The sequence below is a fragment of the Dermochelys coriacea genome, chromosome 1 (genome assembly GCF_009764565.3).
Source record: "Dermochelys coriacea isolate rDerCor1 chromosome 1, rDerCor1.pri.v4, whole genome shotgun sequence".
In the NCBI taxonomy this organism is placed as follows: Eukaryota; Metazoa; Chordata; order Testudines; family Dermochelyidae; genus Dermochelys; species Dermochelys coriacea.
Genome location: NC_050068.2, coordinates 225557511 through 225691861, shown reverse-complemented (window position 1 = coordinate 225691861; position 134351 = coordinate 225557511). Strand labels below are relative to the sequence as shown.

General features: G+C 43.8%; 3 protein-coding genes across 9 annotated transcripts; 2 read left to right on the top strand and 1 right to left on the bottom strand.

The window, feature by feature from the left end:
• Positions 1–239: 239 nt before the first annotated feature.
• TTC38 (tetratricopeptide repeat domain 38) lies at positions 240–50861 on the top strand. Its single transcript, XM_038399325.2, has 14 exons — positions 240–419; positions 3612–3689; positions 7206–7287; positions 9483–9654; positions 10801–10974; positions 12138–12213; positions 13485–13604; positions 23041–23100; positions 23863–23901; positions 24892–24973; positions 25942–26107; positions 46856–47015; positions 47297–47370; positions 49560–50861. The coding sequence occupies exons 1-14, from the start codon at positions 255–257 to the stop codon at positions 49651–49653; spliced, it is 1542 nt and encodes a 513-aa protein (XP_038255253.1). The 5' UTR covers positions 240–254; the 3' UTR covers positions 49654–50861.
• Positions 50862–61555: 10694 nt separating this feature from the next.
• On the bottom strand, positions 61556–133694 carry LOC119854596 (protein mono-ADP-ribosyltransferase PARP12-like). 7 transcript variants are annotated; one of them, XM_043515141.1, is made up of 13 exons: positions 133307–133694; positions 92463–92595; positions 86460–86721; positions 86202–86333; positions 84031–84132; positions 81927–82050; positions 79993–80161; positions 75177–75297; positions 72761–72857; positions 72034–72112; positions 66632–66762; positions 65222–65373; positions 61556–64467 (listed from the first exon to the last, which is right to left on the bottom strand). In XM_043515141.1, exons 1-13 carry the CDS (start codon positions 133315–133317, stop codon positions 64184–64186), a joined length of 1797 nt encoding a protein of 598 aa, XP_043371076.1. In that variant the 5' UTR covers positions 133318–133694; the 3' UTR covers positions 61556–64183. The 7 variants fall into 7 exon arrangements, 6 of the variants coding, with proteins under 6 accessions (XP_043371076.1, XP_043371069.1, XP_038255223.1 ...); XM_043515134.1 differs by lacking the exon at positions 133307–133694 and adding an exon at positions 106854–107251; XM_038399295.2 differs by lacking the exon at positions 133307–133694 and adding an exon at positions 106854–107251 and having other exon boundaries at positions 86220–86333.
• Positions 110152–111295, top strand: LOC119848743 (60S ribosomal protein L38-like). The gene is made up of 2 exons (XM_038384931.2): positions 110152–110295; positions 111136–111295. Exons 1-2 carry the CDS (start codon positions 110168–110170, stop codon positions 111239–111241), a joined length of 234 nt encoding a protein of 77 aa, XP_038240859.2. The 5' UTR covers positions 110152–110167; the 3' UTR covers positions 111242–111295.
• Positions 133695–134351: the final 657 nt, after the last annotated feature.

Sequence of the window (134351 nt, the reverse complement as noted above, 5' to 3'; positions counted from 1 at the left end):
CCCCTCTCCCCCGGCACAGCCGACACCCCATTGCACCCCCCCAGGGCAGCCCAGTCCCCTCCCCCGCCGCGCGTTTTATGTGGCGCCCAAATTCCTCCCTTTCCTGATCTGGGGCTAAGGGCCGGGCCGCCGGGGTCTCTGCCTTGGCCCGGCTGGTGGGGCCCATCGCATCGCCCCCCCCCGCAGGCGCTGTCCGGGCCGCAGGGGCAGGCGCAGGGCTCGTTGCTCGGCCAGCCCCTGCCTCCCCGAGGGGGATGCGGCGGGGCTCCCCGCCCGGGCTCTGCTGCAGCCGGCTGGGGGGCGGCGCCCTTAGGAGCCGCCCGTGCCCGGCCCCACCTGCTGGGGGCGGGCCCAACCCCGCGGCCCGAGGGGCAGAGAAGGAGCCGCTGTGGAACATGGTGCCGCTGAGAGACTGCAAGGTGAGCGGCCCGCGCGGTGCGATGGGCTGGGGGGGGGGGGAGGCGGACACTGGGGTCTCTTTCTTCCGGCTGCAAGCGGCGGGGCATCGCGCAACCCGGGCCCCGGCGCCCTGCGGAGCTTCGCCTTGCCCCGCCCCAGTTAGAAGCCCGCCCGGGCTGGCGTGACGGCCCCCCGCCCGCTACGCGCCGCCCGTCACCGCAGCCCCCCGTCTGCCTCCGCGCCCGGGTTAGCCCTTGTGCAAACAGTGGCGGGGGGCTTGCGGTGGGGACTCGAGGCTAAGGGTCGGGACTCCTGGGTCCCTTCCCCAGCGCTGTGTCATGCAGGGCACCTCAGTGTGCTGAACGTGGCCGGGGATCTGTGTCGCAGGGAGGCGGCAATTCTGAGTCGCGCGTGTGAAATGCTTTGAGAGCCTGGGTGGGAAATGTGTGGGGGTGAACTTTTGGCGGGGAAACGTTGGTCACCGGGCCCAACCCCGGGGGTTGGAGAGGAGCGTTCAACATGCAGCGTACAGGGCAAAGCTATTCGGTGACCTCAGAAAACATTGGCTGAAACTGCACTGCTCAGGGTTAACAAAGGAGCCCCTTGGGGCTGTTAGGTAAAATGAGCAGGTCATGGCACTCTTCTACATAAAAAGAAAAGGAGGACTTGTGGCACCTTAGAGACTAACAAATTTATTAGAGCATAAGCTTTCGTGAGCCACAGCTCACTTCATCCGATGCAACAGGGCTGCTACTCTGAAACCTCGCCTTACAGTGTGTAGGATAAAACCCATTGTTTCATGTTCTCTGTGTGTGTATATCAGTCTCCCCTCTGTTTTTTCCACCAAATGCATCCGATGAAATGAGCTGTGGCTCACGAAAGCTTATGCTCAAATAAATTTGTTAGCCTCTAAGGTGCCACAAGTACTCTTTTTCTTTTTGCGAATACAGACTAACACGGCTGCTACTCTGAAACCTGTCACTTCTACATAAAGGAACAGAAACTCCCCTTATTTCTCTCCTGCGTTTCCATAAACACGGAACTGCCCCTCACATTCCTTCAGTGCTAATCCATCTCTGTTTCTTAAAAGCCAGTGGACATTTACTTCATTTGTAACCACCTCCGATTCTGAAGGTTTAAAGGGCGAGATGCAAGGGCTAATTACCAATATTGGTCACACTTTTGTTTATTTTGCTCTTCTTTCTTTGCATGTCTCAGATTTCACATTATTCTTCTAAATGCAAGTTTCGCAGAGTTGTCCTTTGTTCAAGCTAGTACTTAACATTTATGAAAAGTAGCCAGTTGTTCATTAGAATCTGAGCATCTGGTCTCTAGATAAAGCTGTCGCTTGTGTAATTCAAAGTAAGCAGTAATCCTATAATCAGTTAAAATAGGGCAAATTGAACCTTTTTTGAAATTTGGAAAAAATGCTGTTAGGGAGGTCCTTTTCAGGAAATACTAAGGGGATCAGAAGCCTCCAGCATGATTCCCACTGTCTCCGCTACAGGCACAGCCTCATCAAGTTTTTTCTCTATTATATCTGCTACCCGTCAATTGGGGCCTTGCTGAGTTTCTTTCGTATGTCTTGTCTCTCCAAATTCGCTACTTTCTGAGATGCTTGATTGTGGATTAGGTCCCAGTGTCTTCGTGCTACTTTTAGGGCCCTGCAACCTTTATGCTGACTCTGGCTTGAAGTATTGCTATATCCTCAATCACTGCTTTGTTTAAAAAAAGTGAGCTTCAGAGTCAGTTATAGCTCCAAGTGGGGAAGGGAATATAAAGGGAAAGGGAAGACAAAGACTGCCATGCTGCTGCAGTCATGTATTAATGAACCGTGGAGACAGCTTCTCAAACAGTAGAAGGTATGGCTCCCATGCTGTAAACAGCTGAGCTGCTGAAAATCTGTTGCAGAGACATCAGCAAAGGTCCCTAGAGAGTCAGTTAGGAGTATGGGGGGAGAAGGAAAGGATCAAATACTTCACTCCCCTGCCCACACTAAAATCTCAGCTTAATAAGGAAAGGGGCAAGACCAGAACTGCAGCGCCTTGTCTCCCCCAAGAGCAGCACAGAGAATAGTCAGGCCCTCCTCCGCAAGTATAAATGGCCAGAAGGTTTGAGATGGGGGCTCTTTCATCCCTCGAGAGGTACATCAGTAGTTGTGGAAGAGGCACTTCCGATTTCACTGCAAGTGAAAGTTATGCATCCAGGCTCTAATAATCTTGACTTTCCCTGCTGCCTGTAGGGCCTCTCTGTCATTTTGGAGGCCTTTTGAAGCACCACAGGAAAGAGAGAGGAAGCAGAGGATTCATCTTCCCAAATCTTGCCCCCACGCCCCTTCCCCTCCTTTTCACTCCAGCTCCCAACAAAGTTTGTGGCTAGCAACACTTGGTACCTGCTTCTCCCCATAGGTACTATCTAACCAGTGGTTTTCAAACTGCGGGTCATGACCCAGTACTGGGTCGTGGCGGCTCTGGTCAACACACTGACTGGACCATTAAAAGTCCCGTCGGCAGTGCTGCCTGGTTAAGGCAGGCTAGTCCCTACCTGTTCTGACACTGCTCTGTGCCCCGGAAGCAGCCAGCAGCAGGTCCAGCTCCTAGGCAGAGGGGCCACAGGGCTCCGCACTCTGCACTCAGTACTTGCGGGCAAGAGGTTGCTTGCGCACCTTCACCCAGGAACCAGACCTGCTGCTGGCCACTTCCAGGGCGCAGCATGGTCTGCAATGCCAGAACAGTCAGGAAGCCTGCCTTAGCACCTCTGCTGTGCCACTGACCGGGAGCTGCGTCCCAATTCCCTGCCCCAGCACTGAGCCCCCTCCTGCACCCCAAACCCCTCATCCCTGGCCCCACCCCAGAGCCTGCACCCCCAGCCCAAAATTTTATTTTGCCACACATCCCTTTTTAAAGGGGTATATCTGAAGTGATGGGACTAGTATACTACTGAGGTTTAAAGAGAGAATGGTATTATGCAATTTCCCTTGTCTTTTTTTCTACCACTACTATTCCATTCTCTCTATCCCCATTAAGAGGATTCCTCAAACATAATTTTAATAGAGTAAAAGACTTACATGCTTCTCAAAATTTCCTGTAATTTTATAGGTAGATGAAATACTTGCCAGAAATCTACTCTTCTGGTTCTTAGAGCTCAGCTAACATGACATCTGGAAAATCAGTGTGTTCAATAAACAGTCTCGCTTTTTGTTTTTTATATAGGCTTGGCAGGATGCTGGACTTGTCCTATCCACCACTAGTAATGAGGCCTGCAAAATGTTTGATGCCTCGCTGACTCAGGTATGGGCTGATTTTTTTTCTGGGGGCCCCCAGTTGGCCGGGGCCCTTGGGCATGGGCCCCGTTGGCCCAGTGGCTAATCCACCACTGGATATGGCTGGGTTTTGAAAAAATGTGATTTGAAGGGACTTGCAAGTATAAAAATAGTGTTTGTTGCAGCTAATTTTAAATTGCTTATCCTCTTTATGGATCAAAAGGAGAGTCTGGTTAAAAAAAAATCCTATTTTAAAGAAACAGATTCCCTTATGTATTACTGATGTCATCTTAGGCCCTGTCTACCCTACAAACTTTGGTTGATGCAAGTTACGTTGCCAGAAAGCCACCACAGTTAGCATATCGTTCATGTGCATGCATATTTGGCTACTTGCGTTGGTACTGCGAATACTCACCTTGTATTGTTGCACAGTGTGGTAATGTAACCCAATGTGCAACCAGCTACTGTCCAGCACACAGTCTTTTGGGAAATTTTCGCAATGCATTGTGGGGTAGAAACAAGTCATGCCTGGGGTGACGGGGAACAAGGGGTCAAGTTCCCATCATGCACATTTCTCCATCACATAATGCCATCCATATCCCATCATTTTCACGCCTTTTTTAAAATCTCAGAAACCCACGTGGCACTTTTCGGTATCTGCTGTCTCCGACAGAAGCATGGAGACCCCAGAGTTCTGCACTATTGTTATGAACATTGCAACCACAGGACAAACAGTCCTCCAGTATTTGCGGAGCTGTGGGAAGAACTGTAACAGGAAGGGATATGACAGTTTCTTTGAGGACAGATTGCTGAGATATATAGTGAAAAACAATTCAAGGTTGTTGGTGGCATTCATGGAGCATCTGCCGATGATATAGTGCCACTTCTGGACCTAAGAAATGAGCACTGATTGGTGGGATCACATCATAATGCAGGTTTGGGATGACAAATGCAGGTTTGGCTGCAGAACTTTTGGATTTAAAAGGCCTCATCCCTACATTTGTGTGCTGAGCTTGCCCCATCCCTCCAGTGCAGGGTCACCAGAGTGAGAACTGTGCTGACAGTGGATCAGGAAGTGCACTGTGGAAGCTTGCAGTGCTGGATTGCTACCAGTCTGTGGGCAAAATCCACAGTGGGTGCTGTTGTCATACAAGTGTGCAGGGCCATTAATCATCTCCTGTTACTCAGGATTGTGACTCTTGGCAATGTGCAGGAGATAGTTGATGGATTTTCAGTAGTGGGGTTCCTGAACTGTGCTGGGGTGATAGCATGCACATCCCTATTTTGGCACCAACCCACCTTGCCACAGACTACATCAATAGAAGGGACTACTTTTCTGTGGTTGTACAATCGGTGGATCACTGGGAATGCTTTGCTGAGATCAATGTGGGCTGGTCCAGGAAGGTATGTGATGCTGACATCTTTAAGAACATAGGACTGTTTAGAAAGGTGGAAGCAGGACTTTCTTTCCTGACTGGCAGATTACTGTTGGCGATGTTGAAATGCCAGTAGTGATATTGAGGGACCCAGCCCTACTCTTTGCTTCCCTGGCTCATGAAGCCACTCTCTCAACACCTTGACAGCACCAAGGAAAGATTCAATTACCAGTTCAGCAGGTGCAGAATGACAGTTCAAGATGCTTTTGGTAGATATAAGGGACAATGGTGGGGTTATTCAGAAGATTAGATTTCAGTGAGAAAAATATCCCAAAGATTATAGCTGCCTATTGTGGTTGAATAATATGTGCGAGGCAAAGGGGGAAATGTTGTAGCCAGGGCGGAGGTGTAGTGGCTGTCTGCTGGTTTGAACAACCAGAAACAAGGAACAGCTCAGTGCAGAGCTATGCAGCTGAGGAAGGCCTTGAAAAAGCTCTTTAATAGTCAACCACAGTAATGTGGTATGGTGGACTATGCTTTACCTGACCCCAAAGTTTTGGGGGGCTGTTAAGAATTGTGTAGTGCTTGGTGTACATTTCTGCATATCACACTGTCTTTTAATGCACCTGTGAATTATGCAGTGCTTGCTGTACATTTATAATTATTTACATTGTGTTTTTACTGATCCTGTGAGTTCAGTGGTTCTATACAATTACAAGCAATGAGTGCTCTGAGTAGTGCTAGGCATTCTGCAGTATATGTTCTGAAATAATAAAGATGAATTTATTCCAAAAAATAGAAATTTATTGCATACCAAAAACAGTGAAAAATAATGTGCAATTAAAAAACAAGTATAATACAAACTTCTAAAATAAATTAATGGAACTTTAAAACTAGAAAGGTAGAAAACATTTCTGTCCATTTCAATCCTTTTTGGCTACATCCCCCCCCCCCCCCATTGCTAACCCTACATAAGAATGAAAAGCAAAAGCAATACAAACAGAAGTAGAGCTGATACCTCTTCTCATACAAGTAAAACATCTGAAAAGTTGACATCTGTGTCCTGCTAACTGGGGTTGGGCCAGGTGCTATCTTCACATTTTAACATGTAAGGAAAAATGATGCACATACTTGAGTTCTTACCCATACTCAGCTGGTAGGACTGGCTTGACTATGGTGGAGTCTCAAAAAGATCCTAGCTCATGGCATAATTGGATCCCCTCCTCCTCCTCCTTGCTGTTCGTGGCAGGGGCCTGTGTCTCAGACGCCTCAAAAGTATCCACAGTGGTCTACTGGGTGCTGGTGGCCACCAAGTATGGCATGCAGCTCATTTAAAAAGTGCCAGGTCTGCGGCTCGACACCAGATAGATTGTTGGTTTCCTTGGTCTTGTCATACACTTGCCACAGTTCCTTCACTTTCACATGGCAGTGCTGCTGATCCTTGTCAGACCTCTTCACTTTCCTGTGCAATCTCTTCATAAATGTCGATGTTTCTACGACAGATCCATAGTTGTGCCTGCACAGCCTCCCCTTCCCTCAGGCTCGAGATCCAACACATCCTCCCTACTCTAGGCAGTAGCACATCTAGCGTGTGGCACCAGCATGGTCATTTGGGCAGTTGCATGCAACAAGGGAGAGATGCTAGATGTACTCACCGGCTGGTCAATCAGGAAAAGGCATTTCAAAAATACATGGAGGTTTTAAAGGGTGGCTTCCAGTCTCCATGATTCCTGAGCAATGGTGTTCACAATTGTGACCAGAGCTGTCATTGTTGGACATTATGAGATAGCTGCTGAGGACTGTTAAGGTTGATGTAAGTCACACACTGTCCACATTTGCACTGCATAAGCCTCAGTAGGTTGATCATGGCACAATACCTTTCAGGAGGTGGTGTTACTATTTTGCTGTAACAGGGATAGGCACCCCTGCTTATGTTGGCCGGAGACAAATTTGAGTATAGACACATGCACGAATAGGTCGACACAAGGTAGCTTACAACCTAACTTTGTAGTGTAGACCAGGCCAGAGATGATTACTTCTGAAAAAATTTAAAGTCTCACTGTTTACCATTGATCTTGTTTACTTTTGAATTTCACTCAGCTGGGATCATGGGGGAAAAAACCTTAGTTTCATTTGGTTTCTAGTCAGTTTCACACTCTATTTTACAGTATGCTACATGGACCAATGATAAGAGTCTAGGGGGCATTGAAGGATCTCTCTCCAAGTTACATGCAGCAGATCCAACTTTTAGTAAGTATAACTTTTTAATTGCTGGATATACAGTACAGTAGTTGTATATGGTTAATTTATTTCATACACACAAGCTGAAGGGCTGGGTTAGTATAAGATTGATAGTTTTCATTTATAACTCTTTTAGACAGCCTTTTTTCTTCCCTTGAGTATGATCATTTTTAAAAAGCAAATATGAGAAATAGTAAATAGCTAGAAAAATTGATATCCTATGAACTAAGAAATGTCACAACTAAAAAGAAAAATTCTTAGCTGTCCCAGGAACTTGGTGGTATATGTTGAAATGAAGGAGAATTTGGTATTAGAGCTCAGCCTTATTGTGGAAGGAATATGGTTAGGCCTTTAAAGGGACTGGAAGAGACAAACCTTGCTATGCACGCTTCTCCTTTTGGCATATGAGCATGATATGATTAATGAAAGGAAGTTTCCACTTGCCAGGGAAAAAGCATATGGAGGGGAAAGTGATGAATCTCAAATCGAAGGCATTGATGTAAGGATATCTTCTGATGCTAGACTAGAACATGAGGGCTGAGACTTGCTGGCATTTATTTTATTTTAGCTAATTAAACAGAATAAATTCAACTTTTAAAGTACACTTCATTTAAAGCTATCATCATTTGTTTTACACCTTCCTGCACTGTATCAAGATGTTTTTGGCATCTTTGTACATATATAAAACAAATATGGCTTTACTCTGTTGGGCAGTGTGTGTGAACATTATATCTGTGTAGAAATAACGAGACAGGGAATGTACCAGGAGTTAATAAACCACTGGGGGAGAGGTAGATAGATGCACCAAGTACCTGCCAGTTGCAAAATAGCAACTTTAATTCTGCAGGTGTTTGGCTTTGCCAAATTTTAAAGACTTGTCTCCGGAAAGGAATGCTAGGGACAAAATTCCTGTATCGAGACAGCCTTACCCTGGGGAGAGGTAGTTGGACCTATGCAGCCCCAAAGGAATGTGCTTCTCTGTGAGTATGTCTACGCTGCAGTGGGGAGCATGCTTCCCAGTTTGAGTGAACAGGCATGTAGTAGCTCTGCTCGACTTACCATGCTAAAAATAGCAGTGTAGCTGGGTGTAGCACGAGTGGCGGCTCAGGCTAGCTGCCCAGGTATGTACCCACAGTGTCCAGATGGGTTTGTATTCAGATAGCTAGTCTGAGCTGCCGCCTGTGCTACCCCCAGCTTTACTGCTATTTTTAGGGCACTAGCTCAAGCAGAGCTAGTGTGTATCTGTCTACCTGAGCTGGGAAGCACTCTTCCAACTGCAACGTAAATGCTCCATGTGTGTTAGATATCACAGCCAATGAAAGTAGCTTTATGGCCCTGAGCCACCTTATGCCCCATCTTCTTGCTCCACCTCTCTTAATCCTTTTGCACATCTGCTTTTCCTCTTTTCATTGTCCATGATATTACATTCCTATTGTTGCTCTTTTTAGAAATAAAGTCACTCTTAGACGAGCCTTGCACATAGATAGTGTGTTCTCCACCCCTGCTATTCCCAGGTTGGGCACACTGTTAATTCTTTTCTGTTGCTGCCTTTGGCCTGTCCGAAAATAGTTTCTGTGATCTTTATTCCATCCTGTTGTACATGGTTCATTATAGAGTACAGCGAGAAATTAGGATCACAGGCTCTGCTAAAGAGAGGACAGAGGCAGCATTGGTTAACTGCTCCTAATAACAAAGTGGTTGTTTGGGAGGGATGAGGGATGTTAAAGAAGAATTTGAAAATAAAAGATTTGCTTAAAAGGAAAATTTTAGTTTTCTGCTCGTAACTTCGGCCTGGTCTATGCTAGGAAATTAGATCGGTATAACTACATCACTCAGGGCTGTGAAAAATCCACACAGCAAGCAACTCAGTTAAACCTGCCTAACCCCCGGTATAGGTGGCTCTAGATCGACTGGAGAATTCTTCACCAACCTAGCTACCACCTCTTGCAGAGGTGGATTACCTATGCTGATGGGAAAACCCCTCCCATCGGTGTAGGTAGTGTCTTCACTGAAGTGCTACATGTCCTTAATATATGGTTGATCCTTAGCTGCCTGGGCTTTCTGTGGGATCCTAATCAGTCTCTAGCATTACTACCATCTACTACCTCTGGCTCTAATTTAAACTTCTCAATAGTTCAGCCTAGAGCTTCTCCACCTGCTAAATTACCTGTAGGGTCTAAATTTTTCCATGCTGCTTTCTTCAGCGATGGGACACGTGATTGCTAATGGCTTGGTTCTGATTGGCACTGGGAGTTCAGTGCGGTTAAACAAAGAGCTGGACAGTGCGATGAAAAAGATGATGGAACTCTCAGAATCGCAACCACTGACTGAGAGGGAGAAGCTACATGTATCTGCACTAGACATGTTTGCCATTGGGTAAGCGGTTGTTTTTTAGGGGAGGGGTAGAGAGGGTTTGGTTTTATCATTCAGACTATATACAGCGTGGATGCATGTTGCCCTTTCTGTTCACATTTTTACTGTTATGTTAGCATCTTTCTTTCCACTTAAATGATTGCTTAAATGCTTAATCTAGAATGGAAAGCAGTGCCACTCAGTAGTACAGCTGGCAAGAGATATTGTCTGCTTTTATCTTGGAGATTCACCATAGGTTACTGTCACAGTGGCACATAGAAACTGGATCTTAAGTTTAGTTTTCCCAAACTATATGCATCTAATTAGCTAACAATCCTATAATGAAAAATATTTCTATCATGCCAGTATGTTATATGTAATTAGTTTAAAGTCTTCTGTATTTTAAAACCTACCAATAATTCCATTATTGGAATAACGATTTAAAACTAAAACCACTCAAGAGGCTAAATCTTTGGCCATTCTAAACATTGAGCCTAACTTCCCACAGACTTGGACTGTAGAAGCAAAAATACAAGCAGCCTTGTCTTATTGTTCCACTTATAGACTCTGCTACCTCTAAAAAGGTGAGACGATATACAAGGTGTTGTAAGCCCTCCAAGAAAATGCGGACTTTGGGGAATTGAATGTTTACAGGAATATATTGAGCTTGTGTATTCTCTAGACAATATCAAACACTATTAATTTTTGTTATTTTTATCCACATCGGAGATATTAGCAGTAAAAGTATTTGATAACAAAGGTAAGAAATGAGATAATTAAAGCTCTGACCCATGGTGTTTGATTTGCATGGTGCCCCAATACTTGTGTGGAGCCACATTGATTTTAGTGAGGCTCTCTGCAGAGGTAATGGTCTTCCCACATAGATCAAAATGTTGAATCAGAGCCTAAAAGGCACTCCCGCCCCTCCCCCCATTGCAGTGTGTTACTAATAACAAACAAAGAATACCATACACATGTTGTCTAGAAAGTGTTCAGCTGTCTTCATGGTGCAATCATGTATACTAAGAATTAAGAAGTATTCTTGCAAGCTAGGGAATTGTCAGTAGATTTCCCACTTGCCACAGTAGTATAAATTTAGAAATAATATTAGATTCAGGCAGTTTGGTCATGCTGGCCCTGTCAATGATTAATATGTGCTTTTCTCTCTAGGCGTCTTCCTAAAGCTTGTGACATATGGGATAAGATTCTGCAGGACCATCCAACTGACATGCTAGCTCTAAAATTTGCTCATGACACTTATTTTTATTTGGGATATCGAACACAGATGCGAGACTCTGTTGCCCGCGTATATCCTTACTGGACACCTGATATTCCACTGAGTAGGTATGCAAGATTTGATCTTCAGATGATGTCTATGGATCTCTACTTCTGGTGTGCATGTGCTTTGTATGCATAAATTCAGATGTCTCTGGTCAGCAATGTCTGTAGGGGCAGCACACAAACCCTGATTCTCCCTGTAATCTCTGTCTCAGGACAGATAAGAGAGTTCTAAATAACCACCCTGGCTTTAAAAATATGTACGTTAAGAATTAACATCTCTTCTTGCTTTCTTACTGACCCACTGTTCAGTTGTTTTTAACTGAGCTGTTCCTTTGAATGTCCTCCATGTTTTCCCACTCATGGGATGTGCCAGCTGGTACAGTCTAGATGGTGAAACCTTCTCATAGCATTTCCAGATAGAACCACTCGTGTGCCCTTCCTCTCCCTCCCCTCAGCGTTCCCAAACGTTCTGAGGGTGAGGCTATAAAAGGATGCATGGTGTGTCGTGCTGTCTCAGTTCCTTCCAACTGTAGCAACAGAAGGACATGAACCTCTTCAGATTCTTTGTATCCACAGCTCGCTAACTAGTTTCCTAGCTTCGTTTAGTTACTGTTTTTTCCAATGAAGTGGGCTGTAGCTCACGAAAGTTTATGCTCTAATAAATTTTTTAGTCTCTACGGTGCCACAAGTACTCCTTTTCTTTTTTAGGGAGTTAGTCTTAGATTAGGTTAGGGTAAATTTATAAATTTTCTGTAAATTGTTGGTATAATCCTAGATATGTCTTTGGTGCCATCTACTAGTTCTATAGCAGGTCAGAAGCTAAAGAGGCTTCCATTGACTTCATTGGGGTCAGGTAAATTGCAGGACTTCAGAAGAGGGAAGCAGAGCTGAGGGGGAAATGTAGCTCTGTGATACAATTGTAATTTTTATCCAATAGAAAAGCAATAGTACTCTATATCTTACAAAGGTCTGTGTGATTTCATAGTTGGCACAACACATGAATATATGTCTTCTCAGTGTTTGCTGGGAAAGAGAAAGTTGGTCATTTCCTGCATGTGCTAATTTTTGTAGGGGAAAACGATTAGATTCTGCAATCTTTTTCCTTCTTCCACTATTTGGTATTACTACTAACAGTGTAAGAGTTATTTTGTATTAAATTATTTTAATGTGTTTTGCAATATTAGCTTTATCTGCCTAGTGCTAAATGGGTTTTTCTTGTTGTTTAGCTATGTGAAAGGCATTTTTTCTTTTGGACTGATGGAAACTAACTTGTTTGATCATGCTGAAAAGCTCGCCAGTGAGGTAAGCTGGACATCATTGGTACTAAAAGGTTTTAAATTCTTAATCTTATTTAGTATGCAAATGTTTTTTTGAGAGAGATGGCTTATGACCATTTAAAATTAATTAAAGAAAAGTAAGCAACTGTACTGAAATTCATAACTATTCATGTGCTACATCCTCATAATAATAACTTTGCCATTATAGGTGTTACCTTTTAAGAACTCAGAAAAGGGGATTTCCCCTTTTTTCTTCAGTTTTTGCTGGGTTTTTTTAATTCAAGATTGGTGGGGGAGGGGAAGAATGAGAGGAGATCAGAAAGAATCTTGCTACGCAAGCTGGAGAGAATAAAATTGAAACTTGTCATTGAGAAATGCAGCATATATGAGACCTGTGTCCACCTGCCATCAAATCTTGGTGAAGGTCACAGAATATCAGCAGTGCAGTAGGTTAACCTGATGACCAACTTGTATAATGCCCTTGTAAATTGACTACACCTCATTCATGCTTTATAAAGATGATCTTATTACCGTATTTGCAGTGGGAATGAAAAGCTGGCAACATATCCATATGACAAAGGTCCCCTGTAATTTGGGAAAGCTATGTAAAGTATAGCACAAATAGAGTCAGTTGACACCTTGTTGTATTTTCAAAGGTTCATTTTTTTCCCAAACTGCTTTTACACATCAGATTGCTGAAAGTAATAACAAAAATTTTATTTTTCATTAAATTGTCATCAATTGAAAGTGGGAAAAAATTCTATAGATGAGTGGGAATTGTTGGAATGGTAAAGATACATCTATCTGATATTCAGAACCTTAGCGGAGCCTTTGTTCTTGGAATAGGAAAAGTGGTTAACTGCAAGGAATTGGATTATTATTTTATTTTAAAGCAAGTAATCAGCTTATATGCTCCCCATATGGATGGTGTGGGGATAAATCATGGCTTTGTGCTGGCCATGTAACTTTTCTGAGGCAGAAGTGTAAGGAGAGTTTGTAGAATGAAGTATAAAGTGGTGGTCTTGATTAAGGCCTTCATTCTCTAAAACTACTTTGTAACTTTTAGTCATTGTTAAGCAGATGCCAACAAGTGAACTCCAGTAAACATTTTTCGCCTTTCTGCTGAAACAGTCTCACAGGATATGATTGAAGTTATTAGCAAAGATATACTTAATATCTACTGTACCTTAATATCTACTGAAGAAAATAGTCTTCAATTTCTGTACTAATGACAGTATGTACAGCTATTTGTAATCTACCCAGTACACATCATGGTTTTTTCTCTTTTCCCATCAGGCTTTAGCTATAAACCAATCAGATGCATGGTCTGTCCATACCATAGCACACATAAATGAAATGAAAGCAGACCTGAAGAATGGGTTGACATTTTTGAAGCAAACTGAAAACAACTGGAAGGTAAATTTCCCTAACAGTTCCTCTGAAATAGCTGGCTGTGGGGTTTTTCCCCTCCCACTAAATACTAGGGATTCCTTTTTACGTGCTTTTCATCAGATCTAGTACAAAATGCAAAGGAATACTTTCACAAAGAAGAGGATGCTGCTGCTCCAGTGTGGAACCTTTGTTCATGGCACTTGGGAAACAAGCAGAAAATGCAATCACGGTTCCATGTTTCAGAAATTCACTCTGGGTATTAGTCATGAAAAAATTAGCTTCAGCGCTTGTGGCTGGGATTGGTAATGCATAATTTTAAAAAAAATTAGCTACCCCTCCTCCCTCGATATTTCTATGTTCATGACCCGGATAAAGACACTTAAAGGAAATAGATGAAATCCTGGCCTGTTTGAAGTCAATACAAGTTTTGCCATTGACCTCTGTGGAAGTCAAGATTTCCGATATGCCTAAGAGAATGGACAATTATTTATCTGTAATTCTACTTCCCTGAAGGCACCATTCACAGAGGATTCTCACTCCTGATTTAGCCCTAACAGAAAACCAACTTAGTGCTAGGGAGCACTAATTCAGGAGTAAGAATCCTGTGTCAGATGTTGCCAGAAAACAAAAACTGAGAACCACTTTTTCATTATAAAGATTTCTAACTCAGCCATTCACAATTTGTCCTGAGATGAAACATTGCAGACAAGGGGCCAAATTCTCCTCTTTCACACCAGTGTAAATCTGAGAGTTTGTCTGCATGGGGAGCTCAGAAAAATTAATCTGCATTAACTAAAGGTGTGAATTTAAAATAGATTAGCTAAACTGCATTAATTCAGTGTATGGACACTCTCAAAGTGGTCTTAATTTTGTTTAGTTGAATTCACTTTTGAATTCTTTTGCCATTGTCTTCAGTGGGGTCAGCATTTCTATTCTCTCCTCAATTAATCTTATTTTACCTAGAAATATTGTGGTAAATCCTGGTTTTCAACCAGTGTCTGATTTTACATATAAAATGTTTTACAATTCATAAGCACAAGATTAGTTAGACATTTTAAGTCTTAAAGAGACATGGCCAATGTTGGTAAGTCAAACATTTTACATCCCACTTGTGATTTGGACCTTGAGTATTGACCGCCCTGCATCTTTAAGCAGAGGGATGTTTGGCTGGCAGGCTGAGTGAAGGGAATAGTACTTTATGTCTGAGGGTATGTCTACACTAGGAAATTAGGTCAAATTTATAGAAGTCGGTTTTGTAGAAAGCGTTTTTATACAGTCGAGTGTGTGTGTCCCCACACAAATGCTCTAAGTGCATGTAGTCGGCGGAGTGTGTCCACAATAACGAGGCAACCGTTGACTTCCGGAGCTTTGCACTGTGGGTAGCTTTCTTGCAGTCTCCACCGCCCATTAGAATTCTGGGTAGAAATCCCAGTGCCTGATGGGGCTAAAACATTGTCGCGGGTGGTTCTGGGTACATATCGTCAGGCCCCCGTTCCCTACCTCCCTCCGTAAAAGCAAGGGCAGACAATCGTTTTGCGCCTTTTTTCTTGAGTTACCTGTGCTAACCGTCACCGTATGTCTCCTGGGTGCTGGCGGACGTGGTACTGCATTGCTACACAGCAGCAGTTTATTGCCTTTTGGCAGCAGACAGTGCAGTATGACTGGTAGCCGTCGTCGACGTAGTCCTGGGTGTTCTTTTAACCAGGCACCTGGGCAAACATGGGAGTGACTCAGCCATGTCATTTGCCTTGTTTCGTCTCATGGCGATTGAGTCCTACCATCAGCGCACTGTCTTTTAATCTGCAGCTAGCAGAAGATGATGGCCAGCAGTCATACTGCACCGTCTACTGCCGAGCACCCAGGAGGTGACGATGGCTAGCGGTCGTACTGCACAGTCTGCTGCCAGCATGATGTATAAAGATAGATGAAGTGGCTCAAAACAAGAAAAAGACCAGATTTGTTTTGTATTCATTTTCTCCTCCCTCCGTGAAATCAATGGCCTGCTAAACCCACTTTTGAGTTCTATGCTTGAGGGAGCCATTCAGTTTCTCGCAAAGCCACCCCCTTTGTTGATTTTAATTTCCTGTAAGCCAACCCTGTAAGCCATGTCGTCAGTCGCCCCTCCCTCCGTCAGAGCAACAGCAAACTATTGTTCCACGGCTTTTTTCTGTGCAGACGCCATACCGCAAGCATGGAGCCCGCTCAGATCACTTTTGCAATTAGGAGCACATTAAACACCACACGCATTATCCAGCAGTATATGCAGCACCAGAACCTGGCAAAGCGAAACCGGGCGAGTAGGCAACGTCAGCGCGGTTACAAGAGTGATGAGGACATGGACACAGACTTCTCTCAAAGCACGTGCCCTGGCAATGTGGGCATCATGGTGCTAATGGGGCAGGCTCATGCGGTGGAATGCTGATTCTGGACCTGGGAAACAAGCACAGACTGGTGGGACCGCATAGTGCTGCAGGTCTGGGCCTATTCCCAGTGGCTGCAAAACTTTTGCATGCGTAAGGGCACTTCCATGGAACTTTGTGACTTGCTTTCCCCTGCCCTGAGGCACAAGAATACCAAGATGATAGCAGCCTTCACAGTTGAGAAGTGAGTGGCAATAGTCCTGTGGAAGCTTGCAACGCCAGACAGCTACCGGTCAGTCGAGAATCAATTTGGAATGGGCAAATCTACTATGGGGGCTGCTGTGATGGAAGTAGCCAACGCAATCAAAGATCTGCTGATATCGAGGGTAGTGACCCTGGGAAATGTGCAGGTCATAGTGGATGGCTTTGCTGCAATAGGATTCCCTAACTGTGGTGGGGTGATAGACGAAACCCATATCCCTATCTTGGCACCGGAGCACCAAGCCGACGAGTACATAAACCTCAAGGGGTACTTTTCAATAGTGCAGCAAGCACTGGTGGATCACAAGGGACGTTTCACCAACATCAACGTGGGATGGCTGGGAAAGGTACATGACGCTCGCATCTTCAGGAACTCTGGTCTGTTTCAAAAGCTGCAGGAAGGGACTTTCTTCCCAGACCAGAAAATAACCGTTGGGGATGTTGAAATGCCTATAGTTATCCTTGGGGACCCAGCCTACCCCTTAATTCCATGGCTCATGAAGCCATACATAGGCAGCCTGGAGAGTAATCAGGGGCTGTTCAACTACAGGCTGAGCAAGTGCAGAATGGTGGTAGAATGTGCATTTGGACATTTAAAAGCACGCTGGCGCAGTTTACTGCCTCGCTTAGACCTCAGCAAAATCAATATTCCCACTGTTATTACTGCTTGCTGTGCGCTCCACAATATCTGTGAGAGTAAGGGGGAGACGTTTATGATGGGATGGGAGGTTGAGGGAAATCGCCTGGCTGCAAGTTACGCACAGCCAGACACCAGGGCGGTTAGAAGAGCACAGGAGGGTGCGGTGCGCATCAGAGAAGCTTTGAAAACCAGTTTCATGACTGGCCAGGCTATGGAGAGAAAGTTCTGTTTGTTTCTCCTTGATGAAACCCCCCACCCCTTGGTTCACTCTACTTCCCTGTAAGCTAACCACCCTCCCCACCTCCCTTTGATCACCGCTTGCAGAGGCAATAAAGTCATTGTTGCTTCGCATTCATGCATTCTTTATTAATTCATCAGACAAATAGGGGGATAATTACCAAGATAGCCCAGGAGAGGTGGTGGAGGAGGGAAGGACAAGGCCACACAGCACTTCAATAAGTTTTAAACTTTTAAACTTATTGAACGCCAGCCTTCTGTTACTTGAGCAATCCTCTGGGGTGGAGTGGCTGGGTGGCCAGAGGGCCCCCCAATGCGTTCTTGGGCATCTGGGTGAGGAGGCTATGGAACTTGGGGAGGAGGGCGGTTGGTTACACAGGGGCTGTAGCGGTGGTCTGTGCTCCTGCTGCCTTTCCTGCAGCTCAACCATACGCTGGATCATATTAGTTTGATGCTCCAGCAGCCTCAGCATTGAATCCTGCCTCCTCTCATCACGCTGCCGCCACCTTTCAGCTTCAGCCCTCTCTTCAGCCCGCCACTTACTCTCCTCAGCCCACCACATCTCCTCTTGGTCATTTTGTGCTTTCCTGCACTCTGACATTGTCTGCCTCTACGCATTCGTCTGTGCTCTGTCAGTGTGGGAGGACAGCATGAGCTCAGAGAACATTTCATCGCGAGTGCGTTTTTTTCGCCTTCTAATCTTCGCTAGCCTCTGGGAAGGAGAAGATCCTGTGATCCTTGAAACACTTGCTGCTGGTGGAGAAAGAAAAAGGGACAGTGGTATTTAAAAAGACACATTTTATAGAACAATGGGTACACACTTTCACGGTAAACCTTGCTGTTAACATTACATTCATAGCACATGTGCTTTCATCACAAGGTCACATTTTGCCTCCCCCTACCGCGTGGCTAACAGCAGGGAACATTTCTGTTCAGCCATAGGCAAACAGCCCAGCAGGAATGGGCACCTCTGAATGTCCCCTTAAGAAAAGCACCCTATTTCAACCAGGTGACCAAGAATATCACTCTCCTGAGGATAACAGAGAGAGATAAAGAACGGATGTTGTTTGAACGCCAGCAAACATACACTGCAATGCTTTGTTCTACAATGATTCCTGAGTACGTGCTCCTGGCCTGGAGTGGTAAAGTGTCCTATCATGTGGATGGAATAAGGCTGCCCTCCCCAGAAACCTTTTGCAAAGGCTTTGGGAATATATCCAGGAGAGCCACGAATGCCAGGGCAAATTAATCATGAAACATGCTGGCTTTTAAACCTTGTATAGTATTTTAAAAGGTACACTCACCAGAGATCCCTTCTCTGCCTGGCGGGTCCGGGAGGCAGCCTTGGGTGGTTTCGGGGGGTACTGGCTCCAGGTCCGGGGTGAGAAACAGTTCCTGGCTGTCGGGAAAACTGGTTTCTCCGCTTGTTTGCTGTGAGCTATCTACAACTACAACCTCATCATCATCGTCTTCCTCATCCCCAAAACCTGCTTCCGTGTTGCCTCCATCTCCATTGAAGGAGTCAAACAACATGGCTGGGGTAGTGGTGGCTGAACCCCCTAAAATGGCATGCAGCTCATCATAGGAGTGGCATGTTTGGGGCTGTGACCCGGAGCGGCCGTTCACCTCTCTGGTTTTCTGGTAGGCTTGCCTCAGCTCCTTAAGTTTCACGCGGCACTGCTTCGGGTCCCTGTTATGGCCTCTGTCCTTCATGCCCTGGGAGATTTTCTCAAATGTTTTGGCATTTTGAAAACTGGAATGGAGTTCTGATAGCACAGATTCCTCTCCCCATACAGCGATCAGATCCCATACCTTCCGTTCGGTCCATGTTGGAGCTCTTTTGCGATTCTGGGACTCCATCATTGTCACCTCTGCTGATGAGCTCCACATGGTCACCTACAGCTTGCCACACTGGCCAAACAGGAAATTGAAATTCAAAAGTTTGCGGGCCTTTTCCTGTCTACCTGGTCAGTGCATCTGAGTTGAGAGTGCTGTCCAAAGCGGTCACAATGGAGCACTCTGGGAGAGCTCCCAGAGGCCTATACCGTCTAATTGCGTCCACAGTACCCCAAATTTGACCCAGCAAAACCGATATCAGTGCTAATCCCCTTGTCGGGGGTAGAGTAAGGAAATCGATTTTAAGAGCCCTTTAAGTCAAAAAAAAAAAAAAAAAAAAAAAAAAGGGGCTTCGTCCTGTGGACGGGTGCAGGGTTAAATCGATTTAACGCTGCTAAATTCGTCCTCAATGCCTAGTGTAGACCAGGGCTGAGGGGGACGGGGAGAGATGAAAACTGCTGCAAAAGGGGCAGAGTGGTCCCTGAACGATCCTCTGGGAATGCAGGGTTGGAAAAGGGGCAGAGTGGTGCCTTGAGCTTTCCTTTTTACACAGACCAAGGCTGAAGTAGGGCCCACCCTCCCTCCCTTTTTGGTGAAAAATACCAGGTTTGGTCAGTCCCTGCTGTGGGCATTACGCTAGCTGCCCCATATTTAGAGGGGCTGGGAAGGAATTTTTCCTTTACCACCATATTGGCTTGGGTGCAGTTGGGGATTTTTTCGCCTTCCCCACACCAGGTTTCAGGAAGAGCTCTGTTTATGCATGACATGACAGGCAGTAGGCCATATGTCACAACTCATTATTGAAGTGTAGGGCAGATATCCAGTGCAGGTACTCCATAGGAGTATATACTGACAGGATAAATGGCTTAGAAAAGAACTTAAAAAGAGGTGTTTGTTAAAGGAACGAATGGGGGCAGTTGAGGACTCCTATGATTGGTACCACAGGGAGCCAACCCCCCTTCTTATAGCCCACCTTAACCCTCCTACAAAGGGGGGGAGCGTGGATGGTAAGGTCCCGACAATGGATTTATTGGAGGAACCAGGATGGGAAAAAGAGGGGGAGCTGGTGGAAGCCCCTCTACCCCATCCCAGGTATGGTAAGGTCCCAGCAATGTATTTGCTGGAGGGGCCTGGATGGAAAAAGAGGGGGAGCTAGTCAAAGCCCCCCAGTAATTATACGATAAACATGGGGTTACCTGTACTGTACTGTTATCTGCTGGGTAGTCTCAGACATCTAATAATAAAGTTGTGTTCTGATTAAACCCATGTCAAATGTCTCCTGTCCTTCTTTCAGCATAGCCAGACAATATACATGTGCATATGATGCTTTTATCTGCTGTAGCTATAGGCCCTATGTTCTGATATGTAGGCAGTAAGGTGAAATTTACAGGCTTTCTACTCAACCTAAGATCAGCACTTTAAGAGTAAATTGGGGGACTTGGCAAAACTATTTCATGAAAAAGGATAATGAATGTAGAATGAATTGCAGGGGAAGACAATCATAGCAAGATTGTAAAATACCTCCAGAAATGCTTGTGTTTGCTTCTGAAGAGGGGAGGATGTTAAAAGATTGACTGCAAAAGGAAGAAAAATGGTGCCTTGTACCTTTTCCTGTTATTTATGGTCTTATACAGTATCCATCTGGCACAGGTCTAGTCCAGTGCCCCTTTTGGCCACTCAACAGATTGCTGTGGGAGAGGTTCAGACAGTGAATTCCCCCTCTTTGTTCAACTTCCCTTGGCTGCAGCAGTGTATCCCCTCTTTGGACACATTTCCTGGGCACCAACTCTCAGTCTGTTACCTCTTCGAGGAAACGAAGCCCCAGAGGCCACTTGATTTATGCCCCCAAGACCACCACTGACCTCCAGAGTACCTACTTAGCTTAAGCAAACCCTTTCCCAGAACTCCTTCCGAAAGTGTGAACCTTTAGGTTTACCTTTTGAAGGGGCTATGTGGGGTAGGTGTAATCGCTTAACACACAAGCAGGCAGACACTTTGCACACTGTCCCTCCAAGCAGTAGGCAGTTCCACTATGCACAAGGAGCAGAACGGTCTAAAATGTTTTTGGGTTGTTTTTTGACCTTAGAAGTATTAGGAATATCATGATTGGAACCATAAACAGAAATCTTTCTGAGTGCTCATTCAAAGTTCAGGGATGTCATTTTAGAAAAAGCTTTTTTAATTCCCCCTTGCAGAACAACTTTAACAAACAAACAAACAAAAACAAAAAAAAACCCCAAACCAATAAGAATACCCTAAAAATGTAATTAACAGTAGACAATTTGGGGAACATTTTCATAAGCATGTAAGTGATCTAGGGGCCTAAGTGCTAGTTCACTTTTGGAAATAGAATTTAGGTGCCTACATCACTTAAGTGCTTTTGAAAATTTATCTTCTCTCTTCCCCAGCAAGAGAGGTGTGGATCTTGCATGGACTTTCTTGCTGGTTAGTTTTATTTTGACAAATACAGAGCAAAGCAGCTCCTGAATGTATTTTATTGTTTTATTCTCTTCACCCAAACTGATCCAGTAATGAAATAAAGCAGTTTGCTCTTTTTGTCCTTCCTCTGAATTAGAGCAGCCCATAGGACTATACTGCCTTGTGCAATTACAATTTAGTTTTGAATGACACTCATAAATGGCAGCACTAAGCAGCTATGATTTTATTCATGGAGGGGGACCCAATAATCTTACCTGCATGACATTTGAGACTGATTATTGTATAGGCCGAATTTGGTATCATAGAATCATAGAAGATTGGGGTTGGAAGAGACCTCAGGAGGTCATCTAGTCCAACCCCCTGCTCAAAGCAGGACTAACACCAACTAAACCATCCCAGCCAGGGCTTTGTCAAGCCAGGCCTTAAAAACCTCTAAGGATGGAGATTCCACCATCTCGCTAGGTAACCCATTCCAGTGCTTCACCACCCTCCTAGTGAAATAGTTTTTCCTAATATCCAACCTAGACCTCCCCCTCTGCAACTTGAGACCATTACTCCTTGTTCTGTCATCTGCCACCACTGAGAACAGCCTAGCTCCATCCTCTTTGGAACCCCCATTCAGGCAATTGAAGGCTGTTATTAAATCCCCCTTCACTCTTCTCTTCTGCAGACTAAATAACACCAGGTCCCTCAGCCTCTCTTCATAAGTCATGTGCCCCAGCCCCCTATTTATTTTTGTTGCCCTCTGCTGGACTCTCTCCAATTTGTCCAGGTCCCTTCTGTAGTGAGGGACCAAAACTGGATGCAGTACTCCAGGTGTGGCCTCAGCAGTGCCGAAATAATAATCTATAATAATAAGGGGAATAATCACTTTCCTCAATCTGCTGGCAATGCTTCTACTAATACAGCCCAATATGCTCTTGGCCTTGTTGGCAACAAGGACACACTTTTATGTCTTTTATGTCAGGTGCTTAACCACCTGACTCAGTAGTCCTTTTTGCAGTTTAATATTAAACAAGTGATGATAAACTACTGGCTTATGTAAATATCATAAAATGCTGATATACTGCTTCTCAGAGGTTCATATCGCAGTGGTCACTACTTAAATGAGAACTTTGTCCTCCTTATGATAAGATGAATTTTAACCACCACACTGTGCAAGAATAGGGGGTTTTAGAGTCTTTGTGATTTTTGTGCTTATTTGAGTAGTCACAAATGTATTGTTGACTCGGATTCTTGTTTGTTACACTAGTGAAAGCCTGGTGTTTCCAATGGGCTTGTGCCAGTGTGACGGAAAGGACTATTTGACCTTATGCTGTCAGCTTGTGGCTGGACAGAAAGGTGTGAAGTTAGTACTGTCAGTTTGGAGGTTTTCCAATAAAGGTGTTGCAGAATGAGGTAGAGTCTGAGTCAAAATGCAGTTCTGCTCTGAAAAGTGGCTATGTAGAACTTGAATTGTGAGGTTCCATATTTTTGTGTCTCTATCCACAAGGACAAGTGTATTGAATAAGAGGGTTACATAGTTAGTTTTCAGAGTGGAACAACAGTGTATGCTCCTTGGTTCCAATAGCCACTATCTATTATGCCCTCAGATTTATTGCAGGAGAAGAGTGCCATATAAAATCAGCTGGATGAGTTTAAATATGAGTTTATATTGGAAGTAAAATATTTTTCTCTCTTTTCTCAGGATTGTGACATGCTTGCTTGCCATAATTACTGGCACTGGGCTTTGTATTTCATAGAAAAGGTATGAGTACACTTCTACATCTACAGTATATACTATACGCTCCAGGTGGATGAATATTCTCATATTATCAGGCAGTGCTGACAAAAAGGGTATGGTCTGCTTTCCTCCCTTCTTAATATTTGGGTGTTTTTATGAATATACTGCAGTATAATTTGTGGTGTTTGGTACTTTACTAAAGTCTTTTCGAAAGTGATGTTTTAGAAGAAAAAAATCTAAAATCATGTGTATGGGAATGTAGAGAAATTACTGAAATGAGACAATTAAATATTACATTCAAAGCAAATTCACTAATTTTGTGATAGAAAGATGAACCCAATTCTGTAGTCTTTTCATATGCAGAATTCCCATTGAATTCAATACAAATTTTGCTGGCACAAAGAACATAAGGGGCTAGAGTTTGCAAAAATTACCTGAGACTGACCAATGGGACCATTACGTTAAAGAATCAGAGATTTTATGTTGTTAAATTCTCCCTGTTAAAAGTATTTCAGATGTATTGAAACCCTTTACAAACATATTTCTATCGAGCGTATTGGATTGCAATACATACTATGTTTTTATGCAGGATCTTTTTTTCAGATACCTAGATTAGATATAGGGAAGAAGAAGAAGAAGAAATAGGCTATGTGGCACATGCTCCTATTGACATTTATTGATAGGATCACTGATATCCTTATAAAAATCTGTTGTATTGAACTCTACCAGTCACTTATGAACACTGTATCCTAAAGGTTATCACCCAATTCTCTTTTGCTTTTACAGGGTGATTATGAAGCAGCTTTGACAATTTATGACAATAACGTGAGTTTAAATCAATTTTGTTTTAATGAAAAGGCATTGTTCCAATCAGAGGGGGTGCACATGCCTCATTCTTCATATGACACAAAATATAAAAAAGTGTGATTCCATTTTCTGGTTTTATTTTTAAATGTTTAATTGGCATTTTAGAGTGATTATTCAACTCAACTGGGAAAACTATATGTGAGTTACACAGGTCATCCTAAACCAGTGCCAAAAAAAAACCTTTATATCACACCATCATACTTATATTTTGTTCAGACTACATATTAGAAACTACTAATTTTTTTAGTGTTTTCCAGTTATTTTTATTGGTACCACTTTCATATCCTGTTATCTTTAGTCAGGTTGTCTTAATTGCTATGAAGAGGCCTTGAGGGCACTAGAAAAAAATATAGATACTTTTTAAAAGTTTAACATTTTGTAAAATAGTTTTTCTATAGGTCTAAAGTATCATGACTAAGGCTGGATCTCACAGTTTAACTACCAAGCCAGTTACTAGTTTGGCTCCAACTTCCTTTGTCATGTCTTTTCCTTTCTAGGTGACTTGTTAAAGTTCTCTCCTGCTTGAACTTTAGAGGAATTTTTCTAAAATAATCCACAGTAAATTAACTAGGAGTCAGCATAACAAGTCTTGCCTTGCCTGTTTTGAAGTTAAACTTTATGAAAATATTTTGTCCTACCTAATAACTATTGGAAAGTCTAGTAGAGCTTCTGGCTCCATTTTGGGAGAGCAGAGCTCATAGGGAAAAGTGGTTTTCACACTCACTGTATTTGATTTTATAAATGGAAAAACAACAGAGAGAAAATAATATGAATATTATTTGTGGATTGTTATATTTCTGAAAGATGTGGTTGGTTTGTTACAAAATAGCTATATCTGGAAGAGTAAAGAGACAGAATTAATTTGAACGGTCATAGTAAGTTTGACTTTCAAATTAACTTCCCACCTAAATAAATGTAATGAAGTTTAAGAATGCTTTCTGATTGCAGATTGCTCCCAGATGCATGTCAAGTGGAAGTATGCTAGATGTAGTAGATAACTGCTCCATGCTGTACCGGCTTCAGTTGGAAGGTAAAGAACTGTTAGTTTTTGCTTCAGTTCTACTTATTCTTCTTAAAATAGTAAGATAAAACTCCTCCTCATGCTCCAACATGCGGAAGATTTACAAAAATATATAGAGCAACTCTGAGTAGTGGGTTATTTTAGAGAATAAATACTTTAAAGAGCTGCTGTTCTTGGGAGGTGAGTTTAAAGTTTCTATAACATGCATTACCATTATTTCTCCCTAGAGTTTATTACTTTTCTGTGAGTACAGTATTCCATTCAACTAAGTTAACATAGATCATGTTTTTCTTTTTTGGCAAATTTCACTTTCTCTGTCCCCAGAGAACGGTTTTTCAGCCTCAGATTAAAAGGTCAACATATAAACTGTTAAACAGCTATTGACTGCTCTCATAGTCAATATCAAGCCAATACTAATATTTAGTTCTAAATTTTGATATTTGAAAAAAGTAGTCCACTATAGGTATTGTACCAATCATTCTAATAGTTCCATGAGACTAAATATACAGCTACAGACTTTAACTTTCTAAAGTGAAGATGAAGTTAGAGTTTCAGAAAAAAATACTAGTTCCTAAATTGTAAATAATAATTTTCACAGAACTCTGCTACAGCCAGTCATGCTGCACATATTTATATATGCGGTCCAGTATTAGTAATCAAATGCCACAGACAGATCCAGAGTGACGATTGTGGGCATTATCCTCCTTCATCTGTGTTCGGGGGATGTCATCTATCCCATGATTAGGCCTGAACCTTATCTAAAGGGGACCAGGACGTCGGTAATGGAAGGTGTTTTTGGAGATAAGCAATAAAGTATTTTCTCAGAAGTGGGAGATACGACACTGAGTGGTAGTTTAAAGTCTGCTGTGTTGAGAGGTGGTTTTTAAAGCTTACAAGGTTGAATGAAACTGGAAATATATGCTAAAAAAATTGCTTTGCAATGAAGTCTTATTTTAAATCATGTATTTTACTCCTAGGTGTAAAGGTAGGAGACAGGTGGAATGAAGTTATCCAACTCACAAAGAAACACTCCAAAGATCATGTTCTGTGTTTCAATGATGTCCACATTCTCATGTCTTCGCTAGGGGCCAAAGACCACAAAACCACCAATGAGCTGTTAACGACTCTTCAGGAACTTGCAAAGTAAGCAAGTGAATTAAAATGTTGTTCTGAATAAATATTTTCCCATTACAAGGTTTATTAGTATTATAATTAATTGCTTCCAGTTTGCTAGGTACCATAATATTTTTTTCTGGTTTAGGCTGCTATAACTTGAACTCTAGTTTCAGCAGGGTGTTGTCTCTGAAGTTATACAATAAGGATTTCTAATAGTTGCTTGTGAAAAAAGAAAAGGAGTACTTGTGGCACCTTAGAGACTAACAAATTTATTTGAGCATAAGCTTTTGTGAGCTACAGCTCACTTCATAAGATGCATTCCATTTTTTCCACTGAATGCATCCGATGAAGTGAGCTGTAGCTCACGAAAGCTTATGCTCAAATAAATTTGTTAGCCTCTAAGGTGACACAAGCACTCCTTTCTTTTTACGAATACAGACTAACACGGCTGCTACTCTGAAATCTTTTTATTGTGAGTGTGTGTAATTGTCTAGAGTGTGTATTTAATCTTATCAGACAACAGCATCCTCGTCCCAGCAGTGTAGGTTTTTTGCTTTGAGTGGTTGTAACATCTTAACCTGTAAACGGGGTTTTTTCCTTACAATGGGTACATACTAGGAATGTAAGTGTTCATTGCTGAACAGAGGCATTTCTCTTGTAAAACAAGTGTGCAAACTTTACAAAATAAGCCAAGTACCTATAAGGGCCCTTTTTGCTCTGCTGCATCAAGTTAAAACATTGTTCTGTATTCATTACCAGATCTCTCTAAAGTGTCCATATTGATAATCCTATATTTGCTATACATATACAACAAATTATCATTTTGACATGAAATGGAGTTCAAAGCGCTGCCAAAATAGTTTTGCTAAGATTTGGCAGTTTGGTTGTTCAGTATTCATTTTAATATTTTTGTATTTCTTTAAAATAGAAAAATATTTATCCCATACTTGTTTATGTATGAAAAAAAATATTTCTTGCTCTTATTTTGCTATTGATCACCATCATAGGCAAGATGAGAATGACAAACCACTCTTACATTTTTCCTGATTTTTGTTTTATGCACACAACTTTTCTGTGTGTGAAACTGATTTCCCTTCTTTCTTCAATGTACAATCTGAGCCAATTGGTACTTTTTACTTCTTACATCTTGGGGTTAGATGCAAGATATTTGTGGCATAAAGGTACCACAGAATACTTTGAAATGGACAGGGCTAGCAAATAGGTAGCCACCTACAATGGCAGCTGTTTTCACTTACAAAAGAAATGGAGAGCATGTGATTTGTCTTTCAGTTTCCAGAAGAGTAATGAGTATCCTGGAGGGAGAAAAACAACAACCCTCCCCCACCCTAAACACAACTTACTAAAAATAGAGATGGTTTATACGTAGCATTAGAAAAATGATAGCAGGGCCTTTATAAACCTAACAAAATAGGGGAGCAGGGTTACTGTATTCTTACTTTATATTATGGTTCCATTTATAAATGGGTGTATAAAAGATTACTATGTGATTAAATGATGTTAAAAGCATGTTAGAGTTATGTGTTAAAGATGATTATAAGCACAACAATAGAAAGTGTTTTAGATGAGTCATGGTTATAAGCAACGTATTGAACTGTTGGATTCACTAACAATCTTCCAAAAAAGAGTAACGTCTGTTACCCTTTTTAGAAATGGAACCTTAATATGAAGTGTGACAGATTTTGTTTTGGACATAAAGTTGCAGAACAACTCTGATTCACATTCCGTGAATATGATCCACTGAGGCTTTAAGAGGTCAAGAAGAAAATGTGAGAAATGTAGAGTTGAAAAACCACATAATCTGGTTTGCTTACTACTAGCAGATCATGATGGACTTTTTTTCTTTTCTATAACTACTATATGAGCTGTAGAACTTAAACTTTAGTGGATGGATATTTTGTAGAACATTTAATGAGTTTACACTTAGTATTGCTAACCCTTCACCCAGTGCTACAGGACTTTCCTCTGCTTGTCTGCCTATCTTTATATCTTTTATTGTAACATTGTCGTTGTAATTGCTGTGGATTGCACTAGTTTGAACCATTATAAAACTTATTTTTACTTTATTTATATTATAAAGCATATCTTGATATGAATAGGCTGACAGGGCAAGGCCAGATGGCTATAGTAAAGTAGTGAGGAACAGGTATGTTAGCTCCAGGCTTAACAAATCTCTGGTACCATGTAACCAATATCTGGTCCGGGACCTTTTGGAATTCGGGTGTAGAGATGGTCTGTCGTTTGCCCTCCTGTCCTTAGATCAGGAGAAGGCGTTCGACAGGGTGGATCACAGGTATTTCCTGAGCACTCTGCAAGCATTTGGCTTCGGACCCCAGTTTGTGGGTTTTCTCCGGGCGTTGCATGCCTCCGCAGAGTGTCTGGTCAGGCTCAACTGGACCCTGACCGAACCGGTCAGCTTCGGGCGAGGAGTATGGCAGGGGTGCCCCCTCTCAAGCCAGCTGTACATTCTGGAGATCGAGCCCTTCCTCTGTCTCCTCTGAAGGAGACTGCTGCTCTATCTCGGGGTTTACCTTTCTGCCATGCATCCCTTTCCGCTGGAGAACTGGCAGAATTTAGAGGGCGGGGTGACAGCGGCTCCGAAAATGGACAGGACTACTCTGGTGCCTCTCCCTTCGAGGGAAAGCGCTGGTGCTTAATCAACTAGTCCTGTCCACACTCTGGTACCGGCTCAACACCCTGGTCCCGGCCCCAGATTTCCTGGCCAACCTCCGGACATTGATTCTGGAGTTCTTTTGGTCAGGACTGCACTGGGTCCCTGTAGGGATTCTCCATCTACCCCTGGAGGAGGGAGGGCAGGGCCTGAAATGTCCGCTTACTCAGGTCCATGTCTTCTGCTTCCAGGCCCTGCAGAGGCTCCTTTATGGTGCAGGTAGTCCAGCGTGGAGCATACTGGCGCACGCCTTCCTGCGCCGCTTTCGAGGGCTCCGATACGACCGGCAGCTCCTTTATCTCCATCCGAGAGGTCTTCCACAAGACCTCTCCGGGCTGCCGGTCTTCTATCAGGACCTCCTCCGGACCTGGAAACTCTTTTCAACGACCAGGTCCGTGGTGGCCACCGAGGGGGCAGATCTTCTCGCGGAGCCCCTGCTACACAACCCCCAGCTCCGTGTGCAGGTGGCGGAGTCCCGCTCGGTATGCCAGAGGTTGGTCCTGGCAGAAGTCACAAGAGTTGGAGACCTCCTGGACTATGACCGGGGAGACTGGCTGGATCCCCTGATGCTCGCTCAGCGCATGGGGCTCTCCAGACCTTGTACTCCCCGGCGCATACTTCAGGAGGTGAAGGCCACTTTGCCGCCCGCTGCTCGGGTTTATCTCGACCGGGTCCTGCACGAGGGCATGCCCCGCCCACCCTCTACCCCAGGCCCGCCGGACCTTTTAATTGGACCCCTGCCCCGTGGACCCAACCGATCCCCTCACCCCTTCACTGTAAGCCGACTGCACGAGATGCAGCCGGTCTGCTTTCAAACCGTGCCAAGAAAACATCTATACACACTCGTGCTCCACACCCTTCACATCCTCACCCTTGTGTCCCGCCCCGATACAAATGGCGGGACCTCCTGCCACCTTTGGAGGGTGAGGAGCCCCGGTGGGCCAGCCTATATTCCACCTTAGTCCCGAGTCCCGCCGGGGATGTCAGTTGGCAGCTCTTTCACGGAGCCATGAGCACGGGCGTGTTCTTGGCGCGGTTCATCTCAATCCCAGACACCTGCCCCTTTTGCGGCGTGAAGGAAACCCTGGCACACATATACCTGGAGTGTGCCAGGCTGCAACCCTATTCCGGCTCCTCACCAATATTTAATTACGCTTTTGGTTGCACTTTTCCCCTCACCTTCTTATTTATGCACTCCCTATCCGTGGCCCCACAAAGTCACGGGATCTCGTGATCAACCTCCTCCTGGCCCTAGCCAAAATGGCCATCTATAAAACCAGAGTGAGGAGGTTGGCCGATGGAGTCTCCTGTGACTGTGGAGCCTATTTCCGATCCTCGGTCCGTTCACGTATCCGGGCAGAGTTCCTCTGGGCGGCATCCTCTGATGCCTTTGAGGAGCAGTGGGCACTGTCCGGGGTTCTCTGCTCGGTGTCCCCATCCAGTTCCCTTCTTTTGATCCTTTGACCACACTCCTGTCCCTGTTATTTCATTAATTGTCCCCTGGAATTTTTTGGTATCTAGGCCCTGTGGATCCCCCTTTAGGCTGGGGGGAACTCTTTAGCAGTGGATGGGCTTCACCCGCCCGCTTCCCGGAAACCAATAAGATTACCATGTAACCAAATGGCAGTTGCTCCAGGTTAATCAAGACACCTGGGGCCAATTAAGATCCTTCTAGAAAGCAGTGGAGATAGATAGGTTGATTGGGACACCTGAAGCCAATCAAGAGCTGGCTGGAACTAGTTAAAAACCTCCCAGTTAGTCAGTGAAGTGTGTGTCAGGAGCTGTAGGAGGAAGCCACACTGTTGGAGGAACTAAGCAGTACAAATCCATATCAGGCGCAAGGAAGGAGGTCCTGAGGTAATGGTGAAGGAGATATTGAGTGGGGGCTGCTATGGGGAAATGGCCCAGGGAATTGTACATGTCCTATTTCCAAAAAGTCAGCTACCATAGCTGCTACTATTAGGGTCCCTGGGCTGGAGCCTGGAGTAGAGGGCTGGCCTGGGCTCCCCCTCCCTTCCCCAATTAATCACTAGACTGGGAGACAACAGAGACTGTGCGAGGGAGGGTTGCTTCTCCCCTCCCTTGCTGGCTTATGATCAAAATGGCCCAGTAAGCTGTGACCCTTGCCTCTAGAAAGAGAAGGGCTATGTGGAGGGTCACAGTGAGCCTCTGAGGCTAGTTTTAGAGTAGCAGCCGTGTTAGTCTGTATTCGCAAAAAGAAAAGAAGTACTTGTGACATCTTAGAGACTAACAAATTTATTTGAGCATAAGCTTTCATGAGCTACAGCTCACTTCATCAGATGCAGTGGAAAAAACTGAATGCATCCGATGAAGTGAGCTGTAGCTCACGAAAGCTTATGCTCAAATAAATTTGTTAGTCTCTAAGGTGCCACAAGTACTCCTTTTCTTTCTGAGGCTAGTGAAATCCACCAGGAAACATGGGACCCACGGAAAAACTAAATATCCAGTTAAACTTGTTTACTAAGCCAAGATATAATAAATAGGACTATTACTCATGTCAAGAATAAGTTTCTAAGGTAGGTAATGCAACTATTTGTATTTGTTTAGAGTAACCATAAAATTCTAAGAACCAACAGCCTGCTCTATATTTTCAAGATTTTCTATTATAGATGTGGGATGAGTTTGAAGATTTAAAAGGTGTATTTGCATATTCTCTTATGCTTACAGCTGTACATTGCATATACATTTTTACTTTGTGAGTTTTCATAAACTTAGTGTGCCTCTTTATCATTATTAATTTGTATTATAGTGCCTAGAAGCCCTAGTCATGCAACAGGACCCTGGGCCAACTAGCTGACATTCCAAAACAAAAAGACAGTCCTGGGCCAACTAGCTGACATTCCAAATAGTTTAAGAGTACTGTCTCTCTATTTGTTGTTAGCTCCTTCATCAAATTCAGTAGCAAAAATTTAGCATTCCATTTCTATAGGTTTAAGCTGTTTCATGTAATTATAAAGATTTCTAATTGTCAGATACGAACACATTTAGAGCTAAGAAAATGCTTCAGCTGACAACAGAGAACTATAAAGATTAAATTTTAAACAGAAACCTATAGTCCATAAAACAGACAGACACACAGCTTTGTTTCGTTTCCCTTTGGAATTAATAATGAACTGGATTAATGAATAATCTGTTCTACTGGGTCATTAACCTGTTGACTCTTTCCCCTCTCTTGGGTGGATCAGTGTGCAAACAAAATTCTCTATTGTGTTGTGCTGGGGTGGGGTGAAATCTGTTGAAGTTGCTGGGTGTAAACCCTGCCTTTTATTCAGGATAATGTAAGAATCAGTTAGCCTTCTTTTGGAATAAGACAACAGAAACAACAGGAGCCATTGCCCAAAACACAGGCCATAAGCAAAGCTGGTCAGAAACTGAGCTATGTGGATGCAAAGGTTTGCTGGATATTGGTTGGTTGGTAAGTGTGTGAGAGTGGCACTCTGACAGAGAAGGCAATCAAAAGCCAAGGACAGCCAGAAAAGCTCTTGTAGCATGACCCTGAGAAAAAAAAATCTGAGCGCGCTTTCTGGGTAGAGTGTTGGCTGGAAAAAGAGGTTGGGAATATAGAGTAAAAAAACCTGGCTTCTGTTGTATGTTTATTTCCTACTGTGTTGAGGGAAACAGGACTCTATGTACATTCTTGTTAATAAACAGGTTTGCGTCAAGAAATATCTGACTTTATTATTAAGGCTGCAAGTCTGTCATGGAAGTCACGGATTCCGAGACTTTCGAGGACCTCCGTGACTTCGGCAGCTGCAGTGGCCAGCGCGGTTGACCCCTGCTGGGGTGGCCCCGGGGCCAGCTGCTGTGTCAGCCCTGGAGCCAGTTGCACGGGCTGCTGCTTGGGTGGTCCTGGGCAGCTAGCCCCAGGGTTGCCCAAACAGTGTCCAATGCGGCTGGTACAGGAGGCCACTGGAGCAGCAGTGGTCCCTGGGGGCAGTCAGCCACCAGAGCAGGGGCCAGCCATCACTCCCCCTTGACCCACAGAGCAGCGGATGCCCGGGGGCGCCCCAGAGCAGCTAAGATTCAGTCAGGGTTATTTATAGTAAAAGTCAGGGACCAGTCACAGGCCATGAACTTTTGTTTATTGCCTGTGCCCTGTCCATGACTTTTATTAAAAATACCCCTGACTAAAACTTAGCCTTATGTGTCATCAGTATCTCCTCTGAATGGAAACAACCTGCAAGGCCCCGATGATTGGCTAACTACTCAGGTCAAGAGGGATTATGGAAAGGACGTTTTCACTTATCCAAGTAAAATACTTAAGATTTCAGAATTTTTAAAGTTACAGCAAATAAGGTTCTTCTTTGAGTACATGTCCCCATGGATTTTCAGTAAAGGATATGTGTGCTACCCAGCACTCTTGATCAGAGACTGCAAATTAGTGTCTATGGGCCAGTGCCTGCACAGTGCAGCGTCTTGTGCTTTGAATGAGGGCATATAAGGAGATGTGAGGACACTGCCACTTAGTTCCTTCTCAACCTCCTGCAGCTCGAGATGGAGCGTTCTGCTGTCCGCAGTATTCAGCTTCCTGCCTTTCACCTTGGGAATCCTTAATTTCTTATTTACTTCATTATTTTATAGTTTATCTATTTTCATTTGGTAACTCTTTATTTTATATAGCACTGTTTTGCTTGTAGGGGCAAGGAGGGCTTCGTGACTTCTTCCCTTTATGGACCTTTCTTTTGTGCCAGAGCACAACTTGTTATGGCCAAAACACCAGGTTTTAAGCCCTGTCAGACCCGCCACCAGTCCTTTCCCTATAGTGAAGGACACTCAAGTTGCCTGTGGTGTTTGGGGAACTCCCAGGATCCTTCTAAATGTAAGGTTTGTCTGGGTTTAAAAGGTAGAGTCAAAAAAGACAGAGAGACTAGACGTAAGTTCCTGTTAATGGAACATGATCTAACTCTGGAGAGGTCTGCTCCCCCCCCACTCGTGCATTGGCCGCTATGTCACAGGTCACCTTCGTCTCCATTGTAGTCTTATTTATGGCCCCAGAGAATAAAACTCTAAAGAAGAAACATACTCCTTTTCCCTGCCTGGAGAGGTATAAACCATAAAACCTGCTCTTGGGAGACCTCTTGTCACTTTAAGGGTACAGTAGAGGCACTGACTGAGTCCAGAACGGAGGGATTGGTAGTGTGGAAGAAGCCCCACTTGGACAACATACCTACCACCAGAGTAACAACCATGGTGGCACCACCTGACAGCCCTGTGTGTTTAACAGCACTGCAAGGTATCATCCATGCCCCAGCACCAACAGCTCAGTGAACATCTGAGGTGGGAGATGACTCTACAACCACCTCCGTCCTGCAACAGCCTCTGTCTCACCAGTCGGCATTTCCACCTCTGGTGCTGACACACACTTTGTCTGAAGGCTATCAAACCTCCTTCCAGGTTCCTTTCTTCAGAGGATTGCATAATTTCTGAAGGGCCTGCATCTCCAATACTGAGCTGATTTATTAGAGACACCTCTCCAGTACCACCCTGACAGCTGCAAGTTGAAAGTTGTTTAAGTCTCCAGCCTGGTTAGGACAATAAAGAGCCACCCTCCTTTTAATTCAGGGAAGGATTGGTTGGACTCAGATCTCGGTACAGGATGTTATCTTGGTACCGTACTATCCTGCTCCCATGAGTCCCTTTCATTAAGAAGATCCAAGGGTACTACCAAATACCATAGGCTCAGTGACTATGGTTTTCATTGGGGGTCTTTTCCCTTATCTCCCTCCCCACTGGGGTTACTGTGACTCAGAGGATCCCTATAGTGACCAGTGCTATTGAATACCTGAGGAAAAAGTCATTGGTATTGTACCTGCAGCCTGTCCTCTGGTACTGCACATCACAATACTGCGCACTTATCGGGGGGAAGGGATAGCTCAGTGGTTTGAGCATTGGCCTGCTAAACCCGGGGTTGTGAGTTCAATCCTTGAGGGGGCCATTTAGGGATCTGAGGCAAAAATTGGGGATTGGTCCTACTTTGAGCAGGGGGTTGGACTAGATGACCTCCTCAGGTCCCTTCCAACCCTGATATTCTATGATATACAGGAAGAGAAGAGTTTCAGGTCAAGGACATCTCACTTCCCTCTGTAAGGTCATCTCTGGATGAGGCAGTAATGCCACCACAGCAGTCCTACACTGGTGATTTCAAAACCTTTCAGGACTCCATGAACAGGCTAGTGGATTCTCTTCAAATCCCACTTGAGGAAGTGCATCAGTTGAAACATTCCTTGGTGGACATCCTGAATAATAACTTACCCATCAATGAGGCATTGTTATCACCCCGCATACACCCTATGGCAAACACCTGCCATATTCCTATTAACATGTAAATGGGCAGATAAGAAATTTTATTAAAGCTAATGCTAAAATTATATAATACATAAGAAAAGAGTGTCTGTACATCTGGATATAGTGCTTAAATTATCCAAAAGTACAAAGGTTAGTTTAAAAGTAGTACAATACATATAGTACATAATCAGCAATAACACAAATAAGATTAATAAATTTAACAATACAAATAGCATCCAAATACTAGATATTACCATCCAAATGTTTGGGTACATAATTCATGAAAAGTTATACAGAGAGTTGGTTGTGGAAAGCAAATACTATATCAATAAGTGAAGATTGTCCCTCAGTAATTGAGAATTTAGGATAGGTTGTCTGTTAGAAAATATAATCCATCAGGGAAGTATTTCAGTTACTTTCTGAACTGCGCTTCTCATCAGCACTCCAGCTCATCTCTCCCAGTATTGCTGATGTCCGGTGATGTGTTCTAGATAGATGTCCCTTGACTACCTGATGGCATTTGATACCATGAATTGCCACATCAGCTGAGCGTAGTGTTGATCAATTCTGTATTCTCTCAACACTCACTTGTTGCTGTGGTCCCATGCACTCAGGGCTCTGATGATCAGTGCGTGAGTTTGAACGTAGCCCCTAGCTCTCAAGGTGTTGGCCAGAAGGACATATTTCTTCACCTTTCAAGCTCAGGGTCCTGTTCTCAAAGGGAACCGCACTGTCCACCATGATCTTTTTTTGGTCCTTGCTGGCGATGATGATGTCCAGTCACAGTTGGCTGTCCGTTCTGGGGATAGCAGAGTTCACGGCCACCTTCCTCATGGGTGGCAGGATGGCTCTGACTAGGCGATCTTGGATGGCGTTGTGGTGCAGGTGCCAGGCTCTGGAATGGGGCTTGCAGCCACAAAAGATGTGGGTTAGCGTCTGATTGGCATAGCTGTTTGTCCCGATTCCTGAGGTGGATGGCTCCGTTCAGTGGGACGCAGTTGAGCCGGGCTTTGTGGATCAACTTCCAGTGAAGCTGCCCGCAGGGAGGAAGTGTTTGCTGGCATCCCACTTGCACATCACCTCAAACTACATCCCACCGGAAGGAATGGGGTACTACTCCCACCCCAGCCCCAATTCCCTTGTAGTCAACGCAGCCAACGAGAAAAGCAACGAATCTTTCTCTAGGCCTTTTCCATATGACAAGAAATCCAAGCGGCTGGATTTGCAGGGAGGGAAGAGCTACCCAGCAGCTGCTCTCCAATTTTGTATTGCCACCTACCAAGCTTGAATGGCAAAACACAACTTTAACACATACTCCAAGTTTATACACTTCACTGAGCACTTGTGACAAGACTAGAAATATTCAGTTTATCTCTCATCACTGCAGCACATTGGTTGCAAAAGCCTTCTTGCCAACTGCTCTACTGCTGCTGAGACAGCCTCCAGGGCCATTGTGGTGATCATGAGAAGAGCATCCTGTCTCCAGTCCTCGGGTCCTCTGAGAGAAGTACAGAATAACATGGAAGACCTGCCGTTTAAAGGGCCTAAGTGTTTCAGTGAACACTCAGACTTTTCCCTCCATATACACACAGATTCAAGAGCAACGTTGCGGTCACTAGGGATTTATGTGCCTGTGACTAAAAGGTACTTTAGTAGATCCCAAACTGCTCAAAGATCGAGATCATTCCAGTACCATCAGCACACTTTCCCTCAGCCTCAGGAGCACTTCTGCAGACAGCTGAAACCACAAAAACAGGGTCTGAACCTGTACTTCTACTCAACCCATAAAAGGCACTTTTGATACCTCAGTTGAAGGCATCAAGCAGCCCACTCCATCGGATCAGTTGTTGTGTGACTACACTGCCTTTTGGAGACCGACACTGTCCCTCTACTTACCAGCCTGGGAATTGCTCACCTCAGACAAGTGGATATTGGAGGTTGTCAAAGTAGGTTATTCTATCCACTTCCATTCCACTCCTCCCTCCCCATCCCCTTCAGGGATGCTTCTCATGAGGAAGTCCTGAAATAAGAGGTTCATTCTCTTTTCCTCTTGGGAGCAATAGACCCAGTTCCACTAGAGTTCATTGGAGGAAGGTTCTATTCCTGTTACTTCCTTGTTCCCAAGAAAGATGTAGTATGGAGACCAATTCTTGACCTTAGAAACTTGAACAACTGTGTCCTAGCACAACACTTCAGAATGCTGATACTAGTTACAATAATCTAGGAGTGGGCAAACTTTTTGGCCTGAGGGTTTCCAAAATTTTATTGAGGGCCAGTTAGGGGAGGCTGTGTCTCCACAAACAGCCAGGTGTGGCCCAGCCTCCACCTCCCTCGGCCCCTCCCTCGGCCCTTCTCTCCCCCTGACAGCTCCCCTAGGACTCCTGCCCCATCCAACCCCCACTGTCCCCTGATGACCCCCCAGGACTCCTGCCCTATTCACCACCCCCTGCTCCCTTGACCACCCTGACCCCCCCACCCCTGACTGCCCCTGCTGCCCCATCCATCCCCCCTCCCCATTCCTGACTGGCACCCTTGGGACCCCTGCCCCATCCAACCCCCCTGTTCCCTGCCCTCTGACCTCCCTGACCCCTATCCACACCCCTGACCACAGCCCCTAAACTCCCCTGCCCTTTATCCAACCTCCCCCTGCCCCCTTACCACACTGCCTGGAGCATTGGTGACTGGTGGCACTACAGCCGTGCCTCCCAGAGCACCGGGTCAGGCTGTGGCTCTGCAACTGCCCTGCCTGGCCGCCTAGAGCGTTGCACCGGTGGCACGGCACGCTGAGGCTGCAGGGGAGGGGGAACAGCAGGGAAGGGGCCTGAGATAGGAGCTCAGGGGCCGGGCAGGAGAGTCCTGAGGGCTGTAGTTTGCCCACCTCTGCCATAATCCCATCATTAGATCCAGGAGACTGACTCATTGCCCTCAACCTACAGGACACCTACTTTCATGTAGCCATCCACCCCTCACACAAGCACTTTCTGTGTTTTGTAATGGGGCAGATCACTGTCAATATTGAGTTCTCTCTTTTGGACTGTCCACAGCCCCGAGGGTGTTCACAAAGATTCTTTCAGGGGCAGCCACTTGTCTCTGCCACTGGGGTATATGGGTATTTCCATACTTGGACAACTGGTTTCGCAGAGGCCGGTTGCCCAAGAGGCTCCCGCAGCAATGGCCAGGGCATTAACACTTCCAATCTCTGTGTCTTGTATAACTCTGTCCTTATAAAAGGTGATGTATGGTAGGTCAGCCATCAGCACTCCCAGCTCCCCCATTCATCTTGCAGTGGTGCTGGCAATTAGGAATGAAGTTTTGAGGCAGAGGTGGATAAGGGAGCAGACAGCCATTGGTTCAAAGAGGGCTCTCCTTAGGGCATTTAGAACCAGGCTGAGGTTCCACTGTGGGACTGGGTGTCAAATGAGAGCAAACATGTTGTGTAGACCCTTCAGGAATCTGGCTGCGATAGGGTGGGCAAAGACTGAGAAGCCCTGGATGGATGTGGGCCAGATGTACCCTGACAGAGGCTCATACGATGCCCCCCTCACTTTCTCCCAAGGGTGTCCTTTGAATGGAATGTTCCAGATTAGCGATGGCACCTTAGGGTATGTCTACACTACGAAATTAGGTCGAATTTATAGAAGTCGGTTTTGTAGAAAGCGTTTTTATACAGTCGAGTGTGTGTGTCCCCACACAAATGCTCTAAGTGCATGTAGTCAGCGGAGTGTGTCCACAGTACCAAGGCAACCGTTGACTTCCGGAGCTTTGCACTGTGGGTAGCTATCCCATAGTTCCTGCAGTCTCCACCGCCCATTAGAATTCTGGGTAGAAATCCAGTGCCTGATAGGGCTAAAACATTGTCGCGGATGGTTCTGGGTACATATCGTCAGGCCCCCGTTCTCTACCTCTCTCCGTAAAAGCAAGGGCAGACAATTGTTTTGCGCCTTTTTTCTTGAGTTACCTGTGCAGATGCCATACCATGACAAGCATGGAGCCCGCTCAGCTAACAGTCACCGTATGTCTCCTAGGTGCTGGCAGACGTGGTACTACATTGCTACACAGCAGCAGTTTATTGCCTTTTGGCAGCAGACAGTGCAGTATGACTGGTAGCCGTCGTCGACGTAGTCCTGGGTGCTCTTTTAACCGGGCACCTGGGCAAACATGGGAGTGACTCAGCCATGTCATTAGCCTTGTTTCGTCTCATGGTGATTGAGTCCTACCGGCAGTGCACTGTCTTTTAATCTGCAGCTAGCAGAAGACGATGGCCAGTAGTGATACTATACCGTCTTCTGCCGAGCACCCAGGAGGTGACGATGGCTAGCGGTCGTACTGCACAGTCTGCTGCCAGCATGATGTATAAAGATAGATGAAGTGGCTCAAAACAAGAAATAGACCAGATTTGTTTTCTATTCATTTTCTTCTCCCTCCCTCTGTGAAATTAACAGCCTGCTAAACCCAGTTTTGAGTTCTATCTTTGAGGTTTTTGAGTTCTATCCTTGAGGCGGCCATTCAGTTTCTCGCAAAGCCACCCCCTTTGTTGATTTTAATTCCCTGTAAGCCAACCCTGTAAGCCATGTTGTCAGTCGCCCCTCCCTCCGTCAGGGCAACAACAGACAATCGTTCCGCACCTTTTTTCTATGCAGACGCCATACCACGGCAAGCATAGAGCCCGCTCAGATCACTTTTGCAATTAGGAGCACATTAAACACCACACGCATTATCCAGCAGTATATGCAGCACCAGAACCTGGCAAAGCGAAACCGGGCGAGTAGGCAACGTCAGCGCGGTTACAAGAGTGATGAGGACATGGACACAGACTTCTCTCAAAGCACGTGCCCTGGCAATGTGGGCAACATGGTGCTAATGGGGCAGGCTCATGCGGTGGAATGCTGATTCTGGACCTGGGAAACAAGCACAGACTGGTGGGACCGCATAGTGCTGCAGGTCTGGGCTTATTCCCAGTGGCTGCAAAACTTTTGCATGCGTAAGGGCACTTCCATGGAACTTTGTGACTTGCTTTCCCCTGCCCTGAGGCACAAGAATACCAAGAATGATAGCAGCCTTCACAGTTGAGAAGTGAGTGGCAATAGTCCTGTGGAAGCTTGCAACGCCAGACAGCTACCAGTCAGTCGGGAATCAATTTGGAATGGGCAAATCTACTATGGGGGCTGCTGTGATGGAAGTAGCCAACGCAATCAAAGATCTGCTGATATCGAGGGTAGTGACCCTGGGAAATGTGCAGGTCATAGTGGATGGCTTTGCTGCAATGGGATTCCCTAACTGTGGTGGGGTGATAGACGGAACCCATATCCCTATCTTGGCACTGGAGCACCAAGCCGACGAGTACATAAACCGCAAGGGGTACTTTTCAGTAGTGCTGCAAGCACTGGTGGATCACAAGGGACGTTTCACCAACATCAACGTGGGATGGCCGGGAAAGGTACATGACGCTCGCATCTTCAGGAACTTTGGTCTGTTTCAAAAGCTGCAGGAAGGGACTTTCTTCCTAGACCAGAAAATAACCGTTGGGGATGTTGAAATGCCTATAGTTATCCTTGGGGACCCAGCCTACCTCTTAATGCCATGGCTCATGAAGCCATACATAGGCAGCCTGGAGAGTAGTCAGGAGCTGTTCAACTACAGGCTGAGCAAGTGCAGAATGGTGATAGAATGTGCATTTGGACATTTAAAAGCATGCTGGCGCAGTTTACTGACTCGCTTAGACCTCAGCAAAATCAATATTCCCACTCGTATTACTGCTTGCTGTGCACTCCACAATATCTGTGAGAGTAAGGGGGAGACGTTTATGATGGGATGGAAGGTTGAGGCAAATCGCCTGGCTGCAGGTTACGCACAGCCAGACACCAGGGCGGTTAGAAGAGCACAGGAGGGTGCGGTGCGCATCAGAGAAGCTTTGAAAACCAGTTTCATGACTGGCCAGGCTATGGAGTGAAAGTTCTGTTTGTTTCTCCTTGATGAAACCCCCCACCCCTTGGTTCACTCTACTTCCCTGTAAGCTAACCACCCTCCCCACCTCCCTTTGATCACCGCTTGCAGAGGCAATAAAGTCATTGTTGCTTCACATTCATGCATTCTTTATTAATTCATCAGACAAATAGGGGGATAATTACCAAGGTAGCCCAGGAGGGGTGGTGGAGGAGGGAAGGACAAGGCCACACAGCACTTCAATAAGTTTTAAACTTTTAAACTTATTGAATGCCAGCCTTCTGTTACTTGAGCAATCCTCTGGGGTGGAGTGGCTGGGTGGCCAGAGGGCCCCCCAATGCGTTCTTGGGCATCTGGGTGAGGAGGCTATGGAACTTGGGGAGGAGGGCGGTTGGTTACACAGGGGCTGTAGCGGTGGTCTGTGCTCCTGCTGCCTTTCCTGCAGCTCAACCATACGCTGGATCATATTAGTTTGATCCTCCAGCAGCCTCAGCATTGAATCCTGCCTCCTCTCATCACGCTGCCGCCACCTTTCAGCTTCAGCCCTCTCTTCAGCCCGCCACTTACTCTCCTCAGCCCACCACATCTCCTCTTGGTCATTTTGTGCTTTCCTGCACTCTGACATTGTCTGCCTCTACGCATTCGTCTGTGCTCTGTCAGTGTGGGAGGACAGCATGAGCTCAGAGAACATTTCATCGCGAGTGCGTTTTTTTCGCCTTCTAATCTTCGCTAGCCTCGGGGAAGGAGAAGATCCTGTGATCCTTGGAACACTTGCTGCTGGTGGAGAAAGAAAAAGGGACAGTGGTATTTAAAGAGACACATTTTATAGAACAATGGGTACACACTTTCACGGTAAACCTTGCTGTTAACATTACATACATAGCACATGTGCTTTCGTTACAAGGTCGCATTTTGCCTCCCCCCACCGCGTGGCTAATAGTGGGGAACATTTCTGTTCAGCCATAGGCAATCAGCCGAGCAGGAATGGGCACCTCTGAATGTCCCCTTAAGAAAAGCACCCTATTTCAACCAGGTGACCATGAATGATATCACTCTCCTGAGGATAATACAGAGAGATAAAGAACGGATGTTGTTTGAATGTCAGCAAACATACACTGCAATGCTTTGTTCTACAATGATTCCTGAGTACGTGCTCCTGGCCTGGAGTAGTAAAGTGTCCTACCATGGTGGATGGAATAAGGCTGTCCTCCCCAGAAACTTTTTGCAAAGGCTTTGGGAGTATATCCAGGAGCCACGAATGCCAAGGCAAATTAATCATGAAACATGCTGGCTTTTAAACCTTGTATAGTATTTTAAAAGGTACACTCCCCAGAGGTCCCTTCTCTGCCTGGCGGGTCCGGGAGGCAGATTTGGATGGGTTCGGGCGTACTGGCTCCAGGTCCAGGGTGAGAAATAGTTCCTGGCTGTCGGGAAAACTGGTTTCTCCACTTGTTAGCTGTGAGCTATCTACAACCTCATCATCATCGTCTTCCTCATCCCCAAAACCTGCTTCCGTGTTGCCTCCATCTCCATTGAAGGAGTCAAACAACACGGCGGGGTAGTGGTGGCTGAACTCCCTAAAATAGCATGCAGCTCATCATAGAAGTGGCATGTTTGGGGCTGTGACCCTGAGCAGCCGTTCGCCTCTCTGGTTTTCTGGTAGGCTTGCCTCAGTTCAGTTTCACGCGGCACTGCTTCGGGTCCCTGTTATGGCCTCTGTCCTTCATGCCCTGGGAGATTTTCACAAATGTTTTGGCATTTTGAAAACTGGAATGGAGTTCTGATAGCACGGATTCCTCTCCCCATACAGCGATCAGATCCCGTACCTTCCGTTCGGTCCATGTTGGAGCTCTTTTGCGATTCTGGGACTCCATCATGGTCACCTCTGCTGATGAGCTCTGCAGCTTGCCACACTGGCCAAAGAGGAAATTGAAATTCAAAAGTTCGCGGGCCTTTTCCTGTCTACCTGGTCAGTGCATCTGAGTTGAGAGTGCTGTCCAGAGCAGTCACAATGGAGCACTCTGGGATAGCTCCCGGAGGCCAATACCATCTAATTGTGTCCACAGTACCCCAAATTCGACCCAGCAAAACCGATTTCAGCGCTAATCCCCTTGTGGGGATGGAGTAAGGAAATCGATTTTAAGAGCCCTTTAAGTAAAAAAAAAAAAAAAGGGGCTTTGTCATGTGGACAGGTGCAGGGTTAAATCGATTTAACGCTGCTAAATTCGACCTCAACGCCTAATGTAGACCAGGGCTTAGATACTAACAAATTTATTTGAGCATAAGCTTTCATGAGCTACAACTCATTTCATCGGATGCATTCAGTGGAAAATACAGTGGGGAGATGATTTATATACACAGAGAACATGAAACTATGGATGTTATCATACACACTGTAAGGAGAGTGATCACTTAAGATGAGCTATTACCAGTGGGGGGAGGAAGAAAACCTTTTGTAGTGATAATCAAGGTGGGCCATTTCCAGCAGTTGACAAGAACGTCTGAGGAACAGTTGGGGGGGGGGGGGGGAATAACATGAGGAAATAGTTTACTTTGTGTAATGACCCATCCACTCCCAGTCTCTATTCAAACCTAATTGATGATTGAGATTGATGGTGTTTTCAGGAATATCATATTCTAATTTCCTCAGGAAGTCAGTGGTGTCTTGAAGATAGCTGGGAGTGCTGGTAGCATAGGGCCTGAGGAGGGAGTCTACGTAGCCAGACAATCCTGCTGTGAGGGTGCCAATGCCTGAGATGATGGGGCGTCCAGGATTTTCAGGTTTATGGATCTTGGGTAGCAAATAGAATACCTCAGGTCGGGGTTCCAGGGGTGTGTCTGTGTGGATTTGTTCTTGTGCTTTTTCAGGGAGTTTTTTGAGCAAATGCTGTAGTTTCTTTTGGTAACCCTCAGAGGGATCAGAGGGCAATAATTTGTAGAAAGTGGTGTTGGAGAGCTGCCTACTAGCCTCTTATTCATATTCCGACCTATTTATGATGACGACAGCACCTCCTTTGTCAGCCTTTTTGATTATGATGTCAGAGTTGTTTCTGAGGCTGTGGATGGCATTGTGTTCTGCACGGCTAAGGTTATGGGGCAAGTGATGCTGCTTTTCCACCATTTCAGCCCGTATACATCGGCGGAAGTGCTCTATGTAGAAGTCCAGTCTGTTGTTTCGATCTTCAGGAGGAGTCCACCCAGAATCCTTCTTTTTGTAGTGTTAGTAGGAAGGTCTCTGTGGGTTAATATGTTGGTCAGAGGTGTGTTGGAAATATTCCTTGAGTCGGAGATGTCGAAAATAGGATTCTAGGTCACCACAGAACTGTATCATGTTCGTGGGGCTGGAGGGGCAGAAGGAAAGCCCCGAGATAGGACAAATTCTTCTGCTGGGCTAAGAGTATAGCTGGATAGATTAACAATATTGCTGGGTGGGTTAAGGGAACCACTGTTGTGACTCCTTGTGGCATGTAGTAGTTTAGATAGTTTAGTGTCCTTTTTCTTTTGTAGAGAAGCAAAGTGTATGTTGTAAATGGCTTGTCTAGTTTTTGTAAAGTCCATCCACGAGGAAGTTTGTGTGGAAGGTTGGTTTTTTATGAGAGTATCCAGTTTTGAGAGCTCATTCTTAATCTTTCCATTTGCTGTAGAGGATGTTGATCAGGTGGTTCCACAGTTTCTTTGAGAGTGTGTGGCACAAGCTTTCAGCATAGTCTGTGTGGTATGTAGATTGTAATGGATTTTTTACCTTCAGTCCTTTTGGTATGCTGTCCATCTGTTTGCATTTGGAAAGGAAGATGATGTCTGTCTGTATCTGTACAAGTTTTTTCATGAAGTTGGATAGATTGACAGAGCCAGAAGAGTACCCAGAAGTCACCTACTACAGGACGGGCCCAACAAAGAAAATAACAGAGCGCCACTAGCCATCACCTTCAGCCTCCAACTAAAACCTCTCCAACGCATCATCAAGGATCTACAACCTATCCTGAAGGATGACCCATCACTCTCACAGATCTTGGGAGACAGGCCAGTCCTTGCTTACAGACAGCCCCCCAACCTGAAGCAAATACTCACCAGCAACCCTACCCCACACAACAGAACCACTAACCTAGGAACCTATCCTTGCAACAAAGCCCGTTGCCAACTGTGTCCACATATCTATTCAGGGAACACCATCATAGGGCCTAATCACATCAGCCACACTATCAGAGGCTCGTTCACCTGCGCATCTACCAATGTGATATATGCCATCATATGCCAGCAATGCCCCTCTGCCATGTACATTGGCCAAACTGGACAGTCTCTACATCAAAGAACAAATGGACACAAATCAGATGTCAAGAATTATAACATTCAAAAACCAGTCGGAGAACACTTCAATCTCTCTGGTCACTCGATTACAGACCTAAGAGTGGCTATTCTTTTAAAAAAAAAATAAAAATCAAAAACAGACTCCAACGAGAGACTGCTGAATTAATTAATTTGCAAACTGGATACAATTAACTATTTCCCCATGTTAATCCCCCCCAACCCCTCCCCCCGTTCCTCAGACGTTCTTGTCAACTGCTGGAAATGGCCCACCTTGATTATCACTACAAAAGGTTTTCTTCCTCCCCCCCAGCCCCCAACCCCCCGCTGTTAATAGCTCATCTTAAGTGATCACTCTCCTTACAGTGTGTATGGTAACACCCATTGTTTCATGTTCTCTGTGTATATAAATCATCTCCTCGCTGTATTTTCCACTGAATGCATCCAATGAAGTGAGCTGTAGCTCACGAAAGCTTATGCTCAAATAAATTTGTTAGTCTCTAAGGTGCCACAAGTCCTCCTTTTCTTTGAATGGAATGTTAACCAGGTGCGTCCCTTGTCAGTGTTCTGCCCAAAACCATATGCCTCCATGGAGGAATCAAGCCTTCATTCCTTGGACACCAAAAGAGCCCTTGCCTTGTATCTAGCCAGGACTAAAGCCTTTGGGCCTCTACCAGCTTATTTGTGTCATTCGTAGAAATGAAGAAAGGTCAAACCAATTTCCACCCGAAAGCTGTCTGGTAAGTGGGGTTTTGGGTTGCATCTTGACCTGCTGTGTAAATGCTGCTGTGCAGCCTCCTCCTTGAGTAACAGTACATTCCATGGGCTCTCAGTCCATGCCCAGAGGATGGTTCCGTAGCGGAAATCCGCAGGACTGCTATTTGGTCTTCTGTCCGTGCATTTGCCAAGCATTATGCCCTCTGACCTCTGCCAAAGATGAGCCCCCCTTTTGGTGCTGCAGTCCTACAAACTGCACTGGACTTGAGTCACTGTCTGGGAGTTTTCAAGCATGGAGCACCCACCAGGACATATACTCGAAGAAGAAGCTGTTACTTACCTTACAATAACTTGAGTTCTTAGAGATGTTTTGTCCTAATGAGTGCACCCTCTTTCCATGCTGCTGTGGACCTTCCGGATTCATGGTCAAGAAGAAACTGAGTGGCAGCCGACTTGCACCTCCTTATATGCCCTCATTCAAAGCACAAGGCACAGCTCTGTGCAGGCCTGCAAACTACTTTGTAGTCTCTGAGCATGCACAAGTGAATGTACATCCTGCATAGCCCCATCCGTAGGGATAAAACATCTCTAAGAACACAGTTTTACTGTAATGTAAGTAAGCACTACATTTATTGAGAAAAATGTACATAGTGTGGGTTTGATTTGGTTCTGTGTAGCACTGCTCCTTAAACTCAGTGAAACTAATTTGCGCCGACAGTAGCATGCTGCGGGAGGTGACAGAACAGCACGAAAAGGAGTACAAGTGCTGCAATCTGACCTTCTACTCATTGGCAGTTAACTTCTTTCCTGTTCTGCAGAGCACCTGGTGAAGACCATGAGCTGGGTCTGGCTCCGAAATTGGGGTTGCCGCTTTGCCAGGCCTTGGTAGAGTTTGACAATGGAAATTATGACAAGACAGTAGAATTACTTTATCCAATTCGCTACCAACTCTTACAGATAGGAGGCAGCAATGCTCAGGTAAAGGGGTTGAAGATTATTTTATTTAATTGCATTTGGGTAGGGCTTGTTTGGCTTTCGGTAGCATCTGTTACGCTTCCCTTTTAGTTTTCCCTTTCTAAATTTGTGATAATTGAGACAAATTTACAAATAAGTACTGTGTCTCGGCTGCTTAATGTTGTTGGTAGAAGTTGATCCCTTCTGGATGGATTTACCCAATCCCCAGAAACCGAGCAATTGTTACTTGCAGCATTTATTACTAAATATTAACTTACGTCCATTTTTGTGACTTCTCTTGTCAGAGGGATGTTTTCAACCAGCTATTGATCCATGCTGCTTTAAATTGCAAATCAAAAGCCCATCAGAACCTGGCCAGGTGAGTACCACTTGCTAAAATAAGGACTTCTGGATTTCATGGTATGTATCAATAGAAATAGTATTTATGAAAGCAGGAATTGTCAATGTTTTTAAACATTGTAAATTGTAAGTAAAATTATATGCTAGCAAAACTAAAGCTATATAATGTTACATTTAATCTTTTAGGGCACAATCTGCAGCAATTGTCAAATATTAACTTTGTTCAGCTGCTACAAACTGGGCTGGTCAGTGTTGACAGTCAGTAGTTCAGCTACAAGAGACTGGTGAAGGCTGGGATCAGGCTGCAAGGAGGAGAAGGAGGCTGTTCTGCTGCTGAATGGCTCCTGCCTGGGCACAGAGCTATTCAGCAACAGGGCGGTCGTCTCCTCCTCAGAGTCTTGACTGGAGGGTTTCTACTCCACTGAGCCAGGACTGCAGCTTTTCCCCACTGTGTGCTGCGGGGATCAGGTGCCACCGTTGCACTTACTCACCGGTCAGCAGTGTGGGAGCTGTCGCCAGGCAGGAGCTGTTCAGTAGTGGGGTGACCTCCCTTCACTGGGCCAGCATGACCACAGCATCCCCAACACCTTCTGTCTGCAGAGGTTTGACTGAGTCTGTCACTGGCCCCACATACATGCAGGGAGCCTTCTGCTGCTCCACTCTCACAGCCCCACTCCCTCACGCCCATGAGAGTGAAGTTTCAGAGGGCTCCCTGCATGGCCACGGGACCATGACACCCAATCCCTGCAAGCTTGAAGTGTGGGCAAGGCTGCCATCCTGGCAGGGCAGAGCAGATGTGACAACGGGGCCTCAAAGGACTCCCTGCATTTTAGCAGGAGCTACTCAGCAGTGGAGTGGCCTCTCCCATGGTCAGGGGCTCCTAGTCCTCCTCACTGTCCTGGCTGGGGATAGTTGGCCCTGCCAGGATAGTTGCCTCCCCCCACACTTTGTGTCTGCAGGGATTGGGTTTCACTGGCCCTGTGTGTCATGGGAGTGAGGGAGAGGGTCCAGGACAGTGTGGTTGCACAGGCAGCCCTGCGCAACCACACTGTCCTGAACCCTCTCCCTCACTCCCATGACAGCAGAGCTATAGAGGCGTACCTGCACTGCCACTGGGCCGGTGGTACCCAATCCCTGCAGGCACCAACTGTTACCAATTGATTCTTCCTCCCCCACGCGCCCAATTTCAGTCTGTCAGCTGAAATCGACGTTTGCCAACAGTTATCAGTTAAAATGGAATACTGCCAAACCTACTTATTGTCGAGCCATATTTCAGCTCTCCATTGTGCAGTCTGGTTTTAGTAGAAATCACAAGAGCTGCTCACGTGAGCAGAGTAGCAGTCTCCTGTGCCCATATCAAAGTCTATTGAAGGTGACTACCTGTGCAGACCAGCTGAAAGAATTGCAGCCTTAAGACCAGATTCTCTTACACTAGTCTGACACCAGAGTATCTCTACTGACTTCACTGGAATTAGTCCTGATTAACAAAAATGTAAATGAGTGGTGAATCAGACCCCTAGCTTCTAAGTAATGAAAATCATTCCAGCCTCCCAGGTATGAAGAGATTCTTGCTCATTTTATTCATTTTCTTCTTCTATCTCCCTGTCAGAAACACCTTATGATCAAAACTAGACAACATGCAGGCATTAGTTGGGGGTGGAACATTAAAATTGATGTGAGCGGGTAGTCTATGTATGAGATATCTTATTTCAAATGTTTGTTATGGTTAAGGATTATGAGGTGAGGCATCAGATCAGGAGCAGATGGTTAGTGGTAGAAAGTGAGCTGGAACAAGGGAGGTTTTAGGATCTTGACGGGAAGAGAGCAAGATTATTTAGCACAACCTCACAGAGTTCTTGTGCTGCTATTTTCAGTGCCACTTGGCCGTGAAAATGGGGAACAATTAGTTGGAGGGTTAGAAATGGGAAAGAGAAGGTCACCCTCTTAGTCTATGTCCTGCATTGTGGTGTTCGTGGTCAAAGCATACGATACAGGCATTTAAAAACATAGCTGTTCAGTTTTCTAGACTTATTTTCCTTGAATAACTCCTTAAAGTGCCAGTGACGAGCCTATTTGCTGCAGCTAATTCCTTATTTTCAGATGACACATGCCTACTAAACCCGGAAACAGAAAAACCAGCTTGCTATGCTTTTGAGCACTGTATTTATGGCCTCTTTTTTCCCTTCCCCCATCCCTTACCTCCTTCAGATGTCTCCTAACAGAACGTGATGGGCTGAGACCAAATTCACCATTGACTGAGCGACTTACTCGGAAGGCATCAGCTGTTCATGCGATGGGATAAATCTTAAATCTGTTGTTCCAGTGGAAATAATAATTAGCACTATAATCAGTCACTTTCTATGACATTAGAAGAAACAAAATGGGGAAAACATTGCATCAGCAGCCATATCATATCTTCTAAATATCTGAGCTTTGGGAAGCTTGTTCTGGTGATTCAGCATCATTGCTTGAGCTTCTGGAAATCTCTGATTCTTGGAAAATTGTAGCCTCACTGTACCTAGCAGGTCGACAGTAGCAAATGAAATAGATGTCAATCATTTGTTTAAAGCAAGCTGAGCCATTGCTTTTCAGGAGAACGCATCAGTGTTATGCTTATCAGGTTGCAGGATAACACTGCTGTTATAAAGTTGTGCACTGCCAAAGTAGGCAGTGGTGTTGCTTTTCTCGAACATGAGAGGGGATGGGTCGAGCTGTCATGTAAAGAGCCTTTGAAAAAAGATGACATGTGGGATGTTCTAGGGTGGACTAAATGGTGCCAAAATGTGTAGAACGTGAACTAATACGTTTTGGCCCAAAGTAACTTTTAGGCCTCTCCCCCATGACCATAGAAGGCCCTAGTTCCACAGAACCACTGCTGCAAATAGGTGTGGGTATTTGGGAACCCTTTGCTTCCATGCAGTTCTGCTCCATTGGGTTCCTAATGCATGTAGAAGTGCAGGAGTGCAAGTGCTGGAGAGCAGGAATTTGAACCAAGGAATCCACTGACAGTCTTCTCCTATGGAGTGGCAGTAAAGGTCTGGGGGAAGGTGATTGAGGACTTCTATCACACATATAACACAGCCACGCCAGAGTGACACTACCCAGCATGCAGCTAGGTCCTTTTGGCCTGCCTGTTGGTTCCAGGATTTGGCTCCAAGTTCCTCAAAGGCATAATTTTGTATCGTTTGCTATTAGTCATACAAGTATGAACTGATCTTGCAAGTCAGCCGTTTCATAGTTGTTAATCGAAACTTCTTACTGCTTGATGCTCTTATTGCATTTTTAATAGAAGTTATAATATAACATCAGTGGATAGGGTTAGAAAAATCTTCAGGCAATCTATTAAGAATTGTATAGATTTTTTTTGTATGTAACTGTGTTCCTTTGATTAGCGTTGAACTGATACCTTATTCCTACGTTGCCATAAATTTTGCTCTTACATTTGTAATGTGATTTATGGCATTACTCATAGAATCCTAAAGAACTTCATTAAATTCAAGGAGATGATGATTAGTTGTTGTTTTTTTTCCTGAACTTAGGCATCACCAAAGTGATGAATGTATGAAACTGTGCAGGTTTTGAATATTTTCCATACTGGGTTTTATTTAGTGTACATCTTTCTTTAGCAGAGCTGAAGTCAAGCTGTTCTATTACACTCTGCAAGTACAAGGAAATCAAATCTGACTTAAGGATTTAAGGCATCAAGTGGAGTAACATTATTCTCCCTTCTTCCCCCTCCTCAAACAAATCTCATTTTTGGGACTCATTTTTGGAAGTGGAATTGGCACCTGAACCATTTTCCTTAAACAGGTGTTAAGCGTTTTTGTTGCCAGATAGAGAAGATTATAATTTACATTTGTCTTTCCCTGCCATCACCCCACTACTTTATCCCTAAAATGAGGCTGCAGTGGTTTCTTTTAAGTGTTCTAGTTAATCTTTGTCAAATTGGAGTGAACTGTAACCACATTCATACTTGAGTTTTGCTGAACGTTCCCAAAGTGCTCTTTGAACTGCAGACACAGCACCAATGAAGTACAGCCATAGCTGAGGTGGAGAGAAGCAACTACCACATACGCAGCAGGGGATTGAAAACTTGTCCAAGGACACTGGCCTCAGCTGTGCCTCCTGCTGCATGGATATTAATGTTGACACTTTTTGTAGAACAGATAGAACCTCTCTTTTAGGTCCCATACAGATGAAACTGCGTGGTACTTACTACCTTTATCTGCCTCAGAGGGATGTTGACCCTACACTGAACTTGTACAGTTTGACTATAGCTGATGTAAGCACTTCTCCAGCTGTTGCTTACATTTTATGTTGTAACTAAGCATCACTCCTCCTACCACCACAGCCAAGTGTTGCACAAGACTACAGTTCTGAACTTCTGCTCTCGCTCCACAAAATACCAATAGCGTCCATCTAACAGGCAGTCTTCTATCTCAAACAAGGACATTTGCTCATCAGAGAGATGGTTAGTTCAGGGAACAGATGTGCTAACAGTACTGTGGTCATCCCCAAAAGTATTAGGTTGATAGGTCCGAATATCAACCTAATACTTGATAAGTATTGATAAAGGTCCTTCCTTTTCTGTGCTTAGTGATGCCTACCACATTCTGACAGTAGATGTGAGACTGAAATCTTTTTAATAAGGAATATCAGGCAAGGAGGCGGTGTTTCTTCCTTCCTTAAAATTACCCTGGCAACGGTCATAAGATGTAAAAAAGAGGGGGGATGGGAAAGACACAAGTGGTCCCAACTTTAAACTACCAAACAGCTATTCAAAGCATTGTCTATAAACCCTAAACACAGTGAGCTGTTTCAGGTTTGTTTTGCCTGTCAGGCCTTGATCCTGTACCTTACCCTTGTTACCGTAGCCTTGTTTGTGTTTTCAGGAATATTTTAGTTACAAGTTGTTTTTTTTAAATTAAGCTATGCGGTTAAAGCCTTTTGAAAATACAACCCTAAGTAACAAAGGCTCATATCTGCTAAGCTATTTTGGTGCTGAAGTCCACCATTTAAACACCACTGAAATTTCCCAAATGCTGTAGGCACCTAACTCGGTACCAACTGGCATTTTCTAAGCCACCCAAACCCTGACATCTTCCCACAGCTAATGTGCAGCTCAGAGGGCCTAGCTCAAGCCCAGGCCTGAAGCACGATTCTCAAAACTAGACAGGGAAATGCCTGTTCTGCCAGTGTGGCCTTATCCTGTTGGCATATTATGACCACACCTAAGACCTGTCAGTCATAGATACTAAGGTCAGAAGGGACCATTCTGATCATCTAGTCTGACCTCCTGCACAACGCAGGCCACAGAATCTCACGCAACCCACTCCTGCGAAAAATCTCACCTATGTCTGAGCTATTTAAGTCCACAAATCGTGGTTTAAAGACTTCAAGGAGCAGAGAATCCTCCCTCAAGTGACCCATGCCCCATGCTACAGAGGAAGGTGAAAAACCTCCAGGGCCTCTCCAATCTGCCCTGGAGGAAAATTCCTTCCCGACCCCAAATATGGCAATCAGCTAAACCCTGAGCATATCGGCAAGATTCACCAGCCAGATATTATAGAAAATTCTTTCCTGGGTAACTCAGATCCCACCCATCTAATATCCCATCACAGGCCATTAGGCCTATTTACCATTAATATTTAAAGATCAGTTAATTACCAAAATCACGTTATCCCATCATACCATCTCCTCCATAAATTTATTGAGTTTAATCTTAAAGCCAGATAGATCTTTTGCCCCCACTGCTTCCTTTGGAAGGCTATTCCAAAACTTCACTCCTCTGATGGTTAGAAACCTTCATCTAATTTCAAGTCTAAACTTCCTGGTGGCCAGTTTATATCCATTTGTTCTTGTGTCCACATTGGTACTGAGCTTAAATAATTCCTCTCCCTCTCTGGTATTTATCCCTCTGATATATTTATAGAGAGCAATCATATCTCCCCTCAACCTTCTTTTAGTTAGGCTAAACAAGCCAAGCTCCTTGAGTCTCCTTTCATAAGACAAGTTTTCCATTCCTCGGATCATCCTAGTAGCCCTTCTCTGTACCTGTTCCAGTTTGAATTCATCCTTCTTAAACATGGGAGACCAGAACTGCACACAGTATTCCAGGTGAGGTCTCACCAGTGCCTTGTATAACGGTACTAAAACCTCCTTATCCCTACTGGAAATGCCTCTCCTGATGCATCCCAAGACCGCATTAGCTTTTTTCACAGCCATATTACATTGGCAGCTCAAAGTCATCCTATGATCAACCAATACTCCAAGGTCCTTCTCCTCCTCTTTTACTTCTAATTGATGCGTCCCCAGCTTATAACTAAAATTCTTGTTATTAATCCCTAAATGCATAACCTTACACTTCTCACTATTAAGTTTCATCGTATAACTCCAGTTTATAAGGTCATACAGATCCTCCTGTATGATATCCCGGTCCTTCTCTAAATTGACAATACCTCCCAGCTTTGTATCATCCGCAAACTTTATTAGCACACTCCCACTTTTTGTGCCGAGGTCAGTAATAAAAGATTAAATAAGATTGGTCCCAAAACTGATCCTTGAGGAACTCCACTGGTAACCTCCCTCCGGCCTGACAGTTAACCTTTCAGTAGGACCCGTTGTAGTCTCCCCTTTAACCAATTCCTTCTCCATCTTTCGATGTTCATATTGATCCCCATCTTTTCCAATTTAACTAATAATTCCCTATGTGGCACGGAATCAAACGCCTTACTGAAGTCTAGATAAATTAGATCCACTGCGTTTCCTTTGTCTAAAAAATGTTACTTTCTCAAAGAAGATGATCAGGTTGGTTTGGCATGATCTACTTTTTGTAAAACCATGTTGTATTTTGTCCCATTTACCATCGACTTCAATGTCCTTAACTACTTTCTCCTTCAAAGTTTTTTCCAAGACGTTCCATACTACAGATGTCAAACTAACAGGCCTATAGTTACCCAGATCACTTTTTTTCCCTTTCTTAAAAATAGGAACGATGTTTAGCAATTCTCCAATCATATGGTACAACTCCTGAGTTTTCAGACTCATTAAAAATTCTTGTTAATGGGCTTGCAATTTCAGGTGCCAATTCCTTTAATATTCTTGGATGAAGATTATCTGGGCCCCCCAATTTAGTCCCATTAAGCTGTTTGAGTTTCGCTTCTACCTCAGATATGGTAATATCTACCTCCATATCCTCATTCCCCTTTGTCATGCTACCATTATCCCCAAGATCCTCTTTAGCCTTATTAAAGACTGAGGCAAAGTATTTGTTTAGATATTGGGCCATGCCTAGATTATCTTTAACCCCCACTCCATCCTCAGTGTTTAGTGGCCCACTTCTTCTTTCTTTGTTTTCTTCTTATTTATATGGTTATAGAACCTTTTACTATTGGTTTTAATTCCCTTTGCAAGATCCTTTGCAGAAGAGCTGGATGCATGCCATAGATTGGGTGGGAGGGACATAGCAGCTGCACAAAAGACAGCCTGGGGCACACAGGGAAATGGGGCAAGCTTGAGAGAGGTATCTAGCATGAGCAGGAGACAGAAAGAGATTATTTTGGCTATTAGTGTAATGGCTGACTAATTGGCTGATGACTCTTAGGTGCCTAACTGCAGGAGATGGCTCGTGGCTGAGGATCCCAAGCATAGAGAGCTGCCTGTCTCTGGCCCATAAGCCAAGTGCATCAAGTCAGCCATTCAGGTGCCTGCACCCCTCTCCCTGGCATTTCACCCCTGGCTCTGCACTCCGCTTGCTGGCTTCTGAGGATCTCTTTCCTAGATTTCTAACTCTCCCCATGCACATATTGTGTGGGGAGCCTAGGTGCATAGCTCAGAGCTGAGGATTCCCCTAGACAGCAAGCCAGATGGCTTAGGCATTGGAACACTGAGCAGAGCAATGCCTCAGTACCTTTTGAGGCCTGGTCTACACTACAGAGTTAGGTTGATGTAAGGCCGCTTACAGTGACCTAACTCTGTAAGCATCTAGTCTCTAAGGAGCCACAAGTACTCCTCGTTTTTTTTACACTACAACGTATCTCCCACCAATGTAAGTCGCCCACTTAACTCCACCTCCGTGAGAGGCATAGGGCTTAAGTGGAGGTAGTTAGGGCAATGCAGTGAACCTGTAGACACTGCATTACTTACCTTGCTTGTTGGCTCTCACCCCCCGCCCCGCAGGGCTCACAGGTGGATTCCCTGATGCCCCAGGGCTGACAGCGCAAACTGTGAGCCCAGCACCGGGGTTGCAGCTGGAGGTGACTTGGGGCACAAGTCCCAGGGAAAGTCCATTATTTAGGAGCTTTTGAAAATCCCACTCTTAATGTAGTTGATTTTCTTCTTAAGTGAATATTTTGAGCCACATTTTGAATGCGTAAGCGGCATTCCTGAAATCCATGATTATTCCAAGACTTAAAAAAAATCTAAAGCAGCATATCCACAGGCAGATTTCTTGAAGCGTAAAAAAAGAGGGGAAGGAACTGACTGTGGAGACCATAGCTGGAACACTATGTTCCCTTCTGAGCATCTCATCAGTTGGATATAAATTAGAGAGTTCAGAGAAAAATCATACAAAGTGATTTAAGGGGCTAGCAGGATAAACATATTTAGTTATCCCAATAACTTGCTTGACTGTAGTTACGTTTGTAATGTCTATTAAAAGATTTAGAAATGTCTCTTCACTCTGGGGGAAAAAAACAACAACATGATTTATTCCTAAACAATTTTCTGTTTAGCTTTCTAGCAACATATTGCTTAATCATTCCCTTAGTTTGTCCAAGGGAAATTCCAGGCAGAAACATGTGGGACCATGTTTTCACAGAAGCATTTAATACATGAGAGGGAAATGCATGCACAGTTCTTATTTACTCCAACAAGGAATCACAGAGGATGGACTGGAATTCTATGCTATTCAGCAATAACTCACCACTGAGAAATAGGTTACTATAAACTCCAACGCCTTTGTTCTTTACAGAAGGAGTTCCTTTTCAGATAGGTACTGTGCATATAAAATAGCTTGCTACAGTGTTCTATGAAATTTTCCGTCTGATTTTAGAGTATTTGCAAGAAGTGACTATTCTTACTTTCACTTTAAAGCTGAGAAAACTGAAAAAGAGAGAAGGCAAAGTGACTTGCCAAACATCAGAGTGCATCAATGTCAGAGACAATGACAGAAGCCATTCATGCACCTGAGGGCAGAATCTGGTCCATATAGTCTCCAAAAAATTAAAATTTTGATAATTTCCTGTATTTATGTACTTTAGCTTTCTATGAATAAATGCTTACCCTTCTCTGAGCAGGTAAAACAAACTGTATTAAGAAGCTTGCTCTTCTAGTCACCATCAGAGGAGCAAAGTTCTGGAATAGCCTTCCAAGGGGAGCAGGGGGGTAAAAAGACATATCTGGCTTCAAGACTAAGCTTGATAAGTTTATGGAGGGGATGGTATGATGGGATAACCTAATTTTGGCAATTAATAGATCTTTGACAATTAGATCCCATCCCATCATAGGCCATTGGGAGAATTTACTGCTGAGTTACTACAGAGAATTCTTTCCTGGGTGTCTGGCTGGTCTTGCCCACATGCTCAGGTTTAGGTGATTGCCATATTTGGGATCGGGAAGGAATTTTCCTCCAGGGCAGACTGGCAGAGGCCCTGTGGGTTTTTCACCTTTCTCTGCAGTGTGGGGAACAGGTCACTTGCTGGACGATTCTCTGCACCTTGAAGTCTTTAAACCAGGATTTGAGGACTTCAATAGCTCAGACACAGGGGTTTGTTACAGGAGTGGGTGGGTGAGATTCTGTGGCCTGCGTTGTGCAGGAGGTCAGACTAGACGATCATAATGGTCCCTTCTGACCTTAAAGTCTATGAGTAATCCATGACAGAAAGATTTCAGTTATTTTTAATCTTTCTTCTGTAAGATATATAGCTGTAAAAATAGAGGTGTCACTGCATCCAACATGTTATTGCTAAGCATGGTTAGTACTGAAGAGGGAAAGTGACACCTAGTGACCAATGGAGGTAATCACTCATTAATACTTTGTAAAATAGCTCAGCCTAAACGATAAAGGCCAACAAACGGATACCTAAAATGAGGCACCTAAATAAAAGTGCCTGCAATTTCAGGGGTGCTGAGGAGATGTAGTCCCCACTGAAGGCAATGGCAATCAGTCACTTCTGAAGTATGCCATATAAGCTGCCAGTTACAGTACCTTGCAATTTTGAATCCTTGCTTTTCTGTTTGTTCCAAGGAGAGGCGGCGTCTGAGTTCTACGCTGGCCGGGCAGTATCTGCTGGGTGGGAGCTGCCATAGGTCACATTCACAGAAAGTCACTTTTGGCCAACATGGAATAAAGAGAACTGTATTATCCTTAATATGACTGCCACTCAGCTTTACTGTAGAGATCCTGCCTTGACCCATTCCCTTCCACCTTGTTTCCATGAAACCATATACATAGCCTCACTGTTTGGCGGGTGTTGGATGTCAAGTGCTAGGGAACAAGGGTGGCGGCCACAAAGGGCGTTAGGATGCTGAGCATCATAGTGCCTAGAAAAATCACAGGCACAACAGTGGGATCCACCCAGCTTGCGTTGGGTGTCTAGGTTCCCTGTACAATGAAGGGAGAGAAGAGCGAGGTGCCTGAGAATGTGACCCACAAAGCCAGCATGATAGGTGGCACCTTGCCTATGTGAACCACTGGGAAATGCTGGTGATAGGGTTGTATCCTAGGCCCTCTTAGGCGGCTAGGGCTACATCTACACCGCAAAAGGAAAAAAAGACCGAGTCAACCGACTTGGGATTGCGGGGCTCACACTGCGAGGCTAACATAGCAGTGCCCCTGGCTCTCAGAGTCCAGGCCCCACCCCCCGAACAGGAACCACTATCCTACCAGTTTTAGCCCCCGCAGCATGTGCCTCGCAAGTCACTTGACCCAGGTTCTGAAACTTGCTTCTGGGGGGGCCTTTGCATTGTAGAGCTCCCTAGTCTGGGCTTCTGTGAGGCACTTAGGGCTTCTAGCAAGCTCTGATCTGGGAGACATTAGGTGCTCCTCCACCTAAGTTGTGTGCATGGGGCTGAAATAAAACAGCTGTGGGGAGTGGGACTGCTTAAACCTTACTTGAGTAGTGGACAGGGTATATATCCAAGATGCGGGTGATCCTGTCCCAGTTCCAGTCGCCTCCTGCTTCCTCCTGAGCGTGCCTAGGGATCAGCTCCACCCCCACACTCGATTTAGGTGGAAGAACACCTCTCTTCCCCAGTTTGTGAATTGCTCTGGGGGGCTAGGTGTCTAGATGCCCAATGTGAGGCAGCAGCATGCACACCCAGAGGCAGAAACATTGGTGCTCAAGCAATTTAACTGCAAAAACTTAGGGTGAGTTTAGACACCTAGGGGGTAAGGTGGCTGCCAAGCAGCATTGTTATAGCTTGCAGGGGCACCTAAAAAATGGGACTTAGTTCCGAAGGACTTGAGTGGGTGGCACCCTAACTATATAATTAGCTCTTAAATGTACCACTTTAACTTTTTTTTTTTTTTTTTTTTTTTTTTTTAGGGATTAGTTTTCTATTACTGCAGGGTTCCTTTAACGGGGGAGGGAGGGGCTCTATTTGCAGCTAATGTTGTAGGATTGAGCCTGGGAATAGTTGGACTAAAAGGCTATATTCAGTTAAACGAAGAACGTTAATTCCAGATTCCTTGCCCTATGGCATAAGCCTGTTCTACAACCCAGCCTCTGAAAGCAAGCCAATTAGCCCGAGAGCCAATCCAGATGGGTTTCATAGCATGCCATTAGCCAAACTGAATTACTGAGATGTAATGATCTCTTTCCTTTCTTTTTTCATGTTCTGGCTTAGCTACTGCCACTCATTTTGGAGCCCTAACAAACCAACGTTTGGTTTTATGTTACGTGCAGAAGCGATGCTGGGGTTTCTCCAGTGCCTAACGCATGCTAGGTGGCAGTATGAGTCCATAGTAAGGGAATGCAGGGCTCTGTCCATGCTGCCTCAGAATTCTGTTCACTCCTCTTTGCCTGTGGCTGGAGTGCTGTGAGAACACCCCCAAGACGCCAGCTACCGGATCTTATCCCCATTTAAGCTGATGTCACAATCAGCAGCTATTGAGTTCTGTGGCTAGATGAACCCTTCAAGAATTTGTCCTTGTCAGCCTTCCCACTTGCTAGTTATCATAGGCTTTCGAGGGGGAATGGGATAGTATGAGCCAGTGTTGCTCATGGTATTCTTTTCTTGTAAAGAAGCCCACTTACCTTAGCCTTTTGGTTAACACATTACCGGTAGATGGGAGGTCAGATTTTTCTTCCTCATTCTTTGTAAAACCAAGGCCCCATGCAGCAAGATACTGGTTTACGGTTGATGTGTTCAGGTTATCCAGAGGTACCAGGAGGTTGATGCGATTTCTTTCCTCTTCCTCCCACCCCAGTTGCCTGTGGAGGATTTTTTTGTTTTTTTAATTCTCCAGGATGATTTCTCTAGATTTTGAAATCCCCTGCTGCTCTATAGTCAATACTATGTGAACTTAGCAGCAGAAAGCACCTGAACTATGTGGCAAACCCCTCCTTAAATTATGCATCAATGTTAATTTATTCTTGGCTGCCTGCTTTTTTACACCCCCTCCCCCTCCCAGCATCCTACATCAGTCTTTGTTTAGTCTTAACCTTATTCCAGCCCACAGCCAAGCCCATTTAAAGAGAATTTTATTGAATCTCTAAGGTGGGGAGAGAGGGGAGAGGAAGACCTTAATCAACTTTTAGCCTAGCTAGTGGTTAGAGTACTACCTAGGATGTGGGAGAGCCCTGGTTCAATCCCTCCCCCCCCCCCCATCTCTTCCATAGGAGGAGAAAGACTTTGAAGAGGGGTCTCAGGTGAGTGCCCTAGCCGCTAGCTATAGGAGATTTCTGATGTGACGTTCCCTAAATTGCTCCTGTTGAAGTTGTTCCACTGTGGCTAAATAATTAAGAGTCTCTGGAGGAGGGATCCTGGTTCTCCTACCTCCCAAGTAATCGCACTAAGCCCCAGGCTACCATGTCATTCCCATGCGTGCTGTCTTTCTCTCTGGCCCAATGATTCTTTCATCATTTAGCCACAATGGAATAGCTGCAACAAGAGAGACTGAGAGGGTCCCCCCCAGCAGAATATTCCATTGTTCAGTGGTTAGAACACTCCCCGGGGAGGTCAGAGTTCCCTATTCAAATCCCTTCTCCCCCTCAGGCGAGACTTGAACAGGAGGTCTTCTGCAATCCAGGCGAGTCTGCCCTGAGGTTAGAGAAGTTATGGTCTCCCCTCCCCACAATTTCTTGCTAAAACAGAATAGGGGCCTAACACCAAGAAAGGATTTGCAGCTGAGAATCCCAAGCAGAGGGAGACACCTCCCTCCAGCCCAGACTGAGGTCTAGTCTATACTACAGATCTATATCGGTATAACTACATCACCCAGGTGTATGAAAAATCCACCTTTCAGGGAGCCCATGGATTAACTATGCTGACGGGAGAGCTTCCTCCCATCGGTTTACAGCATCTTCACTGAAGTGCTACAGTGGTGCAGCTGTGTCAGTGCAATATTTTAAGTGTTCGCCTGCCCTTAGGCACCAAACTCTGAAGGGGTGGGGCTTAGAACAAACCCATCACTTTGCCATCTCCCACTAGCTAATTTAGGCAGGGAACTGCCTAGTGTGCTAGCTTTTGTGAATCCCATTCTGAGGCACCTATCTCCCTCCATTCATTGTGCAGGAAGCTGAAGCCCCAAACTCTTTGTGAACCCCAGTGATTTATCAAAGTGTCTTAAAAGTGAGGCACAGTGATGCTCAGCATCATCACACTAAGTTCCTTTGTGAATCCAGCCCATATGCAGCTAAAACTCATTGATAGTCAATGAGACTTAGTTGCCTAAATAAAATCACTTTTGCATCTTACAAAATGCATCTAGACTGCACTGTATTGATAATAAAAATCAGTATTGTAGCTTTGTGTGTGTGTGTGTGTGTGTGTGTGTGTGTGTGTGTGTGTAAGTAAAATACATAGCAAAATAGTTACTTATTGACCAGCCATTACCAAAACATTTTCCCCCTTCTGAACAGTGGTACCACAGTTGCTTCCTCTCAATCTTTTGCTTCTTCCATGACTGTCTAAAGCAATTGCTCATAGAAGACAGTGTCCCCGATGCCACATAATTAAACATAAAAGATATTGGACAATCATAATTTGATATTCAGTTTATTAAAAGACATTTTGTGATTGCAAAGCTCAGTTACACAGAACCACTGTACACAAGCTGTTCTGTTTGATGCAGCCCTTCATACTTAGCTGTGTATGTAGAATTACCTGAGGTCTCACTACAGTTGCCAAGGTCAAATCGAAGTCCAGACACACAAAGGTAAAAAGCCTGGAATAGCAGTATTAACTGGCTATATTGCCCAGTCTGCTCGATTATGGCATAAGCTTACATTACAACATGTTACATTACACATTTAACAAAAGACAAATAGAAAATATACACTATGTGAAATGTGGCGGAGTTAACATTTCTTTTGGAACTTTAATGATGAGCAACACAGGAGAAAATGTAAATTTGTCTGTCCCCACCCCCAACTTTCTTATGTGTAAAGAGGGCCTGAAGGGAATGTCAAATGTTTTTCCTGCTTTGTTTTTTGCATTATAAATGAAGGTCTTGGGTTCCCTGGCTGACTCTGTGGCAACTAAGTCTGGTGACATTAGTTCATTACAAGAGACAAAAGCTGAGTAATAGAACTGACTTTTATACTCTATTAAATAGGTGTCTAAAAATATAAAACTCCAGAGCCTAGTGAACATTTGGGAGAAACTGAGTGTTTCAGAATCAACCTCCACCTCTTCACCCTTCAGCTGAGGTGTCAAAGCACTCACACATATTTGGAATGCCTCCAACAAGTCCTCCACCACCATGGATAACCAGATTCTATATTTCAGATTTTTTTTAAAAGGTGAAAACAAACAAACATTCTTTGATTGTATAAAGGCTTGAGACATTTACTGTATGTACATTTCCTAGTCTCGACACCCTTCTCCCTCAGTGAAAGTCTGTCAGTTCCCAGCATCTCACATGAGCACCTCCAGCCTGGAATTTGTCTAACTCCTATGCCCAGGATGTTGTTACAACTTGTCTAAATTCAAAACCAGATTCTCCCCCACCACCACCACTGAAGCCTAGAAAAACGCAATAGTTTTCAAACATGCCACATTATAAACTTCAGTAGTTCTTGCTGTAGCAGAGTTCCCCTCCCACCAGCCAAGGGAGTTTGCTCACTCTTGCCAAAATGATTCACCTTTGAGCAGAGGCATTTCAGCCCAAAAGGTGAGCTCTTAGAAAGTTAGTAGGGGATAATGGAAATGTGATCTTCATTACCAAAAAAAACCCCTTTGTTGAGCTCTCATTCGACTGCAGATCTGTTAATAAAACATGCTTGGTCACTGTTAGGAAAGTTACCCATTGCTGACATGGGGTAATGCTAAACATGGTTTACATGAAAATGTCTTACCAGATTGTTCTGGTCTACCCGAACCATTTCAGAAACAATAGTTAGAACACTGTTACGACTATGCTTGGCTCATCATTGTCAGCAGTGGGTAATTTTCCTAGCGTAGAACTGGCCATAGAAAATGAAGATGACATAGTTAATGAGGAACTAACAAGTTCTTGACAAGTGAGCACGTTCTACTGCACCAGAGTGATGAAGGACATCTTTAAGGATGTTCACTCCACACAAGTCATGTGATGTCCCTGGCACAACGAAAATTACTGTCCATCCTGCATGACAGAAAAACATCAAAGCACCCCAAGACATTACTTCTGTCCTACAGCATTTGTTGGACAACTATCCACATGTGGAAAACGTAATACACTAAAGGCCAAGTTTTCAAGTGAATCTCAACCAAGCCTTTAAATTTATACATGTAATCATTAGCAACTGAAACAACGAATTCTGGGGCATGCCTTTTCCCAGACTGTCAATTGTAATGGTCTACCTCCAGCTTTCCTACCTACAGATCAAGTTGCACAGCAAGTCTGCTATAGAGTTGGAAACAGACCCATGGCTGACCGTATTCTGCTCTAACCACTAGGTTGACATTGCTTGTGCAGTAGGAGGAATTCCTCCTTTTGAGACCTTATTCATTACACTGTTTAAAAAAAAAAAAAAAAAAAAAAGACTTTTTATTTGTCTAGTTACTGATTTTAATCTAAAATTTTGACATCGACATATGGTACTCCAAGAAACCACCCTGTCAAATCCACAGTGAACTAATTCACAGGTCCCTTGGAAATGATAGGGCAGGCAAGGGAAAGAGCCACCTCAGTAAAGGCATCAGATTTGAATGACTCATCATTTGGAGCACTACAAAATCTAAAAGCCGTAAGCATACAATCAACTTGTCAACTATATTAAACTGGAGTTGACAATTTTTCTCTCAGTTGAACGGATTTCTGAAGATAAATCCTTTCTAGTCAGTATTTCCAAAGTTTACTGTTGCTGCACAAAGAAGAATCATAAAATTCCACTCCCACATTCCCAATTCTTACCCCTCCTGTGTGGGGCTACTCTAAGGTTTACATATTATGAACAAGTGAAAGTCAACAGTTTGATGAAAAAGACTAATTGCCTAGTGTGCAGGACACTCCTCCTGCCAACCTCCTTCAAGGAGCAATCTTTGGATGTAGCATTTGGAAAGGTGCTCTATTAAAAATGAGATACGAGTATTAGACAATCTAATCCAGGATAAGAAACCCTTAAAAACATGTAAAATTAGGTCTGAATGCTGCAGTGAGAGATACAAACTGCTCTCTCCCTTATTTAAGATACAAAACATTTTTTTTCCTCTTCATTATAGTCTATTATATACTCTGGGTAAATTTGATACTTCTCAAAAATGACAAAAATGGAAGGAACCAGCACATTGTCCACACAGCTGTCGTAAAAGGTGAGCATATCAGCAGCTCTTTGTGGGGGACGAACGTAGGTTGGGTTTCCTCTAACAAAGTCTCCAACTAGAACTCGAGCCAAAAACATGGTGTTCCCTTTTGCAGCAGATTGACTATAAGAGTGGGCATACTTAGCATCTCTGGCAAAGTAACTTCCTAGGAATGACAAAAAAGGGCACTGTAAGGATACTGAATGTGTATGCTGTACTGTATACATCAGGCACAAAAGAGTTAGCACAGCACAGTAATTAAGATGTATTTGACTCAAATTTCAATAAATGAACTTTATGCTTATTGGCACCCCAGGATACTTAGTGGAGATTTCACACCAGACAGTTAAAGAATTTTGCAGTAAAACTCCCATTAATTTAAAGAGGAAGGAAAGAGCAGGCTGGGTTATGAAGGAGTGAGACAGAAAGGGAGAGTAAAGAAAAATAGCATAGGCAGGGTAAGACATTAGATCAACAGGTATAGCACAAGGGAAAAAAAATAATGTTAAAAGCTGAAGGAAAAAAAGACAGCATCATGGGGGGGTAAGCAGGAAAGAGACCTATTGTCTCCATCTGACAGAGAATTACCATTTTTTTCAGCTCCCCTCCTGCTGAGGTGAAGGAGGTAATGGACTGGCAAGTTTCCCTCTACTTTCTAGGAATCAAAACATGCCCCCTCCTCCCAATATAACAATTCTTTTTCAGCCCCCAAATTAAATTCTCTCATATCAAATTCTCCACCCATGCAAACCGATTCCTTTCCAACCTGAAAGAACACTGGAGCTTCCCTCCCATCGCTTCCCCCATGCACGAAAAAACAAATCACTGCAACTTATAAAGACCTATTAACACTGTAACATCATCATTGGGTACTTTAAAGAAAGTCTGTGATCTCATATATGCAGTCATGTCCTCCTCACCTTTTCCATAGTTTGTTCCATGGACCCCACAAATTCTCCAGTCAAAATTTTGATTGCAGATGGCTTCCAAATAGGAATTGTTGGTTCCATGGAACAGGAGCTTCTCATCTACATCTTTCCCTCCATTTTTCTTCTTCATCTGCTCTTTTTGCCTGATGTGAAAAATATTTTTAAAAGACACACACACACTATAATATGGATTCCATATTTCCAGCCACCTACTGTATTCCACAGGCAGTCAAATTAGAGCTGCTAGTCTGGGAACAGCAGTAAAAATTACTTGGAAGATGGAAGAGAGACAGTAATTTTTAAAGAGTGTGAACATTTATGTTGTCAAAACCGCATCTGGATTTTCAGAAATCGTTTTACTGTGCAAGTCAGCAACATTGTATCCTTCAGAAAGGGCTCAAAGTTAAGGAGAACAGAGAGACCATGTTCTTGCCTCCCTACATTTGATAAAAATCTGAAAGGGAACGTGGAAAAAGCTACAAGGCAAATGGATTAAGATTAGTTTTCAGGTTGTGGTAAAAGCTGTCAGTTATTTTCAAGGTCTGTTCTGTTAAAACAAGCCATTTCTAGCAAACTCTTTTTTGCTGCTTAGCAATTGTTGTATTGCTTGGTTAGACTATTAGCTCCATCATTGCCAAACCCAAACTGTTTTTGAGGGGAAAATGTTCTCCATCTAGGTAGGGTCTTATATGCTCTCCCCACCCCCTAATTGCCACTGCATCAAAGCACTCTTATTAAATGTTTCTGCTGCTGTTCTTAATTGGCCAACTATGCTGCAGACCTTTAAAACCCAAAAGGAACTAGAGCACATCAGTAACAAATAACCCAAGCCTTGGGCATTGTACTCAATGTAGTTTGCCTGTTTTACACCAGAAGCCCCAAATACGCCTTCAGGGACCTCACCCCAAGAGAGGAGTGCAACACATTTGTAAAATACCCATTAAAGGAGACTCTAGATCCATGGCAGCAGACTTATTAAGGGATACAGTCTCCTTTTGAACTTGTGCAAACAGTGAAGACACCACTATCAGGGAAATTCAATATTCAGTAAACACAGATGTACTTGCATCCCAATCATGTGTGCTAGTCCCATCTGTTAATTTTCATGGATTAGCTACTCCACGCAGAAAGTCAGCAGCTTTGCCGTAGAGGGAATGTTACCTTTTCCAAGACGGGGCGCTAAAGCTCAGCAGCAATAGCACATCAACAATGAATAGCTAATTATCCCAGAAAGGACTGAGGGGTATTTCTGAGAGTTCCTTTAACAGCATCACACCGGGCAACCTCCAGAGTTAATGTCAGTCACCAGCCTGTATGCCCAGGAGACAGCCTTGGAAGTTATGAGACTCACTCCCCTTGTTATTGCCACAACTAGTGTAATGTAATAAAATAGATACAAACCACTGAAAGACTTTCCAAAGGGATGGGTTCTGAATCCTCCTTATTCTCTGGATAACATAATTGTTCATTGTCCTTTTAAATAGGGTCTCAATTTCAGTGTATTCAGAGGATGGATTAGTGATCTCCACTGCCTATAAAAATACCAAACCACAGCCAAAGATTACAGAAAATTTCAACTGGGTGTAAGGGGTGACCACACTTTCATAGGCAGAGCCAGTGAGACCAAAGGTAGATCTTTTGAGTGTATGTAGGGCTTGAAATCCTATTCACTAACGGAACAGGAACAGCCCAGATAGTTGCTATGTGAGCTCCCACATTCTGTTCTGTGCAGTGTACCTCTCTGAAGGACCTCTGAGACAGAGGAGAGATGAATTCAAGTGTTTGTATACGTTTCATACTTCATCTGTTGAGATGGTGACCTGTCAACTATAGACTAGGCTGAGACTACCAACTCCGGTAATACAGGGCTACCAGACAGACATCAGTTGGTAACAATTTTTCAGTCACTCCTTCCTAGGGCAAATATGAAATCAAAACTTGAAGTGAAAGGCCCCAATTCCAACATCTCAACGGTGCATCTTAAAACAGGGAGCAGTGGCTGCTCTGGGAGGCATGGTGAAAGCAACAGCTTTGTCAGCTCAGTTATAATCAGAAATGAAAATTCAAGCACATCAGTGATTTTGTAAGTTAAGTAGGATTTAGATGTAGCACAATCAGATCTGTATCCAGTTTACTTTTGTTTACTAGATATTTATATATTAGACAACCTCTGAATGGACAAATCTTTTAAATCGGTTCATGGGATTTTAGAATGATCCAAGCTGCAGTGGCAAGAATTATTTCTTTAGATTTATTAAAAAGCCTACCAGTGTGAAAATTGCAACTCACGTTTCTTTTATGCAAAAAACACTTTACAAAGCCGCTTCACAATAAACTCATCAAGAGCACACAAAACACACTTAACGAATTAGAACTTCCCCTAGGCTGAGCCCAGTGTATTTCACATCACAGTAGATCCATATTTTGTGACAAGAGAAGTGCTGGACTGTGCAGCAATGTGAATTGTGTCACTGTATTCTGGCACCAGACAACCGAAATTATTCATTTTGTTCATGTACGAGAATAAAAGCATTTTTGTGGTCATTCAAACAGCATTTTCCATACTGCTCATTCCATGAAAGAATTCCCACCTCTTCCTTAGCCTCAATATCACCCAGAAAGCCTCTTTCCCCCGCCATAATGCTACCATCCCAGGCTTTTCTGGCATCTCCCCAATCCATGCACCACTTGCTGTTTTGGGTGGTTCACTTGCCCAGTGCGCTCTGCCTTAGAAGTAAGAGAATGGAACTCTCAGCTAGATCTGGATAACAGCAGAGACCAGGGATATCTGGGAGAGAAACAGCTAAAGCACATGGAGTGGTGTCTGCACAGCCTGGACCTGAGCAATGGAGCTGCTGAAGCTGCTACAAGTTCCCCACTTCCTGGGCACACATGGCTGGAGGTGGGGAAGGTTGGTCTGAGCCCAGCTGGCCCTGAACAACACTGGCACAGCTCAGCCGCGGAGCTCCTGGCACTGCCTGCAAGCTGTGTACCTGCTTCCCCTGCCTCCTTCCCTCTCTTACCCACACACACATACCACTTGCCAGAGAGCAGGGTGAGTGCTGTCAGGAAAGTGTTATGATCTTACAGAAAATATCGGGTGGCAAATCCTAACTCACCCATATCCAGAAAAAACAAATGCATTGATTGCCAAGCAGCAGACACACTGGCTCTCATTTCTCCTGGATTTTATAGTATCATTCCCATTTCACTGGAGTGGTTCAAGCAAAAATAAAACCAAATCTCAGGCTGGCAGAATACCACCACATCTAAAATTATAGGCTAGCATGTTCTGTGGTATCACCATAGTTTTGCACTTATAAGCATTACTATCCCCATATTAGAGATGGGAGTAACTGAGGCAGAGAGGTTAAGCAACTTGTCCAAAGTCACAAGATCAGTGGCAAAATTAGATCTTTGGACTCCCAGAAACGCTTTCATCTCATAGCTCAGTAACTTCTCTCTGGCATGACAAGAGTCCACAGACCTAACAGAGACACAGAATTGAGAGGAGAGCGACCAAAGACCTCTTGATGCCAACTGGCAGAGGTCACAGCAGTACATAAGGTTACAGGGATCCCCTAGGTTCACCAGAAAGGTGTCATGTTATGTTATCTTCCTCAGGCTTTGCAGTTAAAGGCCAAGGTAGTGTGCAATGGAGACAGATTTCTCCAAACAGAAGTGGGAGACATTTATCTCCCTGGTTGACCACTGTGTATTGTGCATCTTACAATGGAAGTCTATTTGCATAAGGAGCCAAATGCTAATGAACAGATTGCAAGTGCTGCAAGAAAAAAGCAAAGACAGCAGGGATTATCCTGTTTAAAAGTAAAGACAATGAACTTTTGGGAATATCACTGTGGGTACGGATGTATACCTGGCATCCTTCAATCTGGAAAGACAAGCTGCCAGTGGGCTTGATCTTCTGAAAGGAAGATCTGAACAGTCCTGGTTGAAAATGCTACAAAAAGGATTTGGGGTAAGCTAAGCTATAGGAAACAGGGAAAAAGTTTAGGCTTTAGCAAGCATGTTATTTGTTTTATATGTAACCATTTATTTCTGTTATTCTTTCTTACTATATTTGAATCTCTGTTATTTGAGAATAAACTTATTCTTGTTTTCACTATAACTATCTCTGACTGCTGTCTTATAAACAGAGTGATGATCCTGAGTTAAAACTTGTCAGATGTGTCTCTTGTTCCTTTAGAATCTGATAGTTCTGTGAGTGTTGAGTGGACCAGGGCCTGGACACTCAAGAGAGGGGTGCTTGGAGGACTCGAGAGGTTGGTGTGCACTTATCGCTAATCTATACAGAGAGAGTGAGAGGGGCTTGGAAGGCTTCATGTTGCCAGAAGCTGGTGGATTCAAGGAGCTGATTCACAGCAGGCATGGACAAGGCTGCCTTATGCCAAGGGCAGGTGGTATTAAGGTGCCTCACAACCCTGGGAAGCGTCACTAAATGCTCTGATCCTAACATATATTTCCATATGTTAAAAGGATAGCATGCTAGAATATAGACTACAAAGTGTTGGGATATATAAGGGTTAAAGAGAGACCTGGGAAACCGCTGGTGTGCAGACATGGTATTAGGGAGTAGAAGCACGGGTCGGCACGCTTCTGTGCTTAATAAAGTGCTACCTCTCTCCCTTCCCATCTCCTGGTTAAGGATTAATAAGCGTTGCAGCTGCATAAGGAATGTGGGGATCTAAAGGATACTCTTTGTGTAAAGCAGTGTTCTCTCCCCCTCCCTTCCTTTCCCAGCTACATAAATGAGCTCAGGGTCATGGCCCCTTCCTCCCTTCCCTGCAAACTGCTAATCAAGGGAAGTTGTGGCTGCAATTACTGCAAAGAAATGTATCTTCAAGATAAAATTATTTGTAAAATATCCTAATGATGTAAACAGTACAGGGTCGGGGATAATTATATTCAGTATATAGCTATTAATATTCATTGTATGGGCATTAATATTACTCAGTAAGGGTTTTGGGGGTATTGTAGTAAATGTAAATATTTACATACTAACTTAAATAAAAAAAAAGAAAAGAAAAAAAAAGTGTTGTAACTAATTCAGGGCTTCCTCAACAATTGGGTCGAGGGGAACAAGTACCACAATAAAGAAGCCCATCTACTCAATCCGCCTCTGGGTCAGCCTGCTCATTCTCCAACACAAATTTTATATTCATACATTTTACGACAACATCGCAACTAATTTTTTTTTGCCATTTCTTTCTCTTCAGCTACCAATTCCATTTTGCCACCATTACACGAAGTTTAAAAAAAAGGGGGGGGGATTCACAACACCCGATTTACTAATCCTAACAAGCTATCAATATCTAACGATATAGATTATAGACATATAAACTTTTACTTTGCATAGGATCTTTCATGTCTCAAAATGCTTCACAGAATAAATACTGCAATCTCCAATATTATGTGTAGGGAAGGAGGAAGAAAATAGAAGACTTTACACTAAACAGGGAAGACTTTTTTTGGGACGGGGGAAGGGCAGGGAGAGTATCTCATAAGTGATCCTTTCCAGTGTAGCAAGATTTTCCAGAACAGTTTGCAAGGCCAATGTCTGAAGTGTAGGAAATTCATCAAGGCTGAGATGTCAGATGTTGTGAAGGCCACCACAGAGGCATGTAGAATCCCAGCCAGCCATGAAACAGTGAAAGAGGAGGATTAGTACTGTGAAAGAAAACCTTATGGTCAGAGAGGTAATGATCAATCTCAGATCAATTATGCTTCTACCTGGTCTACACTTTAAGATTTAACATCTTCCATCTTAAAGTGTCAACTGAGACGAGGTACTTGACTGAAACGAAAGCTGGATTCTTTTAATCTCTCACCTCACTAACCACCAATAATAACAGGTTTCCTAAATGTCCAACAGCTCTTCTCTTACTTGTTAGCTTCATTTCTTTGTGTCTATATTATATATTTAACACTGTATTTGTCTGATTAGATATGAAAACAGAGGGGCAAAGATTTTACAAGCTCATGTGAGGAGAGCCAAAAGTTTCATTATATGAGAGCTATTTTCAATTACCATTTATAATTAGCAACAACCATTAATCTCTCCCATTCACAGGACACCTTGGCCGATGCTCAGATCTTAAAAAGGAACATTTGGTGGTGTTGGATGTGATTAATGGTATATGGAGATTTTTCACTTCTAAGTCACTAGTCCAAACTTGACCTAGTAATGACTATATCATCATCATCATATATGATGATTCTTTGGTGGCCTATGTGGCAAGAGTTGGTAATCTCAGTCCAGTTCCTATTGAATAGACGTGAACTTCAGGGTACATCTACACTGCAATTAAAAACCCATGTTTAACTGCAATGCCAATGTTCCGGCTCTGGGACCCTCCCACCGCACAGGGTCCTAGAGCCTGGGCTCCAGCCGAAGCCCAAACATCTACACTGCAATTAAACAGTCCCTAAGCCTGAGCCCCGTGAGCCTAAGTCAGATGGCACAGACCAGCCGTAGAGGTCTAACTGCCATGTAAACATACTGTTGGTGGGTTTTCAAGCTCACCCTCTTAGCAGTCTCAGGACACTTTGGGCCAGATTTTTAGTACAGTGCCTAGTGGGGTTTTCAGAGGTGCCTGTACACCAATCTGCAACCTAAATACCTTTTAAAATCTGGCCCTTTGTAACTATATTCCCAAATGGCAAACATTTCACTAGACCTGGACATTTTATCATGTCACTTTGGGCTCAGTGCCTTTCCATCAAAAGAACCTGTATAGGAACAACCCAATCTCACTGGAGCAAAAAGGAGAAAACACAAGTACCTTGTACCCCATGTCAGGCAGCGCTGATTTGTCCCAGTTTCTAGGATAGTTTTGATCTGGAGTATCAGTCACTCTTTGGCTGTTTGCAAACAAAAAGAAAACCAGGAATGAGTCTATGGTACTTCCATTCCTGTCCTGAACCTTCTCCCAAATGGACAGGGTCCCCTTGGAATAAGTCTTTTTTGGTCACTTCCCCTGTAAGAATTGACAACACAGATTTAATCTGGTTACTTACTGCAGATTGCCAATTAAGTATTGTCATGTAACTATGGGTTCCCAACAGGAATTAGTCCCGTTTCCGGTGGGCAGCATTTCTTAGGCCTGGTGTATACTAGTGATGTAAGTCGATCTAGCGTGTAGTGTAGACGAGGCCTTGGCCCCTTACTATGCTTTTGTAAAAGACAAGTTTCTCTCATCAACACCCCCATCTCCTCTGACCCCATGTACCATAGGAACAGGCAGATTCTTGCTCACGCAGCAGAGAACTGCAGCATTGCACACTGATTGTGGCACTGCTGCAACTATCTGCAAATCAGCAGTTTGTTAGATGATTGCACCAAAGCAGTACTTTGAGGCAAGCCAGAACTGTTGCATTGCAGTACAACCAACTGCTATGGAAGAATCGTCAATGAGAATCAAGAAACTTCCCCATATGCAGCTACCATTCCATACAGGGGCATTTAATTTTACAGTGAAAAAAAACAAAAATGAACGCATTGTTGAGTACCCTTTCTTCATCTTTTTCACATCTTCTGAGGACACAAACTCTGGTCGCCTGCGGACTTCTCTTTGAGTTTGATAGCGGATGTTTTTCTGGACCATTTCTTGAAAGAGAAAATTTATTTTATATGTTTTTACTTACACACACACACACACAGCGCGAGAGGAAATAAACATTCATTTGTTGATGGAACGTGGCAGCTGAACTTTGTGTCTGTTTAGCAACAGCTATCTCTACAGCCCCACTAGTTTGTCTCAGTCTTCTCTGTCTCTTTCCTATGACTCTCTTACTTGAACTTTCCTATCTTTCCGGAACTCACATGCTCCCTCCATCTCACTTACACTCTTTCTTCATAGCATGGAAAACATTCAAATCTACCAGACAATTCATGGTTTTACTATGTATTTAAATAAGAGCTCACTCCCTCATCTCCTGTCTTCTGCTCCCATTTAAGGCTGCAGTGAAGTCGACAATTCTGGAGTGGAGCGCTAAAGGAGCTTGACAGACTTTATGTGCGCCCTGTGAGCCTCAGTAACCCTTCTGCAAAATGGGCATTATAATAATAGGCCAAAGGAAAGTTGTGAGAATTCATAAATAACTTCGTAGACCATGGAGAGCCCCAGAAAGAGCTACAGATGTGTGATGGGTTACAGCTGTGATATCTCACACGTTCTTGTCAACTGCTGGAAATTATTACCTTAATTATCACTACAAAAGGTATCCACCACCGCTGGTGATAGCTCACCTTACCGGATCACTCTCATTACAGTGTGTATGGTAACACCCATTGTTTCATGTTCTCTGTGTATATAAAATCTCCCCACTGTATTTTCCACTACATGCATCCGATGAAGTGAGCTGTAGCTCACGAAAGCTTATGCTCAAATAAATTTGTTAGTCTCTAAGGTGCCACAAGTACTCCTTTTCTTTTTGCAAATACAGACTAACACAGCCGCTACTCTGAAAGTTGTGGCATTACAAGTATTCCCATCGTAGACTTGTCAGAAGCTCAGAATTAAGGCTGCAGGATCTGGCAGAAGAAAACACTGCACGTGATGCTCTCAGGGAAACAGAGCCATCTTAAACAAAATCATAAGTAATAATCATAGCAAAAGAACCAACCAGCGGCTGGTCAAGTATCATTTCGTTTTTGGTTAGATGAGGCCTTCCACAAATTTAGTCTAAAGGGAAAAGCGCTCTTTAAAACCTCTTCTCCCCACCCACCCCTCTTACCTCAGGCACCTTACCCTGCCCTCTTTGTCCAATTTGTGCCTTGTTTTGTTCTGTCATTCATTTGTCCACATACTTATGTTGGATCACATTAAAGAAATTCTGTATTAAAATCACAAATGAATTTGACTCCCCATAGTTTAAATTCCAGGGTATTACTAATTAAGAAGTCTCTTGGTCTCTTTTTTTTCCCGCTTCTCTCCCTGTGTGTGTGAAACTTGCAAGCTGCTAATTGTGTTAGTACATCCTAAGACAGAGAGTCTGTTCTAAAAGCAATACTTTGTAACAACTACTCACACAGAGACTCCCCGCCCTTTTGTTGTATTTATCTCGCTTTGTTAACTGTGATTAAAATATAGAGATAGAGGATGTATGTGGATGGATGCTGGGTGTGGATAATAAATGAATTATCAGGGAAGTGCCAGCCTAAAAATCCAGTGTCGATCAGTCGAAGAAGGAGTCAAGTGGAAACAACCAGAGGACCCCCGGAGGGCAGACTGGAATCCACCCAACAGGCTCAAGATGGGAGAACCGAAGAACAAGATAACATCTGGCCGCACGGAGTCATCAGGAATGTGCCATCTGCTGATTGATTCAGCAACAGCATGATGAAGCAATTCCTAAATTCCTATAGAAATGGACTCTAGAAACTGAGAACTTTGGGGTCTGATTCTGCAAACCAACTTCCAGGAGCATCAGACAAGGCCCAGCTCCCTCCTCGTGTCCAGGCCACCTGGCCAGTGGCTTGGCATGAGCAAATCTAAGGCTGGTAACTATGATAACAATCTTGCAGAACCTGTGTGTGTGTGTGTAAGTAAATATGAAATTGAATGGAATGTTATAGCTATAACTAACTGCTTATTATAATTCTCTCTCTATTCACAATAAATGTGGCATTTTGCCTTTTTCCCCTTTAATAAGATACTGCTGGTTTGTATTTTATTGGTATAACACTTATTTACACCTTCTCCACTTTACAAATTGCAGATTTCTCTCCTCTTACTACATTCCACCCTGCACATGTGGACTATTTCCCCTTCTCCGTATAACTATCCAGCCAGCCCTATTTGCAGCATTCTCCCTCTGTCCAGTTCTCCCAGAAAAGCACTGCAACGTGGCATATCAAGGCTACCAGACTAACTAACTAAACTACAATGCATTGTGTTCAGTTGGAATTAAGGGGGTACAGTACCTTTAAAATTGATCTCATATTGTTGGGAACCAGCCTGAAATGGTAGGGTGTCATTTGGATTTGCCAGAAATAAATTCTCCAAAACATCAGAAGTTAGCGCAGAAGCTCCTTGCAGTCCATCCTATAGAATGGAAACGTAGGGAAAAAGTAATGGTTAAACCCATCTGGAAGGACAAAAGATTGCACAACTGCCTTTTTCATTCATGGATAAACGTGAGCGATGAATTCTGACCTCTGCTAGTAAAAAAACTGTATTGCTTATATGTCATTAGTGGGCCTGGGCCTACACAGGTAAATAAAGCGACAGCTCCCTAGCCACATCTATATCAGGTATAACACAGGATTGAGAGTGGGAAAATATAGTGGGAGGAGTGGAGGTCAACTTTGGACAATTAACTGAGGAAGCAACTTTGAAGGAGGCACATGGGGTCAGAAAGTTTGCTCTGGGCATAGAGGAAGTTACAGAGTTGTTTGTGGGAGAATGAGACTGAGGAAAAATAAATAAATGATAGTAATACTTAGCAGTGCTCACCGTCCATAGATCTCAAAAGTGCTGCATAAGGAAAGGATGTCATCACCCTCCGTGCCCTTCCAAAGATCTATACAACGAAGAAACCCACCCGGAATAGTTCTGGACATGAGAAATGCCGCATTCATCTTCATGGAGCATTATTTTTGAAATGTAATGATGCCAAGCTCGATGTAAAACTGAACCATTTCACTGCTGATCACTAGCATGCTTTCCATGCCATCAGAGGTTCCAAAAGCCCCACCTGTTCTCTAACCTGCAGCTCCCATTGTCTTCAATTGGAAATGTGCTCTGGAAATGATATTGGGCCCTTACAAGTTACCCGGTGGAATTCAAGCTGCTACTGGTTGGGAACAAGCTATGAGAATATTTCTATTCTTGTGCCAGGCTATAGCTGCAGAGATCTCTTTATTATGGATAGAGTTGGCTGTGACACCATAATTTAGGTTGCCTGAACACTCCATTATAGACCCTTTTATTTCAGTTGCTTATAACTTTGCTAAACTTTAACTGTTCGAGCTGAACTTTCCCAGGCTAGGAGTCTAACAGAGGCTGGAACTATTCAAGTTTTAGCAAAAACAGCTCAGCCATTCTGGAAAATTAGACTGGGGAGGTGTGTGGGGGGGAGGACACTTTGCCATTATTAAAAAATTCTTAAAATCATTTTGTTGAGAAGCTCTACAGCCCTCATTCTTTGGGAGCAGGGACTTTAAATTTGGCAGAGTGGGGGACTGCCCTGGGTCAGAGAGGTGCCGTTTGTTGTCCTTGTGACAATCCACCTGAATTTGGCCAAGTTTATCAGCTTCCGAATACTGCCATTTTTACAAGCTCACGTGCGACGTAGAAGCTTGTAACAAGTTTGGCATCTAATTTCTTGAAACATTCTATCTGAACAGAGCATGCTCCAACTGAGGACTACAGGGGCTCAGAGGGCTTTTCCTGCAAACCTTCCTCCTAGATGTCAGGGTCAACTTTGGTGCCAGGCACTTGAACAGAGACCAGAGAGACTTTCTCCTGCGCACTCAATGCTCCACTGCTGGTGCCCAGGTAGCATGGAGGAAGAGGAAGCAGCCTGAATCACATGCAAAAGGGAAACAGGGACAGGCTATGGTGAAGAGGAACAGAGGGGGTGGAGACAAGTGTGGGAAATATACTGGGGGATGGGCTGAGGGTGACAAGGCAAGAGAGAGTCTAAACCACTAGGATACACTTCTGTCCAGAACCTGGAACAGAACTCAGGACTCCTGAATCACAATGTTCTTCTGCTGTCTAGAAAATGCATGTGTAATCTGCTGGCAAAGTAGATCTTTCACTGCCTTCTATAGGATGGTCCATTTATAAGAATAACAGCCTGCTACTGCTGCCTATTGCTCCATTAGCTCAAGTGTAGAGATCTGTGCTGTTCCAACCCTATTGATGACCCACAGACTAATCTGTAATATGGGTGTGTGTCAGCATCCCCTTGTGGCAGGACTGGGAACTATACCCACTTGACTTCCTCCTCGTTATGCTGTCAAACCCAACTCTGCATTTGTCAAGTCCTTATTAAGACCCAATCCCTCCTGGCCAGGTCCTCAATAGTCTTTGCCCCCATTAGGATAATGGAACGGCAGAAGTTCCATGGCTCCAATAGGGGCTAATCAGCCCTAGGTCTCCTGGGATTGGGAACTTCTCTAAAAATCCCTGGCTGTGGTAGGTAGCGGAACCTAGATTCGCCTAATCCACTGGGTTCCAGCTCAGGGCCCTTGTTTGGAACAGCGAGAATCAATCCTTCTCAGTCCCATGCTGTTCTCTCAGCCGCTTCCTACTTTTGTAATCTTGCCAGCCTCCTGCCCCGTTTATCCCTCTTTGGAGCATTGGTTTGTCTGGCAGCTTCTCACCAGTCTGCTGGAGGAATCATCTCTCTTGCAGCTGCCCCACCCACTTACCTTGCAGCCCTTTTATCCAGTTGCTGTGGGACTGCCAATAAGCTCTGGCTAAGCAGACAGGCAGTTGCTTTTTTAATCCTTTAGCTAATGAACCTGCATGAGGTGTATAGACCCTATGACAGACTCAATATGGTTTCATTTGGTGAATTTTTTCTTTTGTCAATTTGCTTTATATACACATACACATTTTTTTTTTAAAGGAAATTACATACAGAAAATTACTTAAAGAGAATGTTAAAGTTACAAAGTCATACGTTAAAATAAATTAGAAAATGCCATTATAAAGATCAATGGAAACTTGACAATTTTAGTTTTAAACTCTCTGTCCCTCAGCTGCCCACCTGTAAAATGGGGATAACAACCCTTCATTTCACAGGGGTCTTGTAAAGATTAATTCATTAATGCTGTGAAGCATTCACATACTATAGTCATGATTGCCACAGAAAAGCCACAGAAAATTTAAAATTCTTTATTAAGTGCTGGGTTTGGACCATATAAAGTAAATAAAGCCTGGTCCCACAGACTGAATGAAGAGAATATAAATAAATATTGACTAACTACCCCTTCATCCATCCTAAGCGCTCTCTGAGGCCGAAGTCCTATGGGAAAAAATAGTATGTGATCATGTTGTTAAAGACTGAATCAGTGAACACATACAAGAGGGCCAAATTACGATTGCACAGGCAACTTTCATTCTGGCCTCTTTTAATTTTGGAGTGCTTGACTTTGCAACCTTAATAATGTTCTCTTTACATAGTTTTCTTCAGTATAATACAAAAAAAAGGGAAAAAGCATGCTACTGGAAGGGCATTCTTCATGAATGCCGCACCTACAAGATCTCTATCATGCATTTCTACAACTACAATACCCACCTGCTGAAGTGAAGAAACAGATTGACAGAGCCAGAAGAGTACCCAGAAGTCACCTACTACACGACAGGCCCAACAAAGTAAACAACAGAACGCCACTAGCCATCACCTTCAGCCCCCAACTAAAACCTCTCCAACGCATCATCAAGGATCTACAACCTATCCTGAAGGACGACCTATCACTCTCACAGATCTTGGGAGACAGGCCAGTCCTTGCTTACAGACAGCCTCCCAATCTGAAGCAAATACTCACCAGCAACCACACAACAGAACCACTCACCCAGGAACCTATCCTTGCAACAAAGCCCGTTGCCAACTCTGTCCACATATCTATTCAGGGGATACCATCATAGGGCCTAATCACATCAGCCACACTATCAGAGGCTCGTTCACCTGCGCATCTACCAATGTGATATATGCCATCATGTGCCAGCAATGCCCCTCTGCCATGTACATTGGCCAAACTGGACAGTCTCTACGTAAAAGAATGAATGGACACAAATCAGACGTCAAGAATTATAACATTCAAAAACCAGTTGGAGAACACTTCAATCTCTCTGGTCACTCGATTACAGACCTAAGCGTGGCTATCCTTCAACAAAAAAGCTTCAAAAACAGACTCCAACGAGAGACTGCTGAATTGGAATTAATTTGCAAACTGGATACAATTAACTTAGGCTTGAATAGAGACTGGGAATGGATGAGTCATTACACAAAGTAAAACTATTTCCCCATGTTATTTCTCCTCCCCACCCCACCCCACCCCACCCCACCCCACACTGTTCCTCAGATATTCTTGTTAACTGCTGAAATTAGCCTACCTTGCTTGTCACCATGAAAGGTTTTCCTCCTTCCCCCCCCCCCTGCTGCTGGTGATGGCTTATCTTAAGTGATCACTCTCCTTACAGTGTGTATGATAAACCCATTGTTTCATGTTCTCTGTGTGTGTATATAAATCTCTCCTCTGTTTTTTCCACCAAATGCATCCGATGAAGTGAGCTGTAGCTCACGAAAGCTTATGCTCTAATAAATTTGTTAGTCTCTAAGGTGCCACAAGTACTGCTTTTCTTTTTGCGAATACAGACTAACAAGGCTGCTACTCTGAAGCATATATCCTGTTTATGATTCCCCATCACTAAGCCTGCTAATGCTTAGATCTCTGCCTCTTGGATATGATGCAAGTCTCAGCTTTCCTCATGTTATTTGGGAAGGGGTAGAGAAATTGGTACAAGATTTTAATCAGATGCCTTTTTGAGGGGGCTTATAAAAGCTTATAGAGCTTGCTTTGACAGAAATAAATACCCACACACAGTCAATCGTCTGGTTTTATTAATTGCTAACTATGCCATGGGAAGGGGCCCATTGTTTTATAAATCAGAAACAAACAAACAAACAAACAAACAATATATACAGGTTACTATATAGCAGAGGAGACCGTATTTGTGACATCCCTCCAGAGGTGGCTAAGAGGGACATTACAAGGTGCTCACCTGTTTCCCATATTCAATCCACTGGCCGAGATCATTTTTCCAATACCAAATCCATTTTGTTGTCATTATGAATTTGGGGGGTTTTGTAACCGATGATGGTGTGGAGAGGCGTCGAAGCAAAGCAGAAGAAGAGGTAATTGACTTGAAATTGAAGTTCTGATCTGCTAAGCTAGAGAGAAATTCAGAGTTACAGTAGTGCTGACAGTGCATAATTATCCTCTCTGATCACCAGCTGAAAGGGCTTCCACATTTCTACATTATAGGTAGAACTGGTAGCACTGCCTCTAGTTCAGGTTGCTTAAGAAAAGCAGACAGAAAATTGCCCCACACAGTGGCAACTAGTGTGACTAAACACCCTCCTGCAAAAAGAGCTAACACTGTCTGTATCTAACACAGAGCATGCAAACTACATGATGCTAGAGGCATCATTGCTGACTTTCTAGAAAGTCTGGGGCTACACCTAATTTATTGATGCATGTTTTTTGTAATGAATGCTGATGATACTAGTGTTTGCTTGTGTTTGTATCCTCCTTGCCAGAAGAGTGCAAGTTGTGTAGTGTTGGAGTTCACCAGTAATAAAAATCTGCAGTTAATCAGCATTCTTCTCATGCTGCAGTTATGGAGGGAATGGCCAGATTTGAGGACTCTGTAGGCTTCATCTGTCCCTCAAGCTGCACTTAGACATGCCAGATTTTAATCCTTGAGAAGCTTTGGAATTTGACTTAAAATAAGCCTGGGCTGGCTCAGACAAAGTGCCTCGAAGTAAGCCTTGCCTGACAAAGATGGATAAAAGCCTCAAGTTCTGGGCTGCCTCAGAACAGGCTTTGTAAAAACAGAACAGAAATCCTTTGTTTCTGGACAGGCAAGGGCCAGAACTCTCAAGCAATCACATCTGGCCACCCTTGAGCTTCAGAGAGCACCAATGCTCCATGATCGGAATGACTTGTCAGTGGAATGTGGAGCTTTCAGAGAAGGAATGAATAGGAAAGCGGGTGAATCTAGAGAACACTCCTATTGCATTCTATATCTATGAATATCTTATTTATGAATAAGATCTACCTGGTGGGCCCATCCTTCACAGTGGAGAACTTCATAAAAGATTCGTCATGCCAGGTTCCAAATAATGGCTGTATAGAGGACTGACAGCCATAAAAACAGTCTAAGACAGGGGTTCCCAAACTTGGTTCGCCACTTCTTCAGGGTAAGTCCCTGGCGGGCCGCGAGACACTTTGTTTACTTGAGGGTCCGCAGGTAATGGCCACGGTTCGCTGTTCCCAGCCAATGGGAGCTGCGGGAAGTGGTGACCCGGCCTGCGCCACTTCCCGCAGCTCCCATTGACCAGGAATGGTGAACTGCGGCCACTGGTAGCTACCTGCGGACGCTCAGGTAGACAAAGTCTCACGGCCCACCAAGGGCTTAAGCTGAACAAGCCACAAACCAAGTTTGGGAACCCCCAGTCTAGGAGAAGCTTTCATTCAGTTATTGGTAATAACTTCAATATGAACTCCATGTTATTATACACCCAGTCTGTACATCAAATGCTACGTTTCATTAGCCTATATAATCTCAATAGCAGGGCAGAACTCCTCTACAGGCTATTCCACTTACCACAAGAACAGGCAACATGTTCATAAAGCTATCTACTGTCTAACTTCTCTCTCTTCTCCTGCGCACCCTCAGACTGTCTCGCTGTATAGTCTCAGAGATCCTGTTCAGCAACCATTTATGTTACTGAGAAGTCTCTAGCAGAAGCTTATGAGGTCAACAGACAACTTTCAGGAGAAGTCTTGTTGATGCGCATCAAGCATTCATGCTCTAAATTCTCTTGAGGAAAGGAGTTAACCAGAAATGAGAGCTGGACTATCCTTGTGCTGCCCCAAAGCTATATAGCTCCTTTACAGAGCTTAGCAAAGAGGTTTTAAGCATTATTATACCTGTCGTTTTGGGGGTCACAATAGGCCTTTTCGACTACCTCCATTCTGGGAAGATCAAGCCAATTGACTCCATCAAACCTCTGCCATCGATAAGGCAGATGATAATGAATCATCCTGCAGTCATCTGCAAAGAGAACAAACATGCTAAGGAGCTCATATAACCTTAGAGCAGACTGATGGCAGGACACTGAAATGAACCAAGAGGAGCAGGAATAAGCAGCAAACCCTGCAATGCATTTTTATCATGATCTCTTTGGCCTTCTCCCCTTCCATTTGATTCTGCTCCCATGTACACTGGAGTAAATCTAAAGTTAGTCCACTGAAGTCAGAGCTAGACTGGAGTAAAATTGAAGGAAGAGTTGAAACATGCCCTTTCTAACTAGCGAAGCAGCGTAAGCTCTTTACATTATTGATTTTAAGTCGGAGTCCACACACCTTTCTTTGCTTAGATATTGCCCTGACAACTGACATTGGCATGTGTGAGAGCAGTGTTGTTTATCACTGTGACACGTAGGTATGACTCAGCATTTATCAGCTCAGCCCCAAACACGCAAGGGGAGTAAGCGCAATTTCTCTCACAAGGTTAAGCAAGCAGGTTACATCAGAAACCCGGGTGCCATTTTTGGTTTTGTTTCTCCCTCAGTGTCTTAAAAACAGTTTCAGGACCAGAAAGGTGAAAACACTGCAGGCTTGACTATGCCTTTTAGGCAAAGCCCAAAGCACAGGGCAGTATGAACCGCACCACTCAAGAGGAAAACGCCAGCAAGAGTGCAGACTACTCATTCATAGGCAGCCACCTTGCTCGGCAGGCAAGTGTTGGGGCTGGATGGAGCCATAGGCCTTGCCTCTTCTCTGCTCTCTTTGGGCCACCATGTGCCCTCAGTGGAGTAAGGAAGAAGTAGTCCCTGAGTGCAGGACGGGCAATACAGGACTGAGGAAAGGTTTGTTATTATTTGCATCATTATAGCGCCTAGGAGCCCCAGTCATGGATTAGGCCCCTTCTGTGGTAGGTGCTGTACAAACACAAAAGAAAAAGATGTTCCCTGCCCCAAACAGCCATTATGCTCATAATCGAAGCCCTAGCAAGGGGCAACTCCCCATTCAGCTCTGTCTCCTCTGCATTTACATCAAACCACTACATTTATCTTACTCCTCAGTCTCACAGAGAGAATGAAAGTCAAGTTCCTTCCTTTAGCCAGCGCTTGCATTGGCCTTGAGACACTCCAGAGGGAGTCATGGCTAGTCATTCTTGGCCAGAGCTAATTTCTTGCTGTATGTAGGAAAGCTTAGAAGGGGTCAATTCTTTAAAGGCACAATATTTTAAAAACAAATGCTAGAATCCTATTACCAAAACAGGACGAGGATTGTCTTGACTCTTACATATTAGACAAAGAGCCTTAGTAGAACAATCTTTCACATCTTTCTTGGAGTACGAGTCTGGCACAAACAAACAAAAAAATACTTCCCAGGCAACTTACTTCAGTATTTTCAACTTTAATCAGCAACATCAGTAATTGAAGCACTTGACATAACTCAGCTGGTTCATATAAAAGGAACTAGATGTTGTGCTACTGCAGGCCATATGGTAAAGGGCTTAATAGGAAATTAACATGGCTATAATCAGACCCAGATACTGGTCTACAAGGACTTCTGCTTCAAGTCTGACAACAGCATCTTTCTCTGATTTTTATGTTTTAAAAAATTAACCCACCAAAACTATTAGGTTTAACAGCCCTGGAGACCGACTTACTCTAGCCACAGAAACATGCAAGCAACGACAGTGCAAGCTTCCCCCACCTAGCCCCACCAGCATGACTCCTGATTGGGAGGGCCCACCTCTAAGAGAGAGGGCACATCAGTATTTGTCTTGTCAGCCTTTAGCTTTTCCTCTGAATCTCTTCACAACTGTGACAGCTTTTAGTCCCTGTTTTAGACCAACTCACCTTGAAGGCATCAGATATGGGATGAAGAATCATTACTACCAACATTGAGCCAGTGATCCAGATATGAAAGTTTCCATATCCCATTACTAGTCAGAGATATGAAGTCTGCACAAAGCAGTTCCTGTTGACATTTGATAGATAATACTATTAGTCAGACTTACCTTTATGTTTGCAATACCTCCAGATATAGTACAGGCATATCTCATCACATTTTTTAATTTCACTGCTCCCAGAAATGTTAGAAGAAGGAACAGCTTTGACACCTGTGGGAAAGAACAGTCTAGATCACATCAAACATATCTCCTCATGCCAAACAACAAAACACCCTGCAACAGAAAAAAAATAGATGGGCTTGATTCTCGGTTCTGTCCGAGAGGCAGTAAGGAGCTGGTTGCAGCTGCCGGATTCAGAGCCTGGTGCAAGTGAGGGCTGCCCACATAACACTAACTGACACCACTTGTATTAACATCAGGGACCTGGAAGGGAGGTTTAGTAGTGGTTACTATCTATAGGAGAAAAAGAGCGTGCGCGCATGCGTGTACCTGGAGCACAGTGCCTGGCGTAAGACCTGAGGCCTGAACCACAGTCAGCAAAATCAGGCTATACTGTGAACCAAAGTCAGGCCACATATCAAAGCAGATGCTTATGAGTTCACTGTCCATTACATGAACTTTGCAGTGGGTATGGCTAGTGTTGCTAAACCACAGGCACTCCTAAGTAGTATTAAACACAGGGTATTCATGCAAACACATTCCAGAAAGTTACCACAGGCCTACCTCAACACAGAGTCATGGCATAAACACACTCCTTGAAGATGGTACAGGAACGCATCAAACCTTCCTAAAATAAGGATGACAGGATAATGGATGGAGATGTTTTGTTCAAACTAACAGGTACAAGGTGCAGGCTGGTAACTAATCACGTCAGAAGTTTAATATGTAACTTGTTTGTATCAATGTATAAAAGAGAAACCACGTTGGGGTTGCCAGCGTTGGGGCCTGTGTGTGCGCGTGCGTGTTCTCTCCTTATTCTGTTACAGCCCTGTGTGTAGTTGGTTTAGCAGACCTCAGCAGTACCACCCAGAAAGACCACAGACTTGGTTCAGTGGCGAAGGTGCTCGGCCATGTTTATTGTCGATGAAGGATAGTCCTAGCCCCTATAGGAGCTACAGGTACACTAACACATGTATGCCCATGACAATGGGACCAGGTCAGTCAGCAGCAGGAGTCTCTGCTGTCCCTTAGGTTGGGCAAAGATGCCCCTCCTATGATTTCTCTTTTATACATTGACACAAATAAGTTGCGTATGAATACCCAGTGCCTTGTACTTCTTAAGAGTGCCTGTGCTTTAGCAACACTAGCTATACCATTGCCAAGTACCGGTCAGTGAACTCGTAAGCATCTGCTTCGATACATGGCCTGACTTTGCTGCCTGTTCAGGCCGCACGTCTTGCACCAGGTCCTGTGTTCCAGGCTCTCTCTCTACACTACATTATTCATATTCCAGAGTGGGCTTCAACACAACTTCTCAGCTAATAAAGATGTATAACTATATTTTATATATTCTACTTGTTGAGAACAGAGATCCAAAACAGTAAACCACAATGTGGGATGATTTAACTGGCATACTAACAAGCTGCCAAACCATCAACACATGGACTATAATGGAAATTAAAAACAAAGAAATCTTCAGCCTCAAGGGGAGGAAAAAAAGGTGGGAAGGGAGAGAGCAGGACTCTGCAATAGGCTCTACTAGCTCCTAGTAGTTTACAGGCAAAAAAGATCTGTGCCTTTATCTTCGCTCCAATCACTTCTCAGCTCTGGGTGTTGCTCTAGCACTCCTCCACCCTACCGTGATCCACATCATAACACAACAAAAAGCAGCCACTCGATTGGATCCTCCCTGGTTGACTTCAATGGAATTATACTGGTTTACACGAGCACATGACCTGGCCTTAATGTTCAATGCAAATAAACTGTATTTTTCCCACCACCATCCTACTTATCTATTATTAGTAATTGTTACAAAAGAACATGCTCATTCCAGCGAGTGAAATTGAAATTCTATTACTAGCCCTCAGTAGCAGCTTCCTGTACAACAATCACTGGCCAGGGATCTATTGTGTATGAAAAGATACTGATACATATTGCCTAGAAATGCTCTCCAATGCACGCTCTGTGGTAGGGTCTAGCACTGTTTGATCCATTCTTGTGAGCACGAAGGCAGAGGAGGAGTGAATGTCAATACCCAGCCTACGCTCAAGAATTAAGGAAATGGGAAAGCAGAAAAGATGGTTCAACATACAAATTAACTGGCACATGTATAGTTTTACCTTTAGAGGTAAACTCACATGATTTAGTTGCTGGTGTAGTGGAAGTGGGCCTAGGTCCAATGTCTTCTTCATTCCCAGCACTTACTTTCTTTTTATCTCCAACTGGTGTAGCTCTGTTGTGTGGGGGAGATACTGAAAGCAGAAAAGGATGGTGAAATCCCACAAAGATGTAGGTAAAAAGAATAGCCTCCAACACATCCAAGGGAGAGGGGGAAGCATCATTCATGCTACAATTTACACCTGTTTGTTAACACTTACTTTTCGTCTGGCCCACCACCTTGCTGAACTCAGTATGCTTCTGATCACAGATGACCTGGATGTTCTTCGCGATGATAATATTTAATCCTTCTGCTAGCAGCAACCTCAGCACATTGCTGTCCAGAATCCTGTGGGATCTGTTGCACTTAGAAAACCTACACTCTCCTCGGAGGAAATGTCGGCAAACATGAAGTTTGTTGCAATTGTCTTCCTGGCTGCAAGTCCCATGCGGTCCTCTACCTTTGTTATAGTATTGGCAGACCTGGGGAGGGAGGGAGGAAGGAGAAATGAATAAAAGAGAGAGAGAGAGAAACACTTCCCCCCAGCCCCCTTCCAGTCATTAGGCTTTTCTTAACCCAACCTGCATACGGATTCTGTAATGGAAAAGTTGGGAATAAAACAAAACCCATAATCAATTAGATTTTGTAACCTGGGCATATTTCTGGAGTGGAAGGTCACCCAGAACAGACATTTTAAAGCATTTTCATGGATTTCAAAGTTGTGTGAGGTTTCCAGAGGGCATGCCAACCTTTCTAACAAACGGCACTTTTGGCCACACCAAATTGTTTTTTATAGGATATTTATTATTTGTGTTGCAGTAGGGCCTAGAAGCACCAGTCACGGACCAGGCACCCATTGTGTTAGATGCTTTACAAATACAGAACAAAAGATGGCCCCTGCCTCACTCAGTTTACAATATGTTGTAAAAGTGTATCATTTCTTGAGGCAGGGTCTGTCTTTTTCTCTGAGCAGCGCCTAGCAGAATGGGGTCCTGTGATCCATGACTAAGGCTCCTAGATGTTACAGTAATTAAAAACATGAAATTCTAATCTGCAAAAGCCAAGCCTCCTTTTTGCTTGGATGACTGCATTTTTAACAGGTTTGTTCTACACTTTTTCTAGGTCTTTCTTATGTTGGACTGAGAAGTAAGTGAGCTACACCTTACAATTCATACACAAATGATGTTGTCTCCCTACTTAACACAGAATGCTATTCTGTCTCTTACCAAGATCTCGTATCAAGATCCTTGGATGGGAAAAGTGCTAGAAAATGCCAAGTAGGACTAGAGTATGTTACTGTAAAGAGTTAAATAGTACATCAAATAATTAGAGAGAAAACTAATATTGCCAAAATAAACTAAGAGTACATTTTGAGATGCATTATCCTTGTTTTCTGTCTGCTCACTGAACAGAGGGAGCACTCAATGACTTGGGCCCAGGATACCCACAACCGCAGCTGAAAGCTCTGCTCCTCTGGCAGAAAGGAACTTTCCACTCTAAAGGTGAGCCTAGTGGTGGGATCACTTGATGATTACCTGTTCTGTTCATTCCCTCTGAAGCACCTGGCATTGACTGCTATCAGAAGACAGGATTCTGGGCTAGATGGACCATCGGTTTGACCCATTATGGCCATCCTTATGTTCTAGCCCGTGCAGGAGACAACACTTTCTTGGAGACCATTCCACGACTAAACAATAAAATTCCACAGGATATTGGAACCATCTTCTGCTCCAAGGGCAAGACATTTCTACAAAACTTCCTTTGTGTAGAGACTGCCTAAAGAAATCCCCACACAATTTATCCTGAAAGTGGAAGAGGGGGAAAAACAAAAAACAAAAGAAAACAAAAAAACCAGAAAAAACATGTGACAGAAGCTACTCTTCTTACTTAATGGCAGAATGGCCTAATGCAGTGGCGCACAAACTTTTCCAGTCACCACACCCCCCTTAAAATTCATGGAATTTGTCACACCCCTCCCCCTCCATTGCTTGTAATCTGAAGTAATCCCTTACTTCTGCACTGCTGCTAGTGGCAGAGCTGCCTTGAGAGCTGGCAGGAGGGAGAGCAGCAGCTGCTGGCCAGGGCATAGGTGTTGTTTGCGGCACAGGACGACTATTTTTTTAATCCTGATTCCATCCCACCCCACAATACCCACTCTATTTGTACCCTGCTCCTGCTATTACAGCAGTAGGCCCTGCAGGATTCCAGTTTCTTCACACTCCCCAGAGAATCTCTTGTGTCTCCCGCACCCCAAGGGTGGGGGTGCACCCTCCAATTTGCATACCACTGGCCTAATGGATAGAGCACTGGACTGGGACTCAGGAGACATTCCGGCTCTGCCATTGGCCTGCTGGGTGATACTGGGCAAGTCACCTCCCCTCTCGGTGCCTCAGTTTTTCCATCTGTAAAGTAATGATACTTGTACTCCTTTGTAAAGTGCTCTGAGCTCTAGATGAAGAGCTCTATAATAAATTATCTAACTCTTATAATTATTAATACACTTTCAGAAGATGCTCACTGATGTGGGCTGTATACAAACCAGAAAAGCTGGAATGATTCACGGATTTTTGGAAGCCTGACCCAGGCCTGCTCGGTATAGAGAAAACTGTTAGGCTTGGAGTGGTACATGTCTGATTTGACTGCCTACGTACAGCGCTAGAAGACCCTCAGTATTTTCTGTGTAGAAGCTCACTGCTACTTGTTTTTCCCCTCTCCAGATAGGAGGATCTCTCTTCCCCACCTTCCCCTGCTAGACACAAGACATTTTAGTGTTTCTGTCACTTTCCCATCTCAGACTCACTTCTCCCCTCTTTAGCAGTTCCCCTTCTCACTCCATCACCTTATTTACTCACAAAACTGCTTCTCTTGTATGTCAATCAACCTTTTACAGTGCTTTAAAATGACTCCGGCACCAGGATAACAGACATTCATGCCTCAACAGACATTTATTGAAGCCTCCCATTTTGAAAAAAGTATCCTTAGCAGAAGTTACAGGGGAAAAAAATCTTAACTGTTTTCAGCTGACAACTAGATTTTGGAATGGCTCAACCAGTCAATCATTGCATAGGGATTCTGGGGACTAGTGTCCTCCAGAAACTGACAGAGACCAGTGGAAGAGTCATGAATTCCAGTTCCAACTAGGAATATCCTTACACAATGTTGGATTTGATTTTTGCTTTGGCAGATGTGTGTATGTCTCTATAGGCCAGGACTGGAATTGTTGGAGATCATGACTATATACTGGAGAAGCTGTGGCTGTATGCAGAGGGGAAACCCGACATCATGCTAGCGTACAGTCTATCCTTCACAAGTTGCAATTACACAAAATTTGTACAAAATAAATTAATGGCATCAGTTACCACACAAGAGGAAAACTGCAGGCAAATCATCTGACTTAGTTGCCACAGGAAATGTAAACACAGCATCAAGGAGATAAAGTAACCAGGGAAATACAACTGCACATCTCTCACCCAGATGACAAACAAAGCACACATAACAAGTCTCTGGAGACAAATTAAGGTCAAAAAAGGATAAAGAGCGTTAAATCCATGAGACTCACAATTATTCTAGGATTTCAAGCTCATTAATAGTAAATAGACTAGGTGCTGGTATCTTAGCTCATTCATAAATGTGTTTGTTGAAAGGGGTGTGGTGTGGTTTGTCTTCATGTTTCTGTCCCGGTCTTGGTTGCTGCTTGTTTAAGAGATTCCAAGGCCAGAAGGGACCATTAGATAATCTAGTCTGATTTGCTGCATAGCACAAAACATAAATTTTGGCTCAGAAACCCCATTGACTTTAATTAGACCAAAGCATTTGAGTCCTCAGGAAACTGAACTCCTGTGGGCCCCATACCGAAGGCCTTTGCAATGGCAGGGAATTGATTGAAGACACTGCATCAGGCTTGTTCCAGCCTTTGTTTCTATGGTCACAGTAAGAATTAAAATGTGGTGGGGAGGATACGTAAAAGCAGATATTATTCTTGGGGGCATTATGTGCCAAAACATTAAGAATTCTGCACACAATATTTTAAAATTCTGCACATTTTATTTGTCAAAACAACATTATATAATCAAGCCAGTTTCAATTATTTGGGTAATTTATTTCAAAATACCTGTCAGCAAGTATGTCTGTAAGAATACCGACACACAAAAATTCCCCCAGAACTAGAGAATTAAAGTAACTATAACAACCCAGTTCCCGTTTCTCTGTCCCCTTCCCCCTGCCCAGAGCCAGCCAGGGGGCCAGATACCTGAACCCCTCTTCCCCAGAGTCAAGCCGTGGCTCCCCCAGCACAGAAACCCACTCCCTCCTCTGGATCCCTGGGCTCTGGGGGAGGGAGTAAACAGCCTGATGCTCGGTCCCAGGCTCCCACAGAGTTTCTTGTGTGCCGCCCTCTGCTTCCCTCAGGGCATGCTGGGAACTGCAGCTGCCAGGAACCCTCTAACTCCCTTTCCTTCCCCACAGCAGTGTCTTCTAAGTGCAAGCTGGGCTCTTCCAAGTCCAGTGGTGGCGAGTAGCACTGCAGCCCATTTCTGTGGGGGAAAGGAAATTCTGCACGCACAACATTAACTTCTGCAAAATTCTGCATTGTGCAAGTGGTGCAGAATTCCCCCAAGAGCAAGTTATTTGTATGCAAATAATGATATTCTTTCCAAGGAGCTAAAAAATTCAAATATGTTTCTACCTCAAGTGAGTGCATATTCATTGTCCATTGCATCTTCAGCACAACCCCTTTTTGTTTTGCAAGATGGCTGAATTTATGGAGATGGCTACACAGGAAAAGCGTTCATGATCTGGTTTATATGGGTTGAATACTAACTGTAAAATTTGGATTAAAGAGGTGGAAATCCTTGGGCTTTTTTGTTGTTGTTAGGGTGTTGGACAGCCCTAAAAATGACCCTTTCTATTCTAGGAGGGGCACTATAATTTTAAAAATAGATACTTTTCTGTCATCATTTCCTTGCATAACTTCAATACTGAATAAGATGTAAGCAAACTCCCTGCCTTACCACCACCTTTCCCCTCTAATCCAAACCTACTGTAAGCTTTCAGAAAGCAATAATACTTAACATTTTTACAGAACCATCTTTGGATTTCAAAGTATTGTTGGCCTTTTTGTCCCAGTCAGTCAGTCAATATTTGGAGCTTGCAGATTGTTTCCATTAGGAAGAGAAATAGATGATGGGAGTCAGAATGTGTCTTATAGGGTGCAACCCTGTTTATTTACAAAGAATGTGCCCAACATCCTGTTTTTCTGAACACAGCAGGAACAAACAGCAGGCAGTTTCCTTATTCACAATTCCAAGCCGCTTTCCAGCCAGCAGGCTGCCCAAAAGATGCTCTCTTGGCTTCCTCCCAGGGCCACATACCAGTGCTTCCTTGGCTGTCTCCTACCTTTTTCTTGTCTTGTCTGTTTCAGACTAGGTAGGCCCTGTGTTTGCAATCAGCTCCCAAGGGAAACCCTGCCATCCACATAGCTCAGCTTCTGATCAGCCTTGCATGTAGCCAAGTCCCTTGAATGGTGGCATCCACTGTTCCCAGCTCTCTTACTCCATAAAATGAGTTTAATTGCTTCTTCCATTTACCTTGAATGAAGGGTAGCTAATGTGCCCAGCAGCCTCCGTGCTCACCTATAGTTCAAAGACATGCCTGCTCGTAGCCACCAAACACCCTCCAGCAAAATAGTATTTTACAAAAACATCAGTAAGCCTAGGTCTATACCACAAAGTTTCATTGGCACAGCTTTGCAAGTCAGGGGTGTGAAAAAACATGCATGCACGCCCTCCCCCCCCCCCCTCCAGCCAACATAACTAGGCTACCAAACCTCCACCACAGGTACAGCTATGCCAACAGAGGAGGGCTTCTGTCAGCCTAGTTAAGGTCATTCAGAGAAGTTGTGTTACTATGCTGACAAACAAAAACAAACTCCCGTTGGCGTACGGCCTGTCTACACGCTGGTACAGCTATCCTGGCAATGCACTAGTAATGTAGACAAGGCTTCCCAACAGCCCTTCACGGTAGGTATTTTTATCTCCAATTTACATAGCCATGGAAACTAAGTCAGAGAGTGATGATTTAATCATACAGTGAATCAGTTGCAAAGGAAAAAAAAAAATCTAGGTTCCCTGACATCCAATTACATGCTTCAGCTTCATCATCATATCTCACCTCTTCCATCCCTATTTAGCAAAGAGCCTTTCCTTAAGAAATCAGTATGACTCACATCAGGCAGGAGGAAAGGGTCATTCTGGAGGAGCAGGACCCGCAGCTCATTCTCGTTGAGGCCACTGACTTCATGGGTCTTCAGCACTTTTCGGTTTTCATCCGTGAAGATATCATGGGAGTATTTACATGCCCTGGAAAGGAACACACAAAATTCAGATCAAATACATTGATCTTCAACCAGGGTGGCTTATGAAAACAACAACACCTAAAGGACAGCAAGGAAGGCGAGAGTGGGAGAAGGAAACAGAGATGAGACTAGAAAGGAAGCTTGGCAGAAGCACAGAGAACAAGGGAAGCCTAGCAAGAAATCTACCTTAGTTATATATAATGGCCTCCATTACCATGGACTGTGAGGTGCTCAGGTTCTTTAATAGATTTATCCTCACAACACCCTTGTGTGCTGGGTGTGTGCTATTATTCCTGATTTGTTTTTAAAACAGATGGGGAATTGAGGCTCAGAGAGGCTAAGCGACTTGCCTAAGGAAGTCTGTGGCAGAATCAGGTTCCCCAAGTCCCAGGCTAATGCCTTAAGCAGGGTAGATAAAAAACAAACAATGAATTTTTAAAAATTGATTTTTTATTTAAATCTGATTTAAATGAAATATTAGTTTTATTTTTAAAAATAAACCTATTTAAAATTTAATTTTAAATTATGACAATCTATGTTAAGACCTAAATTTACTATAATCTATTAAAATCATTTAAATTAAATTTAAAAATTAAATAGCAAGTTTCCTATCAAATCACTGAGCTGATTAAAGTCACTGGCTAAGCACCTGCAACCAGGATTTGTTGAACTGCTAAACCAGCTTTTGACACCAGTAGCCTCTTGTAGGTGCAGAGAGAATTCTCTTTCTTTCAGTTTATTCAACTAGTTCAATTCAATAACTACTTCATTCAAAGCTAAGAAACCAATCTGGAATTGAAAATGCAGGGATGCTTGTTTTCTTCTTACAATCTATGCATAAAACCTAGGCCCTGGTCTACACGGGGGCGGGGTCGACCTAAGATACGCAACTTCAGCTACGCGAATTATGTAGCTGAAGTCGGTGTATCTTACATTGACTTACCCGGCCGTGAGGACGGCGGCGAGGTGGAGTTCCGGAGGTGGAGTTCCGGAGTCGACGGGGAGAGCGTTCGGGGATTGATTTATCGTGTCTAGACGAGACAATAAATCGATCCCCGATAGACCTATCGCTACCTGCTGATCCAGCAGGTAGTGAAGGCCTGCCCTAGGTGTGAGAGGATAAGATCTACTAAAAGCTTGAAGACAGATTTCAGAGTAGCAGCCGTGTTAGTCTGCATTCGCAAAAAGAAAAGGAGTACTTGTGGCACCTTAGAGACTAACAAATTTATTTGAGCTCTAAGGTGCCACAAGTACTCCTTTTCTTTTTGTAAAAGCTTGAAGGGCATGATGACCACAGAAACAATTTGTTCAATTCACTAACAGCTGATACAACTGCTTTTCTTTAATAAATCAGTTAGTTTTAAAAGCAAAACTTGTTTTGATATTCTTTTCTTATGTACCCAGCCCATTGAAAGTAGTTTGTTGGGTGCCTCCACCTGGCTGTGTCACATGTGCCAGCTGGGCACATCTTGGAGGGAAAATTCTGCCCCTTTGGTCTTTTAATCAATTCTTATTTTTCCACCTTGTCCCCCTAGGATTACCATACAGAGATTCCCAAATAGAGGATATTCCCGGGGAAGGGGAGAGGAGGGAACTGGGGAGGTACAGTCTGGGGGGGGACGGGACTGGATGGGTGTGTTGTACTGGGAGGGGGAGTTGCTGGTAGCTGGCAGCTGCTCTGACCCTGATGGCTAACCCAGCCCCCATAGGTGCTGGAACTAGGGGTGCTGCTGCATCCCCTGGCTTGAAGTGGTTTCTATCACTTACACAATTTAGGGGTCTAGAGCACATGACTTATGAGGAGAGGCTGAGGGAGCTGGGATTGTTTAGTCTGCAGAAGAGAAGAATGAGGGGGGATTTGATAGCTGCTTTCAACTACCTGAAAGGGGGTTTCAAAGAGGATGGCTCTAGACTGTTCTCAATGGTAGCAGATGACAGAACGAGGAGTAATGGTCTCAAGTTGCAATGGGGGAGGTTTAGATTGGATATTAGGAAAAACTTTTTCACTAAGAGGGTGGTGAAACACTGGAATGCGTTACCTAGGGAGGTGGTAGAATCTCCTTCCTTAGAGGTTTTTAAGGTCAGGCTTGACAAAGCCCTAGCTGGGATGATTTAACTGGGACTTGGTCCTGCTTTGAGCAGGGGGTTGGACTAGATGACCTTCTGGGGTCCCTTCCAACCCTGATATTCTATGATTCTATGAATTTACAGTTTGGTTCTACGGCTCTCAGCACCCCCACTATAAAAACTGTTCCAGCACTCCTGCCAGCTCCTGTTCCAGCACCAGCACTGGTCACTGCTTCTGCGCCAGTCCGGCCACAGCCACTGCTCCAGCCTTAGGGGCTGACCGCTGGCCGCTGACCCAAGCCTGGTTGCTGCTCCTGCGGCGAGGGCAGACAGCTGCTCCAGTCCCACCATTGCAGCAGGGCTGAAGCTAAAGAAGTCATGGAGTCCATTAAAGTCATGGAATCCCATGACCTCAGTGACAATATTGTATCCTTACTAATAAGAAACAAAATTAACTTGTGCATAGCTTAGTCAAGGACAAGGAGCTTGAAAATGACATGGATGGTGAGAGGAAGCTTGTGAAGTGTGTCAGAGTGACATGGTCCGAACAGCAGATGCGGAAGATTACTTTAGCATAAAAAAAATAAAAATGGATAGAGATGGTGGTGGTTACAGATTACAGAGAAGGACATGGCAAAAGTGGTTGCAGTGGTATGGAATGATTACACAGAAAGCAGCAACAGTCTGTCAAGCGCTCAAAGGTGCACTCAGAATAGAGAAAGGAGTTGAATAGGACAAGGACGTGTTGCACCTCGCTGATAAGAAAGGTAGAGGAAAGATTCAGAAAAGTTTAAAGAAATATGGAACCCAATCTTATGGGTTGTATACAAAGAAGGGAGGGGAGAAATGGTGGAATACATCAGGACAATAAAGTATTAGAAGGGATCTGTTTATCTCAGAGCAACAATAGGCCATTTGCAGTGAGAATGAAAGACAACAAAAGATAATCAGGAATGCTGAGGGAACTAGGATAGATCCAGAAACAATGCTAACTGTTAGTCTGGCTAGTCTGAAATGTGACTCAGTAAAGCCCTGTAACTATGTGTACTAAAATAAAATATATAAAATAAAACTTCTCCTGTCACTGCTCAATTTAACTAATCTTTAGTGCTTACCCCCTGAAGGTCTCTGACTTTTGAACCTTCTGTTCACATGCTGCTATTGATCTGCCCCTTGTCCTGTACAAGACTTGATTCCTGTAGTTTTTTCCCCCTCCCAGTATGAACATTATATAACACTACAGGTTTGACTGGTGTTTTATTAACAAATTGACCTTAATTTTCTGTCTTAAGGAGTTTATGATCTAAGACCCCTAATTCTGCATTAGGACCTGAGAGTATAGGCTCCTAGGCCTGTATGGAATCCTACTTGCACTGAATAAATTGAAAACAGTAAAGTCAACAGGGCGATGAGGGGAGGGTGGGGGGGGAGAGAAATCAAGAGCAGGATAGGTTCAAAGGGTGATACTCCTACATATTTAAGTGTAGATTTGACCCCTAGAGTCAAATTCTGGTTATTCCAACATAAACCCAAGGTAACCTACAACACTACTTGTCCAATAGAATTTGGATAATTTATTGTAGAATAAATCACTGTTAAAAATTCCTATGTTAAGAAAAACTTTGCATTGCCTAAGAAAAGAGGAACTATTTACCCACGAGCGGATTTTATCTACATTTTATCAAAATGTTGTCTCCTTCTTTATGAACTTAAAGGAAATGAATAGATTTGAATATCACCCTATATATGTAAAACAACAACAACATTATAAAATGCAGATTGTGGGGCTGAGGAGTAAAAAGCCTCATTAAAAATAATGCAAAGCACAGCATATTCTTTTTGGAAGGAATCATCAGAACAATTGTTCTTCCAATTCTGCTAGTGTCTCTTCTTAACTAACTTATTTTAACAGGTTATATAAGCAAGATATGTTGGATTTTCCTACACGTGGAATATGCCTGAGACGGGTCAGCCCAGGGTGGGTTTGGACAAATTACACCATCACCATAATCTTTGGATACATCATCAGTCATTAGTGAGGACACACTGATCATATCCAGAGCTAAATCCCACCTAGACCACTTTCAACTGAGCAAGTTTCCTACAGGACCTTTTATCTGCAAGCAGGAGCGAGGAGTACCACTTTCCAGTCACATAATGCTTCCTGGAGGACAGAAATATTTTCCATGACTCCCTTTCTTAACAGCTTTCACTTCATCTGAGACCTTCTCAAAGCTATCCACACTGGATCTTTCAACAGGAAAGTCAGTGGCTTCATTCACAACAGAAAATTTCTGGCTGTTAGGAACTGAAACTTTCTTGATTAAATCACTTTCACACCCTTCAGTTGCAGTAAACTGCTTGCAAAGACTACCATGAGGATTCCTTTCCCTAGGGGCTTTTCTATGCAACAGTTCATCCTTTACAGAAATTCTGCCCTTACCCTCTTTACCTAGAGCTTGCTCTAGAGAAACACTTTCCTGAGCAACAACAGACTCTTTCTAGTCTCACTTACATCCAGAATTATCTCTGGCCCATCAGGCGGATTCCTACATAATCCCCTTTCAGGCCAATTTAAGACTTCCTAGATAAAAGGTTAGAAGCATTCTCCTTCCCTTTGCCACACACAAGTTAAGGAATCTTTTCCTTTTTGCTACAGGTTTCCACACCCTCAGTAGGTAACACAATCAAATCACATTTCTGTTCTCTTTGTGCCCTGGCTAGGATCTCACCCTGATTAGAAAGAGTTGCTACACCCTTTCCCAGCAACACACTAGCAACAGGCAAAATACGAGCATCAGAATTGTCTGGTCTCTGTGATTTTACATAGACACTAACTGGATGCGACCTAGTTACAGTGCCATTCTCCCTAGCAGACACAAACTTAGGACCATTCCCTTCCTGGTCTTTAGCTAAATCCAGAACCAACTCTGAGACAACTGCACTATTCTCAAGCATCACAGGCTGAAAGGCCCCTTCTGTCTGCTCCACAGACAAAGAAGAGCCAGACACACTTTCTCCTTTAACAGACACACAGCTTGGGATCTCATTCCCCTTGTCCCAGCACACAAGGCTGTTCATAGACAACTGCTTGGAGATCAGGGTAGCTCCCTCCAGAGGCAAGTCAATACCCCTGACACCCCATCCCGCAATTTAAGGCATCAGATCAGCATTTCTCAAATGTGGTCACATGCGGCTACCGGGGAATTCTTCTGTGGCCACGACAGCCTCCTGTGTGGAGAATGGGGGAAAAGGCAAAGCAGCAGCCCCTCCTTCCAGTGTTCAGCTGTTGTCCTGGAGGTGCTGTCTTGGTGTTTGCTGGCACCGCCAGCTGGGGACTGGTGCCCTGCACTGCACAGCATCCTTAGAGGTCCAGGCAGTGCCTCTGCAGAGGTGTGGGGATGATGTGCAGGATACAGGAGAAACCTTGGATTCCACAGGTGGCTGGTGAGTTCCAACCCACCTTCTTGGGAGTGGTGGGGGCTCAGGCTTTGGCCTCCACGCTCCAGTGGTGGGATTCACGCCCAAGCTCCCACTCCCAGGCTCTGGCTCCCGCCCCAGGGTTCGTGCCTCCAGGGCTCTGGGCTTCTGACCCCAGTGCTCCCACTCCCGGCTTCTGGCGGCGGGACTCTGGGCTTCAGCCTCCAGGGCTCTGGCAGGGCTTCAGCAGCTGACAGCACAGTGTGCCATGGTCAAGAGGCAAGGACCAGGATGGGTCTGGGGTGTGAGACTGTGGAAGGGAGATTGGGGAAATGGAGGGAGGAAGGCAGCAGGGCCCCAAGGGGGATGGTTTGTGGGAGGTAGTTGGAGCAAATAAAGAATAGCATACATATGTTTTTACATATAGAGGGTGCTATTTTTATTATTGGTTTCAGAGTAGCGGCCGTGTTAGTCTGTATTCGCAAAAAAGAAAAAGGAGTACTTGTGGCACCTTAGAGACTAACAAATTTATTTGAGCATAAGCTTTCGTGAGCTACAGCTCACTTCATCGGATCCAACGAAGTGAGCTGTAGCTCACGAAAGCTTATGCTCAAATAAATTTGTTAGTCTCTAAGGTGCCACAAGTACTCCTTTTCATTTTTATTATTGAGTCTGCAAAACAAAAACAAAAACTCTACATAAATAAATTACAATGATTTGAACACATATATTTATTTGTTTTTCCAAAGTTAAGCATCTTAGCACAAATTTGCCAGAGCGGCCAGCAGCAAGAATTGGTGGCTACACTGAGGCCACCAAAAAAAAATTGTTGTGAAAACCCCTGCACACTTGTGCCCACATCCTAGTTAACTCATGTAAGCCCTTGATTAAGCTTTCAATGCTTCCTTCAATGCCTGGAAAAGCACCAGTACCAAGAAAGAGGGATATTTCAATGTTTTACAGACTCAAGTTGTGAGCACAGGTCCCAGCCATTTTAAAAGGTATGCTAATCTGTCTTCCCCACTTCCTCCACCCACTACTATGATCCAGAGTGAAAGAGTTTGTGCCAGCACAATCAGAAAGACTGATTTGAGACTGTCTCCTTTTACAACTCCCAAACCACTGGCTGTCAATCCCCCTTATCTCTTTTAGTTTCTTTTGCCCATTGGTACCAGTCCCCTTCTTGCATTGCTTTACACTTCATACCACTGGTCTGTCTACAACACTGCACTTGCCCACGAAGCGTGCACAAGCACGCACACTTCTTGTGAAAGCAGAGTAGGGTGACCAGGTGTCCAGTTTCCGACCGGAACACCTGGTTGAAAAGGAACCCTGGCCAGCACTGCCAACCGGGCCATTAAAAGTCCGGTCAGTGGTGCTGCAGTGCTAAGGCAGGCTAGTCCCTACCTGTCCTGGCTCTGTGCTGCACCCCAGAAGCAGCCAGCAGGTCCGGCTCCTAGGTGGGGGGCTCCCCCAACGCGGCTCCACGCATTGCCCAGGCACCAGCTCTGCACTCCCATTGGCCAGTTCCTAGCCAATGGGAGCTGAAGGGGGAGAGAGGGGAAGTGCCTGCGAGTGAGAGTGGTGGGTGGAGCCTCCTCCCCCCACCCCCCCGCCACCTAGGACCCGGACCTGCTGGCTGCTTCCTGGGCATGCGCAGTGCCGCTGCCAAGACAGGCAGCCAGCCTGCTTTAGCCCCACTACGCTGCGGACTGTGAACTGCCTGAGGTAAGCCCAGGCCCCAACCACGAGCCCTGAGCCCCAACCCCCTACCCTAGCCCTGACCCCCCTCAACCCAGAGCATCTTCCTGCACCCCAAACCCCTCATCCCCAGCACCTGCCCAGAGCCTCCTCCCCCCAGCCCAGAACCCTCACTCCCCTGCACTCCAACCCCCTCCCATATCCTGGATCCCTCACCCTCCGCCCCACCCCACAGCCAGCACCCCCAGCCCAGAGCCCTAACCCCCTCCCACATCCCAACTTCCTGCCTCCACCCACAGCCCCCTCCTGCACTCTGAATCCCTTGGCCCCACCCCCCAGCCTGGAGCCCCCTCCTGTACCCTGAACCCCTCAGTTCTGGCCCCACCCTGGAGCCCACATCCTCAGTTAGAGCTCTCACCCGCTCCTGCACCCCAAACCCCTGCCTCAGCCCAGTGAAAGTGAGTGAGGGTGGGGGAAGCGAGCCCCTGGGGGAGGGGGAATGCAGTGAGAGGGGCGGGGTCTTGGGGAAGGGGTAGGGCTAGGGTGTTCAGTTGTGTGTGACTAGAAAGTTGGCAACTCTAAAGCAGAGTCCTATCAGGGACACAGCGAGCACACAGCAGGAGCACCCTTACTTATGCACCTGTGCCTGAGGTGGGAAAACTACAGCAGAGTAGAGCTGTGGTGGGCTGCCTGGAGCCAGGAGGCTGCCGTCCCAGAGAGGAGGCAGAGCTGATCTGAAGTGGGAAGCTGCCAGAGGTCCCTGAGCGGGATGAAACTTGAAAGTGAGGACTGAGTTGAAGGATTATCTATTTACTTAAGAAACTAAACCTCCTTGAAAGGCACTGCATGTGGCAGTTTATTTTGGAACCTGGAAGAAGCTGTGCTGGTAACACACCCTCATCTAGAGTACTATGTGCAGTAGAGGTCACCACATACGGAGGGTTCAGAGAAGGGCCTTGAGAATAAATAGGGAGCACAGAAAAACTTTCATGAGAAAGGACTGAAAGGAATGCGTTTATTTATATTAGAAAGGAGACATGATAAAGTTATATCACATAATGAATGATCTGAATGCGTGGGTCAGGAAAGTCTCTTGGCCCTGTCTCAGAACACCAGCACAAGGGACATTCAATTAAATTGAAAGATGGTGCTAAGCTAGCATTATGGGCTACAGTGGCAAATTCAAAACTAATAAAAGAAAAAACTTTTTCACACAATGTGTCATTCATGCTCACAGGATGCAATTTAGGCCAAGAATTTAGCAAGATTCAAGGAGAGATTGGATATTTATATGAACAACAAGAATATCCAGAGTTGTTAGAGCTAATGCTAAAAACAGTATGGGGAGAGATTTCAGAGTAGCAGCCGTGTTAGTCTGTATTCGCAAAAAGAAAAGGAGTACTTGTGACACCTTAGAGACTAACAAATTTATTAGAGCATAAGCTTTCGTGAGCTACAGCTCACTTCATCGGATGCATCCGATGAAGTGAGCTGTAGCTCACGAAAGCTTATGCTCTAATAAATTTGTTAGTCTCTAAGGTGCCACAAGTACTCCTTTTCTTTATGGGGAGAGAGAGAGAGATTCATGCAGCAAGGATGCAACTAAATGTCTACAGGCAGCGACCGATCCAGCAGGGATCCATTTATCGTGTCTAGTCTAGACAAATCGACCCCCGAGCGCTCTCCTGTCAACTCATGTACTCCAGCGCCCTCGACAGGGGAGTGGCAGCAGTTGATTCACCGCAGTGGAGACATCACGGTAAGTCTATTTAAGTATGTCGACTTCAGCTAAGTTATTCACTTAGCTGAAGTTGTGTAACTTAGATCGATCCCCCCCTCCAGTGTAGACCAGGGCTATGAGAGATAAGAATGAGACCTAATGGGGGGGAAGATCGTTCCACCTCTGCCTACTGCAGGCTTCTAACTCTTCTCAAACATCCAGTTCTGGCCACTGTCAGAGACAGGATACTGGACTAGATGGATCTGTTCTAGTATGGAAAATTCCTGACTCTATGTAAAGCAACCTTTCCATCCTCTAAGTTTTGGGCCCTCCGCGTCTTATTTTAGAAGAAGGTGGGTTGATTTAAAATCATTCATTTTGAATTTTGTTTTGCCCCCACCCTTTTTTTTTTTTTTTTTTTTTAAAGTTTTCTCCCCCCGAAGATAAAATTGATTCTCATTAGTTGGTGTAATCTGGTATTTCTTTTTGCTAAGAAGGAGGGTACACTACACCTATATACATTTAGGACATTATATAGCTTAACATACTTTTTTTCAAATCTATAACATACATTTTATTGATATAAAATGGTGAATAATAGTTCATATTTACGAGACTATAATTGTTACTTATGATTTGTATCAAGTTGCAGTTAGATGAAAATTGAAATTCAATTAAATGCACAAAACCAGCATTTTAAATTTGCTTAAGTAAATACAACTACCTTAAATATGCTGGATTCAGAAGAAAAAAGTAAGTTTATCAAAACAGGTTTTATGTTTAAGACTAACTGATTTATTAAACAAAGGAAGTTAGTGAATCTGCAGTCAGTTAAATTAATTGTTTCTGGTCACTGTGACCTTAATGATTTTAAGAACTGGTAGATCCCATTTTCTCACAATCTGGATTTTATTCACAGATTGAAAGAGGAGAACAAGCTTTCCTGCTTTTTCAACTCTCAATATGTTTCTCAGCTTTGAATTAACAAGCTGGATAAACTGAAATGAAGAAAATACACTGCAGGTCATCAAGCACTGGCTACAGGTTAGCTAGCAACTCCCATCCATTCAATGGTAAGGGTGCCAATTAGGGAGTTTCATACAGGACTAGAGGTAGGCTCCCAGGCAGAATGCTTAACTGTATAGCATTAGTGTGGAATGTGAGTTCTGCAGAGAGATGCTTCTCCAAGCTTGTGCCCCTGGGGAAAGGAGTTGAAAGTGATGGGTCGTCCAGCTTTCACCCAGACCACACCACAGGATCCATTGTCTACAACCAAGCTCTATGATACAACCCCATTTGCTCCAACTCCTCAGACAAAGACAAACATCTACAAGATCTCTATCATGCATTTCTACAACTACAATACCCACCTGCTGAAGTGAAGAAACAGATTGACAGAGCCAGAAGAGTACCCAGAAGTCACCTACTACAGGACAGGCCCAACAAAGAAAATAACAGAACGCCACTAGCCATCACCTTCAGCCCCCAACTAAAACCTCTCCAATGCATCATCAAGGATCTAACCTATCCTGAAGGACGACCCATCACTCTCACAGATCCTGGGAGACAGGCCAGTCCTTGCTTGGAGACAGCCCCCCAACCTGAAGCAAATACTCACCAGCAACCACACACAACACAACGGAACCACTAACCAGGAACCTATCCTTGCAACAAAGCCCATTGCCAACTCTGTCCACATATCTATTCAGGGGACACCATCCTAGGGCCTAATCACATCAGCCACACTATCAGAGGCTCGTTCACCTACACATCTACCAATGTGATATATGCCGTCATGTGCCAGCAATGCCCCTCTGCCATGTACATTGGTCAAACTGGACAGTCTCTACGTAAAAGAAGAAATGGACACAAATCAGACGTCAAGAATTATAACATTCAAAAACCAGTCGGAGAACACTTCAATCTCTTTGGTCACACGATTACAGACCTAAAAGTTGCAATTCTTCAACAAAAAAACTTCAAAAACAGACTCCAACAAGAGACAGCTGAATTGGAATTAATTTGCAAACTTGATACAATTAACTTAGGCTTGATTAAAGACTGGGAGTGGATGGGTCATTACACAAAGTAAAACTATTTCCCCATGTTTATTTCCACCCCCCACTGTTCCTCAGACATTCTTGTCAACTGCTGGTAATGGCCCACCTTGATTATAACTACAAAAGGTTCCCCCCATCCCGCTCTCCTGCTGGTAATAGCTCACTTTAAGTGATCACTCTCATTACAGTGTGTATGGTAACACCCATTGTTTCATGTTCTCTATGTATATAAATCTCCCCACTGTATTTTCCACTGAATGCATCCGATGAAATGAGCTGTAGCTCACGAAAGTTTATGCTCAAATAAATTTGTTTCTCTAAGATGACATAAGTACTCCTGTTTTGTTTTTTGTTTTTGTTTTTTTTTTTTTGTAAAAGTCAGGAATCACTGGGGGAGGAGGGAGGTATTGAAGATACAACGCAGGGGACTCAGAAGAAATACAACTAAGCCCTCTGAGCCAAGTTTAAATTCAGAAAAGAGGGAGATGAGGGAGCAGGAGTGAGAAGAAGGGGCCAAAACCCAGGGGAGGGAAAGCAGTAGTAGGGTGGGAACTTCTCTATACCTGTGGTACCCCATCACTGTAGTATCCGAGTACCTCAGATCATAGCCTCATGGCGAGGTAGAGCAGTGCTGTTATCCCCATTGTATAGATGGGGCACTGATGGGGACACAGGCTAAAGGGCAGATTTTTAAGGGTTTTTAGGCACCTAGTGGGATTTTCAAAAGTGCCTAGAAGGTTAGGTGCTTTGTAAACCCCACTAGATGCCTCTTTGGGTGCCTAAAAATCTTTGAAACTCTGTCCCTAAGGCATTGACCTGAGGTCATATAGAACAAAGAACAGAAATTGCATACAGAGTCCATAAAGTCAACAAATTATTGTCATGATTTGTATTATTCACTGGGCACCATCTGTGTGCTCAGCACCATTCAGGATATACCAGTAAATGTAGTTCCGGAGCCAATGCATAAAGATGTGCAACTCTGGATAAGATCGCTCAGATATATAAGTATTAAGTGTATAAAGAAAAGGAGTATTAGTGGCACCTTAGAGACTAACAAATTTATTTGAGCATAAGCTTTCGTGCTCACTTCATCGGATGCTCAAATAAATTTGTTAGCCTCTAAGGTGCCACTAGTATTCCTTTTCTTTTTGCAAATACAGACTAACACGGCTGCTACTCTAAAACCTGTCATTAAGCATATAGTTATTGACCACATAGTATCACCGTGAACATGTGATAACATATCTATGAGTGAAGGCGCTGATGGCGATAGAAGTTTTACTTGATTAAGGACCAGAAGATTTGACCCTCCAACTTTCTTTCAAGAGGAAAAGCTGCCCAGAGCTCTTGTGCCTGTTTATTTTCCTTTCCTGCCTTCGGTGGCCCTGATATACCTCAGAACTCTCAATTTTTTCCCCTCAACTTTAAAACATTAAATTTTGTTGGTGTTTGGTTTAAAATATTCTCCTGTGAAAACTGCAACTCAATCATTGTAGTGTTGTGTTTAAGACCTTCTGGAAAGTAACTAGCCTTTAAACAGAAGTGAAAACAGTGTTACTAACTCATGATTTTTTCACGAGTCTCATGACTTTTTGTGTTTTCCTTAAAGCCCCAACTCCTGGAGTCAAGTGGCTGTGTGATGATTTCAGCCTTCATTCTTAAAGAAAAATGAAGTTTCTACCCCTTGTGGCTGTGGAGAAAGCATCAAAATGTGACCCCAGAGCACCCTAAAGGCTTAAAAAGCAGAATGTAAATAAAAACATTATTTTTACATAAACTCATTATTTTAAAGCCAATCTCAAAGCCATGATTTTTGGTGAGCCTGATTCATAGTATTGCCAACCCCAAATATTCAAAAATCATGAAAGAGACTACGTGTGAGTTTCACTCCTGTTTAAAGTCTGTTTCTAGTCTATTTGTAGTGAGATAACATCCCTACAGTCCCAGGCAGGTGCAGTATAAACTCATTGGGACATGCCCTAGTAGGATGTTTCCAAAAGTTAAATGAATTATTCCAAGCTTGATGAACTGCAAAAAAATCATAGAAAATAACCTAGATTTTTCTACAATTGTTGCATTCAAGAGTTAGTAACAAAGAAAGAATATACATCAAATTTTTAAACCTAACCAGTGTCCCTTAAGTGAATTGACAGAATATTATTAGAGCTGAGTGGATCTAATATTTAATTTTCTTTCTTTATATAGGAATTAGAAATTATCTGACAGGAGCACTGTATCTAAGTTATCTGCAAAAAAACAAGAGTTTTCAGGTGCCCAAGCAGCCTCTAGAATCATGGTTAAAGTTGCGCACTCTCCCACTCCAAAATCTGAAATGGTGCCCCTGTTCAATGATTTCACAGAATCTCAGAAATGTAGGGCTGGAAGGGACCTCGTGAGGGCATCAGTCCAGTGTTTCTCAACCAGGGTCTCGGGCCCTGTGGGGAGCTGGTTTCAGGGGGTCCACCAAGCAGGACTAGCATTAGACTACCTAGGATCCAGGACAGAGAGCCTAAGCCGTGCCAGGCCCTGGGCCCCTGCCACCTGTGGCTGAAGCAGAAGCCTGAGCAACTTAGCTTTGTGGGGCACCCTGCGGTTTGGGGCCCCAGGTAATTGCCCTGGTTGCTACTCCTTAACCCCAGCCCTGGCTTTTATATGCAGAAAACTGTTGCTGTGGCACAGGTGGGTGGTGGAGTTTTTAATAGCATGGGGGATGGGGGGGAGGGGCAGGCATGCACTCAGAAAGAAAAAGGCCAAGAACCCCGGTCTAGTCCATCTGACTTTCTTTAAAAGTTCGGCAGCAAACATGCACTGCTTACCATTATTTGTTACTTAAATTTAAATTAACAGATTATACTTGGACCTCAATATAGGATCATAATTTCAAATATTTGTATTTTAAAAAAGAAATATATTTAAACAAAAAAAGCCTGATTTTTATGCATATAAATAATCGATTTTTATCCACTCTTGTTCAGTGCAACCACAGGGGTTCATTAGTTACATGCCCCACCAGCCTAGAGTACAGTATCAGGAGTGCAAGGCACAACCACCAGACCCTCTGCCTATGTTGCCAGAGATCCCCTGCCCTCTCCCTCACTTTGCACCCTGGTGCCCAACCAACTCCGTCCCCCCACTATTGCTCCTGGTACCAGCCCCCTGCTCCTTTCCCCTCCCCCTCTTTGCACCTTAGTGCCTGTCCCTTACTCCCTCCCGCACTGTTGCCCCCGATGCCAGCCTCCTCCCCTCCCCGCTTTTCCTCCTCGTAGCTCCCTTCCCCTCCTTTACACTCACCGGACTCCAAAGTTGCACTTGCCCATGAGGTTGAGCTTGCAGAAGTGGAGGCGATCGCAGCCCTCACACTCCTTGCGGACGCAGAGCCGCAGCGGGGACACAGCCAGCACCCAGCGGGAGCCCCCCTCCTTGTGCACCAGAAACCTCCCGTGCCCCACATCCTGCAGGATCTGCTCCAGCTGCTGCTCGGAGAGCCCCACGTGCTGGGGGATCTTGCTGTACTCCAGCAGCCCCCCGTTAGAACACAGGACCTTGGTAATGAAGCTGCAGACCGCGGGGTCAGACATGCTTGCTCTCGAGTCCAGGGGGTTACTGACTAGGCAGCCTGACACAGCTGCTACTCTAAGACCAGACTAGGCAGCTTCTCCCTCCGCTCGCTCAGTTTCGTGGGCGAATCAGGCTCCTCCTCCCATCCAGCTGGGTAGAAGAATCGAAACTGAAGGCAGAAAAGTGTGTCTTTGGGGGCTGGGCGGCAGGGCAGTGGTTTAAGGCAGCAAATTAAAAAGTGATGGCATGTAAAATATGTAGGAAGAGTGAAGGGCATTTTTTTACCCAGTATTTCTTTTTGAAATGCGGGCGCCTTTGCCCCTTTTCTGAGACATGCGTTTATTCATTCCCACTTGTAGAATTGCAGTGGAGAGAGGTTTCAGAGTAGCAGCCCTGTTAGTCTGTATTCGCAAAAAGAAAAGGAGTACTTGTGGCACCTTAGAGACTAACAAATTTATTAGAGCATAAGCTTTCGTGAGCTACAGCTCACTTCATCGGATGCATTTGGTAAGTGAGCTGTAGCTCACGAAAGCTTATGCTCTAATAAATTTGTTAGTCTCTAAGGTGCCACAAGTACTCCTTTTCTTTTAGTGGAGAGAGGGAAAGATATCTTCTTCTTTACAGAATAAAGTTATCCTGGATCTAAAGCTAAGGGATACAAGTTGCAAACTAGAAAGATGTTGGTATCATCTTGAACATACAGTGCAGGAGGCGCAGCAGAAGCAATTTAAACTGGGAGGGACAGTTTTGCCCTTTCTGCCTGACCCTCCTCTTCCCCTCTCTGGCACGTACCAACCACCACCAGCAGCAGCCTGACCCTCCTGGTCCATGTACCCTTACCCCCTCCCTTCTGAATATTAATGAGTGGCATTGCAACCGTGGGGGCATGGCCAAAAAGTAGTCAGCGCCACGCCCTGGGTGGACCCTGGCCTTACAGCCTCTGCAGTGAAGATTAGGATAAACATGTTTATATGCAGGTAATGGGTGTGGTAAGAGGAGGCCCCGAAACATAAGCCCTTGTATCAGAGGCCCGGTATGAGACCCAAACCCTGAACTAAAGTAATGGTCAAGACTTTGCTAGCATAAAGCGAAGTTAAGCTGTGAGCCGGAGGGAGGCCCTGCTCACAGAAGCTGGCAAGAAGGCTGATGGTGCAATTATACACATACCCCAAAAAAGGTACTATGCACTAATAATATAAACAGGTGCCAGGAATGGTACCAGAACATTCCGATACAAGCCCATTCCACAGATAACAAGAACAGACTGACCCCTCCTAAAGATTGCAACAGGAGGGTAATATGAGAGAGTTGTTTTGTTTGAACCAACATGTACAAGGTGAGAGGTGGTACCCGAACATGTTGAGGGGTTGCACCTCTATATGTCAGGAGCAACGTGTAACTTGTTTGTACATGTGTATAAAAGCGTACCCTTGAAGAGTTGTCTTTGACTAGCCTAGGGGGCAGTAGTAGGTCCTGCCACTGACTGACTGGTCCATCGTCAAGGAGCACATATGTACTAGCAGAACAGTAGATATCTGATCTGGGGAGCTAGAGTCTGTTTCGTTTGGCAGTAAACCTAGCTGGGTGCCTTCGTACCTTATCAGAGTCTGTGGTCTTTAGGGATTCTCTCGGGGTTTGTTGTGTTAGTGATTTGCAGAGCTAGGGCAGCATATAGAGGGAACACACACATGTAGCTGATTGTTATCAACATTGAACAGAGCCGAGCACCACACTTGTGATGTTTGAGGACAATAGGTGAAAGCTCAAAATAAATGTAAAAATCCCATTAGTCCTGAGATGGGATTTTGAGGCAGTATAATATAACCAGCAAGAGCTATAGCACACATGACTTGTGGGCTACATGTATAAGAGTAAAACAAAACAAAAAATAACCCCCCAAAAAACCACACACCCCCACAGCTTCAAATGCATCACTGCAGTCAATGGTGTTACATTTCCAAATCCACAATCCCCAGCTAGAAAAATGATTGTGATGGACGCTTTCAGTCACAAAGAGTCAGAAATTTCCCCCAGGTTGTGTGTGCATGTGTGTGTTTCAAAGCTATAACTTAAATAAGAAGGAAGAAAAGAGTGCTACTATTCTGAAATATTGTTTATAGAGGACCTACACAACATTGTGTCCTTGCCATTCCTTCTACTGGCCATGAAAGCAGCAGCTAATTAATACAATCTATGTGCAGAGCTGTGCTGATGTAATGATTGTGCAGAATCAAGCAAGTAAATCCCATTGGAAATTAACAAAAGGTGTTTGTAGGGGGAAAAAAGAGCAGGGGGAAGGTAAACACACATTGAGGAGAAAAGTCATTTGTGGTTAGACTGAAAATTTAGAGTAAATCCATAAAAAAAGAAATTTAAATGTTAAACATTTAAACAACGCAGAGTTAGAAGATTAAACTAATGAAGTTAACCTGTCATTTAGTATTAGGAAGTTATACACAAATACTGAGGGCATGTCTTCACTGTGGCAGTGCTTTAATGTGGCTGTGTAGTCACAGCACCAGCACTGGGAGTGATAAAAAAAAAAAAAAAAACCACCTCCATGAGGGGAGTAGCTCCCAACACTGGTGCACTGTCTGCACTGCCACTTTAGAGTGCTGAAACTTGCAGCACTCAGGGGTGGTGTTTTTTCACACCCCTGAGTGAGAAGGTTGAAGCGCTGTAAAGTGGCAGTGTAGACAAGGCCTAAGTCACTTGTACTATTTGATGCAAACCAATTAACTTGTGCAGCATGTGAACCTGCTCTAATCTCCTTTTCTTTGTAAACCATTACAATGCAAATCACACTAACTAAAGTTTGTTTGTTCATGTTACAGCTGAAAGTCAAACAGGGACTTCAGCATGAGACTACATTGCACGCATTTCTGGAACGTAACCCAACCCTGAACATATGTTTTCAGGGTGACCCATAATTCACCACTGCTGCAGTTTCAAACTTAGTGGTCCAGTGATAATACTAGTATTTTGCAATGTCTTCACACCACTCCTCTTCTTACAGGTTACCATATCTGTGGCTGCTTGAGCAGCAAATGCCTGGAGCTTGGCTCATTGCCATGCCACACAAAATTGAAGAAATTAAAGAATTCCTGCTCACAGCCAGGAGGAAGGATCCAAAATCTGTTAAGATCAAGAACCAAAAGACCATGAAATTCAAGGTGTGCTGAAGCCAGTACCTATACCAGGGGTTGGCAACCTTTCAGAAGTCGTGTGCTGAGTCTTCATTTATTCACTCTAATTTAAGGTTTCACATGCCAGTAATACATTTTAACATTTTTAGAAGGTCTCTCTTTAAGTCTATATTATATAACTAGTGTATGTAAAGTAAACAAGATTTTAAAAATGTTTAAGAAGCTTCATTTAAAATTAAAATACAGATCCTGGGGTGCACCCCCCCCCAGGGGGTGCAAAATGTTCCTTCTGGGGGTGTGAGACATGTGAGACTTTAAGAAGGTAAATCGTCAAAAAAAATACACAAATTAAGCACAGGCACATAAGTACAACTACTTTCAAACCTATGTATTTATTATAAACATTTAATTACTGTAATATACAAAGTTAAGCTAATTTTAGTTTAATTTTTGATAAGGGCTGCAGAGTGCTGGACTGGCTGCCAGTACCCCAAGCTGGCAGGAGGGCTGAGCAGAGCCAGAGGCCCGGACCCTGGCTGGCAGGGGGCCTGGCAGCTGGAACCCCAGACATGCAGCAAGGTGAGTGGAGCCCATGCTGGTCCCAGGCCAGCAGCAGGCTGAGCGGGGTGGCAGACAGAACCCCAGACTGGCAGCGGCTCACCTGCTGCTGGGCTGGGGTTCTGCTGGCTCCTGCCAGCTGGGGTCCTGGCTGCCAGCCCTGCTCAGCCCGCTGGGGGTTCTGTTTACCCAGGCAGGCAGCTGGCTGAGCAGGACTGGAAGCCAGGACCCTGGCTGGCAGCAGAATGCCAGTAAAAAAATTTAAAAAAAAAAAATCTGCTCATGTGCCGTCTTTGGCACGCTTGCTGCAGGTTGCAGACCCCTGACTTATACACTCTGCTCATCACAGATAAGGGGAAGGCTGAGAAAGTGAAGGCGTCCCAGCCACCTGGATTGGCTGTGAAAGAACTGAAATGAACCAATCATGCACAGAGCTTTTTTCATGTATTATAATAAAAAAAGAGGGAACTGGTTTTTTGTTTTGTGTTTTTTAAAAAAAAACACCAAGCAGAAGCTTCAATGTAGACAGAGCACTGGAGATTGTACCATAGCAATATTGCCAAGCCAAGAGATGACCTGTACCTGCCAATAGTGGGATGGGGGAGAGGAGGGATGCGGAGTGAGGGAAGCCAACTTCAGCAGTGTCCATTGTCTACAGCCAAGCGCTACGATATAACCGCATTTGCTCCAACCCCTCAGACAGAGACAAACACCTACAAGATCTCTATCATGCATTCTTACAACTACAATACCCACCTGCTGAAGTGAAGAAACAGATTGACAGAGCCAGAAGAGTACCCAGAAGTCACCTACTACACGACAGGCCCAACAAAGTAAACAACAGAACGCCACTAGCCATCACCTTTAGCCCCCAACTAAAACCTCTCCAACGCATCATCAAGGATCTACAACCTATCCTGAAGGACGACCCATCACTCTCACAGATCTTGGGAGACAGACCAGTCCTTGCTTACAGACAGCCCCCCAATCTGAAGCAAATACTCACCAGCAACCACACAACAGAACCACTAACCCAGGAACCTATCCTTGCAACAAAGCCCATTGCCAACTCTGTCCACATATCTATTCAGGGGATACCATCATAGGGCCTAATCACATCAGCCACACTATCAGAGGCTCGTTCACCTGCGCATCTACCAATGTGATATATGCCATCATGTGCCAGCAATGCCCCTCTGCCATGTACATTGGCCAAACTGGACAGTCTCTACGTAAAAGAATGGACACAAATCAGACGTCAAGAATTATAACATTCAAAAACCAGTTGGAGAACACTTCAATCTCTCTGGTCACTCGATCACAGATCTTAGAGTGGCTATACTTCAATAAAAAAGCTTCAAAAACAGACTCCAACGAGAGACTGCTGAATTGGAATTAATTTGCAAACTGGATACAATTAACTTAGGCTTGAATAGAGACTGGGAATGGATGAGTCATTACACAAAGTAAAACTATTTCCCCATGGTATTTCTCCCTCCCACCCCACCCCCCACTGTTCCTCTGATATTCTTGTTAACTGCTGGAATTAGCCTACCTTGCTTGTCACCATGAAAGGTTTTCCTCCTTTCCCCCCCTGCTGCTGGTGATGGCTTATCTTAAGTGATCACTCTCCTTACAGTGTGTATGATAACCCCATTGTTTCATGTTCTCTCTGTGTGTGTATATAAATCTCTCCTCTGTTTTTTCCACCAAATGCATCTGATGAAGTGAGCTGTAGCTCACGAAAGCTTATGCTCTAATAAATTTGTTAGTCTTTAAGGTGCCACAAGTACTCCTTTTCTTTTTGCGAATACAGACTAACACGGCTGCTACTCTGAAACCTGAGCATGCTCAGTGACCTTCCATGCAACACCTCTGACCAAGCCCAAACATCACACAAAAAAACCCACACCATGAGAAAAGGAGTACTTGTGGCACCTTAGAGACTAACAAATTTATTAGAGCATAAGCTTTCGTGAGCTACAGCTCACTTCATCGGAAGTGAGCTGTAGCTCACGAAAGCTTATGCTCTAATAAATTTGTTAGTCTCTAAGGTGCCACAAGTACTCCTTTTCTTTTTGCGAATACAGACTAACACGGCTGCTACTCTGAAACACACCATGAGAGACAAGGTTGATGAGGTAATATCTGTTATGCCACAATGGCTAAAGAACAGAGTAAAAGCAGCAGTTAGAGGCAAAAATACATTCTTTAAAAATTGGAAGTCAAATCCTACTGAGGAAATAGAAAAGAGCATTAATTCTGGCAAGTGAATTGTAAAGGTATAATTAGGCAGGCTAAAAAAAGGAATTTGAAGAACAACAAGCAAGACTCCAAAACAGCAAAAAATTAAGTAGATCAGAAGGAAATCTGCTAAACAATCAGTAGAGTCATTGGATGATTGAGGTGCTAAAGGAGCACTCAAGGAAGACAAGGCCATTGTGCAGAAGCTAAATGAATTCTATCAGTATTCACTGCAGAGGATGTGAGGGAGATTCCCACATCTGAATCATTCTTTTTAGAAGACAAATTGAGGAACTGTGCCAGATTGATGTGTCAATAGAGGAATTTTTGGAACAATCAACAAAATAATAATAAGTCACCAGAACCAGATGGTATTCACCCAAGAGTTCTGACAGAACTCAAATATGAAATTGCAGAACTATTAATTGTGGTATGTAACATCACTTAAATAAGCTTCTGTACCAGATGATTAGAGGATAGCTACTTTTTTTTTTTTTTAAACTAAGGCTCCAAAGATGATCACGGCAAGTACAGGCCAGTAAGCCTAACATCAGTACCACACAAATTGTAAAGAAAGAATCAGAGACAGATTAATGATTTACTGGGGAAGAATGAACATGGCTGAAGAGCCAAAATCCCAATAATATTTACAGACGCTCCCCGACTTAAGCAAGCATTCTGTTCCGGAACACCTTGCGTAATTTGAATTTTGTACGAGTCGGAAATGTATCTGACCATTATGCCAAAAAAACCCCACACACCTCCTATTTCTAGTTTATGGAACTTTTTCCGTAAGTGCAGATTTGTGTAAGTCGGGTTTGCATAACCTGGGGAGCATCTGTATTCAAGATCTTGACCACAGAGTGTCAAGAATCTTTCACATAAGCCCAAACTCCACGGCCTGGTCTGAGGCATGAGGCCTGATTAACAATGGACAATACATGGCTAAAGAAAAGCTGGGATAAGCAGGAAGCAACCTTGTTTGTTCAACAATACATAAAATAAGCTGAGACAGCATAATTCCAGGTGGAGAGCAGTAATTGGGAGGCTTATTGTGAGTTATAAGCACATAACTCACTGAGAGGGGCCTTAAAGTTTGCTCCCTGGTTCAGGAGGAGATAACTGTACATACTCCCCGAATGCTAACCAGGGTTTAGGGAGAGGTCTAACATGACGGCATGAGTTATGGCATCCGTCCTTCACAGATGCCAATCCTAGTTCGCAGAAATGCATTGGTAAACCATACATGATTGTCATTGCTGTGTACTGTTTACTGTTTTTTGCTTTAAGACCCTCCAGGAATGTACCTGTGGGCCAACCTGTCTGGAAAGAGCCACCGTCATTTCTATGGACCTGAAATCAGGATTTAACTTACACATTGCAAGAGGAGAATTTTGAGGGATAACCCCTGTGCATTCGCTAACATGTTAACCTGAGCTATGGGCGGAGCCATTATGGAATCTTTTAGACTATTGACTTGTTGTGCTAATTTTGTCTTACTGCTAGAACCTATCCAGGATCCTGGGAATTCCCACCCCATCACTTCTCTCCACCCATTGGCACCCTATATAATAATCCATCATAAATCAATTGTTTAGCAGCATCTCACTGAGCCTAATAAGCGAAGGGACACTCCATCAGCGCTGTGCGTAATAAACCCTTGTGCTTGACTCTACATGTCAAACTTCTGTTCCTTCAATGGCTGTGACATATCAGGTTACAATCCAGGCTTATGAGCAGCTGTGTCGCGCTTGCCCTGCAACATTGGGTGCTTTGCATTGCCTTGCTGAAGGAGTTCCCACCTGGGCTCCTCACAAACAGCCTTCCAGCCACACATGAGTGTTTGTGTGCAAATGTAGCCTGCCAGCCACGCTTGGATCACACTCTTGCTCTCACCAGCCTTGGTTATACTGCAGGGTGACCCCAAAACACCCCCAGTCTTAGATTTCCCCCCAGAAATGTCCTATATTGCCCAACTTTCTTCTTGACAATACAGATCATATAAAGTCCATTATTTCTTAGAATAGAAATATGCACTCAAATTGCCACCCCAAATAGTGTTTCCCAGACACTAATTTAAACACACTGGATTAGATAAAATAAAGTACAGCTATTAACTACAAAGATAGATTTTGAGTACAAGTAATGAGGCATAAAAGTCAGAAATGATTACATGAAACAACTAACGTGCAACTCAAATTGTGTGAAATTCAAAGTAAAGTTTTCTCACCACATGCTTTCAGTGGTCTTACTGACCAAGCTCCTTAGGCCAGGACCCCCTCTCTCCCCATTCCCATCACACTGGTGGCACCTAAAGCAACAAAGGAAGTACTTGGTGGATATTGGGAGAAAGGGTCCTGAGCTTAGAAGCTTGGTCATCAATTTATCAAAACTACCCCCAACTGGAGCTGAATTATCTGTACTCTCCAAGGGACTGGTCTTCTGTGCCCCAACAGAACCTTATATCATACTAACACGTGGAGAACTACAAAAATACTTCCACCGACTCTGCCAAGAATTCTTTAACAATGTCACCCACAATTACCATGTTCCCACAGACAGTCATAAGAAAAAAGAATCAGACTAGACGTCAAAAATCACACTCTTGATCATAACACTGATTGCTTCAGGAAAAAAAATTGACTGCGAAATCCTGAATCACATCTACTACAATCTCCCCACTGCTGAGAGGACAGCTATGCAGAAAATTCTACCACCAGATGGTGATAGTAGCAGACAAAGGGGGGGGGGGCATCATAGTCTCCAACTGTGATGACCACATTAGCTAGGCCACAGGGCCATCCTTAGGATTTATGGGGCCCTATGCAGTATTAAACTGGTGCCCCTATGCCCGACGGCAGCCCAGGCTCGCAGCCCGGGGCGGGAGGGACGAGGCAGCAAAGTATACCGAGACACCCGGTCTGCCTCATGGCGGCGGCAAGTCACAGTTCCCTGCAGAGACCCCAGTACCCTCTCTCTCATGCAGAATGCGCAGCACTGGTGTATTCAGTTCTGTGAATACAGCCCCTGCCTAAGGAGACTAGTGTGCACTAGGTGTGCAGGAGTCGACTCACTCTTACCTGGTGACATGGGCAGTGGGTGAAGCTGCCACTTGGAGGCTAGCTCCCCAGCCCACCTCTGCCTGTGGTCCCACCCATACTCCACTCCTGTTCTGCCCCAGGCCTTGCCCTCTCCCCATTGTCTCCCTATTCTCTTCCCTCCCCCACCCTGCCCACCCCATTCCAGCCAAATCCCTGAACCCAAATGAAACAGATGACATTTGGAGGGAAAAAAAACCAGAACAAAACACACCTCTTTTGCAATTTCTTTTTAAAGAAAATGGAGTGTTTTCCATTGCATGCCAGATGGTGAAGACTGGATGTGCAGAAGGTACCTAATTAAAAGCAATAAACTTAGGAACAAAAAAATTTCAGTCACAGGGTTTGTGGGTTTTTTCTTTTGTTTTTGTTTTTTAAAATATGCCCTGAAGTTTGTCAGATTTGAAAAAAAATTGTGGTAAGGGCAAGTCAGCTCTCTTGCTGAATACAAGATTATGAAATATATGATGCAGCTCTGTTTCTTAATCAGTATTTCTAAGCTGATTTACTGTTTTAAATGTACTCTTAAGCCTTCATAAAAATAACCATTCAAAACTACTACATATTTAACTCACTGAAACAAAGACATTTTAAATTAGAGATTTAGTGTGTTCATAACAATGTTCATTGCTTTTAGAAAAGAGGAACACTAATGTATTTTGTGATCTCCATAACAATAGACATGTTTATGAAATTTCATCAACTTTAAAAAATATGTTTCTGAAGATTTTAGGCATAACCAAAGTTTCTCTCTTACTAGATACTGATTTTGCTGGAGGTTCTCCTAAAACTAGTTAATCAGATAGTCAGAAGTAAAAAAAGGGAAACTCTTTGTTCAGCTATCTGGAAGGAAAGGGGTGTTGTCCCTTTAAGGGCTCTCTTCAATGGTGGGGGGAGGGGTGAAGGGAAAAAAGGGATGGACAGACTTTGGAAGCAAGTTTTTTTGTTTTTTTAACTATAGTAATTCAAATTAAAGTGCATTTTAGATAAGGGTGATCTTTTGAAGGATTTATTTAAAAAGATACGTCTGAAGATCCAAGCATTTAAGGCTAAAGGTGATTGTGCATCTAAAAAAAAAAAATCTATGCAAGGATTTTAGAGATGTGATTTTATAATCTTCAACTCACTAATGAAATATTTTTAAAGCAAATTTTAAACTAAGGTCCTGTAGACTAATATGTTCTGAGTAACTATTACAGTAATGCACAACTGTTCTTGTCAGTAAATTCAGAAACTGACCATATATATCTGTGGGTTGGCAAAGGCCTGTTAAATGGCTTCATTACCACTTGAATGGCTCTTTAACAGTTTCAATGTTCTGCTCATAGGTCTGGAGAGCTGAAGGCTTTTTCACTTTTAAGTTACTAGATCCCCTCTGGAGTAAGAGTCACCAGGCTGCAGTAGTTAGCTGTGGGAGCTAGCAGGAAGGGTCAGAACAGGGAGAGGAAGAACCAGAAGAGTAGACACGCGTATGCTGTGTTTGTCTAAGGACGGCCCTGCTAGGCCAACCAACAACTCTCCACCACCTCCAACTATGAAGAACTCAAAGAAGATCCCCTGTGTTTGTCTAAGGACGGCCCTGCTAGGCCAACCAACAACTCTCCACCACCTCCAACTATAAAGAACTCAAAGAAGATCCCGTACCACAAGTTATCCAGGAAGTTAAGGATATCAAAATCCTTCCCCAAACAACTGAGAAACTCTACAACCTCATCCCCCATAAATCTACCTCTGGAACCTTCTACATGCTTCCCAGAATACACAAACAAGGGAAACCCAGGCAGAGCCATTATATCTGACCACAGCACTCTTACTGGAGGAATATCAGGACTCATAGAAACCATGCATACGAGGTTGGGAAACTAGAACTGTTTGGGTCAGAAGGGGGGGAAAAAAAAATCAAGATGACCCTTAGTCTGTCCTGGCAGATTGTATATATAGAATTCATGGCAGGAGTGGTAGTGGAGGAAAGGCATAGTTGAATCAGTCTGACCAAGTAAGAAGAAAAACCTTGCCCTGGGAGTGGTGAAGTAGGGCTGTCTGAAGCAATACATGATGCATTTCCTGTTTGCTTAAACAGATTGCTTGTTGGGATTCCCCATAGAGTACACAGTCATGGAGCTCCCACTTGTGGTTGGCTGAGAAATATCAGAGAATCTGCGAGCACATTTTGCTTCCTCAGGAGATAGGCTGTGGACAGGGTGATTTGATTGCTGATTCACCAGCTCCAGAGGCTGACTGCTTCTGCACACACAGAGGCGGATTGTGCTCCCACTTGCTTTGTGGGTTTCAAAGACAGTTATAATGTCAGACAGCATTACAAGGGCACAGTGAATACAGAAGAATGGAAGAAAGGACTTGCACGGCTTCTGTACTTTTCGCAGCTCCAGGATATTGATGTGCATTCTGGCCTCTCAATATGTCCATGCATCTTGTGCTATGTGGCTGTTTGTGTGGGCTCCACAACCTAATATGGATGTGTCCATAAAGATAGTCCTGTCAGGAGAGGAAGGGAGAAAGGGGACACAAACACATGCTTGACACTGATTTGTCCAGCACAGTAGGGAAGACAGTGCCTCAGCCAGAACAATCATCAGGAGGTTCATGGAATGACAGCTTGGGGAGTATATCTACTGCAGCCAAACTTGAAAGCAATGAAGGTGGAGGCTTGTGAATGGAGTGACAGTGCATGAGGCCATATGACCTCAGAGAGAGAGAAAGACAGAGACACACACACACATTTTGACCGTTACTTGAGGGTTGCTTGTGACATAAGCTATGATATTGTTCATGGTCTGAAACCTGGCTGTAGGCCAGTATGCTCTTGGGGTGATAGAATTTAAGGTTGCCCTGATGAAGTCCAGAGATTGTGTGGGGGTGAGAACAGATTTCTTGATATTTGCTCCCAGTGAAGAGAGGAGATATAGCATCATGGAAGTTGATGCATAGGTTTCCTGGTGAGATGTGGCAACAAGGAGCCAGTCATTGAGACAGGGGAAGACAATGAAACCATCTCTGATGTGGGCCACTACATCTGAGAAGTGGGGTGGTTGTTTTTTTACCCACAAAAGCTTATGCCCAAATAAATCTGTTGGTCTTTAAGGTGCCACTGGACTCCTCGTTACAACTGAGAATATCTTGCTAAAGACTCTGGGGTCAATTTCTATTCTGAAGGGGAGAATTCTATACTGAAAATAGTCAGATCCACCATGAATCTGAGAAAGCATCTGTGAGAGGGATGAATGTCTACATGAAAGTAGGTGTCCATCATATCAAGAACTGTGAATCACATGCCCTTTGCTAAAAGATCGCTGCTAACATGACCTTGTGAAATAGAGTACGCGATTGAAGCAGTTGAGATGGTGGAGGTTGAGGATTGGTCTCCAACTGTCCTCCTTTCTGGGGATCAGGAAATAGGTCGAGTAAAACCCTCTCCACCCTTGGTATTGCAGAAGGATGTATCCATTGCTCCTCTCTGTAATAAGGAGTTCACCTCTTGTTTAAGAGTGGTCCCTGTAGAGAGGTGGGGAGTAGGGGGTTGGTAGAGGTAGAGATGCAAACTCTATTGTATAGCCAGAGTAGCCGAGGTTCAGCTCCTACTTGTCCATTGTTATTGCACTCCAGTTGTTGAAAAAGTGTGCTAGACGGTGTGGTGGTGTGGGGGGGAGGGGAGAAAAGAGTTGAGAGGGCTTAGTGTTTTGTGGTGGAGATTGAGATGCTGAGCCTTGTTGCAGAGGGTGTAGGGAAACTCTCACCAACATAGCGCTGTCTACACTGGTGCTTAGGTCTGTGTAACTTGCATAGCTCGGGGGGGTGACTTTTTCACACCCCTGAGCGACATAAGTTATACTGCAATAAGTACTAGTGTAGACATAGCCTTAGTAAAACCACCACCTTTTCCTTTTCAGTTATATTCTGTTCCAGTCTCTCAATAGAGGGTGGACCAGTCCTCTGAGCTATCAAGCCAGTCCATTTTCCCCAACGAGCCAGACATTTAGCTTTCTTTTCCCCCACAAATGGTTAGTTCACTCAATCCCAGTGGCTGAAGGCTGCAGTGTCCTTTTAGCGTCTCCTTCACTAGGCCTATGCAGTTTCTGCATTTCAGTGTATTGCTGGATTAGGACCCCAGATTCGTCACTAGTTGGTGACACTTGCTCTACAAACAAAATTTGTAGAGACCTCACAAATGGTGTTCTGACTAAAAAGTTTTACTAACCATACACAAACATGCCAGGCCTGGCTACTTATGTACTGTTGTTCTGGCTGATTTCTAAAGAGAACACTCCTAAAAGGCTCAAACTATTTTAAGGGACCCTACCCAATTCATCTACACTACCGGGGCAAAGGGAGAAGCAGGCCTACAACTTACTCTTTCCCTGGAAAGTTCCAGCCTGGGAGTTCTAAGCGTTTTATTACTTCTTGTATTACAACTAAACTTGGGACCTCCTTGTGCCAGGCTTTGTGCCAACAGATGGCGAAACAGTCTCTGGTCCAAAGAGCTTACACTCTAAATAGACAAGACAGTCAAACAGTGACATGGAAAAGGACTTGCTGAAGGTCCACATAGAAAGTCAGGGGCAGAGCATGGAGGAGAATCTAGGTATCCTGCCTCTTAGTCTAATACCCAAACCATTGGGCCACATTGCCTCTCCAGCTTATGAGAGCAACAATCCCCAAGGTCTGATCACCCTAACATATGACAATTACACAAACAGCAAAACCGAATGGAGCAGCTGATTTTCAGTACATTGCGGGGGGGGAGAGAAAAGAAAAAAGATGAGATCAAGGCCTAGTAGTAAGCTAAAATATGAACATTTTGGTGGTGGGTGGGTGGTCTTTGGGTACATCTGCACTGAACACTCCTTATGGTGGAGTGTAGAGTACATACACTGCACATCCCCTAGCAAGGGTACAAATAGCAGTATAGATGGTGAGGCACTGCTTCGGTAAGTAAACACATGCCACAACCTTAGGGTACCTACCCTACGCTGCTCTCCACATGCCCAAACCCCTGTCTGTACAGCTATTTTTAGCAGTGTAGTCTGCCACTGCTGGAATCTTTCCCTGCTGCAGGGAAAGGCTCTGGCAGGGGGAGTCAAGGAGGAAAGGCTCTGGCAGCTCCCCCTGCTGGAGCCTTTCCCCACTGCTTCGTCCACATCAGAGGCTGTCACTGCTGCGTGCAGCTACACACTGCAGCAAAGTCACAGCCTGCTTTTAACTGCAGCCTGTACCTACATGTACCCTACATGCTGCTGCTAAGTGTGTGCAGTGTAAACAAAGTATCTTAGGTGCTTCACTTCTCCTGGCTTTGTTGAAAGAAGAGTATAGAAATGTCTGCTCATCTAGTTTGCAGCCACTAGATGGAACCAACACACCTTTCATTGCCTCTGTTAAAATTCACTTTGAAGAAAATACAGACTCTTGATAATACTTTGGCGTGACAGCTTCATATCAGTTTCTGATGAGTTCAGAGTAACAATATGGCCTGCACAGAGAGCGCTCCAAAATGTGCATGAAAGACTCTTAATTGTTATAATCTGAAAGACTACAGCTATTTGGGGGGCTTCTGAAGGATTACAGGCCAAAGAAGATTGTAACAGCCTGTAGTCCACTACATTGGACCTGGATGATCAGACCTTGGGTATTGTCCTTATAAAGCATGGTTGCCTCTAGGAAGGTAGTTTGTCTAGAAAAAAGAGCCAATGATTTGTCAGGTATGCTGGGATATATTCCTGCTTCTGCCTTTGAGTCATCCTGTGATATTGGACAAGTCACATAATCCATCTGTGCCTCTGTTTCACCAACAATAAAATGAGTTTAAATAAAGCCTACTTGAAGGGGGTGCTGTGTGTCTTAATGTATTAAATGTTGACCAAGCAACTAAATAGCCTGGGATAAAATGTGATAAGTACATAAGTGTTAAAAAAAACCTCAAACCTCAAAGCTTTGATGGTCACTCTGCTGCACATTAGAACCACTCAGAACTCCATGGCAGTAGGAGGGACAGAATCCAGCTCCTTTTCCAAAAGTTCAGTTACTAGTGGAGCTAAAAAGAGAATTTCCACAAATGGTTTTAAGACCTATGATGTACATTTGATTAATAATAGTTTGTATAACAGTAGAACAGAGGTTCTCAAACTGTGGTCCGTGGACCACCAGTGGTCCGCGAGCTCCATTCTGGTGGTTCATGGATAGTGACCTCTAAGGTGCATGCCTAGGTGGCCGCACATGAGAGAATGAAGGATCATGCACCTAATTAGTGGAGCCACACAGGCAAGGCTCCACTAATTAGGTGCCTGGAGAAGATGCACATGTAAGGTGAGGTGGTGGCCTTGGGGGAAATAGGTGGGAGGGGGCAGTGGGGTGAGAAAAGGGTGTGTATGGGGGGGAATTCGGGACATGCAGGGCTGCAGTGGCCAGAAAAAGAGGAGACTTTTCCCAGCTCTAGGGTTGCCTCTTTCCCAGCCCCAGCTTGGGGGTTGCTGCAGCCGGGGAGAGAGGGCACATCCATGGCATTAGAAAGGTAAGACTACTGATATTAACATGAGTTATGTACTTTTTTTTTTAATATAGTGCTTTTATCCAAAGTGCTTTACAATAGTTAGCAAACAGTACAAACAACATTTGGAAAGATCATTAAGTGGTCTGCCAAGACCCTCAGCAATTTTCAAGTGGTCTGCGGCAAAAAAAGACGTTTGAGAACTACTGCAATAGAACATATAGGTCCCAACCAAAAACAGGGCTCCATTGTGGTAGAGACTGTACATACATACAGTAAAAACAGTCCCTCCCCCGAAGAGCTTACACCCATAAATAGATAGTAGATGGGGGGGGGAGATGGTGGACAGACAAAGGAAGCATTGAGTCCTATCTAAAGCTCTACATACCCTAATATTACCACCACCATATCTTTACACCGTACATGGGGAACCAGGAATAAAAGGCACAGCTTCAGCTGGTGTCAACCATTATTGCTCTGTTGAGGTCAATAGAATTATGACAGTTTATAACAGCTGAAAAGCTGCCCAAGCTAGATTGCTCATCTGACCTTGAGTGAGTCACTCCATCTGCAGCAGAGCAAGGAATTGAACAGAGCTCTAGAGTGCCAACCCAGTGCTATAACTGCAAGACTTTACACTTTAACAGGCCTACTTCCATTTAGTAGAGGATACCAACCAGCTCATTACAGAATTATTTTTACAAATGGAGGGAAAAGCACTTTTGAAAACAGAATTATTTTTATGTCCTCTGAGAAGGCCCTCTGGAACTTTGCCTGCTTTCTGCCAGACATAATTCTCCGTCGACTACTATAGGCACCTTCAGGGAGGCTAGTATTTGAAAAAAGAAAAGGAGTACTTGTGGCACCTTAGAGACTAACAAATTTATTAGAGCATAAGCTTTCGTGAGCTACAGCTCACTTCATCGGATGCATTTGGTGGAAAAAGCAGAGGAGAGATTTATATACACACACACAGAGAACATGAAACAATGGGTTTATCATACACACTGTAAGGAGAGTGATCACTTAAGATAAGCCATCACCAGCAGCGGGGGGGGGGGAAGGAGGAAAACCTTTCATGGTGACAAGCAAGGTAGGCTAATTCCAGCAGTTAACAAGAATATCAGAGGAACAGTGGGGGGGGGAGGGAGAAATACCCATTCCCCATGGTATTTCTCCCTCCCCCCCCCCACTGTTCCTCTGATATTCTTGTTAACTGCTGGAATTAGCCTACCTTGCTTGTCACCATGAAAGGTTTTCCTCCTTCCCCCCCCCCCCGCTGCTGGTGATGGCTTATCTTAAGTGATCACTCTCCTTACAGTGTGTATGATAAACCCATTGTTTCATGTTCTCTGTGTGTGTGTATATAAATCTCTCCTCTGCTTTTTCCACCAAATGCATCCGATGAAGTGAGCTGTAGCTCACGAAAGCTTATGCTCTAATAAATTTGTTAGTCTCTAAGGTGCCACAAGTACTCCTTTTCTTTTTGCGAATACAGACTAACACGGCTGCTACTCTGAAACTAGTATTTGAAAGGGTCCTATGATTAAACTGGTAAAAGATGTACTCAGATCAAGGGAAGAAGGAGGACACCAGGAGGAATCAGGATTTGAAAAGGATACAAAATGGATGAAAAGTAGAACTATTGATGTCACAAAATAGATTTTGAAAATAATTGATTCCATGTAACAATTAATGACCAACTGCTGTTTGTGTTGGCTTATTGAATATGGTACGTTCTGCACATTATAACTGTCTGACTATCAGATAATTGAGGAAATTGCTCATGAGGAATTAGTACTATAGTCTGCAAAAGTCATTAAAGATTAATTTTCCCCAACTTGCATGGGGTGATATTGTGACTGTATTAATAGCAACCACATGGCACAGAGGGATGTGAAAATATTTGATTGCTTAAACCTCATGGGATGCAGATACTGCCAAACGTTGATTGATAGTCACTTTTCCTTCCAAATAAAAATTACCTATGGAAGTGGTAACTATATATGAGCAGCTCTTTTGAGGTATGTGATTTATTTCTTGTTTTTAATGGATATTCAGCCCATTTATATCCGAGTGACTACAAAGGACCTATTTAGAACCCATAAGGATAATCAGGATATAGAAGATAGAATAGGAATTAAACAACAATTATCCTTCTAATATATGGTCCTTCCCACTGAAGTGGCTAGTGTCTAATACTTCAGCAGAAGGAATGCCAACCCCGCATACTACATCCAGCCAGTTGTGCAGTACTCTGAAGCTGGCAGATGACTTGCTTCCTGATATCACTTGGCAATTAGCTTATATCTTGACGCATATAAATTAACAAGTGGAACTGGGAAAAACTATGAGTATTACTTAAAAAGTTTTTCCCCCTCCCAAGTTAAACATGTGTTTTCATAAGACTAATACTTCTGTTCTAACAATAAGAATCTCCTAGAGAGCCTGATCTAAAGCCTATTGAAGTCAATAGGAAACTTTCAATTTCCATGGGCTCTGGATTAGGACAATCTAGCATTTTTCAGCTAGAGATACTGCTCTAGTTTACAAATGGAGGGAAAAGCACTTTTGAAAACTGCACCATTATATTTTTAAAAAACCGTTTCAAACCAAAATAACACCCCTGTATTGTTTTAAGTGTTAGAGAATTATAGAGAAAAAATATTACAGATAAGAATAATATTTAATTTGAGATAATGAAAGATTAATAAGGGGTTTACAGGTGATTCATATTTTAAAGAGTTTATGATAGGCAAGCAAAGGTACATAAGAGCAGCAGCCAAAAGAAAAAAACCCTGAAAGTTTGAAGAAAATCTAGCTCTGTTATTAGACACCCCAAAGAACTGAAGTGTTATTGAAATTAAAATGAAAAATTAGAGCTAAATAAAATTAGAAAAAAGCTGTTGTGTTCAAATTAAAGGAACATAATTATGATTCAGATAACAGGGGAGGGAAATTATTTACAAAGCAATTATTAATTCTGGAAACCTCTAGGGTGATGTGAGATATGGAAACTGAATCTGAGAAAGATCCAATGAAAATCAACATCTTTGTAAAACTTTACCAAAATTCTGCATTTATCAGATTCAAATGGTGGCAAATACAGGCTTGGATTTTTTTTTAAATGTGCAAAATAGAATGATCACAATTAAAATAGATAAAGAAAATAATTAGAGGAGGAAAGCTTAATGGGAGCTGAAAGTGTTCACTGCTTGGTAAAAAGCACTCATACCTTCCAGCATCAAGCCCCAAGAAAGGAAAAAAAGTCAACCAGGGCAGGTGGTGCAGGCTAGAGGGAGGGGTGTCTTTTGGTTAAAGCACTGCATTGGCATAAGGAAATTTAATTCCCAGCTGACTTCCTGTGTCATCTTTTGCTAGTCACTGAAGGCCTGATTTTTAAAGGTGCCTAAAAATGGAGAAGCACCTAGGATTTTCAGAAGGCCTAGGCACTAACTCCTGCTTTTCAAAAATGTCTCTAGGTACATCTCTGCATCTGTAGACTCCTAAATAGGATCAGAAATCTGTCCTTTAGTTGTTACTGTTTATTGTTTGTAGGGTGACCAGATGTCCCTAAAAAATTGGGACAGTCCCAATTTTTGGGTCTCTCTCTTATATGGGCTCCTATTATTCCCCCACCCCATCCCAATTTCACATTTTGTGTCTGGTCACCCTAATTATTTGTATTCTAATAGCACTTAGAGGGCCCATTGTGGTAGACTATACGAATGTGGGGAAAAAGACAGTCCATGAAAGAATTGGCAATCTAAACAAGAGACAAAGCAAAAAGACAACACTCAAGCATGGTGTGACAGGTACAAGTGTTTTTTAGTTATATTAAAAAACTGGGGTATAGGAGACCATAGATCAAATGTTGCTAACGCTCATGCTCACAATATTTCCTGTTTTTCTTGGTGTCCAGCTCCTAGTGTTATGTGATTACATGAGAATCAGTTTTCCTTTTTTAATAAAGTCCTCCCTACTGTAGAGAAAAAGCTTGAAAATGTGAATCCTAAAAGCTCAAACACCAGAAGGTCAAAGTAAAACCACAAATTTATTTTTCCAATCTCATAATTCTTGAGGTCCTGCCTCATGACTCTTAATAGGGTTGGTTATGCTGTGGATCCAAAAACTATTGTCCTTGCCTTTAAATAAATAAATACATCCATACAAATAAAGCATGATAGAAATACTTAGCAGCAGCATTTCTAGAGATTTAGGTTTGCTAAGAAATTTATGAAATCCTATAAATACATTGTGCCACTGTCTTCTCTCATTTACACTGGTATTAATCTAGAGTTCAAACTGGAAGACTTTTTTTTAAACATGAAAGGGTAATTAGCCATTGGAAGAGTTTGGCAAGTGATGTGGAAACTCCACCTTCACTTGGAGTCTAAAATCAAGACTGGCTGTCCTAAAGAACATGGTTTTGTTCAACCACAAGTTGAGCTAGATGCAAAGTGAAATCTATGGCCTGTGTCATGCAGGTCAGACTAGATCATAATGATCCCTTCTGGTCTTAAAAAAAAAAAATCTATGCATTAAGTCAGCGGTATTATTCCAAGTTCATGATCATGTAACTCAGTGCATAATTTGGCCCTTATAGACCTACCCACCAGCCTCAGTACAAATGAATGGAAATTTTGCCTTTACGTGACGAACCAGGCTACTCTGAACAGTATCTCCATTTTGTATTTCTTTAGCCTTGGAACTACTAGCAAGAGAAATAAGAGCATAAACCCTGGAGAGCAGGAACAAACTCATATGACATCTAGTTAGTAATGCAAGATCCTACCCTCTCAATAGGAGAAACACAGGAAGTGATAGTAGAAGGACTGTCTCTGATCACTGAACTCCACTGATGTAAATCAGGAATAACTCCATTGAAATCAGTGTGAGAGCAGAACCAGACCCAAATTTGGCAAAATATCAGTGTATAGAGGGCAAATAGTCTGAGAAGTCTTACCATTTTGAATTGAGCCTGGCTACATTATTTAAAAGTGAGTTTTACATGGATCAGTAAAATTATGAAATATCTAGGAATCTGAACAAACAAATGGTTAGAAAATGCAACTGGGGATTAGCCATCCAAACTTTTCTTTTCCAGAATTATAGTAATTAAGACCCACTAACACTAAATTAATGGGGTGAGATTAGTATTATAAAGAGGATAGAGCAGCACAACTGAATAACTGTCCCCCAAATATTGTCAGTTGACTTTCCATATAACTACTTTTATAAAAGTCAAAACAAATACTTTGGCCTTTTTGTGGTAAGTGGAAAACAAATACCCAACAGGTTGAAATGAACCAAATTACACGATGGTGGAAGCAAAGAAGAGTTGAAACTGCCCAACTGAAAAAAATCAAATCAAATGCCTGGTAATGTGACATGGATAAATTCTTTACAATTACTGGATGCAACATCAGTGCCCCCAGGGAAACGCAGAAGAATATATTTGTAATGCCAGACGCTCAGGAAACTCTTTATTTAAATCAAAGATTTTTCACTCCACTAATCTCATTATAAACCATACATAGTAAACATGGAGTGAAGTACACTGTACAACAAAATTGGACCCAGGGAAAGGATCAGGGATGTTTTTTGGGGCGCTTTTAAAAAACATAAATAGGCTTCTAATATTTTGCAACAGCTGGATCCAGAAAGGAATTATAACTTATTTCACAAGGAACATTCAGCCCATGTCTAGACAGAACGTATTTTTCAACTAAGTTGGGTTAACCTGATTGAAAAGCCCATGCATAGTTTAAGAGCGTTTTAAATTATTTGAGCTGATCTGATTTTAGGCTAGAGGGAACCTAGCTTAAAAAGTGCTAAACTGTGTCTACAACCTGAGTGTTAAGGTGAATTAATTGAAAAAAAACCCACCTTTCTGCCTATGTAATAATAATATCTACCTCTTAATTAGCACTTAGCAGAACTCAAAGCATTTTACAAAGGAGGTCAATATCATTACTCCCATTTTAGAGATGGGAAACAGAGGCACAGAACAGGGAAAGTGACTTGTCCAAGTTCACATAGCAGGTCAGTAGCAGAGTCAGGAAGAGAATCCAGGTCTCCTGAGTCCCAGCTCAGTACTCTGACCGTTGGCGTTTTTATTTCCTTCTTCCTTTTTACAACCTACAAGCACAAACAGAAGCAAGAACTGACTTTTCACATGTATATAGAATATGTAGAAGTATAGAACTGGAAGGGAACTTGAGAGGTTATCTAGTTCAGGGGCTCTCAACCAGGGGCCCGTGGCCCACTGTGGGGCTGTGAACTGGTTTCAGGGAGCTGTGGGGCTCCGCAGCTAAAGCCTGGCATCCCAAGTCCCAGCAAACCTGCCAGGCTGAATCCAGGAGTGGAGCCTTGAGGCTGAAGCCCCAAGCTCTGGCACTCCCCATGGGGCTAAAGCTATGAGCCCCAGTGCCCCCGAGTGTCAGAAACTGGAAGTGGAGCCGCAGGCCTGAAGCTCTGGCACCTCTCCATAGGGTTGAAGCCCTGAGCCCTGGTATTTCCTGTGAGGCTAAAACCCCAAGCCCTGGCACTCACCATGGGGCTGCAGCCCCAAGCTCTGGTGCGCCTGCGGGGCTGAAACTGGAGCCACGGGGATGAAGCCCAGAGCTATGAGCCCTGGTGCTCCCTGGGGGGCTAAAGTCCTGAGCCCCAGCACCCCACACAGGGCTGAAGATGGAGATATGGTGCTGAAGCCTGGAACCCTGGTGACCCCTGCAGTGCTAACGCATGGCATATTTTTAGAAAGAAAATCCAATCTTGATTTAAAAATTGTGGGTGATGGAGAATCCACCATGACCTTGAGTAAATGGTTCAAATGGTTAATTACTCTCACCATTAAAAATGTATGCCTTATTTCAAATCTCAATTTGTCTAGCTTCAATTTCCAGCCTTCGGATCATATACCTTTCTCTGTTAGACTAGACTAAAGAGCCCATTATTATATATTTGTTCCTCATGTAGGCACTTACAGATTGTAACTAAGTTACCCCTTAACCTTCTCTTTGTTAAGCCAAATAGATCAAGCTCCTTGATTCTAAAGGCAGGTTTTCTAATCCTTTAATTGTTCTTGTGCCTCTTCTCTGAACCCCCTCCAATTTATCAACATCTTTCTTGAATTGTTGACACCAGAACTAGACACTGTATGGAAGCAATGGTCACACCAGTGCTTAGCACATAGGTAAAATAACCTGTCTACTCCTTCTTGAGCTTCCCCTGTTTTATGAATCCCAGGATCACATTAGCTCTTTTGGCCATAGCAGCATATTGGGAGCTTCAGCTGATTATCCATCAAGACCCCAAAAATCTTTTTCAGAGTCACTGCTTCCCAGGTTACAGCCCCCTTCCTGCAAGTATAATCTACTTTCTTTACATTTAGCCACATTAAAATGCATATTGTTTGCTTGCATCCAGTTTACCAAGAGATCCCAATCACTCTGAATCAGTAACCTGTCCTCTTCATTTTTTTTTTTTGGTCATCTGCAAACTTCATCAGTGATTATTTTATGCTTTCTTCCAGGTCACTGATATATATTAAAAAGTTAATTAGCGTATGGTCCAATACCCATCCCTGCAGGACCCCACTGGAGACTACTCACATGATGACAATTCCCCATTTACAATTAAATTTTAAGACTATCAGCCAATTTTTAATTCATTTAGTGTGTGTGCCATGTTAATTTTGTATCATTCTAGATTTTTTTAAAATCAAAATATCATGTTGTACCAAGTCAAACTTTTCAGAAGTCTGAGTATATTACATCAACATTACTCTTATCAACCAATCTTGTAATTTCATCCAAAAACAATATGAAGTTAATCTGACAGTCCACTTGTGGAGCTAGACAGAGTCAGGGAGTAGTATTGGTACATATTTGGAAGATATTCTTCACAACTAGAAGATCTTCTCAATTTAAAAAAAAAAAGTTTAAAGTCTACCAAAACCGAAACTCTACTGAAATTCAGTGGTTCCTACCTCACCCCTTCTAGATCTACCAATCTACTACAGAAGTATCTAATTAGTAATGTGGTTCTCCATTCTTTAGATCATTTCATAAGGGAGAGAGCTTCTCATGGAGCTGGTATCAAACGAACGCCTCAAACCCTTAGTTTTTCAAATGTTTACTTCTGTAGATTATTAAGGAGAACTCTATTGACCATTTGTGGTGCATTGATCACAGTTTGAGAATATGATCCAGTTGATCAAAACGCTTAATATCCCACTGTTGGCTTACAAAGGAAGATACACCATACTCTATGAAATTTACCTAGATTTCAGTAAGGCATTTGATACCGTGCCACATGGGGAATTATTAGTTAAATTGGAGAAGATGGGGATCAATATGAACATCAAAAGGTGGATAAGGAATTGGTTAAAGGGGAGATTGCAACGGGTCCTACTGAAAGGCGAACTGTCAGGTTGGAGGGAGGTTACCAGTGGAGTTCCTCAGGGATCGGTTTTGGGACCAATCTTGTTTAATCTTTTTATTACTGACCTTGGCACAAAAAGTGGGAGTGTGCTAATAAAGTTTGCAGATGATACAAAGCTGGGAGGTATTGCCAATTCGGAGAAGGATCGGGATATTATACAGGAGGATCTGGATGACCTTGTAAACTGGAGTAATAGTAATAGGATGAAATTTAATAGTGAGAAGTGTAAGGTTATGCATTTAGGGATTAATAACAAGAATTTTAGTTATAAGTTGGGGACGAATCAATTAGAAGTAACGGAAGAGGAGAAGGACCTTGGAGTATTGGTTGGTCATAGGATGACTATGAGCTGCCAATGTGATATGGCTGTGAAAAAAGCTAATGCGGTTTTGGGATGCATCAGGAGAGGCATTTCCAGTAGGGATAAGGAGGTTTTAGTACCATTATACAAGGCACTGGTGAGACCTCACCTAGAATACTGTGTGCAGTTCTGGTCTCCCATGTTTAAAAAGGATGAATTCAAACTGGAGCAGGTACAGAGAAGGGCTACTAGGATGATCCGAGGAATGGAAAACTTGTCTTATGAATGGAGACTTAAGGAGCTTGGCTTGTTTAGCCTAACTAAAAGAAGGTTGAGGGGAGATATGATTGCTCTCTATAAATATATCAGAGGGATAAATACAGGAGAGGGAGAGGAATTATTTCAGCTCAGCACCAATGTGGACACAAGAACAAATGGGTATAAACTGGCCACCAGGAAGTTTAGACTTGAAATCAGACGAAGGTTTTTAACCATCAGAGGAGTGAAGTTTTGGAATAGCCTTCCAAGGGAAGCAGTGGGGGCAAAAGATCTATCTGGTTTTAAGATTCTACTTGATAAGTTTATGGAGGAGATGGTATGATGGGATAATGGGATTTTGGTAAGTAATTGATCTTTAAATATTCAGGGTAAATAGGCCAAATCCCCTTAGATGGGATATTAGATGGATGGGATCTGAGTTACCCAGGAAAGAATTTTCTGTAGTATCTGGCTGGTGAATCTTGCCCATATGCTCAGGGTTTAGCTGATTGCCATATTTGGGGTCGGGAAGGAATTTTCCTCCAGGGCAGATTGGAGAGGCCCTGGAGGTTTTTCGCCTTCCTCTGTAGCATGGGGCATGGTTGACTTGAGGGAGGCTTCTCTGCTCCTTGAAGTCTTTAAACCATGATTTAAGGACTTCAATAGCTCAGACATGGGTGAGGTTTTTCATAGGAGTGGGTGGGTGAGATTCTGTGGCCTGCGCTGTGCAGGAGGTCGGACTAGATGATCAGAATGGTCCCTTCTGACCTTAGTATCTATGAATCTATAAAACCACCATGTGGGGGAACCCTTTACAATGTCAAATCTCCTGATACAGCAGCAGGAATGTGCTGGTCTGCCCAAGGGACTGCAGTGTTATAAACTGGAAGGATGGTCAGCAAATGAGATTTCTTCTCAAAGATTACACCAATTCAAATGGTCCTCTACATTGATACATACTACAGTAATGCTACAATTTTTACCAGCTGGAGAGGAAAGGATCAATATTAAGATGTTTGAATATTAAAATTAATTTTATTAAGGGCAGTATGGCATAGTAGACTCACTCATATGTAAAATAGATTTAAAATATCCTGACCGAGGGCCATTACAAATTTTCCCTCAGTAGACACTTACATAAGTTTCTATATTAGAACACTTCCTCTATAAATTCTCATTTTGTAAAATGAATTTAATTTACATTGCTCTTAGTTCACAATCAATTTTCTCAATCTCCCTTAAGAGTCTTCATAAATTCATATAAATTATTCTTATAAAAAAATCCTGAGGGAACGTCCCTTCCTTTTGCCGTTCAATGTATCAGTTATAAGCAGAGATGGGGCCCAAACCAAAACGTTGGCTCAAAGACACCGAACTATGGAGTAAGGCTGGGCTTGGAATCTGAATTCCCATCTAGATCCATATTTATAATGGCCTCATATATAATTAGAGGTATTTCTCCTAGGGAGTACATTACATAATAGTTTACATTGTCCATCATTTAGCTTCTGGGAATAGTTTAGGGTGTTGGTTTTTACCAGAGCAGGTCAAGATTGTTTTGCTATATGTATTTGTTATAGAATGGCTTTTCAAAACACAAGTGTTTGTAGCATTGTAGCAAAGCAACAACTCACCAGCACAGCATCTCCTACTGGTAATCTTAGGAATTAGCTCTTCAGCCCAGAGCACCCACTGCAAGCCAGTGTCTCACCTGCCTTAGGGTCTCCCCTCATGTCCCTTGTGGGCCCCAGTGCCCCTTACCCTAGGGTGCTGTTCACCCCAGTACTCCACAGTCTGGATCTCCCCTCCCAGGGAACCCCCAACCCTACCTTGCCTCAGTGGCTACTACCAGTCATCATCTAGCCCCCACTCACTGGGGTAGACTGCATTCTGTAAAGGCCACTCATCATTAGCAAGGAGATTAGGACCTGCTGCCCTTGCTATCCTCAGGCTGCTTCTCTGTAGCCCCAGAACCTTTTTGGGCCTTTGACAAGACCTGCAGCCTAGGGGTTTACCAGGCTGGAGCTGAGCTGAGCTGAGCTGAGCTCTGCTCTGCTCTGCTCTGCTCTGCTCACCCTTCCCACTCCAGGCTAGAGTAAAACTCTTACAGCTTCTGGCCCACAGCCCTCTTATAAGGGCCAGCTGGGCCCTGATTAAGTCAGCTACATAGTCAGCTTCCCCCAGCTGTTCTCACTCCTCTTTCCCCAGCCGCAGCCCTCTCCAGGGCTGCTTTTACTATTAGCTCCCCAAGACAGCCCTCTCCCAGGGCTGTTTTAACCCCTTCAGGACTGAAGCGGGGTAACCACCCCACTACAAGCATATTTTCATATCATTTGAAAATTTTCATTAAAATTAAAACTTATTTAAATTTTAATCAAATAGAAAAGGATTTTGTTGTTTGTTTTTTTCTTTCCCCATTTCTTGGGGGGAGGAAAGGGGGAACCCCATAAAACTGATCCTCTCCAATTTTTTTCATTTCAGTGTGAATTAAAGACAAAGTTTTTCATTTGTTAAAACAAAAATAAATACAAAATATTTCCACAATTTTTTTTCTTTTTCTTTTTTTTTTTTTTAAAAGTGGAAGATACCATTTTCAACCAATCTTAGTTTTGGCCTATAAAATCTTGTGCCTTATCTACACTAGAAAGTTTGTAAGTGAAGATGCAACAAATACAGAAA

Excerpts from the sequence above, each read along its gene's own strand:
- LOC119848743 (XM_038384931.2), top strand. The coding sequence starts at position 110,168 with ATGCCTGGAGCTTGGCTCATTGCCATGCCACACAAAATTGAAGAAATT. Across the intron at positions 110,296-111,135 it reads AAGACCATGAAATTCAAGGT|GTTGCAGACCCCTGACTTAT; the intron begins GTGCTGAAGCCA and ends CGCTTGCTGCAG.
- TTC38 (XM_038399325.2), top strand. The coding sequence starts at position 255 with ATGCGGCGGGGCTCCCCGCCCGGGCTCTGCTGCAGCCGGCTGGGGGGC. Across the intron at positions 23,101-23,862 it reads CTTTGTATTTCATAGAAAAG|GGTGATTATGAAGCAGCTTT; the intron begins GTATGAGTACAC and ends TTGCTTTTACAG. Across the intron at positions 24,974-25,941 it reads GTACCGGCTTCAGTTGGAAG|GTGTAAAGGTAGGAGACAGG; the intron begins GTAAAGAACTGT and ends TTTTACTCCTAG.
- LOC119854596 (XM_043515134.1), bottom strand. The coding sequence starts at position 107,140 with ATGTCTGACCCCGCGGTCTGCAGCTTCATTACCAAGGTCCTGTGTTCT. Across the intron at positions 66,763-72,033 it reads TGCCTGACATGGGGTACAAG|GCAGTGGAGATCACTAATCC; the intron begins GTACTTGTGTTT and ends GTATTTTTATAG. Across the intron at positions 64,468-65,221 it reads TGGAACAAACTATGGAAAAG|GAAGTTACTTTGCCAGAGAT; the intron begins GTGAGGAGGACA and ends TGTCATTCCTAG.